The sequence below is a fragment of the Aulonocara stuartgranti genome (assembly GCF_965226115.1).
Source record: "Aulonocara stuartgranti genome assembly, chromosome: 17".
Taxonomy (NCBI): Eukaryota; Metazoa; Chordata; class Actinopteri; order Cichliformes; family Cichlidae; genus Aulonocara; species Aulonocara stuartgranti.
In genome coordinates, this window is record NC_138953.1 from 37,810,156 (window position 1) to 37,954,334 (window position 144,179).

The 144,179-nt window shown below is 40.7% G+C and overlaps 2 protein-coding genes and 4 long non-coding RNA genes across 11 annotated transcripts; 1 reads left to right on the plus strand and 5 right to left on the minus strand.

The window, feature by feature from the left end:
• Positions 1 to 903: 903 nt before the first annotated feature.
• lrig3 (leucine-rich repeats and immunoglobulin-like domains 3) lies at positions 904 to 35,558 on the minus strand. Its single transcript, XM_082511065.1, has 19 exons — positions 35,046 to 35,558; positions 30,819 to 30,890; positions 30,635 to 30,709; positions 18,588 to 18,722; positions 18,059 to 18,202; positions 17,243 to 17,386; positions 17,007 to 17,150; positions 15,930 to 16,073; positions 13,570 to 13,650; positions 13,391 to 13,462; positions 12,820 to 12,891; positions 12,043 to 12,206; positions 11,188 to 11,523; positions 10,815 to 11,096; positions 10,249 to 10,725; positions 9,979 to 10,137; positions 9,747 to 9,866; positions 9,368 to 9,622; positions 904 to 9,278 (listed from the first exon to the last, which is right to left on the minus strand). The coding sequence occupies exons 1-19, from the start codon at positions 35,243 to 35,245 to the stop codon at positions 9,043 to 9,045; spliced, it is 3,312 nt and encodes a 1,103-aa protein (XP_082367191.1). The 5' UTR covers positions 35,246 to 35,558; the 3' UTR covers positions 904 to 9,042.
• Positions 35,559 to 54,003: 18,445 nt separating this feature from the next.
• LOC309691977 lies at positions 54,004 to 58,569 on the minus strand. Of its 2 annotated transcripts, XR_014272177.1 has the most exons (5): positions 57,877 to 58,569; positions 57,410 to 57,587; positions 55,973 to 56,061; positions 55,720 to 55,886; positions 54,004 to 55,106 (listed from the first exon to the last, which is right to left on the minus strand). It is a non-coding gene; the product is annotated as an uncharacterized lncRNA (long non-coding RNA). The 2 variants fall into 2 exon arrangements; XR_014272178.1 differs by having other exon boundaries at positions 57,410 to 58,569.
• A 4,500-nt stretch (positions 58,570 to 63,069) lies between these two features.
• LOC309692791 lies at positions 63,070 to 64,433 on the minus strand. Of its 2 annotated transcripts, XR_014272457.1 has the most exons (5): positions 64,342 to 64,433; positions 64,159 to 64,252; positions 63,957 to 64,068; positions 63,520 to 63,647; positions 63,070 to 63,406 (listed from the first exon to the last, which is right to left on the minus strand). It is a non-coding gene; the product is annotated as an uncharacterized lncRNA (long non-coding RNA). The 2 variants fall into 2 exon arrangements; XR_014272458.1 differs by lacking the exons at positions 63,957 to 64,068; positions 64,159 to 64,252; positions 64,342 to 64,433 and adding an exon at positions 63,765 to 63,912.
• Positions 64,434 to 66,386: 1,953 nt separating this feature from the next.
• Positions 66,387 to 103,791, plus strand: LOC309692562 (monocarboxylate transporter 2). Of its 3 annotated transcripts, none has more exons than XM_082511179.1 (5): positions 66,387 to 68,185; positions 88,334 to 88,580; positions 96,597 to 96,740; positions 97,750 to 98,553; positions 98,934 to 103,791. In XM_082511179.1, exons 2-5 carry the CDS (start codon positions 88,367 to 88,369, stop codon positions 99,212 to 99,214), a joined length of 1,443 nt encoding a protein of 480 aa, XP_082367305.1. In that variant the 5' UTR covers positions 66,387 to 68,185; positions 88,334 to 88,366; the 3' UTR covers positions 99,215 to 103,791. The 3 variants fall into 3 exon arrangements, with proteins under 3 accessions (XP_082367305.1, XP_082367303.1, XP_082367304.1); XM_082511177.1 differs by lacking the exon at positions 66,387 to 68,185 and adding an exon at positions 74,799 to 76,798; XM_082511178.1 differs by lacking the exon at positions 66,387 to 68,185 and adding an exon at positions 84,537 to 84,612.
• On the minus strand, positions 71,123 to 72,519 carry LOC309692565. Its single transcript, XR_014272363.1, has 3 exons — positions 72,207 to 72,519; positions 71,917 to 72,003; positions 71,123 to 71,223 (listed from the first exon to the last, which is right to left on the minus strand). It is a non-coding gene; the product is annotated as an uncharacterized lncRNA (long non-coding RNA).
• LOC309692566 lies at positions 84,308 to 87,976 on the minus strand. Of its 2 annotated transcripts, none has more exons than XR_014272364.1 (3): positions 87,960 to 87,976; positions 84,477 to 84,602; positions 84,308 to 84,336 (listed from the first exon to the last, which is right to left on the minus strand). It is a non-coding gene; the product is annotated as an uncharacterized lncRNA (long non-coding RNA). The 2 variants fall into 2 exon arrangements; XR_014272365.1 differs by lacking the exon at positions 87,960 to 87,976 and adding an exon at positions 87,517 to 87,855.
• Positions 103,792 to 144,179: the final 40,388 nt, after the last annotated feature.

A 144,179-nucleotide genomic window follows, 5' to 3' on the forward strand; every position in this document is an offset into this window, starting at 1 on the left:
ATAGGGCAATTGGCTGTTTAAAACGAACCAACCAGCAGGGAAACGGGAGCCGGTCTCTGTTGAGGGACAGACAGAGACCATCCCAAATCCCCAGTCCCACTCAGTAATGCCCACTAGCAAACTGAGACGTTTGAAGGGAAAGGAAAAAAAACGCTGCAAAGAAGAAAGCCAGCCCTCCCCACCGAAAAGCCAAGCAGTTACTGACAGTACAGCCCGAACAGTGCCATTGATTGGTAAAAAGAGCCTACTAAATTGTTTTGTCAACGGCTATGCTGTGACAGTACTATTTGATACTGGCACACAAGTGAGCATCATTGATAGATCCTGGAAGGAGATGTTCATTCCCCAATATGCAGTGAGGCCCTTACAAGAACTTCTTGATCCTGGGGAAAGCCTTGACCTGTGTGCAGCAAATGGACAGCCAATCCCATATGATGGGTGGGTGGAGCTAACAGTTAATCTCCCGTGGAACACCGATCCCAACCTTACAATGGAAGTACCCTTCCTAATCAGCCAGCTCCCCCTCCCCCAGCCACTACTGGGAGCCAATGTCCTCCAAGGGATGATTAATAGTCATAAGTGTGATGCAGATGCACACACTATGATCCTCAGCCTTCTCCGCAAAGCCCTAGGAGTGGAGGAGGAACAGGCAAGAGCCATGGTCAACTTTATCAATCTGCAGAAAGAGTCAAACCACAGTATAACCACCATTAGGGTAGGGAAGGAAAATGTTTATGTTCCACCTGGTAAAACGGTAAATGTGCGATGTAAAGTACCATCTACCTTTGACATTTCCAACCCTGTTGTCCTGTATGAGCCACTAGAGGATAGCGCCACGCTAGAGCAGCTGAGTGTGGGGGAAGGATTGTTGGAAATCAGTAACACCAAACAACCATTTGTTAGAGTGCCAATTTCCAACCACACAAACCAAGTAATCACTCTGCCAAAGAGGTCCCAACTTGGCTCCATCCAACATGTTGCCAAAGTTCTGGAGCCAGGCGAACAGGACGTTGGAGATGGGGGTCCAACACAAGCTTGTGTATTGAAGGCTGAAGTTAATGTGGCCTCTCCTGGTACTCCCCCTGCTGACCCGTGGCGACCACCGGTTGACCTCAGTCACCTTAGTTCAGAACAGCAGAGAATAGTCGAGAAAATGTTGAATGAGGAATCAGCTGCTTTTGCACGGGACGGCAGTGACATTGGATGTATACCCTCTCTCCAAATGTCAGACTCAAAGATGACACCCCAGTCCAAAAGGCTTATGCGTCAGTCCCAAAGCCATTGTACAGGGAGGTTAAAGAATATATACAGGAGTTGCTTGTGAAGGGGTGGATTGTAAAATCACACTCGCCATATGCTGCCCCTATTGTTTGTGTGAGAAAGAAAGACGGATCATTGCGCCTGTGCATTGATTACCGGCTTCTCAACAAAAAGACTGTGCCAGATCGGCACCCCCACCCCCGCATACAGGACCTGATTGACTCACTCGGAGGCTACAGGTGGTTTTCCATCCTAGATCAGGGCAAGGCTTACCACCAAGGCTTTATCGCGGAGGGGTCCAGGCACCTGACTGCATTCACCACCCCATGGGGCTTATATGAGTGGGTCAGGATCCCGTTTGGCCTTTCTAATGCACCAGCAGCCTTCCAAAGAAGCATGGAGGAAATGTTGGACACACTCAGGGATGAGTGTTGCATCCCTTATCTGGATGATGTGCTATGTTTCTCCAGGTCCTTTGAGGAACATGTTGAGGTCTTGCGGCGTGTACTTCAAGCTCTGCAACGCCATGGAGTTAAGCTCCGCCCTGAGAAATGTGAGCTACTCCGCAAAGAGGTCAGGTATGTAGGCCGCCTGGTGTCGGCAGATGGAGTGAGGATAGACCCAAAGGACCTAGAGGCAGTACAGGCGCTAAAGCAAAAAGCCCCTCAAACAGTCGGTGATGTCAGGCGGCTACTGGGTTTTCTGAGCTACTACCGGGCTTATGTGCAGGACTTCTCCCGCATAGCCAGACCGCTTTATGAATTGCTCAAGACAAACCCCAGCCCACCTCTAACTAACCTTGTAAAAGAAAAGGGGAAGGGGCCGCAGTTATCTTCACGGACTCCAGTAGAGTGGGGCAGCCAACACCAACAGATTCTTGAGCGTCTCATAGACATTCTAACAAGCCCACCAGTGCTAGCCTACCCAGACTTTGATCACCCTTTCATACTGCACACAGACGCGTCCCAACAGGGCCTAGGGGCGGTCCTGTACCAGAAACAAGATGATAAGATGAGGGTGATAGGTTATGGGTCACGCACACTGACCCCAGCAGAACAGAATTACCACCTCCATAGTGGGAAACTGGAGTTTCTGGCCTTGAAATGGGCAGTATGTGAAAAATTTGTCGACTACCTGTACTATGCGCCCCATTTCACGGTCTTCACGGACAACAACCCCCTGACCTACATTATGAGCACAGCCAAGCTCAATGCTGTGGGTCATCGCTGGGGCAGCTTGCCGATTTCCATTTTGAAATCAGGTATCGGCCAGGCAAACAGAACATTGATGCAGACACGCTTTCACGCTGTCCACTTGATATCAGTGTTTTTATGGATCAGTGCTCAGAAAGACTACCAGAAGAGGCAGTGTGTGCCACTTGGGAGGGAACTAGGACTGCAGAAAAAGGGGATGTAGCATGGGTGGCAGCCCTCAACATAACATCACAACACCAGACACATGCAGACACTGGAACATTTCCAGTCATCAGCTGCAAAGAGCTCTCAGATGAGCAGCGGAAAGATCCTGTTATCAGCAAAATGTTAGAGTTAAAGGAGAATAACAGAGATCTAACTGATGAGGTTCGGAGAACATTGGACAAGTCCACAAGGAAATTGTCACGAGAATGGAAAAAAAAAAAAAAAGAGAATGGAGTAGGCTGCAGGTGGAAAATGGCTTACTCTATAGGAAGACTCCCAGCCGAAAGCAGTTAGTCCTGCCTGCCATCTACAAACAAACTGTCCTCTCACACCTCCATGACAACATGGGACATGTTGGCGTGGAAAGAGTCCTTAGCCTAGTAAGAGATCGCTTTTATTGGCCCTTTATGAAGAGAGAGGTTGAGGAATATATCACCAGACAATGTCATTGCATTAAGCAAAAAAAGCCAGCCTTACCTGACAGGGCACCTATGGGGAGCCTTACATCGAGCTCGCCCCTAGAGCTCGTATGCATTGACTTTCTGCACCTTGAGACCAGCCGGGGTGGGTACGAATACATACTGGTTGTAGTCGACCACTTCACCAGATTCGCACAAGCATACCCCACTAAAAACAAGGCTGGAAAGACCGCTGCGGAGCGAATCTTCGGTGACTTCATCCTACGGTTTGGCTATCCAGCTAAGCTTCACCATGATCAGGGCCGGGAGTTTGAGAATGAGTTGTTTAGGACTCTCAGGCAATTGGCCGGTGTAAACCATTCTAGGACTTCCCCATACCATCCACAGGGCAACCCTGCAGAGAGGTTCAATCGGACTCTGCTACAAATGCTCAGGACGTTGGGCGAGAAAGAGAGAGAGAACTGGAAAGATCACCTGTCTCACGTTGTGCACGCATACAACTGCACCAAACATGAGTCCACTGGGTTTTCTCCATATTACCTCCTTTATGGTCGCCATCCACGTCTCCCCGTCGATCTCCTCTTTGGGTTGGTAGCTGAGGACGAGGCCGACACTCCAAGTGGATATGCAAAACGATGGAAGGAGAAAATGATCGAAGCATACAAGATAGCCAGCACGAACAGCCAACATTCGAGTGCCAAAGGCAAGCACTATTATGACAAACGGAACAGGGGTGTAACCCTACAACCAGGTGACAGGGTTCTTGTTCGCAACATTGCAGAAAGGGGAGGTCCATGCAAACTGAAACCCTATTGGGAGAAAACTATCTACATTGTCAGAGAGCAGGTTGGTGACAACTCAGTTTATAAGGTCAGCCCTGAAAACAGAGGTCACCATACTCGCACCCTCCACAGAAATTTGTTGCTTCAAGTTAATGATCTACCAGCAGACATTACAGATGATCGCATGCCTGATAGACCGCCAAGGGCAAAAGGAAAGTCAAATCAGCCACGTGAAACGGTCGACCAAATAGAGGCTGGTGATGTAAGTGGATCTGAAACAGATGAGGAGGCACCTTGTTACTGGCTGCGGGTACCCAGAGAATCATTAAGGACCAATCGGGACATTCCTAATCAGGTCCCAGTGAGCGGGTCATTGGTAAGTCCTGAGACACCTGGTGACATGCAGGGTGGCGATGTTCCTATGGGATCAGAGTTTGACCGAGTGAGTGTAGGAGAGATGGAGCAGGAGAGAGAGAATGACATTTCGCTCCCTGTGGAGGAACCAGAGTTTGGCGAAGAGCAGCTGGCGCCCCAGACCAATGACTCCAGTGAAAACACTCAAGGGTCTCAACCTGAACCTCAGCCCGTACTAAGGAGATCTACAAGGCAGAGGAGACCTGGCCAGATACTGACCTATTCTTCCCTTGGCCAGCCAACGTATCAGCCACGTCTTGCTGTTAGTTCTGTGGGTGTACAGCCAGTGTTCTATATGCACCAGTGTCCACAATCGTACTGGCATTCAGTCCAACCCATCCATATTATGCCTGGTGTACACTCCGCTGTCACTTACCCGATCTGCTGCTGAGTTTAAGACGGGCATAGGACCTTGGGTACATATAGTGTTGGGTATTCAGAAAATGTAGAAAATCATTGCACACCCATATGTATTTGTAATTTGTGAGTATATTGAGTGAAGAGTTAAAGCTTGATTCAGAGTTAATGGAAGTTTACACTGTTAATTGCAAGTGTCGGGAGCCACTTTTGTTTGTAGGGGAGTGTGTGGCACACCCAAAATGCATGGCCACTTTTGTGTTAATCATTTAATTAATTTATTTAATTTGTTTATCAGTTATTTTCTGTGGCTATTAATATCCAAAATGACTTTGACAACATGACCAACCTAACCAGTGCATTATTTTGTCACATAAACTGTATAGAAAGTACAAAGAAATGGAGCAACACCCCAGGCGGAACTATTATTCCAAGACAGGTGCAACCCGGTTGCTTTAGGGGGATGGACTTCCGCCCACGAGTCAGATGCAATCTGAGAGGCAAACCGAGTGCACTGTCTTCATTGCTCCTGAACTTTACCTGTGTTTGCAGGTTGGTACCTGGTAAAGAAATACTACCACTGTTTGTACATAACAATGTTTTATCTCCATGTTAACTTGTGAAGAAGTAGAACAGTACCTGTAACACTTATGGGCACTGCCGCGCGGTCGACTCGCATCAGTGTGAGACAGCGGGGTCAGGCTGCGCAGGCCGCTAGCAGAAATGGCGCGGTAATGTTTTGTATTGTGGGTCATAGCGCCCAGAGCGTTGTCTTGTAGGAAGGTCATTCATATAGATTTATTTTCTTTTCATTATGAAAGTTGGTACTCCCGCACACTTTACTATTCTATATAAAGTTTATGATACAAAGATGTTTTATTGTTAAAGTGTCATTGAGGTTTGGAAAAGTATAAAGCTGTTTAATATGTGAGTGTTAATGACATGTGAAATAGAAAGAGGTTGCCCATGCTATGCAAAAGTGAGTTTCATCCTCAGTGTGCTGTAAATGTGTGTCTAATTCTGCTCAATTTCAGTATTCAGAATCTGTACAGTCGTATATTGCTGTAAATTCATTGTAGATTACAGTGGCTTCCAACTGCTTAAGTAAGAGCAGGTGTGTACTTTTGTTTTGCTTAGACTGAGCGATCGCATGAAGTACATGTAAAATAGTGGAACGTGTAGAGTGTGAATTCATTAATTTTTCTACTTGTGACTTTGGGGAAATGGACAGATATGGACACTGGGACTGAAAAAGTCATGCACACGTGGATATTGTTAATGCTGTTCATGTTTATTGAAACTTGAATAAGAGATGCAATCTGAGAGGCAAACCGAGTGCACTGTCTTCATTGCTCCTGAACTTTACCTGTGTTTGCAGGGATTTCTTCTTTGTTATTGTGGCACCATTCCTGGGGCCCGTAACATTAGCATCTGTTACCAGCTTACAATCACGATGGGCTCAACTATGCTGAAAACATTCCTCTGAGAATCTGGTTCATATTGACATGACGGCATCATACAGTTAATGCAAATTTGCATCCCTGTTGCACCATATCCCGAAGTTTCTCTTTTGGATTGAGATCTGGTAAACATGGAAACCATTTTATTAACAGTGAGCTTATTTTTTTCAAGAGGCCAGTTTGAGCTTTGTGCATCTTGCTGGAAGCACCATTGGAAGATGGATGCACTGTGGTCATAAAGGGATTGACATGGTCAGCAATACTCAGGCTTTTGTGTCTAAATGGGTTTAACTCTTCAAACCCTAACCCGTCGTTAGCGACGGGTTAGGGTTTAAGCAGTAGTGGCAACTCCAGGCCTCAAGGGCCGGTGTCCTGCAGGTTCTAGATCTCACCCTGGGTCAACACCCATCCATCCATCCATCTTCTTCCACTTTATCTGGGGAATGGGTCGCGGGGGCAGCAGCCTAAGCAAAGAGGCCCAGACCTCCCTCTCCCCAGCCACCTCCTCCAGCTTATCTGGGGGAATACCAAGGCGTTCCCAGGCCAGCCGAGAGATATAATCTCTCCAGCGTGTCCTGGGTCTTCCCCGGGGCCTCCTCCCGGTGGGACATGCCCTCACCCGGGAGGCGCCCAGGAGGCATCCTTGTCAGATGCCCGAACCACCTCAGCTGGCTCCTTTCGATGTGGAGGAGCAGCGGCTCTACTCTGAGCCCCTCCCGGATGGCTGAACTTCTTACCTTATCTCTAATGGAGAGGCCAGCCACCCTTCGGAGGAAGCCCATTTCCGCCGCTTGTATCCGCGATCTCGTTCTTTCGGTCACTACCCACAGCTCATGGCCATAGGTGAGGGTAGGGACGTAGATCGACCGGTAAATTGAGAGCTTCGCTTTTACACTCAGCTCCCTCCTCACCACGACGGACCGGTGCAGCGTCCGCATCACCAATCCATCTGTTGATCTCCGGCTCCCTTCTCCCATCACTCGCGAACAAGACCCCGAGATACTTGAACTCCTCCACTTGGGGCAGGAACTCATCCCCGACCCGGAGTGGGCACTCCACCCTTTTCTGGCTGAGAACCATGGCCTCAGATTTGGGTCAACACACCTGAATCAAATGATTAGTTCATCACCAGGCCTCTGGAGAGTTTCGAGACATGTTGAGGAGGTAATTTAGCCATTTAAATCAGCTGTGTTGGATCATAGATCTAAAACCTGCAGGACACCGGCCCTTGAGGCCTGGAGTTGCCCACCCCTGATTTAAAGGGTTAAATGGTGCTGAGTTGGTACAAAGGGGCTCAAAGCGTGCCAAGAAAATATCCCCCTACTATTACATCACCACCAGCCTGAATAGCTGATATGAGCCAGGATGGATTCATGCTTTCATGTTGTTTACAATAAATTCTGACCCTACCATCTGAATGTGGCAGCAGATATCAAGACTTTTCCATTCTTCTCTTCATCTTTGTGAGCCCGTGTGAACTGTAACCTGTTCCCTGTTCTGAGCTGACAGGACTGGCGTTGTGGTCTTCTGTTGCTGTAGTCCGTCTACTTCAAATCTGAGCTATTGTACATTCAGAGATAATTCTCTGCATATGTTGGTTGTAACGAGGTTATTTGAGTTACTGTTGCCTTCTTCCCAACTCGAAGCAGCCTGGCCATTCTCCTCTTACATCAAAAATAATAATAATGGATTGCATTTATAGAGCGCTTTTCAAGGCACCCAAGGCGCTTTACAATTCCACTATTCATTCACTACAAGCTACAGTTGTAGCCACAGCTGCCCTGGGGCAGACTGACAGAAGCGAGGCTGCCATATTGCGCCATCGGCCCCTCTGGCCAACACCAGTAGGGTAAAGTGTCTTGCCCAAGGACACAACAACCAGGACAGAGAGCCCGGGGATCGAACCGGCAACCTTCCAGTTACAGGTGCGCTTCCCAACCCCCTGAGCCACAGGATATTTTCTCCTTTTCTGACTATTTTTCGTAAACCCAAGAGACGTGTGGGGAAAATCCCAGCAGGCCAGCAATTTCTGAAATACTCAAGTGATTTTGAGTCGCATTTTAATCACCTTTGCTCCCCATTCTGATGCTCAACTTCAGCAGGGCATCTTGTCTACATGCCTTAATGGACTGAGTTGCTGCTGTGTGATTGTTTGGCCAGATATTTGTATTAATGAGCAGCTGAACAGGTGTACCTAATAAAGTGGCTGGTGAATATCCCAATATGGCACTGAAACATGAATTTGTATGATTACGGTACTATGAAAGTCAATAAACAGTAATACCCAGTTGTTCCCAAGCTGTTTCTGGAGTCAGACCGTGATACTTAACAGTTAAATATCCTCTCTGTGTGGGGGGGCTCACTGATGACAGACCTAGACTGTCCTTGGTGGTTTGTGGTTCTAAAAAAAAAAACAGACTGGGTATAAAAGCCAGCATTAACCTCCCACCCCCCGATATATGCCACATGGCCACACCTCCATCTCTTGCAAGATGAAGCGAGTAACATCGTGAAGCCTTCAATGAATTTAGCAGCACACATTTAGGTGTTTTTATTGTTTACATAATGTATGTGCAAAACAATGCTTCATTCAAAGCTGGAATAAGTGAATAGGCAGAGCTGCAAAGTACTCAAAATGTAAGCAAAAATAATGAAATCTTTTTTATATACAATTTACAAAATATAATAAACTTTGATAAAAAAATGTATATATTGATCTTTAATATTTAACAGAATCTGTATCCTCAACAACAGCTGGTAATATGTTTCTTTTTCTTTCTGCAGGAACATTAAATTGTCCTTTACATTCACTCGTTGTCCACATGAGGAGTCCTTTTATTGCAAAAGTGTACATTCAGTGAGGTAGAAATGTTCTTTTTTTGGGTTGTTCTCTTCATGAAAAACACTAGCTCACTGGAGCTCAGTCACTCAGCTAAGTGCTCGATAGACACTGTGAGGTGGAATCAGTCCGCGTGTTGTCAAATGGCTGTTCATACACACTGTTGCTCTGCTCTGATGAAGAGTCGTTGAACTCCTTGTGGTCTGACTCTGCATCCGGAGCAGTATAAGGATTCTCGTGCAGAGTTATGCCATTCTGTGTTACTGACAGTGGGGTGAATCCTGGATGAAGGTCCTGAGGCCTCCAATTGGGAGCTTTCCCAAATGTTCCTGAGTGAAAACGTGCAACAAGAAGTCAGGCCGGAGCACAGGAAATTCTGAAGTAAGAACGGTTTGGGAAACATGAATTTAAGACCTACCCATGAAGGTGTTGCAGGGGGAGAGACATTCATTAGGTCTCCCATAATCAACCGTATCCCCCTCCTCCACTGATGAACGATGGTCGCTCTGATGGTAGGAGGAAGCATGATGCAAACTAGCATTGGGAAGCTGGGTCAGGACAGTGGACGAGCAGAGGTCAAAATGCTCGGTCAGGAAGTAGTCCCTCCTTTTAGAGTTTGTCAGGCTGCCGTTGTAGGAGTCCATACAAGCTGACCTTTGGTCAGTGGAACAACCTGAAGGGTTTGAAAAACAGTCAGAATCTTTATAAAGAGTCTGAGATTTTTAAAGTACGTCACATACACTTGAATAGATTTTTATAGCTGAACAACAGTAATGTTGCCAGACTATTTTGCAGACCTGTGAAGACTTCAGTTGGGTCAGTCAAGTACATGTTATCTCTCTGAAGCAGTGAGCCAATTGGACCTTGGTAATGGCAAAGCAGAGGATCAATGGCCACTTCCATGTCCACTTCACTTCCTGTATCCAAATGACAAAGACCTGTCAGGACAAATGAATGGGCTCGACTAAAAAACCCTACTGTTTCTACAGCTTTCCCTTTGGAAACAAAGAAGAAAAGGCAGCTTTTTACCGATCATTTCTTTGGGCTGCAGATAGAAACCACTAATAGAAGACGTCATGTACTGATGGCTGCTACCGCTCTCAGACGGTATATAACCATCCTGTCGGTCTGCTAATGTGCCCTGAGAGGACAGGTAGCTGGGGATGTCGGCAGGCAGGTTGGTCTCATCTAAAGCATAAGAACACTTGATTAAGTTTTGCTTTCATTATTATATATTAAATATGCAAGGAAAAAGAAATCAGGTACTGAATGATAATTAAATAAGCCCCATGAACTGACCTGTGTTGGTGACACTGCAGTCTTCATTCCTTCGACGGGTGTGGTAGATGATGACTACCCAAACCAGGGAAGTACCAACCACACAACACACCACCGCTATGATGACGATGCCTACTGTGGTCCACCCATCATCGTCAGATCCTGCCCCAGCTCCAATACCCACCCCAACGACGCCCTGTGCTCCAGAGTCGCAGTTGGGATTCGGCACAACCGTCAGTCGAACGTTGCCCCTCTCTGTGCCCAGAGTGTTGGACATCTCACAAGTATACTTTCCTGCATCTGCCTCTGCGGCGTCAACAATGATAAGGAGTTGGTTGGCAGCTGCGAAGAAGTGGCGCTCTGTAACCACTAATGGACTGTCATCTTTGGTCCAGTTCAGCTTTGGGGGAGGACTACCGCCAGCAATGCACTGAAGGACGGCGGTCTCGCCTTTGGCCACGGTGCGATCCATGAGTGGACGGAGAAATGACGGTGTTTCTGTAAGACAAGCACAAGAATAGAGTTTAAATGGGCCAACAACTTCTACATATAAGACTTTGGACCTGAAATTGGTGCCTTTCTCTCACCTAGAACTGTGAGTGTAGCATTTGCAGAAATGGCTCCAGCTGTGTTTTGAGCTGTGCAGCTATAAACGCCAATGTCTTCAGTCTTGACATCCACTATGAAAAAGACATCATCCTCAGGCATGACATGCATCCGGCGTTCACGGGCGGCAGGAAAGTCGGTGCCTCCATCTTTCTGCCAGGCGATCTGGGGGGAAGGGTGGCCAACAGCAGCACACTCCAGCCTAGCCGTTGCCCCGGCGCGGATACTCAAGTCCATCGGTGTCTTTGTGAAGGAAGGGAGCACTGGAAAAAGACCAAAATACATTCTGATTAGACTGTTTAGGATCTTTAAAGGTGCGTGCCCATAAAATGACACATCCCACTCCAAACTCACTGTGGACGGTGAGTCTGGCCTTGGTAGAATACGAAGATCCAAAATGGTTGGAGATCACACACTGATACCTCCCCTCGCTGGAGAACTCGACGTTTCGGAGCTGCAATGTGGTCGTATACTCCGTCACCTCCGTCTCACCTCCTGCTCCCCCCTGCACCCGTAGGTGGGCCTGGTTGTGGATCTCCGCATCATTAAGGACCTCATTGTCTTTTTTCCAGGCGAAGGTCATCGGCGAGTCGCTTGAGCTGGCCGCAGAGCACACAAACGTCACATTGGCGCCTTTGAGGGCCGATTGGGTTTCCGGCTGCACAGTGATCTGAGGCTTTGGAAAATCCTCTGTGTGAATAAGAAAAAGGAATTTTTGAGCTGCAAGTACATATATAAATATATAACGTGTTTATATTTTCTTAGCTCATTCCAATTTCCCATTTTTTAAGATTTTGGATTTTAATAACTGACATTATATCCTCAGTTGCAGAAGGTTTGAGGACCTCCTATATCTCTTAATCAAGAAAGTCTTTCAGATAACTTTTTAATTGTCAGGTTAAACGACACCTTGCAGATCAGCTCTGATATGATGTTATGTTTTGTTAGTCCTTATCATTATTTTAAAGAGCCAAGACACGAGCGTAAATCTTAGGATTTTATTTGTAACTAAGTGCAGATGGGGCCCTGGAGGAAAAACGTAGTAAACTTCTATCATATTCCTTCTCGAAACCCAGAAGTCAAGGAGGAAAATACCCAACAATCTGGGCCAGTCTGTGAGTGGAAAACCTGTTGTGGATAAATGGCTGTTTCTCAGACATTATGGGACATTTGTGTCAAGGTCTCGCACCAAGTGGAAGCATCACTCACCACACACAAACTCCTCCTGGCGGACGGCGAACACGCTCCTGCCCTGCAGCATTTGCGGGTGGGCGCAGCTGGCATTGACGCAGTACAGGAAGGTTTGTTCTGCCACCCAGATGGGTAGCCACTTCAGCTGGCAGTCGCACAGGAGGCTGGAGGTGTTTAGACGCCTGCCGGGGGGAGAAGATACCAGAAGCGTTTAATTCACTTTGCAGTAATATTTAGAATGGCTGGTAGTCTGCGTTTCCTCACACAGCCGATGAAGGTAAAGCCGTGTGTCAAATAAAGACCACAGTGGAATCTACAGAGGGAGATTTTTATCAGTACAAGACCATCGGTTTGTGTATATGAATCAGGTAAATGTAGAGTGTTTTTCTTAGGAGAAGTGAATACGTTTAGGAAAAAAATAAGATTCATATATTGTTTGGTATTTATACTGGATATTTAATGTAGATATAGACGAACAGACATACTAAAATATCACCTAAAATCCAACTACAATGCACCTGTTTTCTTTAGGAAACATTAATCCGGTGTACTGTGTATGTAATTTGTCAAGACTTGCACTGAATTTGAATAAATTTAAAGATTGCTTTGCTTGGGTTTTTCAGCGAAAGCTATCCTATAATGAAGGACACAAAGAAAACCGTGAACCAGTTATTAACACTGGAGTAAGCACTGTTTGCTGCAGACTTTTCCCAGCAGACCATAATGAGTTTCACCTGGTGTTCTGTCCCACATCAACATTGGAAACACTAACTGAAGCTGCCCGTAGACACTTACAGCTCCTGCAGGTTCTTCATCTGGGAGAAGGCGTTCGCTTGGATGGACATGATGGCGTTATTACTCAAATCTCTGCGGAGCGGAAAGAGAGAAGAAAATTAGGGCCGCTAAGATCCCCACACAAAGATGGCAGCTTTTTCTGCCGACATCAGCCGTGTGGAGCGAAGGCTACAAAAACTTCAATCGAGTGAAGAAAAAGTCTGGGCTCCAGAACAATAAAACTCTGTGCAGCAGTTTGCTGCATTAATCAAGAGAGGCCCAACGCTGGGCTGCTTTTGAGCTTTGGCAACGGCTGGGAAAAAACTCTAATTAGAATCAAATGCAGCTGTTGCACCACCATCCCCAACACACACACATTTACACACACAGACTTATCTCCACTTGCCTCAGTGATCGATATAGTCTGGCACACATGTAAAGATACTAATGGCAGAGTTTTCTTCTTGATTCCACATCAAAGCGGAGGAATGGGAGAAGAAACAAACAGCCTCTCTGTCTTAGTGTGATTCACCCTGGTTAGTTTACAGCTCGGACTTTTGGAAACAATCAGTGAAACACGAGGCCGACTCACAGGTGCTGCAGCGCGTCCAGGCCTGAGAAAGACTTCTTGGTCACCGAGCGGATCTGGTTCCTCTGCAGAAATCTGGGAAAACAACAAAAGTCTTATCAATTTCCAACCTCACTTTTGACTCGGTGACCTTACATTGTTTGTGTTCCACTAGGATTATGGCAAAATGATCCCACACTCACAGTTTTTTCAGCTTGTCCAAAGCAGAGAAAGGTCCATTCATGTCTTCGATAGTCCAGGAGATTTCATTATTTTGGAGATCCCTTTCAGGAGAAGCAAACATAAAAAGCACTTTAAAAAAAAAGGAAGAAAAAAAATCCACACCCAGAAAACAACTGCGCTTGTGATGTTAATAAAACTTTATGCGGCTTTACATTTCGCGTGATGGAGGGAAAATGCTCGAGATGTTAAAATTACAAAGTGGCCCCGTGCCCAAACAGGAAGTTGCATCTTGGCCGTGGTGGCACTTTTTAAAAGTCTGCTTTGGCATTTCTGTGTTGCATAGTGGAAAAAAGTTTTACAAGGAAGCTCGGCAATATAAGCTGTGCTGCATTTCATTCGAGGGGATGATATATTCCACGTGCAATTTAAATCTGTACGTGATCATCCCCAAAGGACTTTACCAAAATCTTAACATACACAAAGACACTTTGTTTATTCTAAAATGGACCAAAACCAACATATCCTTCTATATTTACTGGTTAAGCTCGCCTGACATTAATTGCTTATTTTGCTATGTCCTTGTGAGTTTACATATTTCAGCCATTTTCAGCGTTATATTACGTTGGCTTTGTGGAAACAACTCAAGTAGCTAGCAAGTCTAGTCTCTACATGCGAACTACTTCAGTGAGAACATTAAGTTTCCACTCAATGTTTGAGTTAGAACTTTGAACTTCAGAATTACTCCCGTGGGAATAGAAATAAAACACGAGGTTGAAAAAAAAGAAACATTACACAGAAAAAAAAATGTCTCTTTGAAATCGAGAGACTGTAACCAACTGTTGATGTTGATGAAACATTTTCTGCTACCAAAACTAAAAATTCCTGGAAAAAATATGGTTACATTTATCCTGCTATCCACAGAAAGAAAAATACACGCAAAACAACTAAATACACAGTTTTAGGGTATGAACATCAGTAAAAGCAAAGCATTTCCCTGAGAAATTGCCTGCTTTGATCCCCGAGCGGCTTTCCTGCTTTCAAACAGTTCTTTTTCTCCTCGACACGCCTGCTAGGGCTGATACAAACTGAGGAAGTATGTATGTGTGCGTGTGTGTGTGTGTGCGTGTGTGTGTGTGTGTGTGTGTGTGTGTGTGTGTGTGTGTGTGTGTGTGTGTAGGGGGCATTTGGTTTGAAGGCCTGAAGCAATCTACATCTAACTAGGTGCACACCTGCCCTACGATGACCTAAGGAAGACATTTGGTTCTAATTAAAAAGACCTAACTGGGAAAAATGTTAGGGAGCCTCTCTGTGGGAACAGGGGACGATGGGTGTATGGTGTGTATGTGTGTGGGGAGGAGGGGGGTGTTGAGGTTGGGTTTGTGGCTCTCTGAAGGTTTTTTTTCTTTCTTTCTTTTATACAAGCTGTGTTTTTTTCCCTAGCACGGAGAACCTGAAAAGAAAAGTTTGAAATCTATTTTGCCTCGATATGTATGCCAATGAACTTTGGGTTAAGACTGGGTAGGTAAGGATTTTCTAAGTGTTCGAGCAATTTAAACGAAACATGATTAGTGGTACTGCTGTTTTTAGAAAGGTAGAGAAATGAAACATTCAGAACAACAGTGTGAATAACGTTCTACACGATGATCTAGAAACTACTTACAGTAATCAGTGCTAGATGTCAAGCAGTAATCACATTACATTTACTTACATTACATTAATTTTTGTTTGTAGTGCAAGAGGGCAAGACAATAAAGTGCAAACCGTGATTAGGCCACAAAAGACTATCCACTGCTGCTAACACAAAACTGACACTTTGCTTGCTCTTGCATAAAGGCATAAAATGCATTTTATGGTAACATAATATGGCTGCTGATCCCAGCCAAAATTTGATTTGTCTTTTAAACTTAAATAAAAGATCATGTGCATGTTCTTATTTTATATAAGGATTTATGTGTGGGCACGGAGCAGCAGGTTTATAATTTTAACTTGCAAACATGTAACAATTCATCTCAGGTATAGACAGTATAAGAGATGCACGTAGATGCCGTGACACCATCCATTGGTTCATGCAGTCCTGTTTTAAAGTATCCAGATTAGCGTTTTTACCATCTGCACCTTGGCTTCCAAAACCAAAAAGTCCTAGTTGTTTATTCAGTATGGCCCGAAATGACTTAATACTCATAAGCTCATCAGGAAAGAAGACTGACAGTCTTATTGTAACCCCGGCTATCACCATGGTGTGGTCGTCTCATGGAGGGCAGCTTGTACTGTCTATCATCTCGGGCCATGTAAAAGCAAAATATAAGTCAACAAGCTGTGTAAGAAATTACTCTTGTTAAGAGAGTAAGGCACTACTTAGTCAACAGTGAATACAACTTACAGCATCTGCAGGTTGGAGAGACCACGGAAAGCTCCATCAGCGATAAAGCTCACGCGGTTGTTTCCAACGTCAAGCCTGTCAAGCACGCCGAGATTTGCGAATCCCGATTCGTCCAGCCTGGACAGGTGATTGGAGGACAGGTTGCTATGGGAAAAACAAGAAGGTAATAATAAATACATTTCTGCAAAGCGCTGATTACAAACTGGCTCGGCTGTTGTGATGCTTCATGTTTCATATTTTAAAAAAACAAACAAAACAGAACTGCCATTTTTTTTACTCTTTATATTTCCAGACCAACCTTATCTCCAATCAGTCTGCAGAGATCAAATTTTGCATCAAAAAAGAATTTGTGAATCACTCCGAATATACTTTTTTTTCCCTCAAAGTAAACTCTGATGAGAACAAATCAAGATAGCTGAACACGTTCACAACCCACAGGCGACTTGTTTACTCTCAGGCTTGTGTGATAAGAGCGAAAAAAAAGTGGGGAAAGAGAGGGAGGAAGAAGGAAGAAAAGAAAAAAACAAGCTATCCGTGAAAAAAAGCTCCAGACATGGCGAACACTAAAACCGGCCACCGCTGTAAACAACAACCACAACAAAGGAAATTCAATCCGCTCGCAGGAACGTGCGTTGATGGCTTGAGAAATCAATTTTGTGGGTATTTCAAAGAAACGAAAATGCAACTAATAATGGAATTTCCAAAAAAAACAAACAACTAACGGGACTTCCAGAGGCCAATGTTTTGGCTCAAGTGACAGCAGAGCAGAAAGGAGGCAAAGGGGTGTGTAATATTTTGGCAGTGCTTTAATGTTGGCACTGACTGGCAGAGCACAAGAGACACTGCTTTGTCTACGTGTGTGTGTGTGTGTGTGTGTGTGTGTGTGTGTGTGTGTGTGTGTCGGGTTCGGGGTGTATTGGCGACGGGAGGAACTGGAGTGTGAGGAAGGGCAGGCGGGAGTGCCAGAGAGGAGGAGAGGGCAACACGGAGAAGTGTTGGGAGTTCAGAGTGTGAATAGAAAGTGGGGGGAAATATCCAGAGGGACGGCAGGGAAAGAGAAAAAAAAGGTGGACTCACAGCTCACTGAGTTTCGGGCAGGGCTCCCAGGCGTCAGATTTGATCTTGCTGATGGTGTTGTGGCTGAGGTGGAGCTGCTGCAGAGACAGCAGGCCGTACAGCCAGCCTTTGCTAACCTCTGTCAGGTTGTTGTAGTCCAGCTGCCTGCACACACACACGTGCACACACACAGTGAGACTTTATTCTGCAAACAACATTACCTTTCAGGAATAAAACATATCACAAAAAATGCTTACAGGACTTCCATATTACTGAGACCCCAGAAACATCCGTCCATCAGGCGGTTGAGGCTGTTTCTCTGTATCTTCAAGGAGCGAAGACTTGGGAGGTGTTGGAACGTCAGCCCATCCACCCTGCGAATCCGGTTTCTGCTCAGTTCTCTGAAACGCACGCAGAAAGTTTAAAGTGGAAACAGGACTCAAACTATTTTCACAGTGAAAAGCAGTACAAGCATGCCCCGCGCTCACACTACAGCTCAGTCGAGGAGGACAGCTCTATTGTCGAGGTGTCACCAGCATGCATCTCTCACCACAGGTGGATACACTATACTGCTAAAGGTAATCACGTCCATGGCCACAAGTGGATGAAATCAATCTCTCAGGCATGGAGACTGCTTCTACAAACATTCGTGAAAGAATGGGTCGCTCCCAGGAGCTCAGTGAATTCCAACGTGGTACCACGATAGCAACCTGTGCAACAAGTCAGGTCGTGGAATATGGCAATAGAGTGGGCGAGCTTCCTTCAGGTGGAATTTAGTATAAAGAGACTGCCTGTGGATTTTCCACATGAGCCCAACATGGCAAGTGACAGGCGATGTCCAAAATTGGGAAACCAATACCAAAATAATCTAGATGGATAAACAGCCCTTAGAAGCCAGAGGAAAATGTGGAATTATGGGGCAACAAAATTTGGGAACACCTCGATGGTGGCTGGGATGGGGGACATCTGGGCTTTTCTGTTTAGACTATTACCCCGATGACCCAGAGCCGTAAGTCCTACAGATGGATGGATGGTCAAACTGTCTAGCAAGCCTTTGTCATTTTTTTGCTTACAGATGCTGTAGGTGAGGCAGAGTGAAGATCTTGGGTCCTATGTTGGAGAGGCGGTTGCGGTTGAGCCGGAGAACCTGCAGCGTGCTCGACAGATTGGTAAAGCAGCCAGGCTCCAGAGAGGATAACCGATTGTTGTTGAGGAACCTGAAAAAGGAAGATATGCTTGTAAAATCTGCTTTAAATAAAAATGTACTGCAGAAAAACTGCAATATCTACTGTTGAACTAGATGGAGTGATTAAACCTGCCTACATTTAGTGTGCATCTGCAAGCTGCTTTGCAATCCACCTCCGCCCATTTTCATGCCATCTCTGACTAATAACTGTCATCTCTGTTGTGATCAAATGTATTGTGTTATGTGCCGACTGACTGCTGTGGGGTCCCAGAACAGAAATATGCTGCCAAATATAAATGACTACAGCTGGAAACACCACCTTTCTTTGGCTCTGAATGAATGAGTTTCATGACAGCGCCATGCTTGTGCTCTGATCTGCATGTTTTTCTTAAGATAAAGAAAATCATAACACTCACAAGTTCTTGAGAGGCAGAGCAGGGAAGGAGCCGGACTTTATTTCCACAACATTGTTGTTACTGAGGTCGAGGGTTTCCAGGGCAAGAAAGGGCCGGAGCTGAGCCTCGGAGATCGCAGTGATCTTGTTGTTTGCTCTGAAAATACAGACACCATTGCTCCAATAAATGACAAAAACATCATGTATTTGGCTAGCGGTGCGCATCGGTTTCACATTTCCAGATACACAAGCACTCGCGTTCCCAAAATTCGGCTGCGGAATTAAAAAATGACAAATTCTCGCGCTCTTAAAGCTTAAACTTACCACCCAACATGAAGTTATGTCATCTTTTTTTTCTGCTGAGGTTGCACGCGCATTTCATAAAAAAAGCCAACAAATTATTCAATATGATTAATGTTGCTGCTCTTCACACCAAACAAGCTTTCACTTTACTGATGTGTTATTTTGTTTATAAGGTAATTACCAACAAGGTATTTAAAAAAGTAACCTGCCAATTACTTGGCTGATGAATACCATTCCCTCAGTGAAAGCATGCCTCAGCAGAGGCCAGCAATTTCCTGAGCTGCACGCCTCCTAAATTGCAGTGCAGGGACTGCTTAGTTATAAACAGAGCCTCTACAGTGCCCTCTTTGTGCATGAGACTCTGCACCAGAGAGGGAGAGAGCAAGTGGAATGGAGGGGGGGGGGGTTTCCCTCCAAAGCAGCAGACTACAGGCCTAGTTTTCATTACTTACAGTCCCTCCTCCAGCTACACCTTGCTGACCAGGAGAGAGGTTTTCCTGAAGCCTCTTTCCAGCAGCCAAAAAAAAAAAGAAAAGAAGCAAGGACAGTTTTATAATTTAGGTTTAATATGAGATGCGGTGCCATTAATGTTTAACCAATGCAAATTAGCTGAACCTGCATCACATTGCTATGAAACTGTGGTGTGCTGCAGATTCATAGAACTGGGTGGGAACTGCAACACCTTTTTGTAAACTTCTCATTCACGGGGTGATATGATGGGAAGCAAAGAGTCGGGAGAGATGGAGGAGTTTGGCGGGCATGGAGGCTACGTCCACACTAATACATTTTCGTTTGAAAGCGCATCTTTTTCTCTCCGTGTTGGCCTTTTGTCCTCACTGAGACGGCGTTTTTGGTCAAGGAAAACTGAGCTTTTTGAAAACGCACTCCAAAGTGGATACATTTGAAAATGCTGTCACAGTGTAGACTGCAAAAATGGGGGCTTTTCGAAAACCTTGACACATTTTAGTCATGTGATGCAGTCATGTGACCAATTCAACCAAGATGGCGGACGGCATCGTAAAGCAGTTGTTTTGTTTGCTCTCAATTTTGACAGCCATAAAAAAGATTAAGGTTCAAGGTTCAAGGTTCTTTATTTGTCACATGCATAGTTATACAAGTATAACACACAGTGAAATGTAGCCTGACACGCTCCTCGGCATGTGCAAAAATTGGGGGGGGGGGGGGGGGTAGAGGAAGAACATTATATATATATATATATATATATATATATATATATATATATATATATATATATATATATATATATATATATATATATATATAAAAACACCCAGCACGCCCCTGCGGGCGGTTTATCCTTCAAGCTCGGGTCCTCTACCAGAGGCCTGGGAGCTTGAGGGTCCTGCGCAGTATCTTAGCTGTTCCCAGGACTGCGCTCTTCTGGACAGAGATCTCCGATGTTGTTCCCGGGATCTGCTGGAGCCACTCGCCTAGCTTGGGAGTCACCGCACCTAGTGCTCCGATTACCACGGGGACCACCGTTACCTTCACCCTCCACATCCTCTCGAGCTCTTCTCTGAGCCCTTGGTATTTCTCCAGCTTCTCGTGTTCCTTCTTCCTGATATTGCTGTCATTGGGAACCGCTACATCGATCACTACGGCCGTCTTCTTCTGTTTGTCTACCACCACTATGTCCGGTTGGTTAGCCACCACCATTTTGTCCGTCTGTATCTGGAAGTCCCACAGGATCTTAGCTCGGTCATTCTCCACCACCCTTGGGGGCATCTCCCATTTTGACCTCGGGACTTCTAGGTTATACTCGGCACAGATGTTCCTGTACACTATGCCGGCCACTTGGTTATGGCGTTCCATGTATGCCTTGCCTGCTAGCATCTTGCACCCTGCTGTTATGTGCTGGATAGTCTCTGGGGCATCTTTACACAGCCTGCACCTGGGGTCTTGCCTGGTGTGATAGACCCCAGCCTCTATGGATCTTGTACTCAGAGCTTGTTCTTGTGCTGCCATGATTAGTGCCTCTGTGCTGTCTTTCAGTCCAGCTTTGTCCAGCCACTGGTAGGATTTCTGGATATCAGCCACCTCCTCTATCTGCCGGTGGTACATACCGTGCAGGGGCCTGTCCTTCCATGATGGTTCCTCGTCTCCCTCCTCTTTCTTGGGTTTCTGCTGCCTGAGGTATTCACTGAGCACTCGGTCAGTTGGGGCCATCTTCCCAATGTATTCTTGGATGTTCCTTGTCTCATCCTGGACTGTGGTGCTGACACTCACCAGTCCCCGGCCCCCTTCCTTCCGCTTAGCGTACAGCCTCAGGGTGCTGGACTTGGGGTGAAACCCTCCATGCATGGTCAGGAGCTTTCTTGTCTTTATGTCAGTGGCTTCTATCTCCTCCTTTGGCCAGCTTATTACCCCAGCAGGGTACCTGATCACGGGCAGGGCGTATGTGTTGATGGCCCGGATCTTGTTCTTACCATTCAGCTGACTCCTCAGGACTTGCCTGACCCTCTGCAGGTACTTGGTGGTTGCAGCCTTTCTAGCGGCCTCTTCATGGTTCCCATTCGCCTGCGGGATCCCCAAGTACTTGTAACTGTCCTCTATGTCTGCAATGTTGCCTTCTGGTAGTTCAATCCCCTCAGTTCTGACTACCTTCCCTCTCTTTGTTACCATCCGACTACACTTCTCCAGTCCGAACGACATTCCAATGTCATTGCTGTATAGCCTGGTAGTGTGGATCAGTGAATCGATGTCTCGTTCACTCTTGGCATACAGCTTGATGTCATCCATGTACAGGAGGTGGCTGACAACTGCTCCGTTCCGTAGTCGGTATCCGTAGCCAGTCTTGTTAATGATCTCACTGAGGGGGTTCAGGCCTATGCAGAACAGCAGTGGGGACAGAGCATCTCCTTGGTAGATCCCGCACTTGATGGTAACTTGTGCTATGGGCTTGGAGTTGGCCTCTAGTGTTGTACGCCACATCCCCATTGAGTTCCTGATGAAGGCTCTTAGGGTCCCATTGATCTTGTACAATTCTAGGCATTCCAGTATCCAGCTGTGGGGCATTGAGTCATAGGCCTTCTTGTAATCAATCCAGGCAGTGCACAGGTTGGTCAGTCTGGTCTTGCAGTCTCGGCTGATTGTTCTGTCTACCAGTAGCTGGTGTTTTGCACCTCTGGTATTCTTGCCAATTCCTTTCTGTGTCCCGCTCATGTATTGACCCATGTGCCTGTTCATCTTAGCCGATATGATGCCTGACAGGAGCTTCCATGTAGTACTGAGGCAGGTTATTGGTCGGTAGTTGGAGGGGACCGGTCCCTTCTTGGGGTCCTTGGGGATCAGGACCGTCCGGCCTTCAGTTAGCCATTCCGGGTGTCTTTCGTTAACTAGCAGCTGGTTCATTTGTGCTGCCAGACGCTCGTGGAGTGCAGTCAGCTTCTTCAGCCAGTAGGCGTGAACCATGTCGGGCCCTGGTGCTGTCCAACTCTTCATACTGGAGACCCTTTCTTGGATATCTGCTACTGTGATGGTTACTGGACCCTGTTCAGGGAGGTCGCTGTGGTCTGCCCTCAGATCCTCTAGCCACTGAGCATTGCCGTTATGGGTTGCATCCTTCTCCCATATGCTCTTCCAGTATTGCTCCGTCTCCAGCCTTGGTGGTGCTGTTCTCTTATTGTTCCCTTGCCACTGAGAGTACACCTTTGCTGGTTCTGTGGAGAACAGCTGGTTTATTCTCCTGCCTTCTATCTCTCTGGTGTACCTCCTCAAGCGGCTGGCCAAGGCTGTGAGTCTTTGCTTGGCAGTTTCCAAGGCCTCAGGTATGGACAACTTGCTGTATTTCTTAGGCACCTTATTTGTCGCACCTTTCTGCAACTCCGTTAGTTGGCTAACCTCCCTCCGTGCTACTTTGATCTTGCCCTCTAGCCTCCTTCTCCATGGAGGGTACTGCCCCTTGTGGCTGTTCAACTTGTATCTCACTGATCACTGCTGCCGTATTGTAGATCAGCTTGTTAGTGTCGGTAATCGTGGTTGTAGGTATTGCCCGTAGTGCTGCATTAACATCATCTAGCAGACCTTCTGAGGGTACTTCACGTAATCTTGGTAACCGGCTACGGGGGATCCAGGTTTCAAGCTTGGCCATGATCCTATTTTTCAGGTCAGTTCCTCTCGCACTCAACGATCCTTCTCCTATCGCACTTGGGGCTATGTACCCAATCTCGGGTGGGAGTGATGATATCTCCCCCCTGACCTGGCGTCCTGACTCCTCCTTGCCGTAGCATTTGTGTTGTACCTCGTCAATCTCTAGCTGTGAGAGCAGTCCCTTCTTTCGAATGTTGGAACACTGAGCTACTAGTTGTTTCGCCGTCATTGTGGATGTTGGGTATCGAAGAATCCATAGGTCCCTCATCCTATTCATGTAGCCCCTTCCGCCGGGGTTACTTGCGTAGTAGCATTCCAACAACGCCCTGTTTTCGTCCCTTGCCCACCGATGCCTTCTTGTTCCAGTAGCCCACTTTTCGTCAGGGTGCCCTGGTTCCTCAACACCTGACGCGGACCTTGTTGATCCGGGCGACGTCCGAGCCGGCATGCCTTCATATTTATCTGTCTCGCTCATGTCTGCGGTAGGCTTGCTTAGCATAGGGGGTCTAGCCTTAGGACCCTTACTGGATACAGACGCCCCAGGCAGGAATCGAACTTGCGATCCTCTGTTCCAAAGGCGTGTAGTTTAACCACTATATATATATATATATATATATATATATATATATATATATATATATATATATATATATATATATATATATATATATATATATATATATATATATATATATATATATACACACACACACACACACATATAGTATATACACTGGGTGAATGTGCAGTAGTAGCAGCAAGCAGGTGAATTCTGTACATTAATATGAATAGACATCTGACTATTTTACAGGATAGACAATATAAACATATTTAAAATTAAAGGAATTGAAATGTACATTGTGCCTTGGTTTAGAGTGTCTGGAAGAGAGTCCTGTCTCAGTCAATTATAGATGATGTGAGAGGGCGGGTGTGTGTGTTTAGGGCCCGGGTGGCTTGGGGATAGAAGCTCCTCTTGAGTCTCTCTGTCCTTGCCTGGAAGATGCGGAACCTTCTACCAGATTGCAGAAATTGGAACAGTTTGTTGCCAGGATGGGACGGGTCCTTCAGTATCTGCGCTGCTCTAGTCCGGCATCTCCTGGTGTAGGTGTCCTGAAGCGGGGGGAGAGCAATCCTGCAGCAGCGTTCTGCTGTACGGATCACTCTCTGGAGAGCTTTATGGTCCTTCACACAGCTGTTGTACCTGCTCCAGAGAGCTTTTCTTCAAATTCTTTAATTCTCACTCGCTTTTGCAACTTTGTAACCCATTTAAAAAACTCAGTGCTTTTCCTCAACATTTTACCACGATGTTTCAAAGAGCTGGAAAGTAAATAAGCAGCAGATGGAAATGACACAGGTCGAGTACAGTGAAGGAACGTAAGCATTTCTGGTCGTTTCAGCGTGGATGAAGAACTGTTCGGAAACGATTGAAAATAGTGTGGACGCGGAGCGTTTTTAAATGAAAACACCATTTTCAAATTTATCCAGATTAGCGTAGACGTAGCCGGAGACTCATATGTTCATGAAACACATGAAAACATTGCTCCATTAAACTGTCACACAGAATGGCGAGCGTGCCTTCACTTTCTTTTCTTGTTCCACTTTTTTCGAATTTGTCCGGTCTTCTTCCTCTCATCCCAAACCAGTCACGGCAGATTGCCGCCCCTCCCTGAGCCTGGGTTTGCTGAAGGTTTCTTCCTGTTAAAAGGGGGTTTTCCCTTCCCACTGTCGCCAAGTCCTTTCTCAAAAGCAGTCGTCTGATTGTTAGGGTTTCCTCTGTATTATTGTGGGGTCTTTACCTTACAAAATAAAGTGCATAGATGTGACTGTTGTCATGACTTGGTGCTATATAATTAAAATTCAACTGAACTGAATTGTCAAACCTAAACATGTGTTGCAGTGTGCACGAACTACATCATTACCGAAGTAAAACACATTGGCTCACTGTCAGCAACTTTTGTTTGGAGATTTGCAGCGAGCCTTCCGTGCATCACAGCCCTCGGGTCCCAAACAAAAGTGCCGCACACCACCTGTATCTCAGTTTTCATGTTCCCCTGACTGGTCGCTGAGAGAAGGAGGGCTGCCTGGTGAGACAGAACCAGTCTTTCCAGTTTTGCTCAGAGAGAGAGCTCAAACAGGGGACAGGTGGAGGGGCTCGGTGCCTGCTCCTCGCTCCCGGGGAAAGAGCTTAGCCTTCGATTTGACTGCTAGATGGTATCATCGCTGTCTCCCATGTAATTATTGCACAATCCTATCCGTTATTTCGCAGTAGAAAATATCTTCCGCTGTTCATCTTTAAACATTAACCCAACCGTGAACTCTCTGTGTGACTCTCTGTGCGACTGCATGCCCAGACAATTGCGGGACTGTACGTCGAGACCGTGCTTTCAGTCTCAACATCTGCACTGCCACTCAAAGAGTCCTTGCCACACACAAACAAACAGCGCTCTGTACACTTTAAATCCACTCACTCCAAACTTGTTCATTCAATCTAATGTGATTATGGAGTCATTACTAGTGTGATTGCAGGGCTTTGCTGCAGCTTCTGGAAGTCCGTGGAAGGCCAAGCATGTGTCAATAACAGCCCAATGGATGCTGAATACTGAGGAAATCTGCAATAATTATTAAACTATGGTAATGCCCCATGACAGCTGGGATAGGCTCCAGCACCCCCGCGACCCTGAAAAGGATAAGCGGAAGCGAATGGATGGATGGATGGGTAACGTTGTTGTTGCGCAGCTTTCGTGGCTACAAAACGATTTAATCGCATGTAATGGTCTTTTTTTCAAACCTTCTCAAATGCTTGCAATGTGCAATATAATCAGGTAAAGCCTTTTTATACTCACAGGCCTATTACACCAATAAGACAAAGGTTTCACACAAGCTTATACCTGTCAGCACTTGTTGCATAGCTCGATAGTATTTCTGGCCTCAGCCGCCATCGAGCTGACCACATTTACTCACTGCAAAAACCTGAGATCCTCGTCGAGGCTTCTTATTGTTACTGCCCCGTGTTCAGCAAAGCTCGCTGCAGTGACTGGCAAATAATACTTTTGGAGGGGGAAGTTCTTTAAATGGAAAGTTGCTTTTTTTTCTAAATGTATCTTGCCTGTGGGGTGTGTGTGTGTGTGTGTGTGTGTGTGTGTGTGTGTGTGTGTGTGTGTGTGTGTGTGTGTGTGTGTGTGTGTGGTATTTCCTATTGGAAAAAGAACAGAGTTTGCAGAAGCCATCTGATGACTCTCTCCCTCTCTGCAGTGGCGCCTGTAATGAAAACCAGCGCTGTGCTTCACTGTTGAGACGCCATATTAAGCTCCGCACATATCTGCATATCTCACTTAAATGGCAGATCATCTTAACACGTCAGTCAGTGAGAAGAACACACTGTGTTAACGTGAACTGAAGGACGCTTGTGTAGAACAAGGATGTCTTTAAGGCTGTACGTTTCTGCACTGCACAAAGTACTAAAACACATTGTTGTATTTCTTAAATTCTATCAAATACATAATGTTAGAATGCTGAATACCAATAGTGAACATAGTCAAATAGTAACAATTTCAGCTAAAACCTCCGGTTTCAGACTGCTCTAAGAACTCTGTTTCTGACACTTTTTTCTGCTCTTGGCTCTGTGTGACATCAGTAAGAGTGTATAACCCTAATATGGTCAACCTCTGACCTACACACAGGAGTTCTGCCCACAATCTGTAAATATATATTTTCTGGTGATGAGGGGCAGCCAATCAGAAGAAAGTTGGCTTAAAAAACAGAGTGGCCTTTCTCCGGCTACACATTCACAGGTATTTGTTTCAAACAAGTTCATTTTGAAAAACATCGTTGTCCACACGAAAAAGATGAGACTGTCAAGAACATGCCAAAGCAACTGGTGGCCATATATCCTTAAACATATACACATGTTTGCCAATTAAAAGCTTACAAAGACTAACACGGCACACAGTATTACATTAGTAAAAGAGATACAGGCACACTCCTTTTAAGATATAAGAGAAACTCTGATTTCTTTGTCTACATACAAACGTAGAAACAGAAGGAACCCTAGAAGGAGCTCAATTTTTAATTTTTAAATGTGGCTGAAAGGCCAAAACACAGAAAAAGTAACATTTAATAAAATGCCCGAGTATGCATGGACAGGGCCTAGGGTAGAGGAGCAAAAACTGCTTGTATCAGAAAGACGAACGAGGGCTGGTATACGGATTCCTCTCAACTATTAATCATACAATTCTACTTAAGCAGACCCCAACAACCAAAGTATGGAGCTGGAAGTGAGCATGGGTAAGAGCGAAAAAGACAACGACAACAAGAAACAAACTTTTAATCCCTCATTTAATTGCAGTTTCTCAAGTTTAACTGTCCATCAAACCATCTGGTTGAAGCACTGAGGCAGACATTTTTAACTTTGAGTTTAAAGAAACGCTACAGTGACACACTTTTCTAAATCTAACACAAATAGTGTATATTTGAAACCAGCTAACACAACTCACACTAACCTCACAGCCGTCTTCCTCACATAACAAAGCTGCCATAGTCTTTTATCTGGAGTACAACCAACAACTCAATTAGCATCAAATCATGTTTAGCTTAACCCATACTCAGGCAAAAACAACTAAACACCTTGTAAAGGAATACCGCCGGGATTTTTAAAGAACAGATTCAACAAAACCCTGATTTATCAAAAGCAAACCAACAAACATTTTCATTAGCAGCTGAATCACATGAAAAATTCAACAAACAATTACTTTATCTGTGTCAATTTTGCTTTGGATCTCTTCATTTCAACAAGGTTCCCATTTCCTGAGGAACACAGAGGTTCACCTCCTTATACACCTAATCCAACCTGGAATCTCTATGGTCATTTGTTGAACCCTCCTTGAACACAAGCAAAGGGATTTAGTGGTGGTGGGGTTCACCCCCTCCATAAATTCCTGGGAAATTGTTCAATTAATTAAACTGATCACGACTCAATTACTACCAGCTGCAGGGTTATTGCCGTTTGTTTTTACTCAGAGCAACGGGGTCAAAGAAGTCGACGAGAGCTGCCGCTATGTCTGACTGGCTGTTTGAATAAGTGGTATTTGATACCCCGAGGTCTTTCCCCCCCCTCTTTACAACCATCCCAGCTTGGAGAAACTAAAGGAGGGAGAGAAATTCTGGAAAAATATTTCACTGGAGGGAAAAATCACACACTGTGCCATTTCATCTGAAGGAGGAGGATGGCTAGTGAGAGAGCAAGTGTTCACTTCGTTTTCTTCTGCGTGAGCTCGTTTTCTTCACTCTGGTTTTTGCATATTTCAGATGAATTGTGCTTGACAACAATAACAGAGTTACAATGCGGTGTGTTTTGGGTTTGACAAATACGGGAGTTTTTGAATGCTGGCAAACCCGCTGATAACCACAGTTTTGCAATGTGATCTTTTTTAAGGCAAAATAGCCAGTATTTACTTAATTATATAGCACAGGCAATGTTTCACAGAACATTCTTTTATGTTTCTCAAATTAAAACAGACCTTGAACTGCATATTGTGAGCTTTTTGGTTAAAAAAAATTGTATGTCAGCAAAATAGGATTCATGAAGCTCCACGGCACTATCCACTTCCAGAAAATTAGCATGACAAACTGTAGCTATTAACTAGAATAGTTTGTTTAAATGAAAGACTGCTCAAAGATGGACGTAGCCCTGCGTGGGCGTTGCCATCTCATTGAGTTGAATACGACCGAGACAAAAGAGAGCTCACCTCACATTTACTTGCTAACGTGTTGTGATTGATAAGTTGTTAGCCAATGAGCATAACTTTGATATTTCTCCTTTCTGACTCTTAGAATTACCAAAATGTACAAAAATAAACTTCAATTTTTATTTAGCATGACCTAAAACTAGTGACTGAACCCATAAACTCATCAGGAGAATGTTTGCAAGAAGGAAAACAAGAGCTGTTTTCTTTTAAACCTTATGTCCTTTTGTAACCCCAGAAGTCGCCCCCTAGTGGCAATTAAATAGAATACAGTTTAAAGGTACTTCAACACTGGCTCCACCTCTCAAACCTGGAAGCTAGTTCCATCTGTTATAGAGTTCATGGTTAAGAGTAGCAGAAATGTGTATTAGCTAATATTAGCTACAGCTTCTCGCGCATCCTGTTTTTCACTAATTGTCAGCATTAAATGGTATGTTTTATTTCAAAAATGGCTCAAACATTTGCAAAACCATTTGCAGAATCATCCCAGCAGAGGCTCCAATCTGGCCCACTGCATGGCTTTGAACAATACGAAGGAGAGAATGAATTTTAACTTATGTTAACAAAATTTAACATCAGTTTCCTACTGATAAACACCTCCCCCTTGGCCATTCACACTAGACCAAAGTAATTATGTAATAGACAAACAATTCACATTCACTAAGTGCTTAGAAAGGGTTTTTAAAACAAACAAACAATGGATTCACAGTATAAATAAATATATCAGACATTTTCTCTGAATGAACAAAAACTTTCTGTTTTATAGTTACAGGACAGTCTCTGCAGTAGGTTACAGAACTTTTTCATTTACCATAGCAGCATTTTTAAATCATGAATAAAAACTAAGATGTACTGTTGCAGTCGCACTTGTTTACCTAAAATGTGTTAGCGATTAAATGTGTAGTTAAACTTCTTTACACTGACAGAAAACAGAGTTTCAGTGATCCGGCCCACTAAGGCTCAAACTGGGCTGTAATGTAAAATGAGTTTGACATCCCTGCTCTAAAGTATGAAGGGTTTTTGGGTTTTTGGATTTAAAAAAAAAGTCTACCCTACTCATGTTTCTGTGCTAAGAAACTTATAGCTGGAGGTGACGCTCCTGAGTGAAATCTGTAAACAAATTGTCAATTGACTGACTGAAGACTGCACGCCCTGTGGCGACCGCGGGGTTTCGTGTTGGGGCTTGATGAGGAGAAGGCCTCATCTAGCTCAGAGTGGAGGCACATTCCTCCACAGTAACTTCACTTTGGCTGGTTTTGAGAGACGTGCCACAGAAAGCAAATAAAATTGTTGCGGTTTCACACACTAATATCTGGCGTTGCCCCGAGAGCACGTATTGCACAACAATACTGGTTAAAATCTGACAGGGACCGACTACGACAAGTCAAATCGCCTTCTGCATACTCAGCATCACTCAAGCACACGAAGTGATCGTTCTCAACAAAAGTTAGAAAAACTGATACAACAAGACAATGTTAAAACTTGAAGCATTTTCTTCCAACTCTCTTTAAAGGACTGGACGTGACCCATCCACTTGGGATCACACCAAAAAAAAAATTTTTTTTCACATGACAGATTTTCTTTCTTCCCAGTCTCACGTCACTGCCTCCAGTTTAAAAATACACCAACAAGCAGTGAAAGCCACCAAAAATTTTTTTTCCCCCCATTTCTGTTGACGGCATTTGTCTCGAAACACGTGACCCGTCTGGGGCTGACTGCCATCTCTCTGACTGCCCCGTCTGGGAACCAGCTCAGTCAAATGGGTTGCTCTCTAGAGAGGAGGAGGAGGGGGAGGAACCACTTCCCCGCTCGCTAGTTTAACCAGCCATGACAGCCCCGGCGGAGAATTACCCTCCACACCACGCTGAGGTGAGAATCCAGAGAAGCTTTCGATTTAAAGGAAAGGTTTACTTACAGAATAAGAACTGTGATGTTTGAGGCGTAAGGGCCCAGATCTGGTATCTCCTCCAGTCCATTGTGGTTCAGCTTTCTGAATATATCATCAAAAAAGACACGGTGAAAGAAGAGTTAGAGACACACTGTTTTGGAAAAGCCCGAGTTTGCTCTGAAATGTGCTGCGAAACACGAGGCATACTCACATTTCTTTTAAATGTTGTAGTTTGGAAAACAAAGTGCTGTCGAGCACCTGCAATTTGTTGTGGCTCAGGTCCCTGCGGGAAAAAAAAAGAAGGAAAAATTAAGGGAAAAGTATACCCCACGCACTGTAGTTTTCAGCTGCTACAGTCTTACATTTGGGTCTGCGCAGCAAACATAATTACATACAAATTTGGTGTGTTATTGTGCCTTAAAACTGTGAACAGTGAAAGCGGATCAAAGAAAAACTCACTGTAATGTAACTACGAGGTTAAAGCTCCACGACGTAACAGAATGCTTAGAGTCGCAAATAAAGTCGCAAATTTTAAACAAAGTCCCTCGACTGGTTTGAATTTTAGTTCCAGTTGTTTTTAAGGGTGGGCGTGACTTTGGTTTCAAACCACAGGTATATCCCTTTGAAATACAGTCAAATAGCAGCAACATTAAGATTGTTTGAGGTGTTTTAGAGAAGTGCCCAATATTGGACAACATCTCAAAGCAAGAGAAAAAAAAGTTCCAATACAACTTTTTCCCCTCTGAATGCTTCACAAGTTAAAAGGCTGCTTCTGACATTTGGTCTCTCCTTTGAAACACAGCAGAAAAAGCTGATGCCAAAACAGCTTCCTTCAAAACCAGACGTCAGCAGAGAAAGCCAAAAACCTACAACCTGATAACTTATTGTGTGTGTGTGTGCGTGTGTGTGTGGTGTGGTGGGGAGAGTAAAAGGGACGAGTGGAGTCGGCAGAGGTTTGTTAGTAACTGAGTCTCTGTCCGGACGTCTTTGTTGGTGTCTGGACTCGTAAATCCCTTTTTTCTGACTTCGATATTTACAAATCCTGAAAATCAAATCTAACATGTATTGAACATGTACTTTCAGTGTTATTTAGTTGTGTAGTTGACCTCAAAAACCCCTAGCAATCACAACTCCTCTAAAGTTTTGACAATTTTGGAAACTCCTGAATATAATACTCTATTTAGAAGTATGAGTATGAGTATGTTTGTTTTAGTCTTGAATATTGCTCAATTTGATCTGGTCTATGTCTTGGTTTTGTCTGAGCCCCATTTGGATGGAGGCCTGGCTCAAAACGAGCCTGGTCTTGGACTCGTCTGAAGCAGCTTTGGCTGCAGCTCACTCGGGGTGAGACTCTTGTTTTTGCTGCCTGTTTTTTTGAAAAGGAGCCTGAAAACCAGCTCAAGAAATCTGGCAAGCAGAGCCTCGTGCGCCATAAAGCACTGGAGTTATTGATGCTGCTGCGCACGATCGACGCTGTGGTGCCAGACACTTTTTTCTTTTTTTTTACACCTCCCCTCCTCCTCTTCGCCCCCCTTACCTCCCTCATCTGGAATCCATCAAGCAGCTCTGGAAGGAGGGGGAGAACCTAACAACTGCTAATGTCTTCTCAATGCCGGGAAAAGTGAGAGGGACGCCTTTCATACGCCTGAAACACCCCTGTTGAATTTTCTGGGGCCTGTTTTTGTTCTTTGGTGGAAAGTTTCTCAAGCCACTCAACCAGAGTTTTACTCTAACTAACCTCCTTCACCCCCTCCCCCCATTTTTTTCCTCCAAGCATGCAGCTGTGTGTTGTTGTTGTTATTGTTACAGCTCCAGCGCTGGGGGCCATAAGGGAAAGGTGCCCTATCATACTCCTGAGATAAACCGTGAGTAGCCATGACACTTTCATATCCCTCACAAAGCAGGCTCTGAGAGGAGCAAGATAACAGGCAGTGCTGCGTGCAGGCTGCACAACTATATCTGCTGGGCTGGTGAAAATGTACTTATCACTCACTAAAGAAAATGAATGAGCTACTCTACACACTACAAGAGCTGTCATTAACATTTTACAATAAAAGGGGAAATAACAAGATTTCAAATTAAATATGACAACTGTTTCTCTAACGATGCATAAACACCACAAGTTAGCCACAAGTTTCTGATTCTGAAATCTGACTGTCACATCACAAACTACAGTTAAACTTAAATTATTCTCAGCTTTAAAATACCAACCACAAAAAATAGGATTTTGGAAGGCATGTAGCAACTACTGGCTTTCAGATTTTAGACACCACACTAAGGAATTAGCTAAGTAGCAAACAGATTTAGCATCAGCTATAATGGAACGTGACTTTTAAGAAAATGTTCTTATGGTTTCTACCTGGTCAAATGAATGTCTCAGTAAAGTTATCCAATAAATGTTTAATCAAATATACACTATTTGTCACATTTCAAATGTCATAGAAAAACTAATAGTTTAACTGGCTAGCAGCTGGGGTTCACTAGTTTTAGCTAGTTAAACTCATCAGGTACTGTACTACTAATTGTTTCACCTCTTTTTCAGCGTTGCATGTTCTAACAAAGTTTGTGTATGAGGAAGCAGCCCAAAGTAAAAGTAAGTTACCACAACATTGCATTGTTTAGCACTTCAATACTTTATTCAAGTACTAAACAAGTATCTAGTTAAAATTAGGCTAATTTTAAAATTTGGCTAATGTGCTAGAAAATTCACATTTATGACGTACTATCAAGTCATTACTACATTTCAGAGACCAGTCGACTGATACTGCCACATGACAGATATATCTATATCTTAAATGTGGTGTCTGAGATTCACTCACATAAAAACTATTTTTAAAACATAAAATGCAAAGTAGACATTTTAATGTAGAAACCCTGTCACTATCAGTATATCTATCCATCTGTGATATTGGGTCTCCCTAAAAATCATGTATTTGTCGAGGTACAATAAAGTTACCTTGACTTGACTATATATGTTTAACATTATGCAACTGAGACTTTTTTTTAAAAGGAACTAAAAATCAAATGGTGCACTTTCCATTTAATAAATATGTTCTCAGTTTAAAAATTGGACTAATCTTTTGCCTTTTCTCTCAACGTCCCCTCATATATGTGAGGCTTAATCCTACTTCTCCATACTTTCTCCGTGCCCCCCTCCTCTTTCTGAGACTAATCCTACACGCTCCCCCTTAATCAGTACCATCGCTGGCTCTTGTGTTGCTAATTCAGCAGAAATAATGGGGTGCTGGAAAACAAAGGGTCGGGCGGTCTAAGGGGTTTAAAATGTGCTGGAGAGCCACTCGTAAATTAGCATGCCAGAGTGAAAAGAATTTTTCCCCCCATATGGAACTTTTTTTGTTTTTTTGTGAAGACTGGGCCTCGGTTATGAGGCTCAGGCTGGGTCTGTTTTCTCTGGCAACTTCAAGTTTCCAGAGCAGCACATTTTAGGGAGAGAGAAAACTCACTCAGCAGCAGCAGGGCAAGAACTACAACCAAGCACCGAAATCAAGCGCTGTAACACGGGGCAATAAAAACCAAGCACTCCACCTTAAAGCCAGGATGTAAAAAAAATAAGTCACTAAGAATAATTATCTAAGTAGAACACATCTAGGATCACGCTGTTACAGCTGGATATGGTGTCCCAGCTTCAAAAAAGGCCGCAGGCCAAGCTCAACCAAAAGCAGCCTGTGGACAGAGTAATGGAGGTCTGAGTCGAGGAAAGACTTCAGTGCTGCAACCAGACTGCATCTGGTTTACGCTTATATGGCTGTGGGGAGGCCCGCGGGGGTTTGTGACACTAAAAATCTGGACAGGGAAAACACCCAAACAGTGCGGATAAACGTGTCTTTCAAATCGAAACGCAATATTCTTCTTTATTAACAGCACTTATGCTCATTAATAACTGCTTACTGGCAGCTTCTGCAGCTGCTTCTATGATGCGATCGCCCATGGGAGAGCCTGACTAAACGCCCAGTACCTGCAGTCGCTCGGCGGATTTGTTCACAATTAACTGCAGGTTATGTAGAAAGGGGGGTTTGGTGTATGTATGGTGTGTTTAACGCTTCCCTCACATAAATGGCACGTTGCTAAAAAGGATCAGTGAATATAACTCACACAAGCGGATTCATGACTAAGGTCACCATTACGCGCAACTTTTTCTGGACTCCTGACTGGATCTATAGCAAATAACAATAAAATCAAAGCAAATTAAGTCAGTCTTCTTCTACTTTTTCTACTTTACAACCCGCTCCCTTTTCAGTGCGACAGGAATGCGGATCATCCCATCTCATCTCAAGAAAACTAAACTTGTTCCCCAAGAGGTGCGCAGAGCTTTAGTATTTAGTATTTATTTATTTATTGTCATTGTCAAGAACAATGAAATTGCGTTTAAACCCTTATTCACAGCGATTCAAATCAAAAGCTGATCCAGTAGACTCACAGTTCAACTGTCCACTCCGGGATCACGGCTGGTAGTGTTTGTCCCCTTTTCAGCCGACCGCAGTCCACGAGCTCCCTGAGACAAGCGCAGGGAGACGGACACGTCCTGGCGTTAGTACCAGATCCGCTCTCCACTCTCAACAATAGCAGGAAAATCACAGCGAACTTTGCAAAAGTGCGAGGCAGCGTAGAGGAACGCATTTTCCCCCCCAAACGAACACCTCCCAACTTGTTTTGCTTTTATCTTCAGATGAATCCAAGTTATCCAAGTTATCACCCCCAGAAAAAGAAACACGAAGACGAAATAAAGTCCAGATCTGGAGCTGTCTGTCGGGGCGCAGTCGATCCTTATATCCAATCCGTTGTTGTTGTGGGGATCGCGGGGGTGAGGTGTAAAAGAAAAGCGTTCTTCTCAAACTTGCCCATTCCTGTGGAGAAACTTTTGTACCGTGAGCCTCGCTGCTTCTGTTGGGGCAACTCGCGCTGAGCAGGATCCCCACAGCTCAGCGTGAGCGCACGCCAGAGGTATGTGGGCGGGACGACAGGGGTGCACGGGAAATGTAGTCCATAGGACTGCTGCTGGCGTTAAGTGCTGTGTACTGTGTCCTTTAGTGCAACAATAATAGAATTCTGCTTATATTTTATGTATCAGTAATTAAATATTTGTAAAATGTAGAGTTTGATCGTTTTTAATTACACACACTTTGCACATACTGTTGGTAATCCTCCTGGAACTTGTATTTAGGGCTCATAATCACACTGGATTGCGGTCTTGCTTAATTGATTATGTTTTTAGTCTATCAAACGCCTGATAATTGCGGAAAAATCCCAGCTGTCAAATAGGAAAATTTGGTAACAGTGACAAGTCCAAAGGAAATTCACTTTATTCAAAGACGGGCAAGAGAGAACCTGTAATATTCACATTTAGGAGCTGGAAGCGGTGCACATTAAGCGTTTATCCTCAAAGGAAAGCAACAAAGAGATTAATTTTCTGTTGCCTGACTTGATTAAGTGACTAATCGTTTCAGCTCTACTTGTAATTGGGTATTTTCCATCGTGGCCTCATTACTTTTAATTAAGGGAGGCTCTGAAATCTTCCTTTGCAGGTCTTGTTTGTGCTGGTCGTTGTCGCAGACAACAGAAGCCACTGCCTGGTGCAATGGTTGATGACACCCACCTGTAACCTATCAGTAACATGTGGGTTATGGACAATAATAAACCTGCAAAAGTGTTGAAAACAGACAAAACTACAAGAAATGCTTTGTCATTTAGACGGTGGCTGGAATTGATGTTTTGTTTACATTCACTGTGTAATAGTGCAGGGCTTAATTCATGAGCAATGCTAATTACACAGAAGGCAATATTTCTCCTTGTAGGACACCAAACAGTGTCCTTCACCTTGCAGATAGAGTTATTAACAGAGGATTTAATTGGCATTCAACACTTGAAAGCCCATTGATATTTTCTAATTTGCAATTTAAAAGGTGTGAGTTCTTTTTAAAATTTCCACATGAAAAGACCCCTCATAGGAAATTCATGGCCAGGCAAATGTGTTAGTTTCACCTTAGGCAAAGTGTGGAGCAGTTTCCTGTGTGGCCAAAGGCATGCTTTCTCTGCTGACTGACCATTCAACTTCTCAGTGAGGACACAGACTCATTATTACTTATCTTGATGCTGAATAAAACTAAATGCCATCGAGTCACTTTGTATGCTATCTGTGGCTCAAAGAGGCATAATATGCTTCAGACAAAGATCATGTGTTTATATATTTTTTTAAAGTGCCCACTCGAGGTATGATTAATATTCAGCTCTGTATTATTTAAATGATGGGCATTTTTATTAGACTGTGTTGGAGCCGCTTTTGCAGTTTGTGTGCTAAAACCAAAAAATAAAGGTTTTACTGCTTAACATGATGTAATCTCCAAACATTTATTGACAGGTCATTTTTCTGAAAATCAAAAAAAGTCTAAAAGATACTGAAGACTGCTGTTTGTTTTCAGACAAGCTGATGATATTTGTTTAAACCACACCGTTCAAAAACTTAAACTTTCCTTGCTGCAATCAAGCTTCTAATATTTGAAGCTTTTCTACGGGTCCTATCAAATAGTGTGAACCTTTAAAGCCAACTATTTCTGAAGACTTATCTAGCTAAGCTAGTTAGTAGTATAAATTTTAGGTTGTTACATGTAACAACTATAACTATGCTTATCTTAAGAGTCAGATTAGGGCACTGTAGGATTTTCAACTTGCTCACCCACCATAGCCTCTGCAAAATTGCAGACTATGTAACTGTGCTATATTTATAGCTTGTGTTTTATTTGATCTTTTAACTTCGAAAGTGCTTTTTAAATGAAGTGTTAGTTCCATCTCTGTGGTCAGCTCAGCTAAAACACCTTTCTGCAATATGTCAATACGCACCAGTGTCTGTGCCTCACCAATAAACATCCCGTTTATAGAATACCCGCCCGTCAGTACTAACATTACTCTGAGCTAATACGCTTCAGTAAATTCAGAGGTTCTTGTGTGATGGCTGTTGTGATTTTACAATGCAGGCAACTGATGGTAAGCAGCTCCATTGTTTTTGCTTTGTTTTGTTTGTTGCCTTCTGAGTGGGTTTTATTGTCTCAGTAACAGCTACCTATTGGTGCGAGAGTCATCCTCTAATCAAGCAGCAACTCATTTATGTTAACAAAAAAGCGAAGCGAGAGCAACAGCTAACGGAGACACATCCCTGCACACTGCTAAGAACTGTGAGGATCATTTATTAAAATAGACAACACTGTACAAGCACATTGTACCAGATAAATGTTAATAAATATCCCCGCATTTAATATCACAGTTTAATCAGATGTTTAACTCGGTTGTTTAATGTGTTTATGCCTCTTTCAGCACCTGTCAGCTGCTTCCTGTTGCTCCATTTGCTGCCAACTTCAGTCATTTTTAATTACAAATTTTCAATAAATTGGATTGTGCCAAAAAACCCCTGAAAACAAGGTTGTTGAGCAGTGTATCGATTCCACTCCTATGAAGCAGGATGCATTATCAATACTAAATGGTTATAGCTGGAGAGAACGCAAAGACATTAATCGAATGAACCAAAATCCGTGTTCGTTTTTTTTTAATTAAAGCAATTAGCAGAAAAATAATTAAAAGGCAACCAATTCCCAGTGGATGGCACAACTTCTTAGGAAATACACAAATAAAATCTCTCTCTGGTGGTTAAAATAATGAAAACTAAATTTCTGCAGTTGTTTGCGGCGGCATCAATCTAAACTATTTGTGTAAAGATAAGTTTGTTTTTCGTTTGAATAGATGAAAAGTTTTTCTGTTTGATGTCAAATTTGATGTAAAAGCCATGTGGCGTGACTAACTGGCAGAAACGTAATAAAGTTTAATCTTTACTGGAGCTGAATAACAATAAATGTGCCAATAGACTCAACAGATCAAAACTACGAATAATAACTCACTTTTTTTTCAGGGAACTTGCTGTTCTTCACTAGCTCAGTATACTGATTTGACATTCGGGGGAAAACAACTGCAAACTTAGCAGGAATGCAGGGCAGAAATGGCATGTCTGGGTATTTATCCTGCTTGTAGTGATTGATTGGATTTCAGCAGACTCCTGGAGGATTTTGGAGAGCGGAGGAGGGGTTCAGACATCCCAACAGGCCCACTCATCGATGGGCTGATTGTTTCCTCATGGCTTCATCTGCTTGAGGTCTCAAGCAGGAAACCAACACCGGACAGCAACAACAACAGCAGCACCTCCCTCCAAGCTTAACAACTTGCTTAATCTCCAACCGAAGGAGAAAATCTTCACTGAGTATGTAACAGTAACTTGGGGTAATTTCTCCCACTTTTTTTCTTTTCTTGAAAGTTTTGAACAGCCTAAAATCAAAAAGCACAACTGCAAATGTTCAGCCCAGACCCCCTGAGCACTTAGATGTCCTTTAACGTGAGCCTTCACCAGCTGCAGGCCCGCAGAACCTCCTCATCCCATCCTGCCGTTGTTCTCACACAGCCATACAGTGTGCGCCAGCCTCGAAGCGTCTCAGCTCCTGCATTCCTCCCCTGGTGAAATCATATTTTCTAGCCGCCGCTGATTTGTTTGGTCACAGCGGCGCCTGCATGATAGATGTTTTTCTGGCTGTGAAACACCTCCTGTACCCCTCTCTGCATCCCCTCCTCCACCCAACCCTCGGCCCCAGAAAGTTTGGAGGTATGTGGACCTGAAAAGAAAAAAACGGTTTGTCAGTCTCTGCAGAGTCTGTGTGAAGCACCTACAGATGTTGGCAGTGAGCTCGTGGAGCTGCTAATGCTGTGCATGGCTGGCCGCCAGACATTATACTCAGAATAGCAATGGCACTGAAAAATGCTTTCCCAGCATGCTCAGCTCCAGGTATCATCTCTGCCAGGAACAACATACAGCAGAGGAGTGGAGCGCTAGGAAAGGTTTGGCTCGGTCACTCAGGCGCAGCTGGCTGCCGGCGGAGCTCACGGGCGCGTCACTGCAACTCCCCCTGGCTTCTGCTCCGCGGCTGCTGAGTGAGCCCTCATCTGGGACTCTCCTCAGCTCTTTCTGGGACAGTGGCGCGGCTGCCCCTCTGTTGGTCTTCCTTGGTCTCTTGTGTTCTGGGGGCCTCTGGATGTCTGGAGTTTTGATCTCCTCCACACCTGCTTCACGCCCTGGAGGACGGGGCTGTGGCCCCCCCACACCCTCTAGCAGATTATTACATGAAGGAACCTTTTAAAAAAACAAAAAACAAGCGCGTCCATGCTCACAGGTGTACACACGGGTGATCACACCCACAAACTACACCCTTTTTGGCTCCTACCTCAAAGCACACTGTGTTCTGTTGATCTTATGTGCTGCACAATAATGTTTAACATTTAGTATTTACTGTCATATTCCCATATATCATTGTGATGTTGTTTATTCTATTACTCTTGTTCTCTTCTGCTTGCTTTCTTTTTTCTTTCTCAGCAGGTGATCCAGGTGATTGATATATGCATTTTTTTTCTCTGCCCGTTCTGTTGGTTTTTGTCTTTTGCCCTTCTCCCCCGTCCCTCTTCTCAGCTGTTTCTCTTTCCCTCTTTCTTTCTCCCCTTCTTTCCCCCAGTCAAGTCTGTCCCGTATTCAGTAAGTGAAAATAAAATAAACAATAAAAGGTGAATCAAATGGACCATTACGGCAAGGCTGGGATGGTCAGTTTGGTAAAGTAAATCCGTTGGGCATCTTTCTTTGCCTTTAGACAACAATTCTGAGGGCAAAAGAGCCAAACGGGACAGGCCAAAAAAAAAAAAAAAAAAAAAAAAAAAAAAGGAAAGGTTTGGCTGAACACGCAGCCAAACTTTAAGATTATTTCCTAAATAAATGAGTAGAATTCTGCAGATGCACATTGTCAACTCATCAGTTTTTTTTCTTTTTCTTTTTTCCCAAAAGAAGAAGAAGAAAATCATCTGGGAATATTTTGGGTAAACTGTGGCATCTTCATTACGTAATACACTAACCAGTCGTTTCATTAGGTACCCCTCTTCAACTGCTTGTTAACACAAATATCTAATCAGCCAATCATATGCCAGTAACTCACTGCTTTCAGTCATGCAGACATGGTATAGACGCCCTGCTGAAGTTCAAAATGAGCATCAGAATGGCGAAGAAAGGTGAGTTAAGTGATAAAGTATTTCAGAAACTGCTGATCTGTTGGGAGTTTCCCACACAATCATCTCTAGGGTTTACAGAAAATGGTCCAAAAAGAAATGAACGTCAGTTTTCCCAGCAAAAATGATTTGTTAAAGTCAGAAGAGAATGGCCAGACCACTTGTTACAGAACAGCATCACTGAATATATAACACATGCATGTTTAACCTTGAAGCAGATGGGCTACAGCAGCAGAAGACCGCACTCCTGTTAGAAGATTGGGGGGAAAAAAGGGTCCGAATCTGGCGTAAACAACACCATCCTGTCTGTGGTGTAATGATGTGTGGGATGTTTTCTTGGCACACTTTGGCCTTCTTAGTACAAAGTGAAAAATATTTAAATCCCACAGCCGACCTGAGTGCTGTTTTTGACCATGTCCATTCCTTTATGACCACAGTGTACCCATGTACTGACGACTGCTTTCAGCAGGATAACGCACCATGTCGCAAAGCTCAAATAATCTCAAACCGGCTTCTGGAACATGACAATGAGCTCACTGTACTCAAATGACTCTGGGTTCCTCCGGCTCTGGAGGTAGAGGAGGTTCGACACCCAGCTAGGGCTGCATGTGGAAGTATCCTTGGGCAAGATACTACAGAATAAGTTTCCCTGATGCATCCAATGGCGTGTGAATGTGTCTGCAATGTTAGACAAGGTGCTTGTGTAAAATTGTGTGTGACCAGGTGAATTAAGTTTATAGTAAAAATGAGTGCTCAGTTAGAGAGAAAAATATGGAAGTCCATTCACCCTTTTACCATTTACCACAGTCAGAAGATCTCCATCCAATAAAGTATGTCAGTATGGACCACAGTCTCTCACAGTGTTTCCTGGTAGAGGAGCCAAGATTGAGGAACGCAAACATGTTTTAATGCTTTTAACAATTTCTGACTAGTTGTCCTTTACAAACAGAAGGTTTTCATGGTGTGGAGTGAGACTGCTTTATTAACCCATTTAATCCCCAATTTTTCCCTGCAAAATAAGTGCATGTATTTACCCCTTAGACTCCCCCTACACACAATGTGTTTAATTTGGTTCATGTAATAGGGGGTTAAAACGGTGGGATTAAATGAATATGTCTTCTCTATGACATCATTTAGCCAAATACTGTAAGAAGCCAAATATTTAATGCAGTCTGAAGGTTGAAATTTTGGCCAATGTGATGTACTTGCACATGCATTTACCTCATTTAAATGCTGTAAATATAATATTATGAAGTTTTAATGGAGGTTTCTGTTTTGAGGTAGGGTTTAGACAACGTGAAACGGGTCTGTCACTAACATAACATATGGCTCCTGTAAAGTAGTCCTTGGCATGTTGTTTAAACATCCTGGTTAGGGTCATTTTTCATTCACAGGGTTAAAGGTGTGAAAAGGTGCACTTGAACCCAAACTATAGTTTAGGTTATATGCGGTATAGTGTAATGCTAAAGTTAAACACAAAACCCGTCTGAAAACTGGGTAAAAAAAGTCTAAAACACAGTGCCTCCCAAACAAGACGCCTCCAGCGTTTGGCCCTCTTACACTGCAGAGGTTATTTGCTCTTTACTAAAGGACTGTTTGCTCTCAGTCAACAATATTATAACAATAACAGCTGATAACAATTGATGTGGCCTTTGAGTCAAGGCACAAATGCCAAAGACCACTTAGTACAAGCAACGCCTGACTGAACTGACAGCCTGACGTGAGCATTCACTGAATTTACCTTGAAGTTGAATCTTCTTCATTTCTGGCTAAAAAATGACTGAATAGATAATTTGGGGGATGATTAATAGGGAGCATCAAATTTCTAAAGCAATACATTGTACTGCCTTACAATGTATGGTGGGTTTATGCCTCATGCTACTTGACATTTCCTGAAATGAAATAGTTTGCTCATGTAAAGTGGGATCCCTTTTATGTCATTTCAGGAATACTCACCTGGGCCGTTTTAGTTTAGAACCTTTACTGATTTTGCTGAGAGTCACAGCTCTCATTGACATTTACAGCTATGTAAAGTTCAAACAAAATTAAATGGCAAACATGCAAAATTAACAGCTAGTGGGGTGGGATTTAAAGGCTAAAAAGAACGTTTTCACCCAAACAGAAGCTAAACGGGAAAAAAACTGGACTGAAATTACAAGAAACACATAACTACATGACTGATAATGTTTCTTTGTCTCTGCCAAATGTGTAGCTAACTTTTCATCATCATCATTTACTGAAGACAACGTCAGTATTATATTAAGACTTGTTTTGGTTTAATCCAACCAGCATCATCTTCTACCACATCACTTTCACAAATGAAGCCCAAAGAAAGTTGTGTCAAGGAATTTGGTTAATGAGACTTTTGGGAATTCTCGTGTGCTCATTTCTTTGTCAGCAAGTCAGAAATCTGGTTTGATTTGTAGCACGGTTGTAAACTTTCTGTTGCGTCATTGAGTGCTTTTTATTAATATTACAAAAGTCTGTCTTGTTTTTTTTAATGAACCTGAAGTTGTGCAGGTTTAATCATGTGGTGGTCTGACTGTTAATGCAGAAGAAACCCTATTTTGGTGGTGGGGTGATGCTGAGGGTATCAGTGCTCCACCATGGCGATGATTTGTGTATTTTTAATGCTACACTGGTGCAGGAGATGTTCCGTGGATCGTGCTGCATCAAGTCTCATTCCAGGTGTCAAGCCATATTTGTGTTCTCGGTACCTAACACAGGATCTTTCAAGCATTAAAACAGTGCGTGTGTTGTCAGGGCCGAGCCTGTGCGAGGTTGATGTTGACGGGTGGCTGAGAGGCTCCAAAGTGGCCCGTGTTAAGGTCTGCGCTGTGTGGCCTCTGCCAATTACAAATCTCCGAGCCCGAAACAAAATGTCTGCTGTGCGAACAGGTCAGCAGGAATAAACGAGGCAGTGTGCGGCACTCGGTGAGGGTGCCTGCCTCTTATAATTAATGGGACGATTGACTTTGGCATGGAGTGTGCCGGCCCAGACTGATGGCCATATGATTTGTCAACATGTGTCCTTTCACCTCATAATTCCACCCCCACCCCCGGCAAAAACACACACATACAAACACTGCCTGAAAACCAAGCAACAGTTTCGCCTTTTAGCAACTTTCTTATCATACAAATCGTACCTATTTTCACTATCTTGCCCTTGACACCAGTGTGAAGGGAAATTTCACTTTTAATATGGAAATAATTAACTACATCAATACCATTAATTCAACTGTGAAAAAAAACCCCATTGCATATACGTCAGGCTCAAGGTCAGACGATACAGGACTTTAGCGTAAGGTTAGTATTGATTGTAATTATCTTTCACCCTGAGGTAGAATTGTTGCTCATTTGTAACCCAATTGTCCTGTATTTGCTAGCTCTTATTAGACAGGCACGGCTATCATCCAATAATCCTGACACACTGACCGAGATGCACACAGCTCAGTCAGCTCAATATCCAATTTAACTTCCCAATCAACCTTTTGCACTTTCCTTCACTGACATTTACTTCACATCATACTCTGGTTCTCCGTTTAATGAGCGAGTATGCATTTCTAAAATGTTAATTCACATGGATAAACATATCGAAGAAGGAGCAGTGAATGGGCATTTGTCAAAAAAAAGAGTAGTTATAAAAATATTTCCTTGCAAAAGATATATCAACAATAAGCAATATAATAGTGCATCTTTGGAGATGTGAACAGTGAGCGCCTCGAGACGGCTGAGTATGTGTGCGCCATTATTTTGAAAAGTAAGATGCAAGCAAGTCCACACATGCTTTCAGTCTAGCTGTAACTGTGTTTGCCATATAATACAAAGCAAGAGAACGCTACAATATTAGAAACAAAATAACAGGATATTTAACACATAATATAAAGCATGATTAGCTATCTGTGTCTTTGCATTGCATCAATACTGGTAGCTTTTTTGTCCAAATATAGTAACATCTGGCTTCCAAGAACAATATCATGGGCAGCAACAACACTGAGGCTTCAAAATGTTCAAAAATGGGTTAGTGCTGCTGTGCCTCCATCTTTTATATACAGTCTATGGTAGACATTGACATCAGCATTTTTGCCCAAAGAACTGCTGCTCACTGGATCTTTACTCTTTTCAAGAAAAAACGATTCTTGCAGGATTTCTTTGAACCACATGTTGGCCAGGGCCTGAATCCTTACGTGACCTCCTGTAGTCCACAGTGGATCTCTGTCCTGGTGTTTGTGAGTGTGTCCTGTGAAAAATAAGGTGTTATTTTTCTTTTCACTAATATATATTAAGCACTTGTGCTCCAGTGTTCATGATTAACCAGAGTAGTGTAAATCTCTTGGTGATGCCTTATCCTCGACTGAGTTTGGCCAAACAAGGCAGTAGTCACAGCCCTCCTTCCTGCTGAGTGCTTCCAACCTCGGGACCCCCCACCTTTACTTATTCACCTCACTTACCCCTCCCAGCAGGAAGAATCAGCGGTAGGTCCACAGCGGTGATAAAGAAAGCCCAGGTGTTAAAACAGTTGGAAGGAATACAGCGGGGATGGTCGGAGGAATACATCAGCTTATTTAATTTACAGAAATGAATATCCATGCATATCAACAGACCACTGATTAATCAGAGCAAAAGCCTCACGTCAAACATGACCCTGAAACCTGTCTAACTTGGTGAGATTCTGTTTGCCCCTATTTCAATTTCTAACTAAGAGACACATCTCCGAGAAGATGTTTTAAATGTTTTCCTCTCATTGCAAAAAAGTGCCATATTTTTCTTGTTTTCATGGAAAACTAGGGAACAACTTTATCAGCAGACTAACACGCTTAGGTTTGTGGCCTTGATCTGGGCCATTACAAAATACAAAACAGTTAGTGTTTAAATTAAAAAGTATACTACAGAAAAACAAAATCAAATGAACCAATCACACATTCACACATAAACAGGCTGACTAATTGGTATTTAAGGGGAGGGTACTCGCCTACCGGTCGAACCAGAGCCCAAATAAGCGCTGGATTGAACCACTACAAATTTAAAGGGTAAATCACCCACAAAGTCAACCACGGAGTAAACAGTGAGCCCCCAGCATGACGCAGAACTTAATGCAAGCTCCACATAAGGATAAAAATAGAATCAAAGATGTCCCTGAGTTAGCAGTTGGGAAGGTCTCGTGCTGCTTGAATGCTGCTATATTGAGGTTTCTCATGTGACATCAAGTGCACAGTTCTCAAGAGTTAACCCACTATATTGGATCAGATAGCAAAGTTGCTAGCAGATTGCCATGGTAGCCTGCAAATATTCACTAACCACTAGCTGAATGATAGTAAAATGTGCAAAAACAAACGAGAAATGAAGAAGCTTCGCCTTCAATGCAAAACCTGTGCTGTAGCTAACATGTATGAAAAGCCCCAACTTTTACTTTGAAGGAAAAGGGTCTCAATTTCCAGTTCCTGTTTACAATTTCACTGCAGTTCAGAGAGGAGCTGATCACCCTTTTTTTGAGTGCATCACTTTCATTTAAACTAGGCTTAAAGCACAATGTTAGCCAAACCAAAGCAATCACGAGGATGTTTTTGCTAACTTTGTGGAATACACGTTTTCCCCTAGCAACAGGTGGTTGCCAGCTGGTTACTGTCATGTCTATAGGCCTATGTGACACAGGCCTTATTCACTTTATGTTACAGTGATGGTCACACATTCAAAATAGTGGACAAGCTAACGCCACATGACTGTATAGCATGACATACATTACATGCAATAGTGAATCTTAACAGTGCAGAAGAAACATGTCTCATCTCTTCACCGTTTTTAATAATGCTAGCTAACACACAGAGAACGAACCTATGCTGCCTGAAGACATGGATACAGTTTTGTTAAAATCCATGGATGTCATTAATTACAACATTTTTTCACTGGCTATACAGAAATGAGTGTGTTCCAAAATGCTACCGGACCACTGAAATGTCCCTTTTTGGCAGTTAGCTCATTGCTCAGATTATCCTTCATTTAATTTTTCATTTAATTGTTAATATATAAATGATTTTGAGATAGTATCAACAGCCATGGGGGAGGTCTCTCAGTAGAAAACGCTGTAAAAGTTATGAAAATACACTTATGAGTCCAAAACTTATGCTGTCCAGTAGGGAGTCTTTGCTTATGTTTGACACCCCCTTGTTATAGTGTCCGTAACAAATACGCTAGGATAGGGTAGGTTTTGAAATAAGATGATCAAAAAAAGAAAAGCTGTAATTAAAAAGGAACCTATATTCAAGTATACAAAGCCAGGGTCACACATTTGATCTCGACAGCTTGTTCAGTGGCAGCCCCGGGGCAAAACCCCTCACTGAAACCCACAAGTAAGAGTTACTGAAACAAAATATCAAAAATAGTTGATCTCGCTCACCTGCTGATCAGAGCTGAAAACCCCCCCAAACAGTGTCCTTTTGCTGCTGACAGGACTGTGTTTGCGCATGTCTGCTCCGGTCATTGCTTTTGCATTTCAAAGCATAGTTGTTTGATTTAATAGCTTGGCTCTCAAATCAGTAATGGGTTGAAGGGTCACTGCGGAAAACAATGTACCGCTAATAAGTGACTCATTTTGAATAGAATAGAGGAAGCAAGCATATCTGATGGGAGATAACAGGGAGAGGGCCTGCAGGGGACACACAGTTAATGAGGACTTTTACTATAACACAAATATACAATGGATGCTCTTTATGTTTTCGTTTGATATTTTTTGAAATGTTCTGTGTTGAAACAAAAGACTCTGAATGCCCTCGAAATGATTTTGCATTTTAAGTTTTGCATTTCTAAACATTAACTGCTACACATTATCACTTGTTATAGTGTAACACCTTTACAATAGTTAACTATTAGCAGTCTAATCAGGAGTGGGGCAGTGCACCTTCACAGGGATTCTGACATCTCAACCCAGCACCCCCTCCCGGCTTTTATCCCCCAGGAACCTCCTGCTGCTTGTCTCCTGAATGCTTTCCCTCCTCCTTTCACCTCTTCTGTTTTTCCATCCTGACCTATTGTTTGCTGACTGATGAAGCACAACATTCAAACCGGCTTGAGCTCTTTGTTTCCGGAGCAGCAGGAGATACCTGGTCAACCACCTGAAAAAAGGAAGGTAGAATCTTTAGGTTTGTGGTAAGTACATTCAGTATTGTTTAGTTACTTTCCAAGAAAGAGTATGAGCTCTGACTGTCAAACACTAGACTATGTCCTGCTGAAAAAACACCCCTGAAACATCTGAAGCAAGATTTTCATTTGCAGTGACCAGAATCGACATGGAGTTAATCGTCAGAGAGACAGCTCAGGTCAAGGTGTTTGAAGACAAAGTTAAAGAGGCGAGATGACGATAGTTTGCACATATGCAGAGAAATGATAGTGAATACATGGGACCAAGGATGAAGATGAAGGCAGGAGGAGAAGAGCAAGACCTCCGAGTATGTAGTGAATGAGGACATGCACAAGGTTAGAAGTGATTTCGATTTAGACCGGACGCCCCTCTTAACCCTGAATGTTGACCTGATGAGTAGTTACATTTCTCAGGAGGTGGACGTCAGGTTATGTGGAAGGTAGGTATCTGGGTTTGAATCCACCATATGCCCCATGTCTGGGCTCTCTCCGGGTACGCTGGCTTATTCCCACAGTCCAAAGACATGCAGTTAGTTTGGTTAGGTTAATCGGTGATTCCCATAGGTGTTAATGATAGTATCAATGGTTATCTGTCTCTGTGTCGCAGCTATGCAACAGACTGGTGACCTGTCCAGGATGAACCCCACTTTTCTTATTCTATAGCAGCTGGGACAGGCTCCAGCCCCCCTGTGACCCTGAACTGGGTAAGCAGAAGAGAATGGATGCATGGATGAAAATAAAAAAAACCATTTAGTGCGAGGTTCAGTAGTTCAGTTTTCACTTTGCTTTTCTCTTGGTTTTTGGTCTCCAAGGTTTCATTGTGTGTTAGCCGTAATATCTGCACATCCTTTACAAAGAAAACAGCAAAGTCAGTATGATAAAAAGAATACCTCAATTTCAACTTTGTCAATATTCAGTTTTGTGTATCATACTGTATTGGGATATATTAGAAGTATTTGTATTTGCTAGAGCTATTTTGTAATATATTGTATTATTTAATATTATGATCACTCTTGGATTAATGAAGGATTCTGATCAGGATGGTTTCAATGATTATTTTTTTCCATTGATCTAACCAATATTCAAATTGAAAGTACTGATTTGTATGGTGCTATGTATGAATCACTACTTAACAAACTTAAGAAAACACCAACAAATAGAAAAAAGCTGCAAAAGCACACAAAACAAAACAGAAGTTGAATAAAACACAATTACAAAAAATGAATGAAAACTCACAAAACACAACCAAAGTGTTCATGGGGAGACAATAACGTGAAAATATCACATGTGGAAGTGACAAGCTAACAGTTATCGACTAATCAATGAATCCTTCCCTTTGGGAGTCGGTCTTGTTGCAATCTCTGGCATGTTTTGGTTCCTATCACTTCAGAAGCTGTTCTACAACATTATTGTGCCCCCCGAATACACCTTTGTTGTGTTTTTGTTATTTATTTTTTACATCTGTTGTGTTTTATTTAACTTCCATTGTGTGTTTTTTTCCTAGGTTACAGTGAGTTTGACCTCTCAGGACCACCATAGATCATGCAGCTTTTCAGCATTTTACATAAATGTGAAAACCTTCAGCTCAATGTATTATCGGACAAAACTCTCATCTCAGGCGTGCTGCTAAATAGACCATGTAAGGGAAAATTTGCAGTTCTTTTAGAGTTGCTTTTTGAAGTGTATTGAATGGTAATTTGACTGTGCTGTAAAATAGGAATGTGTTGGTGTGAAAAGCAGAGACAGGTAGCTACAGCTGTTCGGTGTCTCCTCTCTCCTTCATCCCCACCCAAGTGGGAGGTGTTGAGGTGAGAATGAAGCCCTCCCTCCAGCTGCAGTCCCTCTGACCCAAACAGTCAGGGCACTCCCAGCTTTTGTGGAAACAAGCTGACAGGAAAGGTAAACATCAAGGTGTGGAAAGAGCCTCTTCCTTTGGTGGTCTCATCAGTCACAGAGCCCCGCACCAGTTTAACTGCAGCTTTAAATCACGAGCGGAGGCCGTGAATTCAAACATCGGCCAGCAGAGATGAGAAATTATGATGTGAGAACTGACGTGATGATGTGAGAGAATGGAGCTGCTTTTCGCCTGTTGTCAAGGAGATGTCTGGTGTATTATGACCTCTAGGGGTGGAGACCATGGAGAGGACATCAATTTTAAAAACTACACTGCATGTTTCTGTGTTCTTATATATCTGTACAAAACACTCCAGTGACCGATCTGCTTTATCTTTATCTTACTGCATACTGTTTTTTATAGTTTTTTTTAATTAAAAACTTGTTTTCATGAGTTTCTTATTTTCTTTATTTTTTCCATTCTTATTTAACTTTTTATTTTTTATGATGGCAAAGCTGTCTTTAAAGCAACGCGCCAAAAACAAACTTATAACAACAAATACAACTTGATACAACTGATTTCTGGTATCCATCCATCCATTTGCTTCTGGTTGTCCTTTTCAGGGTCGCAGGGGGCACTGGAGCCTATCCCAGCTGTCATAGGGCGAGAGGCGGGGTACACCCTGGACAGGTCACCAGTCTGTCGCAGGGCCAACACACAGACACATTCACACCTTTGGGCAATTTGAAACTGCATGTCTTTGGACGGTGGGAGGAAGCCGGAGTACCCGGAGGGAACCCACGCAAACACGGGGAGAACATGCAAACTCCACACAGAGAGACCCCGGCCTGATGGTGGAATTGAACTCAGGACCTTCTTGCTGTGCGGCAACAGTGCTAACCACCATGCTGCCATTGATGTGCAATAAAATGATAGTGGGAATTTAAACTGTTAAAATGACTTTTTGACCTAAAATCAGTCAAAAGTACATAAAACTAGGGATTCCAGTTGTCCTGTTTTATTCAGGACATCCCATATAATGAGCAAAATTGGTTCGTCCCTTATTCTACCTCAAATGTCCTGTATATTGCCATTGCCCGCAATGCCACAGATGGCACACTTACAAATACCAAATCTGATTTGGCCGCAATTGTAACAGACGAGTGCTTGTATTTGAATATTTTTTTATTTTTTTTCCTTATTTGTCGAAGGAACTGCCCATGTGATTTCTGTCATCATTTACTGCAGCTTTGTATATTGCTTTAGATGAGGTATTGATTAAACTGAAACCAACATTGTACTGCATTTTTATTATAAGAATATGAACATGCATTTATATTTACACTATGCCCAGCTGTCTGTGCATTGTGCTTCTGCCATACCAGAGTGTCCCTTATTTGGTAGTTATAAAAGTGGCAACCCTAGGTCAAACATATCTCTCATGACTGATATCAAGTCATTTTAAGCCAGACGTAAGATTCCCATCACCAAGTAGAAGCTGCAATCAATTGTTGGCAAAATGACTCTTCTGTGTAATTTATGTAACTGGGTAAAAAATCTCATTGACATTAAAAATGTGGTTTTTTTTTTAAGAGAGATCTGGTCAAGAGAGCACCAGAAATTGTAAGAAATATAACATCACAGTTCTATAAGCACAGTTTAAGTTTCCAAAAAAGGAGAGGATTGATTGTAATCCGGTACAATGAGTAGAGTAAAAAACATTTTTTTATATATAACCCCTTCATAAATACTCTTTACTTCAGTGTATTTACTCATTTAAGTAAAGATATTATGCATAAAAATCAAAGAAAAAAATCAGTTTTAGTAAACGATTACCAGAACAGTGTAGTTGTCCGTAAGTTACGGTCATGGTATTTCAGCATCCAGTTAGCGCTGCCAAAGCATAAAGGGAGTACCATTAGTTCCGCCCAAAGTTTTTAAATTCAACATTTCTATTAGCTCAACAAACATCAGCAAACACACAAACTGTTTGTGTGCAGTTTGTCGTACAATGTGTTGCTAGCTAAAATTCCAGCAGCTGTAATTCCCATTTGTACTCACATTTTTTTCAAATTCTCTTTCACTGCTTGTGTCTTATGGAAGAAGATGCATGATTTATGAAGTTTAACAGAGTTAGAAGTTAGCAGGAAGTTAGCGTGCTGTGTTCCATCAAAAGATGACACACTGACCGTGGGATTTCTTGAAAACTGAAACGTATAGTTCTGCTATCAGCGTGAACATAAATGAAGACAAAAAACTAAACTGCAGCATTGTTTAGGATTACTGTTGTTTGGCTAGCTGGTATATAATGGTCTGCTACGTGGTAGCTAGCTATGGCTAGGATAATATGAACACATTAGCATAGTGAAGCTGGACAATGAAGGCTACCCTTTTCCATTTTTTTTTTTTACCCTTTTCAATAAAAGTTAAAGTGAGGGTCCCCAATGGTCAGAAACAAATGTAGTTGCATGGCAGTAAAAGATGCTGAAAATGGGCCACACTAAAGTTAGGAGAACATCTGAGATGATCCATCCATAACACAAGGTTCGTCATTAATGTACTACTGCATGGTTTGGGTGAGTGCTATCTAAAATTCTTAATCCTCAGCTTCATCTTTCTTTGGACTCAGAGAGATTCTTTTGTGACCTGTTCAAATATTTGGTGTCTGGCAAACCATGGGGTGAGGGACAAGCTTTTGAAAACTGAGCTTTAAAACATGCTGCAGATTAATACTGCTATTAAAAAATGCAGAGAGGCCAACAGTGATCACTGACTATTTTGGGGGGCTTCTTCAGATTAAATGGAACGAGACAACAGCCTTGATGAACACAATAGGTGTTTGGACCCAGAAGGACAGTCTATGGGTTATCACTTAACAACTGATTACAAACTGTGGATGTCATCACCCCAACTATACAGTCAACACAAGGCTGTAAATGTAGGGCTACGTCCATGGGTATTTTTGAAAACGCAGATTTTTCTATGCGTTTGCACCTTTTGTCCACATGTAAACGGGGTTTTCGATCACTGAAAACTGAGATTTTTAAAAACTCCTGCCAGGGTGGAGATTTTGGAAAACTCCGTTTTTGTGTTTACGTGTGGACGAGGAAAACAGATTTAGTCACGCAACATCAAAGCATGCGATTATTTCTACAATGGCGGAGAGCGACAAAATACTGCTGCTGTGAATCTGACTATCTGCAGTTTTAACACACTTGCATATACACACGCAGTTACTGTCCCTCCATTTACAGAGGCGTCAGGGTGAACTTCAGACGTGGCTTCTACATTCAACACAGCCGCTGTCACAACCCAAATCCCAACATCAGTTTTGAATAAATTTACTTTTTTTTAAACATTTTAATTTATGTATACTGTGGGCATTTTGTTCATTCCTAAGTTGTGAGTCTATACCAACCAAAATACTCTCTTTAGTTTTTAACATGTGAAATATTGGAAGGCACTTGAGAAAAGTAACACAAAATGATCTGCCTTTCCAGGAAAACAAAAACTTTTCAGAAGTACTTAAGGTTCTGAGAGGGTACAAAACCCTGTTTACTCTTTCCCTCCCAGGCTTCTAGACTTCTGATTGGCCAACATTTCGTTTTTAGCGTTTACATGTGGACGGAGATATTTTTCAAAACTGCACGTGGACGGGATCTAAAAAAAAAAGAAAAGGAAAATCTGTTTTCAAAAATACCTGTGTAGACGTAGCCTAAATCTCTAAATTAATATATTTTTTAAGTTCAGCAGGTCCAGTAATGGTGAATAATCTTTAACTTCCTGTGACAGGATATAAAAATACCAAGAAAGTAAATAATAAAACTCATGCTTGTTTATTTGTGAACTCTGTTGTATCTGATGAGTGTATTTATGCTGGATACCTAGTAAGCAAGCACTGTTACCATTAGCTAAAATGGTCATTCACGCTGGTTTTTGTTCTGCCCCTAATGAGGAATGAGGGATTTCTGTTGATTTCCTCGTTCCTCATCAATCAAGTGCTAAATAAAGCTTTGAAGGAGACTTGGCTCTCTGTGGTGTGTGTGGTTGTGAATCCAGCATGGTGGACTGGAAAAACCCGTATGGGTCATATTTAAAGAGCAGGAGCGCTTCATCGGAGCACTTGTTGGTTCACATCATAAAATATACTGTATGCATTAAAAAAAAGAAATGAAGCTTAGCTATTAATTACTGTAACATATTCATGGATTATGTGGTAATTCAGTTCAGTTCAGTTCATTTTTATTTCAAACATGTGCATTCACAATCATTACAAAATACAATTCCATTCTTTTGTTTGAAAAGGAGTAGGCAGAAGTATACACTTATTAGTCCCTACCCCCTCAAATTAACCTTAATTAACCTTATTGTACATGAACATTGTTTGCAGCTGCAAAATCACGAACAAACAACAACTTGCTGAATTTGTTGCAACACACAGATGTTAAAAATATGGGTTAAACTAGGGTTACAGCTTACAAAAAGCTATTTTTTTCCTTTTTGAAAAGAAAATTTGAACTAGTTTAAAAATAAACTTTAAGAAAAAAAGACAAAGTAAAAATATTTTTATTTTAGACACGTGTTCTAATGTACAATTGTTTAGTAATTGCAGTATCTCTAACCAGAGACCTGCACTATATGCATTTACACATTTACAGACAGCAAAGCAACAGGAGGAAAGAAAGAAAAATATATAAAAGGGAAATAACAGAAGATGAAGAGGTGGTTGCAGGAGGGTTGATGAGCGGGACACAGGTGCAAACAATCATCTGATTTTAAATCCTTATGTTTCGATTTTGCAGCCAGGAGTGCTGTTGACTTTGTTCCAGTGTTGCTCACTTTAATGGACTTTGAGTCAAACACATCTGCAAAAAAAGCAGCGATCAGGATGGAAACTTCAGTGATAGTTTGGAACTTGTAAGTAAAACATACTGCACGGCGTTAGCACCAAAACACAAGCTTTCCTTCCATTTTTAGTCATGGTCTGGGTGAGTGGCTGGAAACTTCCACTAGGATCCTGAACTTCTCTGGTCTCCACCCATGGGCATGGCCACCACACCCTCTACCACCTGGAGCTGATTGAGCTAATTAGGCTGGCAGATTTAAGCTCTGCGCTGACGTCTCTTCTCCGCCAGTTTGACTACTCTACGTTGGTAACCAGGCTGTATGGCGCATGCGTCTGACTGTAGGTGCTTTACTTACCTTGTTGTTTTTGTGTATCAGTGCTCCCAGATGCTCCATGGCTTTAAACCACACATCCTTTTGGTCTTTCAATTTTCCCCTATATTTCCTGGGATTCACTCCTTGCCTAACCTGCCCGCCCTCCTGCTGTCCCTTGGTCTTGGAACCACAAGGAACTCCGGTCAGCCATATTCACATAATCAAACTCACCCGGACCTACGCCGGCTCTCCTTCAACGCATCCATCTCTCACCTGCAAATTAAGCCAAAAGAATAATTACACATACTTTCTCTGGAACTCCCCTCTTGCTAAGCGCTAATTTGGTTTTCCTCAATTCCCAGTGTGACTATTTCCGCTCGGTTACCTTCTCAGTCCTGCCCCTTTGTTTTACCCCAGCCATGTTGCCACATCACCCAAATCCTGTATAGTTTGTCACTATCAAATATTATTCTTGTGTTGAGCAATAAAACTGTCAAAACCTTTTCTTTGCCTCCGCTCTGGGTACTGCGCTTGGGTTCAGTTCCACTTACCGGCCTCTGGCCTTCATAGAGATATTTTCTCAACTTGGGACATCTCAATATTAAAAGCAATTGTCGTGCAGAGACACTTGGATGTGGTAAATTGTTGCTTTCAATCCAGCATGTCATATAGCATACATGCCCAACTGCCAGACTGTGGTGGGACCTCATATCTCCCATGGGTTAAACACAAAGACAAACAGTTGCAGAGCTGAAGAACAAACTGGTTCCTGTCAGTGTGGCAGCTATCAAACAAACAAGCTCTGTGGAGCTTCTCTGGGAAAGTCTACAACACAAATCTGTATAAAACTAAAAAAGAAAAACTTCCTTCACCCCAGCTTCAGTACCTTCTCCTTTACACAGGGGACTCTCTCCATGATGAGAAGAACCTTTTTCTCAAGCTCATACCAGTCCAGTATGGAGACGGCGGCAGATTTCCCTACAGAGGTGGCCCACTTCCCACTCTAGTCATGGGTAGAACTTCAGTGGAACTGTTCAGGTTTTCCCACAGAAACTGTAAAAAGAATAAACGTGAATGAGCACACGAGTTTTTCAGACAAGAAGGTGAAACATCTTTATTAAAAAGTTCTGATCACTCACCACTTGTTCACATTGTACATCTTCTTTGTGGATGTGTTTGATCACCACCTACAGGCCAGTCAGGAGTACTTTGGTTACTGCAGGGAACGCTATAAGAGATATATAAGAATATGTATGTTATTACTCACTGGCAAATTATCTCTTTTGCTTCTCCCAGCAAAAATGGATCCAAAGTCGCCGCCTCTGACCATTTCAAGCTTTGTGTATTCAGCCTCAAAGTGGGCTACACATCCAAAGATACATGTTTTACACACATGAACTTTGGATAATGTAAAAGGTTTCTCCTTCTGTCAACTTTATCACAAAGCAGGCGTTTTAATTCTGATGAACCAGGTTCCTTTCTGTGATATCACAAATACACAAGACTGAACTACCCAAATGAAGAAACCAAAGACTTACTAAAAGAAATGTATTGTATGGCATTAGGCAGTTTGAAAATGAATGATGATCAAACTGTGTTGGGTTTCTTTCCAAATGCAACCCTAGGACACAGAAACTGTAAGAACTGACCACAAACAGAAAACAAGTAAATGAAGATTTTTTTTTTATTTTTTTTGTTAATTATTTGAATATATATCAGTGCTTGTGTATAAATACACAAACAATACACATATGCTTTCAATTGACTAATTTAAGTGATCTAGGTGAGCGGTCCCCAACCTTTTTTGCGCCAGGGACCGGTTTATGCCCGACATTATTTTCACAGACCGGCCTTTGAGGTGTCGCGGATAAATACAACAAAATAAAACTAGTACCGGTACCGAAAACAAGATTTATTCATAACACACGTGAAAAGACACAGGAAAACCGAGTTAACGATAAAAACAATAACAAAATAACGTTGAAAACCGATTTAAAAACCCTAAAAACCATACATTTCACACCTGAGCCTCAACTCTCACAGCCCGGCACCAAACGACTCACGGACCGGTACGAGGCCCGGGGGTTGGGGACCGCTGATCTAGGTAGCTCTGTTTTGGAAGTTCAGTTAACGCTAGAAATGTGTTTTGGAGTTTGTACGTGCTTTGTCTCTAGGGTCCACCGTATATATTTATATATAAACATATATAAATAAAACCAGTTTGGGTTTTTTTTGTTTACATTAGTAATTCCTTTTGTGCATAAATTTTTTTTTTATTGTTGTTAATAATAAATTAAAGCAACAAAACGACCTGAAGAGCCCGGTTGGGAGCCGAAAGAGCCGGCTCTTTTTAGTGAGTCGTGCCGATTCTCTAAAAAGAGCCGGAAATCTCATCACTAACCTGAATCAAATGATTAGTTCATATTACCAGGCCTCTGGAGAACTTCAAGACATGTTGAAGTTCTGTCTTTCTAAATGGAGGTCTGTGGTGTGGCGGGTCGTGTGTGCAGAACAGCTGGCTGTTTTACCTCAGTGAGGGGTTTAATAGTGTCAAACTGCATCACCGCCCCACTCACCTGTGGCTGTTGTGCTGGGTCGCTGGTTGTATTCTCCCCCAGGTCCAGTGGCTGCCCTCAAATCTGCCAGTTTTGCCACAATCTCAGCTTGGGCCTGCTCCAAAGATTCGGGCTGGAGGCGGCGGCCCAGGTTCCTCTTGGCCCAGGACATCGCTAACTCAATTGGGCCTCTCCAGTCCTGTTTAGGGAACTCAAAATGAGCTTTTACTTCCTCTTCTATGCTCTCAGTATAATGATCACGGAGGATCAGAATGACTGTGTGAGCCCAGTTTCTAGCATTTCCCTCAGAGTCTGTGTCTTTCTGTTGGGGATGGCTGGCTTAAATGTCTCTTGAAACATTCTTCAGATGATGCACTGCTTTAATCAGTCTATGAATAATGCGGACCTTAGCAGAAAAGTCTGGATCATCTGATGGTATTTTGTTAACAGGCGGTCCAGCTCGCTCAATTCGGGTGGGTTTTACATACCAGTTGTTTTGAGCTGGTCTCCTTTCAAACCTCCGGTCGTGTCCGGTCCGACTTCCCTGTCGGGCACCATAGTGGTCTGCAGCCAGCTGCTCTCTCTCCTCCGGCTCTGCTGCCGTGCTTGGAAGAAATCTCCCTCACCGTTTTGTTGTCCTCCTCTGATGACCAATGCATAGGTTCTCCGTCTGTCCTGGGATGGAAAGCTGTTGTGTCGTGGCAATCAACGTCACATTAGAAAGGTGTAGAGATTGACAGACCACGTGACTTTCACGCATTGCTTTCTGGGTACCCGTGGCAACAAAATCAAAACACTGCATCAAATGCTAATATTTCCAGCACCGGTAATCATTCATTCTGCGGTTGTAATCCCTACTTGCATTTTATTTGCCCCAAAAACAGTTATGTACAAAACGATGGAGAACAGGACAGGTCCGTACAAAGACAGACTTGACGAAAAGGAAAAAAAAAAAAGTATGAGGAAAAAAATCAAAGGAGTGAAATGGTCAGACCCATACGAGCATACAGAGTGGAGTAAGGACGTTAGCGTGCTGCCCAACTTTCATCACGCACATATTTATTATTATATGGTCCTAATCCTGAGGTTGTTTCCTTCCTCTGCTTCACCATCTATGTAGCATACTGGTGTACTTGGCCTCTCCATTACGAACAGGTTAAAAATTTTCATACCAAACTCAGGTAACCTTTTCACCTTGCATTGGTAAGTTCCCATATCTGTCAGCTTCAGGTCAAGGATTCTTAATGATGCGTCACCCATCTTGGGGATCAGGAGAGGCAAAGTGGACCCTATTCTTTAACTTCTCATATAGATTACTGTATATCACACCTCCAGTATACCAGATAATGATCTTGTCATCCTGCTGTTTATCTGAAGGCACAATGTTCCACGCTATTTCCGTATATCCCAAGTTCTCAGATTCAAAGACAAACTCACAATTAAGGGTAACACTGGAATCTCTTGCCACATAATAGTTTTTTATGTGTGAGGTTATTTCTAGAGCACAGACTGAGTCTTTGGTCAGGGAGTACAATATTCCCATGAAGATCAAAAGCCATAGCCCAAACTTTATGTTGAAATATCTTGTCCTCAGTGGCATAGATGAGATGCAGCAGTTCTTTTGCTGAAACATCATTCTGTGGTTCACTGCATGGATCAAACTCGAAGTGAGCTGCCAGCGTGATGAAATGTTTCTGCTCAAATGGATTCTGTCAGGGTCCTGAGTCTGTTGACAAAGTCCTTTTGGTTATAGAGTTATATTATCACATGTTTCGGTCTAAGTTTTGTTATGTTTGAGAGATTTTCTAGTTCTTGATTCTGATTCTCTGCTCCTTCTGTTTAGTGTCCAGTCATCCCTGCCTGTGTGTTCCCCTTGTTCTCTGTCAGTGTCGTGTCTCTGAGTTCTGTCAGTGTATTTCCTGTTTTACTTTGAAAGTCTGTCTCATGTTAGTGTATTCTGTTTTGCTTACCTTGTCTCGTCAGCTTTGATTTCTCCCAGCGATGTTTCGCTCCTGTCATCCATTCCCTGATTGCCCCTCTGTGTATTTAAGCCCCGTGTTTTCTTGTGCTTGTTGTCGGTCCATCTGCGTTTGTCTGCGTTCTCTGCTGCTCTTTGTGTAACATTGTCCTCATGTTTTCAGGTATCCCAGTGTTTAGCATTTTGTTTTTCAGTTCAAGTGAGGTTAGTTTTCCCAGTTAAGGTTTAGGTAACTCCCCATTAGTTATTGTTTTTGTCACTTTTGCAAATAAACGCTCACTCGCATCACAGCTTTTGCCTGGACTTGGGTCCTTCCTTCCACAAACACCACACGACTGCCGTAGCAGCTGTGACAGTTTCGTTGCTAGTTGCTCTCCCGGACTTCCCCAACTATCACTGAATAATACACCGACGATAATGGATGTGGCAATGATGATCGCCTGTTCCATTCACACCAGATCTCTTCAAAGATGGCTATTTCGTGTGCATCTGGAGAAGGTCGACTGCGACCATTCTGAGTTGTTGCTACACACTCAGGTGGGACGGCTTAGTCGAGGGAAATTCCTGCAAAGATTTCGAGAGCTCTATCTGGGAATTAAGGAGTTTTTCTGTGTAGCTAAACATGCAGAATACAACCAACTAAATGATGATCAGTGGCTGCTAGATTTAGCATTTTTAACCAAACTGACCAACATCTGTCCTCAAAGCTGCAGCGACATGATTTGGCAAACTTGAAGAACAGGAAGGCGTGTGTGCAGCTTGACGGTGCACGCTACACAGAGCAGATCAAGAACTGTCTGTCAGAGTTTAACAAACACTTTCAAGACTTTGTTTTACTGGAGCCAGTTACTACATTCATGTCCTCCCCTTTTCGGGAAGATGCTGAGGTTGATTCACTCGCGTCAAAAATTTAAACACTGTTTTACCTGAACTTCTCTGGAGATTTTGACACTACAGGCTGACATTTAACTTAAGGGGTCATGGAAAGTTCTGGAACTTACAGAGGAAAAGTACCCCAACATGAAGAAATGTGTTACCTCCTTGACTGCATCATTCAGTTCCACTTATTTATGTGATTCAGCCTTTTCCCACATGAAGATTATTAAATCCAAATACCGTTCCACCATGATGATGTTAATTAACTGACCATGTATCCCTGGCTGAGTCCATTCAGTGCAAGTCATCAGAGTAATGTAATGACAAGAAATGTACAGAGTTGTATTGTTCAATATGGGTTCATACAGTTATGCAAGGTACATCAGCATATATTGTACAAATAAAGAGTACTCAATATGTTTGCAAATCTATGTTTTGCATTTTTATAGTAGGGTAGGTAATTTTCACTTGGTCATTTTACGAGTAGGTCGCATGCTGAAAAAGTGTGTGCACTCCTGCTGTAGAGGTTGCAAACAAAAGGGCACAGAAATAACACGGTCGGTTATTTGTTGGCCGGATTCAGAGGAGTCTACGAACTGGGACAGCCTTCGTCGCATCGCTGTCATGTAATCAGTCTACAAATGTGTCCTCAGGAGGATGCCTATGTTTTGGGACACAGCTTATACCATGTCTGATGCCATACAGCAAATGCATGCAATTGATTTGATTGCTAATGGGTAATTGCATTAAACATTTTACGCATTTAAATTTAAATAGATGTCAACCTATATCGCCCTCCACCCTTCCATTTAATATTACTCCAGATCCATGCCAGTTATTACAGTAGAGTTTAAAAATAAAGAAGTACCAGTTTTGTTATGCCTTACTGTTTATTGTGCCAGTTTTTTATCCTTATTTGTCCTTTGGTATCAATAGGGTATTTCTCATGTGACCTAGTTACTGCAAACCAACACTGATATTTGTTAGTACAATACACACGATACACACTTCTACACTTTTACCACACTTTCATAAACTGAATGATTCTCTTTTTGAAGCACTTGATGTGATGTTTTAGGAAACACTTATTTAATTCACTTCTTCACCAAGAACAAGAAATGGACTTGAATAAAGTTCCTGTCCTCAGAGGACACTAAAAACATTTGTCCATGCAGTATGACCTTGTGGAGGAAGTCACCACACCTCCCTCTGCTGGCTGGATTTATTACACCCATTCGTGGGCTGTCATTAACCATTTGTTGGCAGCTTTCTGCAGTCAGTGTTGCTAAAGGTCACCTAAAAAGTAAAACCTAAAAGGGCACCGACAGCTTGTCACGATTTCTAATGAAAACACATCATGCAGTACACAAATATCAACAAAATATTTTACCAGTATGCAAATGAATGGGGCCAAAAGACACTAATTAAATAACCACAGCGCTTTCTTACTTTATGTACACAGTATTTTGTTGGTTTAATTTTCATTACCATCAACCAAACTTTGTCACTCACACGTTAGTCAACACCACAGCTGAAGCTGCAGTAAATCTGGTGATTTTCTTTTTCTCTCTTTAAAAAGTTGTGAAAAGAATCAGTTCAGTGTATTATGATGTATTCCACTATTAATGTTCATGCTCAGAGCTTAAATAGCATAACTGCAGCATTTTCTTTTCTGCGTCACATACACAGTAAAAAACCAAGTGTAAATTTTACACTTAGGGAGTTAATTTTAACTCTGCTTCAGATAACATTTGGTCCCACTCAAAATTAGAGTTAAATTTACTCTATGGCCAGTGTTAACTTTTCAGTGTTAATTGTACTCAATTTAGTGTCAAAATTAACAACAAAATGTGTAAAAATATTTAACACTGAGGGTTATTCACACTGTTCAGAGTAATTTGATTACACTTTATAGAGCTATTTTTACTCCAAATTTAGTTTAATAATAACACTCTGATGTGTATATATCATTTTTATTTCTCTGTAGTGTGATTTTTTTCATATTCATCTTATGATGCTATATTACTATGCTATAATCCCTAAGTCAGGAACTTAGGGATTATCCTTGATCCTGCTCTTACGTTAGTCATGTTAAATCTCTTGTTCGGTCTTGCTTTTATCATTTAAGAAATATTTCTAAATTGAGCTCTATTATATCCTATACCGAACTGGAGATTGTTATTCATGCTTTTATCTCTTCACGACTGGACTATTGCAATTCCCTGTTTACTTGTTTAAATAAAGGTTCTTTGGAGCGTCTGCAGATCGTTCAGAATGCTGCAGCAAGACTTTTGACGAAAGCTTCTAAATTTTCACATATAACACCGTTGCTCATGCAGTTACATTGGCTTCCTGTTGAATTTAGAGTCCAGTTTAAGATTTTGGTTTTAACTTTCAAGGCTCTTCAACAACAAGCACCACCATATATCATTGAACTTTTACAGCCCTATGCCCCTAGTAGGTCTCTGAGGTCGAGTAGTCAGGGCCTACTTGTCATTCAGTATACGAGACTGAAAACTAGGGGTGATAGAGCTTTTGCTACTGTGGCCGCCAGACTGTGGAATTCCCTTCCTCAGGACTTACGATCCGCTGATTCATTGATTACTTTTAAAAAACAGCTAAAAACACCTTTTTAAAACTGCCTTTTGCTAACTTTGTTTGTATTTTGTCTTTTTAATCTGTTATATCTTGTAAAGCACTTTGTGATCTCTATCTAGAAATGTGCTATATAAATAAAATTTTACTTACTTACTTACTAAATAACTGTGACCTATCCTACATTATGGAAATAACAAATATACAGGTTAAAGTAACAGCATTTATTATGTTTCTCATTTCAGTGTCATTTAATTAACGTAACAAACCTTTACAATTCACAGTTCTATGATGCTCACTAGAGAAAGCAATATGACATTTCCCCAATGTCGTAGTTGCAGAAAAGTAAAAAAGTTCGTCAGGGATGAACTGTATGATGTACCAAAGACATAATGGGCCCTAAAGAGTTCATCAAGGGCTCCTACAGAACCTGTCGCATTACATGGAAGTGCATGCTTCTCAATCACAATGAAGGTGTGAATGCTGCTTCTTGTGGATCCCTGAGTAAGAAGGTAGGGCTGACTGCTTCGGGTGATGTTGTCTAGATGCTGCTGTACACTGGTTCCAGCCTACAACAACACATTAAACAACAGTATTAAGTGACTATCCTCTGACAGTAGATTAGCTCAACTCACTGTCCATGAAAATAGAGGTGATGGAAAGTATATTTTAAACAACATACCTTTGGGAATTTGATGAGGTTATTGACAGCTTGAGATGCAGACATCTTTCCTGGTCTCTTTCGCCCTTGTGCAGATGGTGGTAGCAGATGTAGCAGCAGCAAGATAGTAGACAAGTCACTGTCCCAGCCTACAGACGAATAAATAAAGAATTATTCCAAAAATACATTGAATTGACAGAACTACCTATATAACCAACAATGGCAAATAAAAACAGTCACAATCATACCATTCTCAACTTCAGTACCTGACTCAGCATTGCACATTAACTCCAAGAGCTCTGAGGTGGGGACAAGTCCATGACTTTTCTTTACAACCTTTGCTTTGAGATTGGTGAGCCACCTCTCCAAGAATTTGCTCCCAGTGACCTCACAAAACAGGAGTCGGAAATCTTGTTCTATCAGTACATCAGTATCATTTAAATGATAAGTGAACTTACTTTTGGGAGATTTGCAAACTGAGACGCTTCTTTCCTCCACAGCTTTTCGTTGAATGGTCTTCAACCGCCATGCAATGTATCCTGAACTGCTCTCTGGATCATAGTAATGTTTCTATGTAATTAAATAAATGAAGAAGGACTATGTTATCAACATTTCTGAGGGCAATTATGTATTTAATGTTGAAAAGTTCCCTTTACTTACATATCCATGTTGTGAATATGGGTCTTCCAGATATGGAGACAGAGCAACAATGCCCTGCGCATACATCACTCTTACGCTTTTAGGGGGAGATGTCCTAGTGTATAAATTCAATAATTGGCATCACAATTAAAAATAATACAATGTTTAAAATGTTTCTTTATATCTTACATTTTTGATTCTTACCCATGTCATTCTGTCATCTCAGCCTCAAGTATGTTTCTCATCCGTCTTCTGGTTGCATCTCTCAGAGATTTGGTTTTTTTGCGTACTCTTAAACTTTTCTATAAAATAGAAACATTACTTAATATTACTTAACATGTCATTAACATTGCTATCAGTTAATTTACACAAAATACATATTTCTTACTAAATAATGAGCAAAACTCTAAAGTAGTGTATGCCTTTGGCATTTGCTTAAAATAATATAAACCAGTAAAGTTAACTTTATGGTAATGTTACCCACTTTTTCTGAAAGTATGTTCGCTTATGTAAGCTAATTAGCGATTATTAGCTTACTGATAAACGGCAATTTAGTTGTTCAAACTGTGCGATTTGACATGTGACAATGATATTATTTAGACAGCATTTAGAAGAAATACATAGTTAAAATGTTTTAGGTTCATATTAACGCAGTGAGAAGATAACAAACATCTAAACTTTTAGCAACTGCTAGCATGTAGCTACTGGAATGCCATTAAAGCACAGCGTCTTACCAGTAGTTTTCTTGGTGACTGTGGTACCTACTACTTTCTGATCATTAAGAAGCTCTTAGCTTCTCACCAAGCTTCTTAATGATGGTATTGTAGTCCATTTCAGCCAAGTTTAAAGTCCCTGACAGCCAATCGTGGAACTCAGAATTCTGGCTGGGTTGTAGGGGATCAAACTCCTGATTTCACTCAGTGACATGCAGGTCAGTTTATACCTTTTCTTTAATGTGGTTTTTTTTTTTGTTCTGGATTTTTGGTTGCTATTCTGTCTCTCTTCATTATAATTATACAATAAAAAAAGAGAGGCTTTATTTCCATTTGTTTGGAAGTGAGCAAGCTTATAAATTCATAAATAAATTCAGCAGGGGATAAACAATAATTCCCAATTTATCACAGCATAAACCAAACCCACTAAAATCCCCAAACCAACTTTTGCCACCGAGCTCCTCTGTTATCCATGCATGATTAAGGCCATGCCAAAACGGACTAGCTGACATTCTCCTTCATTATAATGAACATGACACATTCACCATCATGCTGCCAGAAAAAAAACCTCACCAGAATATCAAATATGTATTAATCCATGACCAAAAATAGTCCTTCAAATGTCCTTTTTCTTTGTTTTTCTTTCTTTTCTTGTTCTTAAAAACTGCAGCACCCAGCTGTTACAGGAAGGCTTTCAATGCTAATACAGGTTAAAAAATAAAGTGTGGACTCTGATTTGCGCTGTAACTTTGCATGCATGAGTGTTTTGCACAGAAAAAAATAATTTATATACAGTATTATGTACTAAAGTAGTCTTCAGGAGTCGTTCTCCAGATGTCTTGAAAAAGCCCACCAGTTTTGATCTCCTCCATACCCGCTTCACACCCTGGAGGACGGGGCTGTGGCCCCCCCACACTCCCTAGCAGATCATTACATGGAGAAACCTTTGGAATGCAAGCATGCTGATCCACACAGGTATGCACACATGGGTATTCACAGACGCGGACTAAAGCTTTCTTGGCTGCTACCTCAAAGCACACTGTGCGCTGTCTATCTTGCGTGCTGCACAATATCGTTTATTATTTAGTAAATATTGATATCTATGACTAGCTAGTTTATTGTGATGGTGCTTTGTTTTCTCTATTATTATGTTGCTCTTTGTTGTTTGCTGTCTCCTCTGTTTGTTTTTTTTGTTTGTTTTTTTTTTTTCTCCATACAGGTGACCCAGGAGTTCTTTTTTTTTTTCTCTCTCTTCCCCCCCTTCTCACCGTCTCTTCTCCCCTTTGGTTTTCTTTCTTTCTCTCCCCCTCTCTCTCTCATTCATTCCCCCTGTCCTATTTATTTAAAAAAAAAAAAAAATGACAAAGGATGAACTGAAGCTCTGCCATCACGTAATGTCGCATACTGCTGTTTCTGATGTCATTTAGAAAAAGAAAAAAAAAAAAAAAAAAAAAAAGCCCACCTTTGAAAGATGGCTGTTCTATTTTCTGTCAAAATGATCCCACACTGCTTCAATAATGTCGTTCCAACGAGCAACACCTGCAGTTGTGTGCTTTGTGTTTACATTTAAATAAGTGTATTTATGTCAATTCTCTTGGTAAGATTATCGTGGTAGTGCTTCTTTGGACATGTCTGGTTGTTTGTCATGTTGGCCTTGTCTCACTTTGACATCAATTTATGCTCCTCTATTTGTAAAAATGTTGTTAAAAATAAATACATTTTATCTCAGGTTGTTCTTCTGTTTGCTTGGGACTTGTGGCCGATGGATGCCTTTAATGATGTTTCTTGGTCACCTCTAGAGGGGGCATAACACAAACAACTGTAAGATTTGTCAGTGGAGTCAGTCAAGAATCACATATTTGCTTGGCCTTGATTATTCTTCCTTTGGCTGAGATTTCTGAGGTTTAGTTATGATATAGATTTTGCTGTGTGAGCAATGACAGAAACCTACTTTTTCTTTAAACTTACACTACATAAAAGTCTGTGGGATGGCTGTCTGATGTATACATTACCTGACTTTACAGGGTTTGAGACAGAAAATATGGGATGAGCTTGTAAAATGTGCAAGAGAAGCATTAATGAATTAAAAATGCTCTCAAACCATTTGTGTGTTCCTTAGTTAACTTACAAAATGGTAAAACTCTGCCTATATTAGCTGTTAAACCAGTTTAAATTTACACATAGTAAATTTAAACAAGTACAGCGGTCCCTCGTTTATCGCGAGAGTTACGTTCTAAAAATAACCCGCGATAGGTGAAATATACGAAGTAGCCAGCTTTATTTTTTAGAGTTATTATAGATGTTTTAAGGCTGTAAAACCTCTCACTACACATTTTATACAATTTTCTCAGACAGGCATGAACATTTTCACACTTTTCTCTCTTGTTTAAACTCTCAAAGTTCAAACCTTCGCAGAAAAATAAGTCCAGTATTATAGAATGAAACCAAAGATCAAACCCTGTTTTAGGTCCAGAACATGGGAATAGAGCAGCTGCCAGAGAATTCAACATTAGTTAATCAATGGTACGAAAGTAGAGGAAGCTGAGTAAAGTTTGACTTATCTGACTGTTTTGTTTCGCTTAATGCACCTTATAATCCCGAAAAGTAACTTCTACCTTCCTTTAGCATGTCCAGAAGTCCAACTTTTTGTGCGATGGTTATCATCTTCCTCTGCCTTTTGGGAGCTACCGCAGGCGCCTTTGACGGTGCAAAATGTTTCGTCGACATTGTTGTGTTTGTTGGGGAGAAAACTGACAAACATACAGTGCAGCACTTCAGAGTCACACTGCTAGCGATCAAAGAGTTATGTACATTTGACAAGCTGAACGCATTCTGTACTGGACAGAAGACATGGCAGTAGACTGATTGACTATGGTTGTCAGTTTTGGCCGGCGGTCATAGGTTCTGTCCAATAATATGACGCGAGACTGGAGTAAAAGACATCCATGGTTTGGCACTTTATTAAAGAAGGAGCATGATAACAGCACAAACACTAACCACATCTAAACAAAATGGCTTCCTTTTATACTCTACCTTTTCCAGGTGAGCATCCGGAATAGCCCAAGTATGGGGGTTAACTAATCAAAATGAACACATAACCCTCCACACAAACAAACATACAATAACATTAAAGCACATCACAAACATATACATATTTCCAACACATACTATAAACAAACCAATAACATAAGCTTCACCCATTTCTATCTAAATTAAAACCCTCTTTATCCATACTCCCTAACCTGGCACACTGGTCTGCCCCAAGAGCTCTTAAACAGGTGATTGAGCCGCTTTCACTCTTTTGCTCCACATCCTGCAAGAAGCAACTAGGACAGGTGAGTACCTTTACAAGTTCTCATTTTGCATATATTTAGGTTATTGATAAATGATTAACTGCAAGCAGCTCTAACTTTGGCTCTTCTCCGACACAGGTAGGATGGCCAGTCCCACTGTCTCTTTTCTGTTACAAGCTGTCAATTTAATCGTATGTCAAATAACCTAATAAAAGACTCCATAAGAACTAATGTGTTTTCTTTATTACCCCATTTTAAATTCCCAATCCAACAATTTATTATTAACAATACCAACCAGGTAATGGAACCCCTGGTCTCCATTACAATGGTCTACAGCCAATCAGGACTCAGAAAACAATGCGCTGTTAAAAAAAACAAGCAAAGTTGCACAAAAAAATCCACGAAACAGCGAGGCCGCGAAAGGTGAACCGTGTTATAGCGAAGGACCGCTGTAGGTGTTTAAGAAAACTGCATGTAATCTTCTGCAAAATCCACAGTCACACATTGAGGCATCTAGAGGTCTGTACACGTGACAGAGAAAACAATGATTTTGATATAGCTCGCAGCTTTTGCCAAACATGAAAGACTTTTGAAAATAAGCATTTTGATAGTTTTCAAAGCGCTCAAGAAGCAAAACTGGTAAAAACCACTGTTAGATCATTCAAAGCTTCCCCCTCTGAAGCCTCTGAAATATTTAGCTCAAAATGGACACACAAAGTGTTTTGTGAGGTTTTGGATAAGGCCAGAATGGTGCAGCACTGGGGACAGTTTATTTGCTTTTCATAAAGTCAGAATCAAATCTAAAGTCTCCACTGGTTCAACGTTGTATTTGAAACCACCATAATTGAAGTTTATGTTTATGTTACTTTAAATAAGGGTCCATGATTAGTGTTTTCATGTCGTCTGGTGATCTCTGGTAAGAAAACAGACTGCAGGGCCCAGAGCTAAAGTTGTTGTGTAATCCCTGGAGAGCTGAGTAATGAGCATGGACTTCAGTCAGCCTTTAGTTCTGTTGCTCCTGAAACACTGACTGCAACAATAGCCTGTATATCACAAATGGATGCACGTTTTAGATGTTAACTAAAATGAAGTTGTGTAGTTTAAAAGTTTAAAATATTTAATTGCTATACTTACCGTAGCTATATCACAAATTGAATTTCTTCAACAGGTTTAGCCTTGTGCTGCCTCCTCCACCACCACACACCCTACACTATCCTCACTGGTCTCTCTAATCCCCAGTCACAGACAGCTGGCTACCACAGTCTGAAATAGGATAAGATGCTGGTATTATAGAAAACACGCTGTCTAGTTCCTATACCAAACATGCTGACACCATCTGAGTTTAAGAAACTATCAATCAGTTACTCTCACATTGTATGTGATCAAAGTGCTGGAGAGACTCCAGGTGAAAACATCTCCTGAACCCTTCTCATTTTTTTATACAGAGCAAATCGGTGAATGAATGAAGCAGCCATCCTGCAGAGAGCTTATGCTTATTTATTTTAGGTAGTAACAGCTGCACGATCCAGGTCACCTTCTTTGAGTTCTTAAGTGTATTTTACTAGGTGGGACCACATCCTCGTTTTAAAGTTGACAGTATTTGTAGTAGCTAATGGCTGATGGCATGAGTATGAATTGCAGTTGCGGTTTGAGGAAGGCCTCAGAGGGGAATGGTGATGGCTCCTGGCTAAACTATCTCCAATTAACACAAGAGAGAGAAGCAGCAGGAAACATCAGGAAACACATGGATGAACCATCTCATGGATCACTGACTACCAGACAGACAGACTGCACTGTGTGAGATTGGGCTGTTTGATTTGGTGATGTGCAGTTCAGGAGCTACACGGGGAACTGTGGTGTCTCCATTCCTGTTCACCTTGCACACCTCAGACTTTAAGACTCGTACCACTGACAGAAATGAGCAAGGCACTAGTGTGGTTGACGAGTTGACAATGACATTGTTTTTTTTTTTTTTATCTGTAACGTTATTAGCTCATCCAGCAGGCATGTCCATCTTTTAGATACAGTCTGTGGTTTAAAACTACAGAGAATGTGAAAAGCTAGATGAATTAATGACATAAACTGAAGTTATACACACGCCGTTTTTAATCGACCCTTTCCCCCCTTTTTGTTCCGATTTGATCTAAAATTGTGCTTTCGTTTGTTTTCACGTGTTTTTACACACTTATTACGAATTTTAATTTCATGCACAGAAAAATAAGATATTCATCCAACAATTAACTTGTGTAAGTTATAAATCAACAAATCCATTTTTGGATCACATATTTAAATGTGTTCATTCTATGTAAAATCCCATGTGGAAAAGGAACAACGGAGGTTTGTGTTTCATGTGTTTTATATCCTCTTGCATTTAAATGACCTGAGAACAGAGGCGGAGCCAGACATTTGAAACACCCGGGGCTTAGCCCAAAAGGATAGTATGCATGTGGGATTTTTTTTTCCCTTGGGGGGGGGGGGGGTAGAAATGACTGAAAGACTAATTGGCTCTGTTTTGAGTTTTGTTCAAAAAAGAATGACTTCATATAGGGAAAAATATATATCACATGTGCAGAACACCTTAAACTAGTTTTTTAATTAAGCAGTAGGCAGAACAAAATCAGGGCTGTATCAAGACACGAGGACTAAACCCCAATTCAACCAGACCAAGAACTGATCCAGAATTAAAACAGGACTACAACAGTTCAAAATCAGGACTACTTGGGACTTAACCAAGACAGAATCAGAATCAGAACTAGATGATAGTAGCACTAAAAATCATCATAGACCTGCACTACATTTATTTTTTAATTTTACCAAAGTACAATATTTAGATTGAGAAAGGTTTATATAATTATTTAGCCTTGTTGTGCAAACAAGCCTTCATAACTTAATAAATATAGAATTTGAAAAATAACAAACCTAAAAAGAAACACTAGGTATGAGATACATGAGTACCTATGATACGGTGATACTTTTGGTAAACAACCATTTGAGTAACATGTGTGTCTCACCTGCTCTTGTTCATCTCTGTTCTGTCCTCATTCTCCATCTCCCTCTCTGTTCCTCTCTCCCTCTTTGTGCTGACAATCATCAAATATACAGATATTTACAAACTCTTCAGATAAAAACACAAACACTTTTTAATTGTAACATCAAATCAGACTAAATGTTTATTTTTTTAGATTGATAAATATAAAAAACATATTTGTTAACTTTAAGAGTAAAGAGAGAAATCGTCTGTATTTCTTAATTGCAAATGGCACCAAATTGTATTCAAACTGAGCCACACTTATGGAGCTCCACAGTTCTTTTCCTGGTGTTTTGGTTGACATCTCTTGATTTTCCCATTTCAAAGAAACAGGCTCTGTGTTTTGCCTTATATGCATCCACAGCTGTGCCACCTGTTTACTCACATGGACTCTACTAACCTATCAGAAGCTTCTTCAGCTCAGAATGGAATCATCTGGAGTTTTCTTATTAATTAACAATAAACTTAGTGTACATGTGCTCCTAAATTTGATGAAAGTGATAAAAAACAGAAAGCTCTGTCTCTCTTTATTGTGACATTTAACTAATTCAAAAGATATTTCAATATTTATCTAAAACAAAAGTTTACTCTAAATTGATGTTGTGCAGTAAAAATGTTTTATGTTTTCTCCCTAAAGTGTAAATATCTGGTTACAAATGTGAATATCCTGCTGTGTACTGAAATTCCTCTTGTTTTGCATACAAATGAACAACATACAAAGCATAATATATAAAATAACATTTACCTGAGTTTTTCTTTGAAAGAACCCTCTAATGTCCATTCTTATATTTCAGTACATAACTGAAACCGATTTAGTCGGGGAGGGTAAGAACTGAAAATATGAAATAAACACACGTAAGCTAAGAATCTCTAAAAAAAAAATAGCATTTGTTCGGCTTTTCATTTCGCCATTTGTTGATTCACTTGAAGAGCAAGTAACGTAATATTGGTCAAGTGATCAGTTTGATATCAATCTTTCGTGATACACCATCATATTTACATTATTTGTACGGTACGAATGATTTGCTTTGGTACCTGGTCAAACTTAAGCTCTCCTTAGTATGGCTGGCTCCGTCTCTCCAACAGCGCACTGACGGGCAGCAGCTGCCCCGCCCCCTCGCTCAGTCGCTTAGTGCCTGAGCTTGGATCATACCAATATCAGGGGGGGATTCACGCACAGTCGTAAATTCCCACAGTGTGCACTATGTGCTTCGAATATTGTGTGTACTTTTTGTTTTATACAGTTGTCAGCCAGGCATCTAACTATGAAAAAATTGCACTCCAAAATACCCCGGGCTTCTGACAAAACAACCCGGGCTTAAGCCCAGTAAGCCACCCCCACGCTCCGCCCCTGCCTGAGAACAAGTAGATGAACGGATGGATGAATAGATGGATGGATGGATGGGTGAATTTAGTGTTAGAGGTAACGGGGCTCTTGATATATTTTCTGGAATGGATAACCCATCATTTGACCAAATGCACTGAATGATGCACTTGGCTCATTTTTAGGTATTCTCTCTCAGTGCCCCATCCAATGACCTCTGGCTGCTTATGGACTTTGAAAATATAATGAGCACCCTCTCGAGCAAACTAAATGCCAGGATCACCTGAGCTGCACTTTAGATTCATTTAATTTGCCGTGGAAAAAATGCACAAAGATGAATTAAAATGACCCCAAAATTGAAAGTAATAAATGTAATGAGAAAATGCCCAAAGAAAAGCAGAACAGAAAAATTCTGTTAAGTTCACAGAATAGAGCCATATCTGTACTTTGAACAAAACTAATTATGATGTGACTGGTTGCATAAAGGTAACATGTTGCTGTTTGGCAGGTTTGGTTTTTGATCATTTGATTATAGACGAAGGCATGAAATTGACAATGTCTCATTGCAGCTTGAAGAGACGACTGATGAAATCACTTGAGATAATCTCTCGAAACATTTAGAAGAAGAACATGCAAAACCTGCAAAAATTGAAAAAGGAATGTTTTTCATTATTCATTGCATCTTTAAAGTTTCATTGAGCCTTTGCTGTTAAATGTCATCTTTACACGTGCCAAGTCAGTGCTACCATATGTAGAAGCGTCACTGTGCTCCTTTCAGATTAATCCTGTGGATTGAGGTCAAATGACCCAGATCGGGTGTGTTTGATGTCGGCCGTTTTGTACACACAAGAACATTTTAGAGAAAGACTAAAACCCTCACATCACAGAAAAAACAAAGGTCCCTGTATGCAGTAAATCAACCCTCCACTAATTTCAAATTTCAACTTGAGTTATTTAGTCATGTCTTACGTTCTTCTTTTTAGAATAATGGAATTCCACAAAAAACTATATATTATTTGATATAAACTTTTACAGATTATTCATAAACTGACATTTTTGGATTCCTTCCTCAGATTTTGGGTATATTTTTGAGGCTTTTCATCAGTACCAACACTTCCACTCCCCTCAGTAGTGACAGATATCAGCTTCTTCAGACACTGCCATTTTTAATGCCCATTGACTCTGGAACTGTTTTTCTATTGTCTCTTCAATTTGATCCACTAGTGTTGCTGATTTCAAGACCTTTGCATGCAAATTTTCTGCAGTGAGCATACTTTTGTAACGTTTTGGGATTTTGTAAGATTGTCTCTCTTACAGGCTGCACAGAAAAATGAAGGGAACACTAAAACAGCTTCTAGGAGCCTGGTGAAAGCAATGTTAAAGTTAAAAATTTTTACTGATACAGAGCAAAATGTTTTAACAAAAGTTCAAATCTGAAATCACAGACCAAGCCTGTTCAGTTGTGTTCATATATGCCTGACAGCCCCTGAGCATGTTTCTGATGAGACAGTGGACGGTGTCCTGGGGAATCTCCCAGAATATTTGGCAGGGTTGACACACTGAGGCCTTTCCCTTAGAGAGAGAGCAAAGAGTTCAGTCATTTGGGAGGGTTTTAGAGTAGAGCCGTTATTGGTCCACATTGAAAGGAGGAACCATCTCAACTACCCCTGCGATCTGGCCCCCGGATAAGAGCAAGAAACTCCGGTCACACGAGGCCAGGCATTGCCCTTTGTCGGGAATCCAGGGCCCACTGCATCAGCATAAACTCTCGATGATGGATTCCATCCCAGCACCGTCGAGTACTTTACGGTGGCACCGACCTGTGAGCACTAAATGCCACCCTCATGGATTCTGTATCTGACAGTTTATTTGAATCAGGCACCTGAGTAGCCTGCTGGAGGCCATATTGTAGGTCTCTGGCAGTGCTCCCCCTGTTCCCCCCACAGTTATTACAGTTTGAAAATGTTAAGCTTTAGTTTAGCGTCTATTAGTTTGAGTCTTAGTTTTAGGCTTTAATGATTATTTTTGTATGCAGGGAATATATCAGAGGCAAAATAGTACAGGTATTACAATAATAAAAACACACAACCTTTTGAACGCAGTTGACTCAAAGTGTTGCAGACGTCCAAAGTCTCAATAAATATATCTGTCAAAGCCTCATCAGGCAAGTTTTAATACATGTTTTATTTATGTATTTAATTATACCAAATTAATTAAATCATTTCAGTCCAAAATTCAAAATTTTATTTGTATTTTAGTTAACAATTTTAAAAAAAATATATAATTTTAGTTTTTAGTTTAGTTGTAGTTAACTGTAATAACCTTGGCTCCTCCTCACACCAAAGAGCAGAGAATGGTCCTGCTGGTGGTGACAGTAGGACAATAATGGTACATCTGATCAAACATCTTCCAGTTTCAAACTACCTGCAGGAACACAGCATTTAAACACACATCTGTGATGTATTTTATTTGTCTGCTAATTTGAAATCCAAAGGTTTGTACATATGTTTAATTATCTGTGTGTGCACTGCACTGAGCAGAGGGTGAGGACTTGGCAGTGCCTGCAAGACTGTTGGGCACATGACTGCCACCTCCCTTATCACGGCCACCACAGACTGCTTTTCTTTACAATCCTTCAAAGGGCCAGAAACTTAGTCAGTTGACAGTTCTCAAAGATCAGCCATAGAGTCAATTGGAATCTATTTGTTCTAGATGTTAGTAAAACTATACAAATCTAACATTAACTTTTCAATCATCACTATTTCTGAATACCAGTATGTGCATCATAGGTTAGTACTTACTGTGCTATATCATCATTTTCGAATGCTTGCTTACAGTCAGCTTAAGTTGTATCAGGTAACATCAGGTAGTTTTAAATGTTAAACCATACAGTGGTAAATGGTAAGATAATGAACTGTGCTCATTTGTGTCTTTTTTAAATGATCTGTTCCCAAACTTTCTGTCAGGTCCCTTTCATCACTGCAATTTTTAAAAAAGCCAACCAAACCTAAAAACCACTGTATGCTGTAACTTCTGTTATTGGCTCTACAGTTCACCTGTTGTCATTTTCATTTGCACCTTCATTCAAATGGACATGCATGAGCTTTCTTTTTTAAAATTTTATTTTTAGGATGTAGAGCTCTTCTCTTCCTCATTCCATGTCTCCTCCATCAAAGTGACCTTTAGACTGACACAATCTGTAAGTCTTAAGAAGTCAAAGTCCCAATTCCTAAAATGCGTCTGAAGGAAAGAGGGCGCACTGGTGTTATCCTTAGCAAAACTCTTTTCAGCACTACCAGTTATAAAAGAGGCGTGACTTGCAAATGTAAATGTATAAGTAATAATTATATAAAATGATTTAACATTTCTGTTACCGGTGGTAGAACAATCCAAATATCGATAGTAGCAATACTACCCAAAGTGTTTTAGAGACATGTACATTTACATTCCAGAGCTTCAAAGAAACAAAACCCTGTTTTAGAATACATGAATAACTGGAAGGAGTGTTTTATTCTTTGTTGTGTTGTCTATTGTGGATTTAGTGGTCATTAAAATGTGTTCAGAAACTGATGACAACTCATGTAATAAGTCCTGCCACTCTGATCTCCCCAACACAAGCTGCTTATGATGGTTATCAGTATTGGTACTGGCAATACTTACTTCAGTACTTGGCATAGATCATGCCAATATTTGCAGTAACCCACAGCACTACTCTTATCCTTCTTTGTGTGTGTGTTTGTAATAAACACACAAAAATGTATAACATCCTCATTTTTTCCTTACATTACAAAGAGGAAATATAATTAAAGCTAAATTCATAACAATGCCAAGCTCATCTGACAGAGATTAAAGTGCAGCAGTAGACCAGACAGACATTTTCAGAAGCAATCCATATGAATTTAATATAATTAAATTATAACTAATTATTAATTATAATTAATTATTAAAATATTATATAACTATTAAATTATTATATTAAAGACATGTACTTTGTTTAAACGCTTAAAACGCCAGAATCTATTGTCTTTTTCTCCGCTGTGGTGTTTCCACGCCACTCCAAATCAGGGTCTAGGGATGGTGACAAAAAACAAAAAAGCTGGGCTGCTCGGATCACGATCTAAAACGGAGACGGGGCAGGCAGCGCCGCCCTCTGTGGTGCGCAACAGCTCAACGTCAGGCAGCGGCTCACTCAGGAAATTCAAATAGCGATCTGTCCACAACACAGCCGCACGCATCTTTATGCTCCAAGGTCATCGCAGCCGGCAGCCCGCGGAGGACACGCACGCACAGCCTCCTTCAGAAGGTAAAGTAACATCCAGTGGCCGGTTGTCATTGACTGCAGTGAAGGACGCGCCGACGTTGCCGGTGAGCCCGAGGATTAACCGAGCAATGCAGGGATGCGTGTGCGCTGCGGTGAATGAGCGCTGTAGCCTGTCAAGACAGCGGCTTGCGGCGCTGCAAGTGTCCCAGTCGGATGGGTGACCGCATTTTATGATGCGTTCAGGAGCCTTTGAAGAGAGGAGAGAAGGGAAACCCATCTGCCGCTTTGCTGTCAGTTGTCGCAGGTGGAAGAGCTGAGGTGCACAGTCCTAAAATATATTTGCACTGATTTTTGGGCTGTTTTGAAGCATCCGGTTTAGCAGGCCGTGAGCATTAAGACTGGCTTCATCCGGTCAATATCCGGTCTCAATCAGCAGCATCATATGATTAGGCTGCAGTGCTGAGGAATCACTCTCCGGTTCCTGCGCCTTTCCAGCTATAGGCATTTCTGATCGAGTCGAACTTTGAAAGAGAAAAAAGTATATTATTATCTTAGGATGTCACAAGTATTTATGTCCACGTCAGGTCTGGTTCACTCCTGCTCAGTTGGTGATCTGTATGAATAACTTCACATTCTGCATGTGATGAATACCCTATGTGTATTTAGCTTAAATGGCAAAAAGCTTACACGACCCCAGTTTTAGGTTTGAGTAGAAGTGAAAAAATGAAGTCTGTAGTTTGTAATCTATGATCCTGTCGTGCAAGTTGGCTGTGACAGAGCATCTTAGCAGGTTATCAAATATGTGGTTGTAACAGCGCCCTCCGTGGTGAGATGCTAAAATGCTAAAGCACAGGCAGAGTTGTAAACTGAAGATCATTAAGTTCTAGGTGGCTTACAGTAGCTAGTATAAACCGGATTTATCAAACCACTTGTGGCCATAGGAGCAGAACTGAAATGTTCTGAGTCGAGTTTCAGTGTGTTAAATGTCTCATGAGTACAACTTTTCAGTCACAATTTGTTATTAAAAAGTAACGTCATTTTAATGACATTTTGCTAGCAGATGAAAAGGTCTTTTGCATCCATTATTTATTTGCATTAGATTTACATGGGACTATGCATAAACTTTAAAAAAAAAAAAAACTTTAAAAAGCTCACAATTTTTGGAAATACTGTTTTTAACTTTCTTGCTGAGAGTCTGATAATAATATTGTTACCCGCACCAAAAAAATGAAACTACCATCAGCAGCTAGTTAGCTTAGTGTAGCATATAAACTGGTCAGCAGCTAGCTTGCTTTGTACCAAAGGAAAGAAAAATAAAACATGCTTCAGCTCCTCCAAAGCTCACCAGTTAACATGTCAAATCTGTACATCTGTGTTGTTTTATGAGGAGATGTGTGGGACAGTTTTTTGACCAGGTGCAAGCACGGCTAACCAGCGAAAACTTATAATTGCTATAAAGTAATACGTGTGATATTAGTCATCTGTGCTCCTTTAACTTACTTTACTGATATGTCCGGAATTTTCTTATGATTAGAATTTCCATTTTAGCTTTTTTTTAATATCCTAAGTTTGTCATATCATGCCCTTCCATCAGAAACGAAGTTAGCATTTTTCTCTATTTAGTCTCCGTCCTATTTTTGTTGCTTTTAATGTTGTCTTGTCTGTAGATTTAACCTAAACAGTCTGCAGTTGACAATGTCCACACTGTTTGTTTCTCCGAAAGCAGTGACCTTTCTGACCATGTGGGCAGAAATCTTAAAATGTGTGTTGTTGTTTGTTTTTAACTAAGTTACTCTTTGGCTAGCATTTATGTCTTTGCCCGAGGAGATTGTTGTTGTAAATGTTATACTTACAGTTGTGGTCAGAAGTTTACATTCACTCTTCATGAGCATGAATGTCATGGTAATTTATTTGAACTTTTTTTCTGGGTGGAATGATTGTACAGCATATATCTTTAATGTCTTTTAAGAAAAACAAGAATCAGGTGAACAAATTTGAATTCATTTTATATTTGTCTCTAATGCACACAGGGCCAGTATTCATAAAGACTCAAATATATAGATTCATTTAAATCAATTAATAATTGAATTGGTTCTAGGGCTAGGTTTCAAAGGCTTATTCAGTTTATCTTTGCGAGCATAAAACGTATTTGTTTGACAGCATTCCAATACTCAAAACAATGGGGAAGTCCAGCTAACTCCACAATTTTCAAACTGACACAAATTAGGAAAGTCTCTTGAGGTTCATAAGTACAAGTTGTTTTTATGTGTCATCACTTTTCCAAAATCTGCATGAAGAGCTAAACCGTCAATCTAAGGTGAGAGGAAATTGGTTAGGAGAACCAGAAACAATCCAGGAATCACCACGGCTCCGGCTTGCCATGAATTGAAAAGTGCTGAAACCCCACCATAACTGTCCACGTAGAAGTGAGTTTTAGATGGACATGGGCCAAGGGTGCTAACCAGCAAAAGAAACCCTTGCTCCAAAATACACAACTTCAAGCTCAATTGAAATTTGCAGCTATACACATAAAAAACAAAATGCCTATTATAGCTTTTTTTTTTTTTGGTCACATTAACAAGAGGTACAGTATGTTTGAATGGAGTTAAGGTGAGGCTGTCAAACCTGAGAACACTGTTCCAACTGGGATGATCTGATATCCTCGTGTCGATGTTGTTCCCAAATCATCATAATAAATGTTGTTCCAGGTTCAACATTGCAAGTGACCAATCACATTGTTGTGACGTCCCCCTTTTGTGCCTTTGAAAAATACCGCCTTAAAAAAATCTACTTCACTTGTGACAAGAGAAACCGCTTCTGTCCGCCGATCCAGGAACTTGAATTCTTTGCATTTCAGGATACTTTCCTTTAATAAACGGTAAGCATTATACATATTGTCCTTACAGAGGCGGTTTCTCTTCCCGCAAGTGAAGTAGATTTTTTGAAGGCGTTTGTTTTTTTTCGAGGTCGCGGATGACGTCAGCAGAAGGTCACTTGCAATGCTGAACTTGGAACAACATTATTTATGATGACGAGGGAACAACACGAACACGAGGATATCAGATCGTCCGTACCAACTGTCAGGCACGGTGGTGGTATCATCATGCTCTGGGCCTGTTTTGCACAGTGGATGGAATAATGAAGAAGGACTACCTTCAAATTATTTAACTTCACTTCACATCAACAGCTGGATGATAGAAACTTGGACACAACTGGGTTTTCTAACAGGACAGGACTGTTTTGGAAACCTGCTAAACCTCTGGATTAGGTTTCATTAGTATGACCTCATGAACACTAAACATGGCGTATACTCCACACTGAGAAAATATGTTACTTACTTACTGTTAATCACTTAACATCCAGAATAGTCAAACTACAGCCAGGCCTTGGGTTTCAGCATTGTTATTTTGTCATGTAAAACCCATGTAACTGCACTCTGACAGCAGCTGCCTCCTCAACAGTGTACTGCAAATCACGAAAACACAACAGTTAAGAATAAGTAAGAGGGTCAAAGATTCCAAGTACGGAGCAAGCCTCCAGACTCCACAGATCAGCTCGATAAAACGTCCACAGGATGTCCCTAAACATGGCCTATCCAGAAGCTTAACCCACAAGACCCAAAGGATCTGGTACCACAGGTCACCCTCAGAAGTTCCATACCTTGATGGATCAGCAGTACAGTTGCAAGGGTTTGAAAAATAGTGATAGTTCACAAATGAAAAAAAGTTAGCTCCCTACATTAAAAAGAGAAAAGAAAGAGCAAAGAGCAGACTCAAACTGATTCTACCTGATTCTTATTTGAAAGATGGAAATCATGCCAGATGTGAACCCACCCATGACACACCATCACAGAACCACTCGGCACTGATCAAAAACTACAAAAACAGTTTCTTTGGACTCTTATGATGGCTAGTTAAGTTTTTTTTGTACCCTATTCGTCAAGTAATAAGGTACAAAAAGTACAAATATTCTGAGCAACAGAATTAGTATCATTACATAACATTAGTATCCTTCCCCCCATACACATTTCTAGACATGACTAACGTTTGCTGTCTGACTACTAAATATAACATGATTACAGTTCTGTGACCTTCATGACATGGTCAGAGGTGTGTAGCGGAGAGCGAGCTCAGGATTGGATGTTTAATGTGGGTGTTGGCAGCCCATATGGAAAAGTGAATAAGCCTCCCAGCATGCTCTTGTGTCCACACATGAAATTTATTTTCTAAATCAAGGCATCCCGGAGTTAGTAAAAGGCCAGAAGCTGAGGAGAAAGGGAACTACAGTGTTAGTGTACTTTATGGGGAGACCCTCTGCCTGATGGCCTTTTTAATCAGAAAGCAGATTTTAAAGGAATTATTTCTTTGTGAAAGAATATGGGCGAGTGTGTTTGCCTGACTGCTGAAGTGAGATTAGATTGTTGTTGTGATGATAAGAAGATGGCATGTGTGCTTTAGTCAACATTTAGAGAGGTGTTTATTGGGTTAATAATGAACTTCTATTTTAACAATGGGTGTACTGTTACTTGGAGGTTACCTTAGAGCTAATCTTCCATTGCCATAACTTCAAGTCCCAGCATGAGGCTTTGGCGGAGTCAGGAGGAGGCGGGGGGCATGCTGGCAAGCTGAGTGTAGAGGTCAAGTTTCCTTTTGTACTTACAGGATATGTTCACCTGAATAGCTTTTAAGTGAAGCTTTTGAGTATTTCTTCTGTTCAAGGTCTTCACAAATACAGACAAATCCTACGCTTTAATTTATCTCCTCCAGGTAAAACCGGTGTCCTCTTGCTCCGTAACTCTGATTTAGTTAACCTTCTGTTGTCCTTCATTACAATTCAAGTCTTACAAGGCTCCACAAAAGCCCATTAAAAAACATTAGTAATTGACCACTGCTCAACCTTCCACTATCAGTAAAAGTGGAAAAAGTACTTCAACATATAAGAATTCAAAGAAAACTTTTAATTAGATGTGAACATGAAAATGTGGAATTGTTGCTCTTCTGAAGGATGTCTTTGCTGTTCTTTTCATCCTCCTTTAATGGCCCCTGAAGGCTACCTTTAAAAGGTGTCTGCAATATCTCTCTCAGGAAACTATAATTAACCTCCATCTAAAAATAATAACTGGATGTTGAAGTTGTGTTGGCAGAGTTTGAGAATCATGATTCCCTTAAGGAGATATTAAAGTTTAAACCTGTGGTAATCAGTGTTTTTGTAATAACAATAAATCAAGTTCTCAATGTGTTTTGTACAAGGAGTTGTTGCACTTACTGTTTTAGAGTCTTTAAGCTTTTGTAATGTGATTTTTTATGGCCTCTAGCTTTACTGCAGAGCCGATATAGGATATTTAAGCCTGATACAGATATCAATATTAGGTAATCTGATATAGGGGCATTGGTACACTTTTATTTACAAAGCTATGCTTGGATTGCTGCCTCCTTATATTTGTACTTTGGTCACAAGGACAAATAGTGGTTCTTACTCCTTGCGCTCAAATGATCAGCTGCTGTTGTCTGTTCCCCTTGTCCGCACAGAGCTGGGTAAGAAAGCCTTTGTCCACTCTGCGCCTTTTTCATGGAACATGTTACAGAAAGACTGGAAACTAACTGAATTGTTGTCTTTAAATGTTTTTAAAACTAAACTCAAAGGCCTACAGGCTGCCTCAATAATGTGTAATTGTTTTGTGTAATTTTAACTTTGTTTGTTCGTATGTATTTGTCTTGAAATGTGCTGCCTCTTGGCCAGGACTCCCTTGAAAAAGAGGTCTTTGATCTCAACGGGACATTCCTGGTTAAATAAAGGTTAAATAAAAAAAAATAAAATATGAGACAATATTATTTATTTTTGAGATACATCAAATAAACAGTTTTCACTTCAATTTGTTATGTTTAGTTATTTATTTACTCATTTTAGCTCTGCACCATTCTGCCCGGATCATCTGGTTGTTGTGTTTTTGGTGTGGATGACAAAGTTTTCAATGTCAACACACGTGACGTGGCTGGAGGATGTTTCTCTCGTCTCGTCTGCTTCTTCATCATTCAGTTATCGGGTGTTATAAATTCAGATACTAATAGATTGGCAGAATGCTAATGTCAGATTTGGATCTACACATGATCATATGTAGTCATTGATTTGCTGCTACTACCGTTAGCAGGAAATGCAGTAGGTCTGGTGTGCCAACTCAAAGAGGGCAAAGTTCATTTATTCCTCTTTACTGACATGAAATCCAACACTGAGTCTCAGCTTTGTCCTTGTTGTGAATGAAACCTGACATTCTTCTTCATGTCTTGGCTTCCTACCAAGGCACTAAGTGATGTCTTTCTAGGACACACACATACACATTCACACAAAAACACAAACACACAGATGTGAGCAGACCTGTTTGCACAGAGAACATTTCTTGTCATAATGCACAGTTACTGTAACCTTAACCTGTCACGACTAACCAAACTCTAACCTTACCCTACAAACAAAGACTTGTAGCTCAAACAGCACACACATTCTGTCCAGTATGTAACCCAGCTTTTGCCAGTTCTATGATTTGATTATAGAAACTCTATTTTGGTTTCTGCTCCCCTTGCCGTGTCCTTGCTGCCCCCTCCACTGAGCTCTGTTGTCCGGATAAGACTCATCAAGGTGAAGTCAGGTGGTCAATTCAAGTGCACTGAGATCACACAGGCCCAAAAAAACTCAGTCTGTTCAGCTTGAGCGACTCTGTGCATGGCTCCACACTTGTTGAGAAATGCGGTTTCACAGTCGCTCTGTAGAACACTTTCTAACATGGTGACTTGTGATGGATTCTTTGGGGGATTTATTATGATGCTTGAAAAATGCGGTTAATCCAAATCAGTGCCAGTTGGCCAATCCTTCCTCTTGGGTCAGAGTGAGATATCTTTAAAAATACTTGGCAGATATTACTGGAAAATAATGAATTCAGCTCATTTTGACTTGTCTTCTATTGCCGTCTTCCAATCAAGATTTCTGTTTACGTTGGTTTCTGCCAAAACACAAAGTAAGCTTCATGTATCCTTTGTGTTATTATTAGATAGCTGTTTCATGTCACTGAGCTAATGCTAGGTAGATAACATAGCAGTCATATATATATAGAAAGCAAAAGAAGAAAAGTGCTAATATGTTTCCTAATCATGTTTCCTGAACTCAGTGGAAAACATTGCTAGGCCAAGGAAACATGCTAAAAAAACATATAATAAGAAGACATAAGAACTTCAGGAAAGATTGTGATTGAATCTTAATTCACTGACATTGGACCACTAAATAATATGGCTGTGGATCTTTCTGACATGGTTCTGCTAGAAAATGGACAATGGGCTTTTCATAGGTTTGGGCTAAATGATCGATGACCCAGTGAATGTATACGCAGATGGAGGACAGAAGCTGCTCTGTGTCTAACATGCTGCTTTGGAAAGACTTCACAGCTACAGTCATATTTTATGACCACTGTAAACGAGCCCTTATTTATTATGTGAAACATACAAATACTCACCATGGCAATCAGCCCATCAGTGCTGGTACTTAGTCAAACTAGCATACTGGTCTGTAACTGCTGACCTCTGTGGAAGACAAATCTGAAAAAAATTCCAGACAGGAGTCAATAAAGTTTTATTAGCACCTTGACAATGAATTATGTTTGGTTGGTGAGTTGGAATGTTTTATTCTAAAAGTGGTCTTTCAAGTGGGTGTGGTTGTACAGTCCTGTTGTTGTCACCTGACTTGTTCCTTGGCACTGTTTTATAACCCACCAGCTTTGACCCAAGCAGCAGTCAGGGCTGTAGTAGCTGCTCTCATGATCACTGGTGTGAAGGGCACAGGGGAGACGGCACATGACACTGATCTGGAAGGAAGTAAGTGTTGACTTTGTAACGACCGAACAGTGACTTTACTTTGTTTGACTTCTTGTGTACTTATATGGTTGATCATAAACCAGATCCATCAAGCTTGTGCGGACAATTCCCTTTTTTTACCTACTAGATCTTTTATGACCAATCTGTTTGGAGCTTCATATTAACAGCCATCAATTTATAAGCTGCTTATGGGTTCTGAGGATCCTTCGTGCACTGTTGTCACGTTCAATCAATCAAAACTAGTATTTCCACCAATTGCCGCTCTGGACAGTCTGTAATCTGATTAGCACGGATTAGACCTACTATATGAAACTCCGGGAAGAAAGACTAATCTTTAACTTTGATTAAAGGGGCAATACAAGATATATATATAGAGGACAGTTTTTAGCACAAGTGATGTTTTGCTTAAATCATTCACTTATTTAAAACACAGTTCCACAACTATTGAATTCCAAAATAAAAGCAAATTTAATCATTCCCCTTTGGCTTTTAATTATTATTATCTGAACTATACAGGATTTTTAAGACCAGTACCAATACGATATCAGTTTGGATATCCAATATATCTGCCAATATGGTAAAGGAAAAACAGACAAAAGGAAGGAAAAACACAATATTCCTTTTGCTTGCTAGCCAGGTAGAGTCATTCATCCATCAACACAGTGCCTGTTTTTTATCACTTGAACACAGTGATGCACATTGAAACTAGTCAGTGCCTGTGTGGCTCATTTAGTCACAAAAGTCCATACAACATTGTTAGTATAGTTTACTTGTTATATGAGTTGAAAATCTACTTGGAGGAACTGTTCTAGTTGGCTAAAAGCGAAATGCATCTACTACACAAAATCTCTACAGACTTGCTACAGCCGCACGTCTCAGGGCCCCTGAAGTTTCTTATTTACTGGTGCGTTCCAGTTGAAGTGGAAAGTTAGAAATCCATAGACATCCAAGTCGAAATTCCCAAATGAAACACCGCTCCGATTCAGATTTCTTTCTGTGAACTTTTTAAGCACAGAACAGCAGGTATTGTGCTGTCATGCTAATAATGCACGAATGGCTCTACATTGCTAAGAAACAGAACAAATCCTGTTTGAACTTGCTTTTCCAACTTTGCTACTGTAGTTCGTTCGTTTTAAAGCCTTAAAAGTGTTCATTGTGATGTCACTCTCTGGCCTCCTGCCAAGAAATAATCTTGTCTTTTATTTCCTGCTTCCTGACTTTCTTTAGCTTTTCAAAATTATTGACAGTAGCAAATGTACGAGTCTCCACAACAATGCAGTCTGCTCATACCTGAGCTGGAACAAGGAAGCAGAGTGACATCATTTATTTACACTGGTCTTTACGAGTCATTGATGCACTCGGACAGGAGAACCATATGTTTCCTGGTTAAATCCTTTGATGTTCTTAAATGAAACTTGCTCTGGTAAGATGTCGACTCAGGGCCGGTACGTTTGGATCAGCCAGCTGAATATTTTCATGTAAAAGTTAAAAACAATGATGTTGTATTTCACTTAAAGTTGTGGTTTGAATTTTCCAGTGGTTGCCTGTTGTGTTGTAGAGGAAACTGTCAGAGCTGATGGTCGAGTCGCTTGATCAGATACAAAGCTGGATAGTGAGGTTTCGTATGATGTTTATGTTTAGTCAATTTTCTGCTTGATCAGTCAACTGGCACGGGGAAGATGTTATCATTAAGCGCACAGACAGGTGAAACTTGATATGCACTGTGCCGGTCTGAGTTTTAATCGTGACCATTGTTTTTTTTCTAAATAAATAATAAAACACTGACAATTATTTAGATGTCTGAGAAATAGCGGGTGACGGCTACCCCAGCAGCAATCTCTTCCCCTAAACAATGAATCAAATGCAGAATGCAAAAAACTGCAGTTCCTTTAATGGCCACTGGAGTCTGACTCCAAAAAGAACTCCATCCCCATAAATGCCCAACTTCAGCCACAGTCTACAACAAGAAACATTTTAGCCCTCGGTCAGAGAGGCCTAGAAACTGTCGCTAGGTAAAAATGTGGATTTCTTGGTGTGCAGCTGCTGGAGGTTGCTGGCAGATACCTGTACTGAATGGAAACTCTCTGCCTTATGCAGCATGCTTCAAAACTTGTAAACCTTACCTTGAAGCATGCTGTCCATTTTTGGTTTTGCAGCTTCACTACCACTGGACTGTAGATGGCCATGGGTGCCAAAATGAATTAGCTAAATACATAATTAAATAATGGATTAAATTACAAATAAAAGTAGAAAATAATTAATAAAATATTAATTAATTTAATTTAAAACATTTAATAATTATGTATTTATTTTAATTGTAATTCATTATTGACACATTTAATTAATTAATTCCTTCCAGTTTGAAAGAATTATAGACACGTTTTATGGTCTATTCATGACAAGTAGCTGGTAAGTATTAGCAGTACGCAACCAAAGTGCAGCACCACATAGCTCTTTGCAACCAGTTACACCTGCCAGCAACTTCCAGCAACCGCTCACCACATGTAGGAATGCAGCTTCCTCCCTAGAGACTGGTGGTTGCCAAAGGGACGCCGACCGTACTCTCGGCTTGTATGACTGAGACCTGAGGTCTTTATAGCTAATTTCCCCCTTACTAACAACTTCATGGTGGATTTAAACGCTTGGATTGTCTTTAAGCTTACAATGACTGTTCTGACTGGCAGGTATTCTAGCAACCAGCTATTGCTGATACCTGTCTGCTAGGAACAGGTCATCATTAAGCGATCAACAGGGAACCAGTTTGACTTTTAAACCTTAAAATGGGTCTCGCTCTCTAATGAAAACATAATAACACAAAGCTGAAGTGAAATCAGCGGTGCCAATTATTTCAGACTCGTACCCGGTAATCCGAGTCTGGCTGTGTTAATCTCAATAATTACTCACTTGTGATTCTGCACCGCTGACATGAGCAAACATGTTGACTCTTCGACAGGTTGCTCATTTCTGTGACGCCACACTAGCTGCCATCATCTCAGTGGGTGCCTCAAATTAATTATACAGCTGTAAATTATACAGCCTCACCTCTGACTGATGACAGAGGTGAGGCTAATGAGCTTACACAGAGCTAAAAACATAGCAGCTGGCCTTTTTGGTTTATCACGTGTCCGTGAATATAAGTGCATCTTTCTTTACTTGACTTGTAGCATCAGTACAGCGATGTGTGGCAGTAGATAGTTTCCATACTTGGTTTTTTTTTTTTCCCTTACGTATAATTAGGTCAGGTTTACTCTGTATACACACCACGTGATTTTAAACTGCCACCACACTTCTGTAAGTCAAGCTCTACCCTTGTTTCATTAATGCCTGTGGGAAGGAGGTGTGCTCACGGTGAGCAGTGGGCGGGGGAGATCTGGCCTCTCAGGTATAATGAGTGCATGCCCTCTGGAATCTCGTGATCCTGTGTTTGCCCACACCCTATAAAGGATAAGGGCCTCTGGCATGTCCTCCTTGCTCTTGTGTCACATTACTGTTTGCAGCTGCACATCTGAAAAACAGAGAGAACAAACATTTGAACCTCCTTTGTCATCCCACAGGTGTCTGTATACTGTCAATATGAGCTACAGCTTGTGATTTATCTACAGGATATACTACCCCTAATGATCGATGACATTTTCCTAGAAACAGAACTTCTCGGGTCATTTTTTCCGTAACCTTAAAGTTCTCTGTGAGTTTTGATATCCTCCTTTCTTTCTTTTTCCAGCGTTCAGCAAATCTGCATTGAGTTGGGCCAGTGATGCCAACCCCAGCCACAAGTCCTGCTGTGCCCCCACCAGATGGTGGGTGGGGGTGGGCTGTGGTACTTGGATCTTTCATCTCCATAGGATTCTCATACGCTTTCCCGAAAGCCATCACAGTCTTCTTCAAAGAAATCCAGAACATTTTCGGCGCCTCCTACAGTCAGATCGCATGGATCTCCTCCATCATGCTCGCCGTCATGTATGCTGCAGGTAAATAACTGGTTAAAACAAAGGAAAAGCTAAATGAAATTTTTCTAACATAGTTAAACCTGTTCATGTTTCGAAAGCCTCTAATAATAATTTGGTATTCTAGAGTGGGGTTGTCATGGGTTGTTGCTACAGCAACTACACGACGTAAAACATAGATCATTTAATTATTGCATAAAAGTATTATGGAAAAGTTACAAATGAATTTTGTATAAGGCGTCATATTAGTTATGCTAAAGAAGACATAAAAACAGACCTCCCACTATGAAACTGATTGAACCGGTCTCTGTCTGCATTTTCAAAATTTAACCCAGAGAACGTTTAATTAAATCATTGTTAAAGTAGAAAAGAACAGGCTTGTTCTCCATATGTCCATAATCTGCTTTATCGTGGCTGCCTGCAATAACTATTTCTCTTGGATCTAACTAAAGTCCACTTGCTGCTCCGTTAACAATAACTGATGGCTAACACAGCTATGGGTTAATTGCTAATTGTTAAACAGCGAACGTCAACATGTCTGCCAGCCAGATTAAAATTTATGATAACTGTTTAATACTTTACTGCTGTTGAAACGAGAGCTTTACTGACTTCTGAAGTTCTTTCTAAAGTGTTGTTCAGTGTAAACTAGCAGCTGTTAGCTAGCAGCCTTGCTTTGGGTTGTTGTGTGTGAGCTGACGGAGGCAAAGATGCTATTGTTGGTATTGATACAGTTGCAAATTAGTATTTTTATTCAGTAATAATTTGTTATTAATTAATATCTGAGTACTTGTGTTTTTGTCAATGCTACAACCTAATAATGCTAAATAACTTGAATCTAGATAGTTGGAGTTAGCAGATGCACCATCTGAAATCTGAAAAGCACGATATGAGGAAAGGCACATAGGATGGGACATGGTTTATTCAATAGTTTCTCTCATCATTGTCACACTGTTTCTACCTGTAAACACAATATGCAGTGACAGAATTGAAATGGAACTAGTTTGTGTCATTGGATCATGACCTGGATTTGAATCCACACGAGATGCTAGCAAAGCATCACATGCACAGCCTGCAGATAACCAGAGAAATTGAAGCCGAACAACAGCAACAACAACAAATTGTAATTCCTTGTGAGTCAGAATCACTTACAGCCTGGAAATTGGGAAAAAATAATCTATTGGTTGTTGATTGGATTTTGAAATAAATTGATCTGTCTTCTGACATGGAAAGAGGCGAATTTTCATTTCACTGAGGCAGAATTTTTATTTCCGCGTACTAGAATTTCTAATAGTTTTCAGCCTCTAATCAAATTCAGAGCACGATTCAGACAAATCCTTTATCTTCTCAAAATGCTGCCACATTGCCGCAGCTGGCCCCTCATTTTGTTTTGAAAAAAGGAACCTTTGAAGGGTTGGAATTTGTTTTCAGCAGGTCGCCCTCTCCACCATATTGCTCTGATCACCTGCTGTATTTCCCCACTTTGGCTTCAAGCCTGCAGTTTCCCGGCTCGGTAGTGCCATCTGTCCACGCTGTAATCCTCCTGTCACTCTGTCGTGTGCTGTTGTCATCGTCAGACCCGCAAAGCTCATTTCCTATGTTGTGTTCAATTGAAAACAAATTTTCATTCAGTAACTATAAGGTAAAGTCTTCTGCTCAAAATTAAGTATTGTGGTCTCATAAAGTAATTTGGGATTGTGAGTAATTCTGATTATGAGTAAACACCTTATGGACAGGTGGCGTTCATCAGGCTGAAACAAGCCAATGGTTGCTGTTCTGGTAATGACACAACCTCTCTAGTGTTCCTAGCGAAACATATTTATCAAACAGTAAAAAACTTGAGTGGTTATTGCTGATTGTCTTGGCTTTTTAACCGATCGCTAACTGCTGCTTTAGCTTAGCAGTGTCTATATGCCGCTATCACGTGGTTACGGCATCAATACATGCGCTTACTGAGCGAGCCGCTCTTGTTTCTCATTCGTTCACATTGATCGCAGCCATTCAGCTATTCATTAAACACCTGCTCTCTTGTTCTGACTCTCACCCTGATGATTCAATCAGAGTTTAACACCTTTCTAATTCCCCACTGCTGCTTTCGTGTGTGTATTGGTGTTTGCACGGCCCTGTCATTACTGTGGAGCTGCCTGGTAATGAGCCGACAGCCCCAGACACCCACAAGTAATAATCTAATTGATCGAAATGACTGAAATGACCTTTTACTTATTACCTCTACCCTGAGCTACCCTGTGTCTCTTCAACCTGCTAAGCTTTTTGATGAACAAAATACTGAAAATGATGGTTTTGGCTCAGTGGATTATAGTTTATAAGCCAGTTAGGTCACATTTGTAAAGTCCCACACGACATGAGATGTGTGTGGAAGGTTGCTGGTTTGATCCCTGGCTCCTCCAGTCAAGGGCGAGATACTAACCCCAAGTTGTTCTGCGATGCATCAATCGGCCTATGAATGCTGGTGAATGATACATAGAAAGCAGTTATAGACAATGAGGCAAGTTGGGCTATTATTACATTCACAGAGAGTTGGGGAATGGCTGCAATCACAGAGATATAGGATGGTGACAGATGGACCCTTAGGCCATCTGTCACCTCGATTCAGAGATGGTCTTTCCCTTTAAACGTAAATGGCCTCCTTGACTCCGCCCTCAAACCAGCGTTCCTCCCTGTCCAGGATGTGTCCACTGGCCTGTAGGTGTAAATAGACTGTTTAGTCCTTAGCTCTTCTGTGTTGTGCCATCTGCTTGTTTGGTTTCCTCGATGTGTAAGACCTGCTGGCACTTAACATTGTACACTACATTACTCTGTTTGTGCCACATAAGGGATCACTACAGGTTTTCACTTAGGCAGGAATTATCTTTCTTCTCTCCTGGATCAGCTGGAGCTTTCTTTAGGCACCTTCCCAGCTTTGACAATCACATTTACTCAGGGACTTCTTGATGTGATGTTCTTCTGCTTCCCTGGCCGCTGTGTCTGTGGGGATGGTGTTCGCTCTGTGTTGTAGCGTCCTGATGGCACCCAGTTTATCATCCACATCATGTCAACCTTAGCATGCTAAGCTATCCTTCTGTCAGAGGAGGTTAGCATTAGGCTTATACTTCAGTTTCACAGAACCCCGCTCCATATCGCCACTTTGGCTACTTTTTGATATTTGTATTGATCTCTTTTGTTGTTATTTTATAGGAAAAATCAAAAACAATATCTAAAATAATAAATAATAAATAATAAGCTAATCTTTCGCTGCGGGTCTATAGCCCTGAGCATTCAGTTATGGAACCAGACATTTTGAGTGGCAGTACAACTGTGTAGCTACATTTCAGTTTCAGTTTTTGCATGACAGAGCTTCCTCTACAGAAGCTCTACAGATATTGCTACTAAAAATTTGCGTAGTCATTTGCTTGCCCTGATGTGCATATCACCTGGCTGACAACATGTTTTCCAGAACAAAAGAACTATCGATGCTATTCTTTTGTTTCTCTGTAAGAGAAGGTGTGGTTAAAAGCTGTAAACCCAACATGGGAAATCTTTTGTGACGGCCTTTGGCATACTTCAGCCCTAGAGTGCAATCCTGCCTCGTATTACATCAGGCAGCAGTGAAGCAACCGCCAATGATCCACTCAGCACAGCGAGTGTCGCACTGTGATGATGTGTTTAATCTGCATGCTGTGTGTTTATGTTGGATTAGTGTCGCTAATCCACAGTGAGAGAGAGAGAGCGCTGACCTTGGCTGTGGAAACGCTGCACACTGTATCACTCTCACGGTTAGTCTTAAAGACAGGATACAAAGGCTGGTTTCTCATAAGGAATACAGCCAAATATTTTGTTTTTAATGTTTTACCTGGTCATTTTAGAAAAATATTAACAATAATATTGCTTATGATGATGAGTAAATATACTTTTATACATTCATTTACTCTTATTTCTCAGTGGAAAAAGTCAATGGGAACCTTGTTTCTTGAACTTGAGATGTCATTTCCACCTCATTAACACCTTAAGGTTGCTGTATTTGCTGCATGTCAAAGTGATTGAGCAGTCCTTTTTACCACACTGCACAGTAGCTGAAAAGAGAACTGTTGCCAGTGACGTGCATGAATTATCATTAGAAATGTGGATATTGTGAGGAAACATGTAAGTGTTGTCGTCTCTTTAAAAATGAGAACTTATGTAACTTATTCAGAAGCACCTCTGTGGTGAAAACTTTACCCGCCCTGACTGATCATGCCAGTGAATTTCAAGTACCTTTAAAAATCTGCATTTATTTTTTTTCCGGCTTAAAGCCACCGTGTTAGCATCATCCAGGATGTTGCTGCTTACTGCTCTACAAGTGTAAACTTTACATCAAAGCCTCTTGTGAGCCCGAAAATTTGGATAAACTTTTATCACATAAATAAACTGGGTTTCGGGCTGGTTCACTCTCCGTTATTTCCCTTAAAACATCCGTGTAATGGGTCGGCGGTGAGTCACTTCAAAAAACCGCAGAACAGCTTTTAAAAGTTGTTTGCCTCCATTTCTGTCAACTCTTTATCCTGTTTGAAGTGTGATGGATAGCCGGCATCTATCGTGAGCTGAACCAGCCTCTTCGCTTGCAGCTCACATTAAAGTCTCGTGGAAAAAAAAAAAAAAAAACCTGTTAGACGCGTCTCTATATGTGTCATTCCCTTTTGGGATCTAGGTGCTTATATTTAGTTTGGGTCTTTGTCCACTGTGTAATGAAGTCCACGCTGTGTCTGGCCAGGAGATGATAAGCCCTTTTGCAAGAGAGGTAATGTGCAGGCTCAGGGGCTTCCTCATCTTGGCCGATTCGGGTCCCGCCAAGCCCCCGAGAATACCGATCACTGCTGCGGATGCAAATGAGGGGAACTTTCCTCAAGGTCGAAAAAAGATTCATGCAGAGCAAATTAAGTGAGATGACTCCTTGCCCAGTGTGGCTTTTTAAATTGCATTGGGCCTGGCAGAAATATGATACACCTTCTGCCTGGTAATGAGAGCATTATTCAAAAAAAGAAGAAGAAGAAGAAAAAACATCTTTCATTACTTTTCTCTTTCTGTTCGATTTACACCTCCTGCACTTAAAATTCAGCAAAAAGGTTAGGAGACGGGGTGAGTTAAAAGATGCTTAGATTTCTCAAACAATTCTTATTGCTGCCTCATTATAAGCAGGGTGCTTTGTACAGAGAAAGCAATCAAATGTTCTCACACATCTCAAGTGGAACAAAATGTAAACAATAGAACATAAAGTGCCACAGCAGCAATATAATCTGAGTTGTTGAGTCAACCATTTTTAGCTAAAATCAGTGAAACGAGCAGCAAAGCAGAAAAATGTGAATGAAAATTCATTCCAGGCCCAACAGAGAATAACAAACAGTAAGTCATTAAGTTAGAGGAGATTTTCCCATCACTGTTATTAGAACGGAAATGGACTTTCTCTGCGTTTTTTTTTTTTTTTTTAATGCAGGAAGAACTAGATTTTAATGACAGCAAGAAGCACTGCAATAGCTTTGAAGTGCACTTAATGCAAGTGCAAGATGCAGGCTTTTGTTATATGAATCCCATTTCAACATTCTTGACATCATTTTGTATATAATTGTTATTTGTTTATGTGGATGTAGTACATTTGTAGCATTCATTTCATTGTTTAGTAAAATTATTAGTAATGTTGTTACATATTGTTGGTTACAAGCTGTTACTGTAAAGTACATAACACCTAACCCCAACCAATCACAGCAGATGGCCCCGCCCCTCCCTGAGCCTGGTTCTGCTGGAGGTTTCTTCCTGTTAAAAGGGAGTTTCTCGATCCCACTGTCGCCAAAGTGTTCGCTCATAGGGGGTCATGTGATTGTTGGGTTTTTCTCTGTATGTATTACCTTACAATATAAAGCGCCTTGAGGCGACTGTTGTTGTGATTTGGCGCTATATAAATTGAACTGAGTTGAATTAGATAATAATCATAAACAGTGTCATTTCCTATATGTTGCTAATACGAACAAAAAGGCAGAATTTATTTTAAGCATAGTTTTTAAGATAAAAGATATAAATGTTTGACCTTATTTGACCTTGACCTTGAAATGTCATATGATTTTAAATCATATTTCGGTACTTTTTACATGTTGACAATACACAGCACCTGCACCAATCATAGTTTATAAGTTACAAGGCTTTTTGTAAATTTTCCACCAATAAATCATTGAGTTTATTTTGAAAACCTTGGTGGATGCAAGCTAAATTTGGATGGATTGTGACCCCACTCTACTCCCCTTCAAAGTTTTATCTGAATTCATTCAAAGATTTTCAAGCTATTGTGTTTAGAGACAGAGTGACATGCACACCAAAAACACAACCTCCTTGGCGGAGATAATACAGTAAATACCTGTGGTTATCATCCTTACTAATATTTTAAAATATTTTCATTTTAACCCTGAATAATTTGATGATTTTTTTGTGTTGTTGACCCAACTCCAGTTTCTATTAGCTTAATAGAGCGATAGCTTCAATTTCCATCTTTCAACTTGTCTTACTTTCTGACTCTATACACTACAGCTATAGCTTCATGTTTAACTCTTATGAGTTTTGCTTCCATTAGCACCAGGCATCTATTTCCATTATGGTAACTAGTAGCATACAGTGAAAACTTTGTACTAACAGTTAGGACCCTGATTAAGCTGGCAAAGCGGTGAGATAGCAGTTAGCAGCTAGAGAGCCAGATATTTTCCTTCATGAGTTGCTGAACCAAGGCTGAGGGTTAATATTGGATTCAAATTTACTAGTCTACTAGTCTTATTAGATCATTATATGTCAGTAATGTGATTACATGGTGTCCTGTTGACCACAATTGTCCAAATATACTACAGCTTTAAAAATTAAAGCCTGACTGATGTGGAATTTTTGAGACTAATGATGATAATGGTGATAAAAAGAAAAAAATGATTCTTGTTCTTTCTGACACATGAAATGTAATTCGATTTCCCTAACATTTGTTATGTGTAGTTAAGCATTTGCTTGTTTACACTCTTCCCAACTCTGCTGGGATCAACTGCTTGTTACATTTGTAGCAATCTAAACAGTGTTTGAATGCTTGAAGGGTGTTTCTCCAGTCTCGACTTTTCAAAATTTCTTTGCCCACAATTTTGTTCTACATGTACAACAACAACAAAAAAAAACCTATTCTATTCAATTCTCTTCCATTATAACGTTGGCTGATAATATCGATGTGTGAATAAATCAGGCAGGCTCCACTGAAAGTCTTGCTCAGTGCTGGATTTCACATTGGAAGTGCATCCTGGCTGATGAATTCAGTGCTGAGATTCATGGATTTCATAATGAAGGTGCATTCGGAGATTTATTACAAGTCATACATACCTACAGCTCATAGCATAGTAAAACTATGGAAGTGCCTTTGTGAGATCTAATCAGTCTTTTCCTATTAACATTTGTTTAATAATATTCACACAGACCTCTGTTTTTTCTTTTCATTAAGTCATTTAGATAACATGGTTACATTAGGGATTTCTTATAACCTAATTAACCTAATTTAAGACTTTGGCTGTGAGCTTTCAGTGTCATTACATGCTGAAGTTGCATAATTAGTGACCTCACATGCTCGCAGTAGGCGACTCTTTTGTATCCCTTACAAATCTGGATTCAGTGAGTAAACTGAATGTTTTCTTAAGGCTGTTTGTTTGCACAGCCTCTAAATGTGCAGCCGGGAGAATAAAACATTAGTTAATGTATTTCGACACAATGCATTTTTTTACATAACTTAAACTTGTCAAATGGAATTTAAAAAGTAATTTTACATGCAAGTCTATTCTGTTTAATCACACTGTCACTTTACTTAAATTAATTTGACACACGATGGTGGGAGTGCCTCGTTTAAAAATTGAAACAACCTAGTTTCTGCTATTAATAGCTGCTGGGTTCTGGGTGGTGTTCGGCGCTAACAAGATTAAGTCATTATGCGCTCACTTTCAGTGATCCTGACAGCTGTAAACATGCAAACATGTGGTTTGATTTTCTGTCTTCTATATTTTGCAGGTCCCATCAGCAGCATACTGGTGAACACATATGGCTGCAGGCCCATCGTCATGATGGGGGGCTGCCTCTGTGCCCTGGGCATGATCTCAGCTTCCTTCTGCACTAACGTGTTGCAGCTTTACATCTGTATGGGAGTTGTTACTGGTAAGTCCATCTGAATCCGTTTAAATCCATTTTGGGTTAATTTGATTATTCATTGGAATCTGGTTAGAAAAGAAAATAGTTTGCTGTATATATTTAAGTCATTTTCTTTTATTTAAAATTTTGTAAGATTAATCATTTCCATATTTGGACGTGGCACTTGTTTCATGTTTTCCAGAAATCAGCTACAGTACAGTACAACAGTATCAATACAGAGCATTAAAATGTCACAAATTTACCATCTAATGATCAATATTCACATGTGGGGAACAAACCATTTAGTGTCCTGTTGTACTGTTAAACTATTTAATAGCTTTTTAAATCATTCGCTTGCAATGCATTGCATTAGGAAGGGTTTTTTTCTTACCTCTTTATGAATAAAACTCAAGTGCAACTGAAGAAAACACCATCAAATAGAAAACTGTTGCAAAAGCATGAAAAAAACATACAAAAACAACAGAAATACTAAAAACAGCAACAACAAAAAAAACCAGCTGCACTTTCCTTATGTTTTGTGATTTTTTTTGTTTTTTACTTCCACTGTGTTTTATTCATTTTCCATTCTGTTTTTTTTTTAAAATATATCCAGTGTTTTATTCAAATTGTTGTGCTATTGCAACATTTTTCTATTTGCTGGTATTTTCTCTGTGCAGGCAGTGTGCACACTGCTAATGCTGTTCCACAGCAGGGATAATGATGACCTTTTTCATTTCGTGCATTAGCCTGCTAATATCAAGCCTCCTAATAAGCACAAATTATAGTTGTGGCTGACAGGAATGTCCTTAGTTTTATAGATTCAAGCCAAACTGCTGCTGTAGCATAGCTATAAGCACCAAAGCAACATCAACAAAAATCCTTTTTTGCTTAAAGCTATTCTTATAAGTCTTTTTTTTTTTCAAACTTTATTTTAATTTTAGTTCTTATTTAGGTAAACAAAAAAATAAAAGTAGTATTATTGTAACTGCAGTTAAAGCACAGTTGTTTCAAGTTCAATGCCTTTCTTTCAATATAGGACTGGGGCTGGCCTTTAACCTGCAGCCAGCGTTGACTATGATAGGGAAATACTTCTTTAAGAAGCGTCCGATTGCTAATGGGCTGGCAATGGCAGGCAGTCCAGTCTTCCTCAGCACCCTGGCTCCTCTCAACCAGTATCTCTACAATCAGTTTGGCTGGAGAGGAAGCTTCCTCATCTTGGGTGGCCTGCTGCTGAATTGCTGTGTGGCAGGTTCGCTCATGAGGCCTTTAGGACCTCCACCTGGCAAGGTCAAGAAGGATGAAGAGTTGGCCGCCATTGCTACCACGAGCAAGGAGAAGCGCAGTTTTTTGCAAATAGTTAACAAGTATCTGGACTTATCTCTGTTCAAGCATCGTGGCTTTCTCATTTACCTGTCGGGCAATGTCATCATGTTCGTAGGCTTCTTCGCACCTATTGTTTTCCTTGCTGCCTATGCAAAGGACATGGGTGTAGATGAGTACTCTGCTGCCTTCCTGCTCTCAATCCTGGCTTTTGTGGACATGGGTGCCAGGCCTTCCATGGGGCTACTGGCCAACTCACGCTGGGTCAGACCCAAGATCCAGTACTTCTTCAGCTTTGCTGTACTGTACAATGGAGTATGCCATATCCTCTGTCCACTGGTTGAAAGTTACACTGGTTTGGTGGTGTATGCAATATTCTTTGGCTTTGCCTTTGGAATGGTCAGCTCAGTGCTGTTTGAGACCTTGATGGACCTGGTTGGAGCTCAGAGGTTCTCCAGTGCTGTGGGACTGACCACCATTGTGGAGTGCTGCCCAGTTCTCATTGGGCCACCATTAGCAGGTACAGTCTTTCTGTTTTTGAGCATATTTCATTCATTTACCTGTTTCCATTCAATTTAATGCTGTCAAGAACAACGAATGATAGCATCTATTTGCAGTCAATAGATCCTGGACTACTGCAGCTAGTTGAAAATGATACCAGTCCTGAAAAACACTTTAGTATTTTGCCCTCCACAAGTTAACCAGCTGATTGGTGGAATCCCAGAAATGGAAAATAAATGATTTGGCAACACAACTTTAAGGAAAACACTGACCGAACCCACAATTCAAAATTAAGTGACATTAGCTGAAACATGTTTTCGGTATAGTGTACCTCAGTTTTACATGTGATACTCTAAAATGTATATTATTTATATCTTAATATTTTCTGTTGTCTTGCAGGGAAACTGGTCGATGTCACAAAAAATTACAAGTATATGTATTTTTGCTGTGGAGCTATTGTGATTCTGGCCAGTATTTGGCTCTTCATCGGAAACTTCATTAACTACAGACTCTTAGATCGTGAGCGCAGGCGTGCAGAGATGTACAAACGGACTGAGACAGAAGATCCGGACCAAACTCTGGATCAAAAGGAGGCTGATGGCGAAGCCCAGGCCACTGAAGAACTGGTCGACGAAAGTCAGAAAGACGAGCAACCTATGCAGCGGGAAACCAACATCTAGATTGTACTACTCTGCAAACACCTCACTGTCACCACTGCTGCAATCTTGCCACACCCTCCACTATGATCAGACTGAGCTCCGAGCTAAGAGGTGCCTCCCGGTGTTCCGCCAGGCTCTATCTGGGGTCCTCTACTTCTCTAAAGCCAAAGCAACAGCAGTGTTGTAGGAGAGGCTGTGAGGGATAAATTCTCTTTGACAAAAAGTAAAGTGTAACATACTGTTTGCATGTGAAGAGGCTAAAAGTCAAAATGTTTGTGGTAGTACTAACTGTATTTTCTTTTTTCCAACATTGAGCTTGTATCGGAAATACTATAAACTGTGGCGTGTGGAGAAACACTCACATGACACAGTGGCTGTTTGAGTCAGTACAAGGGAATATTGTTTCTGTCCTATAAAACTAGGACAAGTGGGAGCAATTGTAGCAGCAAATTAAAAAAAATTGGCAGATAATTTTGAAACCTTCATCAAAGATTTATCTGCTGCCGTTTATTAAAATAATAATAGTACTGACTCTGTTTTAAATAGATTTTCTGTGTGACCCAACAGAAAATATCTTTCCATTCTTCCTGCTGCGTCTTCTGACCTGAATGCATCATAATTCCAACAGCACCAGCAACCACATGTTTAAAATAAATAAGCCTCCTTAACAACATAACTGGTAAATAAGATAGGGGTTTTTTGGCATTCAAAGACATTTCCGTCACTTAAACCAGTCTCCGTTACTTGTGATGTCTTGACCACAGACTGCTGATAAAAGATGGACATAACTTCTGATTCATAAACGCAAAGCCAGTATGGAAGTGCCTTAAATATGCATTTTTTTTAATGGCCACTGGGGGGTGCAAACAGTAGTCCAGTTTAATGAAGGTCAATACAGATCACTAGATCTTATTAAAATGACATAAATTTTCATTAATTATTGTGCATATAAAACTTAAGAGTATCCTTTTGGGCATGCTTTGTGATTGACACATTGTTACATTGCAGGACTTCCTTTTTGTGGGAACCAATCCTTTCAAAGCTCAAAGGTAGCGATGGAAAAAATGCTTAGCTCAAGGCTTCGCATTGGGACTTCTTTAACTGATGCTTAATGACATGGTGGTTAAATCCATCTTTTATATACAGTCTGTTCTTGAAGTTGAACTAATTTCAACCTCTGGCTTCAGCCAACAAGCAATTTCATTGCATTTTTTTCAGCATCTGGGTTGTTTGAGGTTCTACACCCATATTGGACAAGCTAAATGGAGGGTGCTAAATTGCTAGTGCAAATAGCTTACCAGAAAAGGCAGATGAAGGAATCACCTTTGGCCATAGTAATGAACACACCCATTCTACAAGTATCAACATTTAAATGCAAAGTTGTGAAGAATGGGACTGTACCTAATTGCACTGTGCTTTATATGGCAACTGGGTGCCCTAAAATTCCAACTTCCATAAATAAGGTACAGATGTGTTCACAGCTGGCACCTGTGTATTATGCTGTCCATCTGAGAACTCTAACTTTATGCAGTAAAAGCTGCCAAAAAGTCCAAGCTCTGATCGGGTCATAAAATGCTACGTTAAATGTCTTGGGTCCCATATTCTTATACTCACATATACCGTGTGCCGCACTAAAAGTGAAATGGCCACACTTCATTCCAGACTTCATTATGAAATTGCTGCAATTCAGTGAATTTAATTATGGTTGAATGTAATTTCCTCTGTGGGCCTTAAGAAGGTATTAATGACTAAAAACCATCGATTACGAGTGGTTTTCTACATATGAAGCCCATAAGCAATATGCTCACATTGTAACACAGCTATACAGGGAAACATATTTATAGTGACCATTGCCTCTCCATACTGTGATACATTGCCTTAAATCTAGTGCAATCAGTGCAGGGGAGACAGTGAAAACTTGATGAATCTTGATAAATCTTTGTGTTAAACGTGGTCCACCTCTTTGGTTTGATTAACTTCCCAACTCATGAGAAATCAATGTAACGTGTGTATACTACGTGATAAAGCTTTAAGTAATTGTATTCTATATGCTGTAGTCATTAACAAACTAATTCACTAACAACCCGCGCACCAGTATGTTAACAAAATGAAGGAACACGTCACTAATTAAGAAAAGCTAATTGTGTCCAAGTGTGTCGTGTTCACTCAGATATTTTGGTTGTTATAAATGTCAGTGTTGTTCAGTATGATATCCATTACATGTGTATTTTTGTAAACGTCACCCTGCTGTGCTGCTGATCAGTTTTTGTCTGAAAACCTGGAGCTAAAAATGACCAAATGATATCCTGCCACAGATAAGAAAGCCAAACACATTTGCAAGTAATCATGAACATACACACTGGTCCCTTTATAAATGGTGGGATGTGTATTCAGAACTCTGAAATCCTGATATCAAGCTGTGTATCAGTGGTTCAACCATATCTTGTCTTTATCTAAGACTCATGATAATAGTGCTGTGATATCCTCTGTAGGTGGGTTTGAATCGGCTGCTGTTTTGCTTGTCTGTGTGAACTCTGGTATGAGTATTGACCACTGCTGTGTTCTTTGTTTGTTTTGTTTCTTGCAAGTAAGATTGTTCAGTTTCTTTGAGCTCTTTTTTGTCCTGGACTTAGTCTCACATATATTTTCCTTTAAGAATCACTTAATCTGAATCTCCTGTTATGGCCGCTTGTCTCCAGAAATGCACTTTAGTTCATCAGCATTTCATTCCCGTATCACACAGTATTTTTATATACTGTCATGTCTGTACCCTCCTACATTTAAAGTCTGTGAATGTTACTTTATTCAGCCTGCACTTAATTAGTGGAAAGAGGTTCACTATGAATGCTGCAAAATCACTTCTATCAAATAGCACTGCCCCCTGCTGGTTTCAAGCCACATGAAAGGTCAAGAAAGCCAGGTTGTTGTTTGTTACATTTACCTATTTATAATATCAAAAACAATTAATTTTTCATGGGATAAATGCATGAGCATTTTTCTTTTCTAAACTATATTTTCTTGATATTTATAGGTTGAATTATACACAAATAACAAAGCAAAATCTTGTCATGTGAAAATAAGGGGAATATAAATTAATTTCAGTTTCAGTTTCATTCCTATTTTTTCCAATGCCCAATTTTCCCGGTAATTAAAATGATGCAGTATGGATAATGTTATTTATGCAAAAAAAAAAAAATCATATACCATTAAATTTAATGTGTGATAAGGTAAATAACATGCTTGGAATGTTCTTATATTTACATATTGACATCCAAAACAAGCATTTTGTGTATTTTTTTAAATTACGTTTATTATCAATTATAAGGTGTAGCATCTCAAAGATTGTGTTTATTTTCTTTTTATGTGTGTATATTTAGAAAGAAGACATTTATTTTGAAGTTTGCTTAAAACCAATTTTAGCAGAGCGATGACATTTAAGCGAATAATAATGACTCCTCCCCCTGTGGCATTATTTTTTTAAACACAGTTAACTATTAAGCAGCTTAATTTATTATCCTGGTGTGTGGAGGAGGTGTCACTTCGCTGTAAGATATATGCAGATGCTAACGTTGTTGGACACTGGACAGCACTTTGCAGCTAACACCCTTAGCTTGTTGAAATGACAGCAGATTGGAGCTTTTCATTCATATACTAAATAATATAAAACAAATCGTGAACTGTTAACTATAATGATCTGTTTTTCTTTGAATAATGTGTATTACATTTCAATAAAATTATTTTCTTTTTGTATGAGAATTTGGGGAATTAGAGGTTTATTCTCAGTTAAATTTGTCTTTTTGTGCATTTCAAATTACCTTTAAAAAACACAAGCAAACAAAATTCCAGCTTGCAGGTGGAATCTTCCCACACGTGTATCACACTGCTTTATGTTGATGTGGATATCAGTATGTGTTGCTGCTGATTGTATAGAAGGTCATTTGCTTCTGGGAGGAGGAGGAAATGTAAGCTAACTGTGCCTTATTGTTTTAAACTGACAGATATAAACATGGACAATAGTGCAACTTCTCCCCTTGCTTATGTTGTGTGTATGTTTACACATCACTGCAGTCCTTCTTTTTACTCTAAACGATCAACTTGTGTAAAGGAAAGGAAAAAGAAATTCACTCCATATTTAAACCACATATGAACAAATACGCTGATGATGTGAGAATGTGTATGCACTGAATCTGGAAAAGTATTTTTTGTCATTTGTCTGACAGAACTCACTATGTATTGTGTTTATGGAGCTTTGTACACATAGTCACACATCCAGATATTTCTGTGTATGTACACATGTACGTTTTTTTGTGCGTGTGGTGTGTTTGGACCTTCATACTGTAGTTTGTCTCAGCAGTAATCTCAGTGTCTTTCATCCTTCGAGTACCAGATGTAATATGCGCTTTCAATCAGGGCAACTATCCTGTACAACATGATCCTTTTTCAGATTGCGTCACTTATTTCCACTACCTCTGCAACTGTCATGTCAGAGTGGGGAACAGAACCACACGGGTATAGAAAATTAAATTATGTTTTTGTAACTAATATAAAGATATCACAAATCACATTAGCTAAATAAACTATGTATGTATTCAAATGAACGATTGTCCCTGACTTTGTTTATGATTTTACGTTTTGACTGATAGCTAATGAAAGTTAAACCAAGCCACAGACTGGATATAAAGATGGACATAATGTAGCCTCCACCTGTGAGGTTTTTAGCAGTATTTTACCTGCACTCTCTCTAATGGCCAACAGGAGGCGACTCCTCTATTGTCAGAAAGAAGGCTAGTTGATCTAGAACATAGTTACCTTTCCACGTGACTTAAATTAGCTCTTCTGTAAGCAAATGCAAAGACATCATTTTATCACAAAGCTATAGATCTGTAGATATATGAAGTCTGGCAAGTGCCGAGTGATGTTAAAGGGAGTGAATGCTGACGCCAGCCGAGCAGCTGAATTCAACAGGTGACAAAAGCAGGAATGAGCAGTCATGTAGCTATAATGCTACATGTAGCATTATAGACTCCATTTCTGTCTGATTCTGTTGATACAAGAGTTGCTTTTCCTCCTTCTTTGGAATGTTTTTCACCAACTTTTATGTTTACTTTGTTACACTTAAGGATTGTGTGTGGCCTGATTAGGGTAGGAATTATCAGTGATTGGGACTGTAACTATATTATACTGTTAATTTTTGAATTATGCGATTTTGTATCTCAGGTCATTTTGCAGGGTGACATAAAAGTAATGTAATGAGTAGTTTAATGAATTAGGCTACGTCCACACGTACACGGGTATTTTTGAAAACGGAGATTTTCCGTTTTCGTTTTAAAAAATAATCCCATCCGCACGTAAACGCAGAAATGAAGGAAAATGCTGCTAGGAACATGCCAAAGCAACAGGTGGCGATATATTCCTAACCGTGTAGAAATGTTGGCCAATCAGAAGTCTAGAAGCCTCAGTGGGAAATAGTAAACAAAGATGGGGCATAGAAGCAGAACCGAGTCGTATGTGTGGAGGGACAGTAACTGTCAGAGGTGTGGACTCGAGTCACATGACTTGGACTCGAGTCAGACTCGAGTCATTAATTTTATGACTTTAGACTTGACTTGAAAAAATGTTCTAAGACTTGTGACTTGACTTGGACTTTTATACCAATGACTTGGGACTTGAATTGGACTTGAACCGGTTTACTTGAAAAGACTTGATATTTTACCCCAAATATAAAATTTAACATGCATATTATATAGAGATTGAAAATGTGACGTCATTCACGGGTAGAACCGCAAAGGATTCTGGGAACTCGTGGCAAGCGGTAGTAGCGCACGCAGGCTTTCAATTAAAATCAGTCACACAGCGATAAAAAGAAACACAAAAATGTCAAGAAGCTGTTGTATTATTAACTGCAATAGCCGGTCGCATGACAGCCACGGGAAGCCGACGGGTAAAGAGATCGGTTGTTATCGGATTACGTCGTTGAAGAGAAATTGTTCGAGCCATGTTTCCGAAGTAACAAAGAGGCGACGGGTGTCCTGGATTGCAGCCATTCAAAGATCAAATATAACGTCCCAGAACACTCCAGCTCACAGGTTAGTCTGCTCCAAGCATTTACACGAAGGTCAGTATTTTTTAATAGTTAATACGTCATTTTCATAACATAATTGGTGATATAGGTTACAAGCAAGTCTGGCGCTGAACAGAAATTGTCGTGCTATGCTCCTTTGTTTATTGTGCATAAATAGTGAATTGTCCTGACACAATATTGCGTTTCGCTTCTGTTATTATGGTACATTGACAAAAACATATACTTTTATTCACAGGATAAAACAGGTTTTTTGTATCACTAATTGCCCAGTACGATTACAGCATACAATATTGTTGTCACTGCTACATTTCTGTAACGCGTACCAGAAATTATTTCCACTACTAATTAATTACCGTTGAGCTCAAAGGTTATATTAATAAACGGTTAAGGAATGTGTATTTATGACGACGATTTGTGAGACTGGTAAACTTATGATACGTACGATGGTCTTTCGTTCTACACGCTGTATTTCAAGGTCCTGCACCCATCTGTCGGTAAACTGTACCTGGGCTTGTTGCAGTGACCTGAAGTTACTAAACTTCATGAGTGTATGCACTCACTCCAAGAACCGTATGATTATAAATATGCTACGATGAGATAGCTGACTTCATCTAACTAGCAAATGTTGTCCAGGCTACGTTGGTGATACAGTTTTTTTAATGTATATGATATTTTTGTCATGCGATTTTAAAGCCGGTCCTACAACCGCATCCAAGAATAACATGCAGCTTATCTCAGAACTGTCGGTGAAAATTATTCTTGGAGCTAGGTTTAATTGAGCTGCATTTTAAAGAGGTGCAATTTCACAATTTGTGTATATTTTCAAAGTTCACTATTTTGTCATGTGTTGAGAAAAACACAGATTTTAAAATTACATGGTCTAATATTTACATTTAGCATAACTGCAACATTATTTTTTTCGTTGTTTTTTTTAAAGACTCGAAAGGACTTGAAATTCAAAGTTTCAGACTTGTGACTTGACTCGGACTTTTACACCAGTGACTTGAGACTCGACTCTGACTTGCCTGACATTACTTGAGACTTGACTTGAGACTTACTTGAGACTTGCAAAACAATGACTTGGTCCCACCTCTGGTAACTGTGTGTGTATATGTGAGCATTTAAACACTGCAGAGAGTACAAGTAACAGTATTGTAGAAATTAATTTCACCGAAACAATAACGTGGCGCACAGTGTGACGTCAAAAAAGGCGCACACCTTTGACGCTGCGTTTTCTCCGTTTTTCTCGTCCACACGTAAATGCAAAAACGGAGTTTAAGAAAATCTCCACCCTGGCAGGTGTTTTTAGAAATCTCCGTTTTCAGTGACCGAAAACGCCGTTTACGTGTGGACGAAAGGTGCAAGCGCATAGAAAAATCTGCGTTTGCAAAAATACCCGGGTACGTGTGGATGTAGCCTTAGTGTCTATAGCAGGGCCGATATCCTGAAACTTTTCCATGTGTCCGTGCTGCAACACACCTGAATAAGATTTGTAGGTGATTAGCAAGACTTGACTGCATGCTGAGGTGGCAACACCTAACCTTACTTACACTTTTATTTAAATGTACTTAAGTTTTTTTTTTAAAAAGCACTTCTAAAACTAGTTTTATTGAACCATATTCATTCATGAGCTGCTGTAACATGAATCAAATGGCTGAATTGCCACCTGCAGTCAAGTTCTATAGAGTCTTGCTAATCACCTACTAATTTTATTCAGGTGTGCTGCAGCAGAGACACATGGAAAAGTTTAAGGATACCGGCCCTGCTATAGACACTAATTCATTAAACTACTCGTTACATTACTTTTATGTTACCCCGCAAAATGACCTGAGATACAAAATCACATAATTCAAAAATTAACAGTATAATATAGTTACAGTCCCAATCATTAATAATTCCTACCCTAATCAGGCCACACACAATCCTTAAGTGTAACAAAGTAAACATAAAAGTTGGTGAAAAACATTCCAAAGAAGGAGGAAAAGCCACCTGTGGTCTGTAGGAAGCAAATAAGTAACATAACCCAGAACTTTTTAAATCAGCATGTCAGTGACATAGTAGTACATCTGCCTCATGATCCAAACCAGTTTCACCCAAACTGTAAAGACCACATGTGGTCTTTACAGTTTGGGTGAAGACATATTAGGCAATCATTCATTATATGCACATTTAATTAAGTTCCTTCCAATACTGCAGGAGGACTAATGATTCTCGTGACTTGTGGAAGGATGTAATTCATTACTTTCTGTTAAATAAAACTTTAAACACTGTCCAGCACGTACAGAACATGGCATGAATATCCGTTGCAGCTGGTGGTTGCAAAAATAATAAACTGGAAAATGTTAAAAAGCTCAGAGCTTAACAGAGTGACTCTGGACACATGAACATACTGATAATTATATCAAAATATCAATTAGTGCATCTTTAATTTATTAAGTGTTACTTATATGTTTATGATAATGTTGGCTGTGGTTTTCTTTGACAATAACACAGATGTGCACTACCAGTCAAAGGTTTGGACACACTTTCTCAGGTATTGTTTTTTCTTTGTTTTTACTACTTTCTATATTGTAGATACAAACTGGAGACATCAAATATATCATGCAAGATATATGGAATTATGTAGCAAAGAATAAATTCATAAATAACTCTACATATGTCTTATATTTTAGATTTGCACAAAGTGCCACCCTTTGTTGACAGCGCTGCAAACCCTTGGCCTTCTCTCAATGAGCTTCATGATGTTATCACTTGAAATGGTTTCACTTGACAGGAGCACCTTGTCAGGGGTCAATTGTGAAATTTCTTGCCTTCTTAATGGGGTTGGGACCATCAGTTGTGTTGTGCAGAAGTCAGGGCTGTCAGCTGTGAAACAACCTGTTTGACAACTGTTAGAATTCATATTATGGCAAGAACCAAATTCCATTATTACTTTAAAAGCTGAAGGTCAGTCAGTCTGGAAAATTGCTAAAACTTTGAATGTGTCTCCAAGTGCAGTCGCAAAAACCATCAAATGCTACGAGGAAACTGGCACACATGAGGACGCCCCAGGAAAGGAAGACCAAGAGTCACCTCTGCTGCTGAGGATACATCTGAGTCACCAGCCTCAGAAATCCCAAGTTAAAGGCACCTCAGATTAGAGCCCAGATAAATGTCACAGAGTTCCAGTAGCATACACATTTCTACATCAGCTGTTCAGAGGAGACTGTGTCAGACCTGAATCAGACCTTTATGGTCAAATAGCTGCTAAGAAACCACGACTAAGGAAAAGCAAGAAGCAAAAGAGATTTGTTTGGACCAAGAAACACAAGGAATGCACATTAGACCAGTGGATATCTGTGCTTTGGTCTGATGACTCCAAATTTGCTTCCATCTGCTGTGTCTTTGTGCGACGCAGAAAAAGTGAACGGATGGTCCCTACATGCATGGTTCCCACCGTGAAGCATGGAGGAGGAGGAGTGATGGTGTGGAGGTGCTTTGCTGGTGACACTGTTGGGAATTTATTCAAAATTGAAGGCCCACTGAACCAGCATGGCTACCACAGCATCCTGCATTTAGTTGAACCATCATTTCTTTTCCAACAGGACAATGAACCCAAACACACTCCAGGCTGTGTAAGGGCTATGTGACCAAGGAGAGTGATGCGTCAGATGGCCTGGCTTGCAGTCACCTAACCTATGACAATGAACCGTAGACTAACGGCAAAGGTGCCAACAAGTGTTCAGCATCTCTCCTTCAAGACTTTTGGAAAACCATTTCAGGTGATGACCTCGTGAAGCTCATTGAGAGAACGCCGAAAATGAGATGAACAGAATCAACTTTTGGGGATTTACTTACCTGGATGACTGAACATGCATCAAGACATTAATATTCCTAATTTTAATTACAAGTATAATTATATATTGATTCTAAGTTATAATCCACCAGACTCTCTTTGCTATATTAGTTTGATCCCATCAAAAAAATGATCAGTGGTCTCATTAGTCTGATGCCCAGCTTATAAATTGTAAAAGTTTTTCAAATATCAAATTTCCTGCTGACACAGAGGCACAAAAACAAACCGCCAAATGAAAACAGAACCTCCAAGGTGGAGGCAATAATGCTTCAGCAAGTCAGCAGAATGAATAATATCTCAGTGTGTCTTTCCATTAACAGTCAGCACACAAAATCACCTGGATGGGACCAACAACTCTCACTGCACTCACAGTGCAGCTCCTCCTGCATCAAACTCAATAATTAACTCACTAATAATCACGCATCATTCTCATATTAATTCTGGTTAATGGTGACCAATGAAAACTCACACTTCAAAGATGCCCCCACCCCATCCTGTCGCCCACTCCACATGGCCCGCTCCCCGCTGTCTCATTAGTATGCAATGCATCAGCGAGGCTATGCGTGCCGATGATGGCTGAAGACCCTCAGGCAGAGTTTCAGGCTAGATTTTAATGGGGCGGTGAGGGTCACCAAGCAAAGAGAGAACAATACGCCTCTCCAGTTTCCTGTGATCGCCTTTTCAGCAGGATGGGGCACCCCAGGGGGAAGGACCTGTTGGGGTTTGAATGCAGAAGAAGCTGACCTTCAAAACAGTGTCAAACCATATTCCCTGTAAAGCTGCAGAGTTTCAGGTCAGCCTCCTTTGAGTGCTGCCGGTTGGCAATTAGCTGTCATACTAGTGCTCAGGCTAAGCGCACTTCACTAACAATGTTGTGATATTAGGTTAAACACTGAAGGGACACGGGCGGCCCAGCGGATATGTAGCCATTCTTTGATGTTGCATTGAGGCTGTAACCGCAGCACATCCAGCTGCTTCCAATCCTTTTTTTATTCCTACGCTTCTCTTGTCTCTCGCCTTTTAACAGGACTCTATAAACACACTCCAACCACTTTTTTTATAACCTTATGAAAGGTAGATTTTATGCAGCAAATGTAAAATATGCCTCGAATGCGAGCAGCAGCCAAATATTTATGGAAAAATGGGGAAAAGTTAAAGATGTATAAAGCATTCACTGGTTTTATATATTATTCATGACTCTGAATGTTTTTCATGCTTTATGAAAACACTCAAGAGGAGCTTCTATCCCCAAGCCATCCGTGCCCTAAACACACACACCCGCCCTCTCACATCATCTATAATTGACTGAGACAGGACTCTTCCAGACACTAAACCAAGGCACAATGTACATTTCAAATTCCTTTAATTTTAAATATGTTTATATTGTCTATCCTGTAAAATAGTCAGATGTCTATTCATATTAATGTACAGAATTCACCTGCTTGCTGCTACTACTGCACATTCACCCAGTGTATATACTATATGTATATATATAATGTTCTTCCTCTACACCCCCCCCCCCCCTCCTACATTTCACTGTGTGTTATACTTGTATAACTATGCATGTGACAAATAAAGAACCTTGAACCTTGAACACTAACTACACAAGATCTGTGCTAAACGTCGCAAATCTCTCACGTCAAAACACGGTGTCACTCCTAAAACTTCCCCCTCCCTAAACAACTAAATGCCATGTTGCCATATCATTTTTTTGATTGGTTGACATGGTACATTTTTCGACCAATAGGAAAGGGTGGGGTTTTTTTGGTGTTGTTTTTGCTCACAGCGGAGCTTTGGAGCGTTTTCCTTATAAAACACAGTTTTTAGTTTCTTCCCGCAGTAAATATAAACAACGATAGTATTCAGGAAGAAAAACAAACATTGCATATAATTTTATCATAATCGATCAACACAATTTAAAAACTGGTATAAAATCCACACTGTGGTGGGGGCCGGTTTGCAGCATAATTTGCATAGTACAGTTTTCTGGTCCGTGTCATACTTTTCATAACCAAACCATGTCCATGCTGCAGAGGTAGCCCCACGTTTAGGAATAAGGTCCTCAATGTATTTGGACTGGTCCTTCTGTTTGGACCTAACTGGTTCTGCCTCATCTTTACTGGCCATGCTGGTATTCTCTGTGCCTGCATCCACGTGGTGACCATCCAAACGATGAAAAAATATTTCCGTAAACAGTGTATTTTGTGACAAACGATAGCCTATAATATGAAACAATAGATCTTTTAATTTTGTCATCGAATATATTTCGTCATATCGAACAGCCCGACCGAAATCTCAAAACTTTGTGATAAACTGATAAAGTCACACAAAAAAAGATTAGTTCACATTACTGCTGCTAAAGGCTACAAGCTACTGAACGATAGTGTACTTGGTTTTTTACAGCGCTGTAGTTCTTAGTAAGACAAAAGCATCCAACTGTGTTCATTCCTGCTCCCTCCTCTCGTCTTTACTCGCCTCATTCAAATGTTTGTTTAGGTTGTAGGAAAACATATTCATTGTTAAAGATGAGGTAGCCTTCTGTCCATGAAACAGAGAATCCAACAGCACTGAACAACTAGCACGGTGTGCAGATGTGAGAGGGACTGTTTAGAAAAGATATGAACAGTTTATCCTTCATAACTACTAGAACAACAAGTCCTTGTTTAATCAAAAATATCAGTATTTCACAAAGTCCACTGGATCATGCACACACTGAAATACCACATAAAATTTAGTATAAAATGAACCTTGATACCATTCACATGCACATCCATTAAATGTAAGGCTTTAACCAGATGCTGTTAGCTTAGCATAATGGAAGCTAGCTGTTTGCCCAGAAGCAGTGGCGTACTCTATTCAGAAATGGGAAACACATTTCCTGATTTGTCATACTTAAACCTACATACCACCAGATAAATCCTTACTTATCATGTAAAGCAGAACTAGAAACCCCTCTTTTAAAAACAGAAGCTTTACTGCAGCGTTTCCAATCAGTTTCTTTGTGTCAGCGATCCCTGAGGGACTCACATTGTATTAGATGTGGTTGATAGCAGCTGCCTGATATCTAATGCATATAAAGCCAATATTGTCTGCCCCTCATATCACAGTCTATGCATTGATGCTATATCAGAGGAAAACGTCTCTCAAAGCATCAGCTACGGAGCGAACCAAACCAATAAAAAGATGGCCCGGAGGCGTTCTGACCCAAACTGGACCTCAAACTGATATGGCCAAAAGCTACAAGCTGCTCTGGTGTCTCAACAAGACACACATTAACCTTTCCTCCGTTATTTTTCTGTGGAGATCTCCCACTTTGAAGTGCTTCCATTTAACCTTCATTTAACTTTTGTGTCATGCGCTCCCAGGCGCCCCATTTTGACAGCGGAAGCCTTTAGAAGTCAGAAAAGGCCTGCGGCTATAGATGGCATATCAGCACATCTGTCTGCTGCAGTGCCAGGTTGGGGAGTGAGGAACTGGCTGTTCGTTCTTCCACAAGTGGTCTGTCATTTTCTGGCTAGATCCCTCTTTAGCTCAGTGTCAGAAAGACACTTTAAAAAGGCATAATCCTGATCTTACACTACCAAGGAGTCAGAATTTTCTAGGGCTTATTCAGACAGCATGAAGCCAGGCGAATATGAACTAAAGCTGGCATTTCTTCCAGTGGTCTATTTTAGTTTGAAACATATTTTTAAAAAGAAAACCTTTTCTGACTTGTCTGCTTGGGGGACACGACTCTAGAGTCGCCCACAGAAGGAGCAACATTAGCACATTTGACACTGTGTTTTTAATCAAGGTCAAAAGTCACTCTCATTTTAACTCTGTTTTGGTCTCCACCGATTTCCAAGGGTAAAATATTTAACTGTTGCTCACTGAGTGTTGAACAGTTAGTCAGTGACTTTTGGGGTTAGTACAAATTGTTGTGTTTAGCAACTTTATCTAAAAAGAAAGACTAAAAGGCTACAAACAACGAAAGACAATCAAATGCTTTTTTAAAACTGCAGAGTGCGGTTGTAATTTTCTGAAGGCTTATTGCAATCCGGTTGTTCAGTCTGACGTCACTAGCCGTGTCTGGGTCTAAACTCCGCTGCAGGTCCATATATCAAACGATCACTATGGCATTACTGAGAGTTGAAAAACTGTCTAAAGTCTTTCATCTTTAATAAAATGATCAGCGTTCTGCTCTACCAGGTGTAACAATTGAGTTTAACATCCAGGCATCCATGAAAACGGAATTTATGACATTTAACGGAGTTAGAAGTTAGCAGGGAGTTAGCTCGCGAGCTTCTATCTAAATACAATATAGCATGTCCTGACTGCGGGGTTTTGGAAACAAATTAAAACGTACAGCTCTGCTATCACTTCCAGCATAAATGAAGACAGAAAACTAAACAGCAGTGACGTTTGTAGGGTTACTGAAGTTGGGCTAGCTGGTATATGATGATGTGCTACGTGACCGCTAGCGACACAGCTATGTTATCATAATATAAACAAGCTAACTGTTTTTCCACTCGATAAAAGTTACCGTGAGTGTTCTCGGTGGTCAGGAACAAATGTAATCGCATGGCAGGATGCTGTAAAAGGACCAAACTTCAGCCAGGAGAACAACTGAGATAATCCATCCACAATACGAGGTTAGTCATTCATATACTGCTGCATGGGCTGGGCTGTAGTTACATCCTAAGGTTTTAAAAACTGAGCTTAAATAAATGATTAGCGGTAATAAAAGCCGAGGGAGGTCAACAGTGATCACTGACTGTTTTAGGAGCTTTTTGAGATCAAATAGAAGAAAATACAAAACATTAAACATGTTAACAACACAAAAGCCATATTAAACGCAGACTACTTTAGGCCCGGAAGTAGGATTCGTCGCGGCATCACTGAACAACCGGATAAAGAGCTGTTTTCCGTTACACACAGTCATTAGATAACATAATTACTGACAGGTGGAGCTTTAAAAGAAGAAGAAGAAAATTCACTTCCCCCATTTTCATATATTTTGGGAAACTGACACAAGTTTTAGAGCACGAAGGTACTATTAATCCTTTAGCTTGACAATATCAGTAACCACTTTATTAGGTACACTTATCAAATCAGCTCTAATTCAGCAATTTTCCAGTATGTATTTTTATTTTGGGTTAACAAACCTGCGGTCCATGCATAGATGGCACAGTGGTGAAGTGTTTAGCACTGTCATCTCACAGGAGAAAGGTTCCTGGTTTGAACTCCAACTCTTGAGTCTGCATGCTCTGTGCCTTTGCAGGTTTATTCAGTTTTCCAGCTTCCTCCTGCAGTCCAAAGGCATGCCTGTGAGGTTAACTGGTGATTCAAAATTGTCCAGCACTGAAAGGTAAATAAAGTGCTTCAAGTGTAAAGAATGAAGCATTTTACAAAGTATGAGAACAAGACACTTTTAGCCAAAGCACTTTGTGTGGTCAGTAATACTAGACAAACATTATATATGTATTTACTTACGTCTGTGTTGTTTTCTGCATGAGGACACTTGTACTGTGCCAGTATCTGTCAGTTTGACAAAGGTCATTTGCCTGAACTGAATTTGGTAAAAGAGCTTTTGTCCATTTAGCACCGTCGGCTTGGAACAAACTGCAGAACAAAAATGACTGAATTCATTTCATGAAGTGCTTTTAAATCTAAACTACGAATCCTTGAGGCCAAGTCCATAACATGCAACTGTTTCAATTCGATTGATTTTAACTGATTTTTTATTTGAACTTTATTGAATTTTATTGAATTTTATTTTTTATTTTTTCGCATGTGTGTTGTTGCTGCCTGTGCTTAATTGAGTAATTTCTGTAACTGTGAGACACTTGCTGCCTATCTTGGCCAGGTTTTTAATCTCAATGGGATCTTCCTGGTTAAATAAAGGTTAACAAGTAAATAAATAATAAAATGAAACATTTAACTCCAAATACTTTGATAATTTATAGTAATAATAATAATTTTAATAAAATGGTTTCTTTGCATTTCTTTGTTCATTTTGAAGGCATTTAAAATTTCACACATTTTTTTTATTACCTCACAAATGTCTGTTTTTTCTTGTGATTGTCTCATTAGCATGGGGCTAGTAGCCCATACAACCATGCACTCACATAAAATACATTATGTAGGCAATTATATAGTATTTGTATAGAGTATGATCCAGTCGTGGGGGACGAAGGGAGAGGAACACTATTTCTACAAAAATGGCAATAATATAATTGCCTGTAGCGCCAGTCTTTAACTTGGCTTTAGTACAGCCAATAAATGACTGCATGTTCAGACCATTTGATTTTATTCAGCCAGCACACAGCTGTGTGACTTGGTCTGTGGCTGGTTGTACAATTCCAAAGGACACATAGTATGGTCCAACCACATCTTTAAAGACAAACAGATAATCACAAATAATATTTGATTTTTATATTCAGGAACTGAGCAGAACACACAGGTACAGGTGCATTGTTCAAAAAGTGGATTTTATTTGAAGAATACCAAACAACTGCAGGTAAAATAACCAGAACGCTGCTTTAAACAGACCGTGAACTTAAACTGACCAAACCAAAGCAAGAACTCAGCCTATGTAGCAGAGCAAACCACTGTAAACACAAAGTGATTACACCACAGCACGAATAAGTAAACCAGGCACAAAGAACCCTCCTTCCCTCTGTCATGTCAGCTCCACCCTCACGTCCTCTTTTGTTCAGCCAGGACAGACCGGAGCACCAGATACATAATAGCACATAGAGATAAGAGTAATGGTGACAAACCAATATAAATTTAGCACCATCACTGTGCATCCACTCGCTTCTGCCTGGACCTATCCCAGCTGTCTTAGGGCGAGAGGCAGGGTACACCGTGGACAGGTCACCAGTCTGTCGCAGGGCTGACACATGGACAGAGACAACCATCGCACTCACAGTCATCTCCACTTTCACACCAGTGGGCAATTAAGTGTTTCCAATTAACCTGTCCCCACTAACTGCATGTCTTTGGAGGAAAAATATTTTTTATTTACAAATATTAATGTTGTTATCAAAATGATAGATATCACTTATTTACTAACAAGCAAACAAACAAGATTTCTATTGATTTATTCAGTACATGTGAGGTTTTTTGTTTTTGTCATTTTACATTTTCCTGTTTTTCTATACCTGGTTCATTTATTTATTTATTTATTTATTTATTTATTTATTTATTTTCCCATTTGATTCACCTTTTATTGTTTATTTTATTTTCACTTACTGAACATGGGACAGACTTGACTGGGGGAAAGAAGGGGAGAAAGAAAGAGGGAAAGAGAAAAAGCTGAGAAGAGGGACGGGGGAGAAGGGCAAAAACCAAAAACCAACAGAATGAGCAGAAAAAGAAAAAAAAGAAGAAAAAAAGAAAAAAAAAGCATATATCAATCACCTGGGTCACCTGCTGAGAAAGAAAAAAGAAAACAAGCAGAAGAGAACAAGAGTAATAGAATAAACAACATCACAATGATATATGGGAATATGACAGTAAATACTAAATATTAAACATTATTGTGCAGCACATAAGATCAACAGAACACAGTGTGCTTTGAGGTAGGAGCCAAAAAGGGTGTCGTTTGTGGGTGTGAGCACCCGTGTGTACACCTGTGAGCATGGACGCGCTTGTTTTTTGTTTTTTTAAAAGGTTCCTTCATCTAATGATCTGCTAGAGGGTGTGGGGGGGCCACAGCCCCGTCCTCCAGGGCATGAAGCAGGTATGGAGGAGATCAAAACTCCAGACATCCAGAGGCCCCCAGAACACAAGAGACCAAGGAAGACCAACAGAGGGGCAGCTGCGCCACTGTCCCAGTAAGAGCTGAGGAGAGTCCCAGATTAATGTTGTTATCAAAATGATAGATATCACTTATTTACTAACAAGCAAACAAACAAGATTTCTATTGATTTATTCAGTACATGTGAGGTTTTTTGTTTTTGTCATTTTACATTTTCCTGTTTTTCTATACCTGATTCATTTATTTTTAATTAATCAACTTATTTGTTTGTAACCAGGTTAAGACTGTCATTTATTAAAATGTGTTGAAATATTAAAACCGTTGAAATCCATGTTAAAATGTAAACTAATAATGGTTAAAGTATTTAGTAAACCTTTAAGAGGACTACAACATAGTTTAAAAGAACATTTACATTAAATATGGCTCGTTTTTATTTTAGTGAGGTTTGTATCCTGTTTTATTGTGAAGAGGAAGTCAATGTGGTTGTGATCGGTAGTTGTGCGTATGCATGAACTGGGCCCTGTTTCAGGAAGCCGGTTTAGAAAACTCAGAGTTAAAAATGATACGCAGGGTTGAGTAACCCCGAACTGTCCAACTCGGAATATTCGGTTTCAGAAAGGCTGATAACAATTAGTTCAATCAACGCGGAGTTGCTTTAACCCCAAGTTAAGCGCGCGCACGAGGATACATAAAGCCCTGATAAGCGGAGCACAGATTAAGCGAGTCACCATGGAGACGGAGGGAAAGAAGGCGCGGTCAATGTATTTCACAGCGCTTGAGGCCGAAATTCTGATGGCAGCATATGCCGATAACATGCAAATTTCTCAGAAAAAAAGTAACACAGCCTCAGCTGCAAAACAAAGGGAGCATGCATGGCAAAACATAGCCGACAGAGTCAATGCGTGAGTGTTAATTTAAACATTGATCTAGGGATTTCCACCCATTTAACACGTTATTTTATTATATTTTATTTGTTATTTTATACATTTTATTTTGTGATGTGATGTGAGCACAGGTGCAACCCAACAGGCCCCAAACGTGCCTGGCAGCAAGTAAAAATGAAATCTAAAAATATAGTCCAAACAGGTAAGGTGTAATTGTATTATGAGCCATAGTGCTTGGTCTGTTTGTCCGATGTAAATCAATTGCAGTTAGAGGCTACATTAATTTTCTTTCTGTAAGCACTTATTGAAATTATCTGAGCACATTACAAGTACATATTTGCTTACTCTGTATGCTCAAATGTGGCCCGTTATAGCCAACAGAAAAAAAGCGGAGGCCCGAAAAACAGGTGGGGGTCCTCCACCACCACCACCACTCACAGAGGCTGAGCAGTTGGCCCTCAGCCAAAACAGTGGGCGCCCTGTGGCTGAAGGAATCTCTGCGGGGACATCCTCTGAGTCAATAACCCCGCAAGACACAAGTGCCTACATAAGGGGTAAATTCAAAATAATACATGATGTGCATACATCCTTTCTTCACAGTCACCTTTGCAGTGCTACTCATTCATTTGATAAACTCTTTACCATAATGGATTATTTTGTAGTGAAGTTATTTTCCTACTGATTTTGCCTTGCCTCAGTCTTGGTTGTCTTTGAGAGCATAATGACAATGAAGTGTAAGGTGATTGGTATGTTTGTTAATTGCCATTTGGTCCCTTGTAAGTTATAAGTGACCTGTATAAACCTCATATTCTATCAGTTGATGGTGATGGTGTACTGCATCTGGTGCAGCCTCCTGTTGAGCCAGACCAACATGCAGTTGTGAGTAATACTCCACAGATTATATGAGTTTACAGTAGAACAGCAATGTTGTTAACTTCTTTACTACAGGAAAATAATGAAGAAACATTGACAGCTGTTACAGAGGAGGAAGCAACAGAGACACTTTATGAGGTTTACATCTTTTAATACTTTGTGTACAGGAAACACAGGCGACCAATAAAGCCAGTTGAACAAAAAATCTGTTTATTCTTCTTTCAACATGTTGAGGTGATGGGTCAAAGGAAATGATTGTGACATATGGTGTCTCTGACTGCGCTTCCATCTTGTATGTCCGTGGGAGGGTCAGGATGTTCATGGTTTGGATCACTGATGTTTGGTTCAGAAGGACAGTGTTCTCCTCTAATTGTGGCAATGTTGTGAAGAATCACACATGCCACAATAATGTCACATGCCCTTTCTGGGGTGACCCTGAGTCTTTGCAGGCACTGGAACCGGGCCTTAAGCATTCCGATAGTCATTTCAATTCTGGCTCTTGTCCTGCAATTAGCCAGATTAAATCTCTGCTGTGGGCCCGGTTCAGGGTCAGGGTAAGGGGTAAGCAAATAGGGTAAACATGGATACCCCCTATCACCAAGCAAGTAGCCAGTGAACTCTCCTAAGACAGAAGGATACACTTCAGTTCAAATGTCCCTGAAGCAATTGGTCTTTATATATTTTAAAGTATTCTCAACTCACCATGTCCAAATTTTGTGCTCAGTGTACATTCACGGAATATTTGTGAGTCATGGACAGAGCCTGGCCACTTGGCTTCCACATTTGTGATAATGTTGGCAGCATCACATATGATCTTCACAGTGCAGAGAACACAAATTAGCATCCATTACTATAATGAAATAATTTGTTAGTTTGAAATGCTACAGGGAACTATGTACCTGTACATTAATGCTGTGGAAAGACTTCCTGTTCACATAGTCTCCTTCATTTACTGAAGGAGCAATGATTGGAATGTGAGTGCCATCTATACACGCCTGGGAACCCTGAAAATAAATGTGCAATTTAAGTAGTAGTCCAAGTATCACCACATCATGTATTAAGTTTTGGTCATCCTGATACCTGCAATTTTGTGGCATCCCTCTTTGATAAATCTTGTGGGTCTATGACCGGGGAACACCACAGACGAGTACAGGAGACGTTTCAGTGCAACTGTAACATTCCTGACTGCCCGACAGACGGTAGCCTTGGAAACGTGCTCAGCGTCACCAATATTATACAGAAAGCTCCCGTTTGCAAAAAACCGAAGTGCAATACAGATAATATGCAATGAACTGAGAGCATGTCCGCGATGTGTCACATGCGTAATATATGGCCTGAGGATGTTATCCAAATAAATTATAGATTGTGCTGAGAAATGGTAACGTTCACACAGAAAATCATCAGGAAATGATAAAATGTCCAAACGCGCTCTGATCACTCTCTCCCGGCGGAGAGCTCTGCGGAGAATTTGGGCTTCACGATCTACTGGCTCTTCAAGGAAGGAGCACGCCATGTCTGACACTTCCTACTGTCAGGTTTCCGACAAAGGGGCGGAGACAGTCAGGGTTAGTTGTAGTAAACCTGCTAGGGGGCAGGTTAGCTTCACGGAGTGTGTCGTCATAGTGACTCACTGAGGCTTCATCTGAACTCGCTTTGTGAAACCGAAAACCCAGAGTTTTCGTTAACTCAGGGTATACTTACTCAGTTTTTCCACTAAACCGGCTTCCTGAAACAGGGCCCTGGACTATCTGCTCGACAGTCTTTATCGATGCACACATTTTGCAGACTGCCTATGAGAAGCTGGAGACGTCCACCGTGCATCTGCTCACTTGGAGATGTCCGCTGATCAGTCTGCATTCCTTCACACATAACTGTTTCTACAGAGCATATACATGTAGAAGCATTTTAAAAATGAGTCTGAGTTTGACAATGAAAAGATATTCACAGCAACCACATCTGGACAATAAATAGCCCGCCCACTGAGCTCCTACTTACGTCAACACTAGAAGTTCAATAGACGTCAAAATCCGGTCTTCAAGTCTCACATCATTATCCATTTCCATGTCCAAACTCTGTTTCAGGTCCCAAAGTCAAACAAACGCTGCAGCTTCACTGAGAGTTAAACACTGTTATGTGAAAATGTGGTTTAAACAGCAACTTAGTCACAAATACAGCAGAACAAGATGAAGCAGAAGACTTACTACCCGCTCTTTAAGTCTGATGTCATTAGCTGTTTCTAGGTAAAAACCTTAACCTTAAACATCCACAGCAATAATATTGATCCACATAAAACTGACAGGGAAGATTTTTTTCTGCAGAACAAATAGTTTTATTTTTGATACTTTGATAGAGTTGTGATTTATATAATTAGCCAATAATGCAGTTAATTTACGGTTAGTTTAATTGCTACTATTGCTAAAGCCACCACTTGTTATTGTCAGATTTAGTACTAGATAAGCAGTAGTGCAGGACTTTCTGGATCAGGAGCATATAGTGACACTTCCCTGCCCAACTGCACTCATCTAGTAATGGAGAGCCATTCCTGAACAAGAGATCTGGATACATGTGCAGAAGACATCGTACCTCATAATAAAGAAGTTGTACATACATATATTATACTGCCAAATACACTAATTATTACTATGTAACTCCAACAAATGCAGCAAAATTAAAGTTAAATGTGGTATAAATGTGTGATAGTGTGACATATCAGCCTTTACATATGATTGAAACGTTGAGTGTGAAATGAATGAATATAATAATTATCATGACTGTGAATAGAGAAACGTATCCATGTAAAACAAAGGTAAAGAAAATTTTAATCTCTGTTCATATTTGATTCATTTCAGTGTTGAAATGAAGTAAACAGGATGCTTACTGACTGTGAAATCCTTTAGCCTCCTTCTGTTATCAATCATTACTTTTTGGTGCATTTCATTCACATTTTTGTGGTTAGAGCGCTTTCTCACAGTCTTTTTTTTACATTTTTATATCAACACAATTAATTTATCTAGTGAAGCTACAGCTATGCTATAACCACTCTATACCCTTCTTAATTGAATCTACACTTAAACAGACAGCTTACTCTCTTAAATTTGCTCTTGAAAAGGCACATCTTATGATTTTTTTTGGTAGTGCACCTGTTTCCTTGATATTTATAGCTTCTTTTCATGCGGCTCTTAATTGAAACGGTTTGTCTGCGGTTGACAAACCCTGTCTTCATCTGGCTGGAAGGAATCAGCTGGGATTTTGACACGAGTCCAGATTTTCTGTCTAATTGCAGTTTTTCTGGCCTTGTAATTGACTTATTAAGCGTTCTTCAAACGGAGCACTGATTTGAGTTACACAAGCGTGACTAGTGTGTGTACCATCATCTGGTGCTGGAGGGAATAATTAGTCCGGAAGGAAAATCGTTTTTTGAGCATCTGAGGTTGTGACAGGGTTTCTTGGGCTTTAGCAGAGATAAACTCAGACAGTGAAGATCTGCCTCGCCTCTTTGATCTGGCCTGCCTTCCACTTAACTTGTGATGACACTGCACTTAGAGAGGGCACAGTGAATGTGAAGATTTCCCTCTGACTTTTACCTCAGGTGCGCTTAATATTGAGCCCACATGGAAAAAAAGGTGCAGTGTCTCAGCTGCTTAAGAGTCCGGTAGAAAGGAAAGCATTAATATACATCAATATTTGAGCCAAGTCATTGTGCAGCAAATAAAGCTCAATATCTGGGAGACGAGCCTTATTCCTTATAGTCACTGTATATTTTGCAGCAGCTCTGCATGACTGTATGACACATTTGTAGTCATAAAGCTTCAGCCTGCACATAGAGGGCACTCTTAGCTCGGTTTTCTCTGCAGCCCCTCTATGCAATACCACTGGGAAGTTATTTATAGAGGCTGGCTTCAAAGGAAGAGAGAGCAAGTTTTTATTGAGGTGATTTTGCTTTTGTGTTAGGGAGAAAGGACGGCTTGATGTCTTTTGTCTTCAACTTTACAGACTGCCACCACATTTCCTAATCTGTGTAATTTAGCAAATTGAAATCATGCATTGCTAATTTTTGATGGCTCCATAAGTTGTGAAATGTGTCCCATTGCAGCGAAAGCCCAGGCAGTGGAAGTCCAAGCTGATTTGCTGTTGGACAGTTCAGTTAAGATGAAGAGACTCCAAAATGTGCTGTCATCACGCACATGCTTTCTTTGGCTTTATTGACAGTGAGTGGGAGACCAAAATTGTGGACTCTTGTCAGCGCTGAGGATGAATTTTCTGGTTTATGGGCAGATTCTGTGCTGCAGGACTGACAGCCTGACTATGAATTCAGATGGGGGCGTAGAGGCTCTCAAAAAAGCAAAAAGTAAATGAACTGTCATGAATCTACCACAGTTGGGCTTCATGAGCAGTATTTTTCAGTCACTAATTACAGTATGATCTTTATCAAATCAACTAATGTTCCTATTTTCGGCACCACCACAGAATCACAAACCAGCACAAGGTCTGGCAGCTTCTCCCTGAATATCGCCAAAATTTCTCTCTCAGAAATGTGCCTTCCCTTGGCAGCAAGTCCTTGTTTCGTCCTCGGTGTGCGCCGTCTCTCAGCTTCACAAGGAGATTTTGAACTTTAATAACGAACAAGCAGAGCATACAACAAAGTATGACACATTTGTTATAAAGTTATTAGTGCCGTGGGCTGGGAGAAAGAAAGATTATGCTGGAGTTTGTTGTTTATATAGAAACAAACTTTTCTTTTTTCCCAGATAAAGGTTTTTTTTCAGTGCATAATATACGTATATATTCCAGTACAAAGTTTTATCTTTGTGTTTATCTTGTGCCATAGAACAAGATGCACTCCCCCAATATTATACGTTTGTACAATTTTTAACTAACTGTCCCTTCTTTATTTAAACTGTTTTTGTTTCCATTTTAGAGACACACATTGTCTTGAACACAGACAGTCCTTTCCACCCAAGCTGAATGGAAGTGCAGACAAAACCCAAACAACAACAATATGTAGTTATGAAACTTAAAGAAGTCCAGTTGAGTTCTTTCCAGGCTTCCTGGCCAAATAGCAATAGAAATGTCTTTATTTAACTTAAAAGGAAGACAAGACATTATTCATTCACTGGGGTGAAGGGAGCTGTTAAGGCCACGGTCTGGAGATAGGTCCACTATAAGAGAGGAGAGCGGAGTTAATAATGCTGAACTAGACAACTTTTCACCTGGGCTAAAAGTGCGAGGCTCTACATTTCGAATTAGCTCTATAAACCAGGAAACTCTGTGAAACGACGTCACTTCCTTGTTACCCAGAACCAGAAGCCCGAAGGCATCAGCTGTCAGTTTGACACGAACATATTCTTTTCTTTCTTTTTATACAGTTATTACTTGCTAGAAGGCATCCAAAGCTGAAGAACCTAACACTAGTTTTGTCACGGTGGTTAGAGAGTAGACTCAGGCGCGGAGCTCAAAAATAATGACAGTGCATTTATTTACAGTGCAGCAAGGTGACAACAGTTCAAATGTGCGACAGTGGAGATAGTGCGTCCCTCCTTCCGTGTAAGCCCGTGCGTAGTAATGAGTGCCCGTCTCTCCTCCAGGTGCTTCCCTTGTGTCCGTGAATCCTCCGTCAATCCCTGGGTGAACACCAACACACGACAGCAGAATGAGTATGACGATCGGACAGCACTACAATAACATTTAGCGACTCAACGACACTACCAGGCTTAGTGCAATACTCCAGCGCTGTCTGTCGCTCAGCCACACCATTAAGTAGTCCTGCTGAAGATGGAAGTTGATTGGCAGCAGCTGGTGGCTTGACTGTAGGTGTGGCAGGTCCGGGCGACAGCACCTCCGGGTTGAAGGTAGCCCGTTGCTAGGCTACCCCCCAACACATCACAGCGGAGCCGGAGGGGAAGACAGAGCGACAGGAGAGACACATACACACACCGGCAGGTCGACCGGTCAGGGCACCGTCAGATCCTGACAAGTTTGCTCAAGTTTGCTATACATTGGTGGCTCACTGATCCTGCCATCTACATCCAGATAACAAGGAAATGATGTATTTCACAGACCCTAATGATTGGCAGAGCTAACATTGCTAAGTTAGCTAACTTACTAACTGAGAAGATAAACAGAAACTTTGGCATATTAACAAAATATTTTGATATATATATATATAACTTGAAATTTCAAGTTATGGATGCAGATTTTTTCTTTTTTTATGACAGAAACATAGGTGACTCCTGCGTGGAAGTAGGTGGCTGGTTTGTTGGGTTAAAGGCAGGTATGTGCGTGGAATGGAGTTGCTAGGACCAGGAGGAGAGAAGCATTAGAACACATGTGCAAGAAGATTGCAGGAGAAACATTGGAGAGCTCATTTACTATTCTGATAGAGCTGAGTGTCTGGTGAAGACTCAGGGGCCCATGCAGGTCCTTAAATACAGCTGATGAGTTCTGATGAGTCCTGATGGGAAACGGGTCAGAGCGGCTGTGGAGCAGGAATCCACACTCTGCCGCAGAGAGTGGAGGAAAACCAGTCCAACCACACCTGGTCTGTGGGTGCAAAAACATTTCCAGACCTTTCAGCCACCATCTTAGTGACTTTCATGGAGGTTATAGGCCTGGTGCTAGCTCCGAGTCATATCACATAAAATGAGTCCATGTTGAACGTTTTGGCCATTTTAAGTCTCATACAGAAGCAATATCTCCAGTGTTAAATTAACACCAGAGAGTGTCTATATGGGTCCACTCCTCTGAGTGTTAACCTCCTAAGATCTGAACTCTTCCACAGCAGCATTTTAAATTTCTCGTTGATATTTGCGCTGATTGGGACCTGATGAATGTACAAACAAAGAATCACAAGATTTTTTTTTTTTTTTACCCGATTCTTGTTTCTAAGAGAAATGAGAGCCACATATGATGATATTCGTTTTAAATTTTCATAAAACAGAGGCAGTATGTCCTCATAAGTGGATATCAGGCCCTTGTAGAGCAAAATTTAGTATATTGGTCTAAATAACCCAAAATGTGATGTTCACATACGTGGACGGCAGGTCCTAGGAGGTTAAATATAACACTTTTGAGTGTTAAATGAACACTTTTGACAGTGTTATATTTTTAAAAGTAAAAAGTAACCCAACACTGGAACATTTCTAGCATTTTGAGTTATTTTCCAGTGTTAGAAAATCAGCACTGCTCAGTGTTAGTCATTGTTAATCTTCAAAACTGACTAGATTACGTTTAAAAATATAACACTGTCAAAAGTGTTCATTTAACACTCAACAGTGTTGTATTTAACACTCAGAGGCGTGGACCCATATAGACACTCTCTAGTGTTAATTTAACACTGGAGATTTTGCTGTGTATTATTTTTAATCCGAGGAATCTGAAGATTATTCTTTGCTGAGACTTAGCTTGTTGGCTAATAACTAGTGACATGTTGTTAGCAATGAGCATATGGATTCACAGCCAGATTCACCCTTCTCTTGTCACAGCCAGTATCAAAGCATCAAGATGATCATCTCAAGGCTTCCTAACACTTCACAAATCAATGGGTGACATCATGGTAGCTACATCTATCTTTTATACTGTCTACAGAGCTAATAGCTCCTTTACCACCTAAGACTTTACATGCAATATATTTGAACAGCTTCCTCTTCAATACCTCTTGAATGTGATGGGGGTGAAAAAATCTCTCCGCATCTGAATCCGAGTAACTCAGAATTGTGTAATAAAATAAATATGTAACCATATTACATTTTTTCTGTTCTTGTAGTGAGTGACTGGTGGACAGAACAGGGAGTATTTAGTATTAGTATTTATTTATTTATTGTCATTGTCAAGAACAATGAAATTGCGTTTGGGGCTTCCATACAACCCCCAAAAAAGAAGAAAATAATAAATACCCCTTAAAACCCAAGTGTACATATTTAACCCAGTGTGACTCCAATGCAATAAGACAATCCTTAGCAATAATGGTCGTAGAAATTCAGACAAAGACCTGAGAAACATGACAAAATACAACAATGCAACCCATTCAATATTATTGTACTGTGAGATATGATATCAGATATGATAGTTATCTATTTAAGAAAGAGGGGGGGCAGGAGGGGGAAGAGAATAAAGATATGATGCACCAATGCAGACCAGTTCATTGCTATTAAGAAGTTGGATATGGTTATTGTCCGTGAGAGGGGGGCAGAGAGTTCAGGAGCCTCACAGCCTGTGGATACAGGCTGTTGGCCAGTCTGGATGTTCTGGCCTGTATAGACCTGTACCTTCTCCCTGAGGGCAGCAGATGGAAAAGGTGGCGCGCAGGGTGATGTTGGTCCCGCAGGATACTGTGCACCCTCCTCAGACAGCGAGTGGGGAAGATATTACTGATCTCTGGCAGAGTCTTGGCTGGATTACCTGGATGTTCACTGGCTGCACTGGAAGCCACAAAAAGAAAAACGTAAGGAAAGAAAATCAAAACGATTCAAATCAAAACTTAGAAACAGAAATGATCTGAAAACTGGAACAAAATCAGGAAGACAGCCCAGCAACACTTGCTGACAGTATAATAAAATTAATGTTAATATTGAAAGAGATGGTAAAGTAGGACACGCAGAAGCTGGCGGGACACACACCAGGAAGTGTAGCGAGCAAACAGCATAACAAATAAGACCAGAAACAACAAGGACACCATGAGCACCCGATTAAGCATAAACTATCTGCTGACGCTGAAGCGACGGGGGAAACAGAACAATCTCGACAGGTTTTGGCAGCGGAAATTCTTTTTTTTTTCAAATGCACTGACTCTGCAGCTCACAAGACTTCTTCAAAACTCCATCAAACCTCTTTTTAGCGCCGTAACAATCAATCACAGGTGTTGGAGCAAACGGGGGTTGATAGTTTTGTTTTCAGTATTTTACCACCTGATCCACGGACCTCAGAGGCTGACCGGTGGATTTTAAAAAAAATAATATATCATTTTATTTTAGACTATAGTGATAAAGACACACAGCTGGGAATAAATCACAGTGGAGACAGTGACTGTGTTTTTTGGAAAAAAAACAAAAACGTCCTGACACACATAGAAGGAAGAAGGAGGCGTAAATAAGAAAAAAAAAGTCAACAAACAGAAACAATAGATGACATAGACTTTTGTCTTCGCTTCACGCTGGGATATCATTAATCACATCCTTCAGCTCAGCTGTGCTGAGATTATTTGCCAGAGTTGGGCAGAAGTAGGCCACCAGTTTCTGTATTTAATTACAATCAAACTGCTGATGTTCAAAATATTATACTGTAAGTCGCAGCAGTTTCTCTGATGCCTGATTCTAACTTTAATTCATTTCTCAACGTGACCTTGAAAAGACACCCTGACCTAACAAAACCTTAACTCCAATTATTGTTCTTCGCAATGCTAGCAGAACATCTCGATCTTAATTGGGAGCCTCTGTACAAACACTGAAGAACATGAAGCTCTGAGCTGCCTGTCATATAATTAGAGCGGTGTGCTCTGAGGGGACGTCACGACGGGATATTTGAAACTACGGGAAGAGTTCACTTCAGGCTCAGGTGCCAGCACGTCTCCTGCCCTTTCCCCATCGCTCCTCTGCACCTCTCAGCTTGCTAAAACCCATCCGGCTTCACTTAACGTCACTTCGCATCATCGTGGGGTTTCCTGACCGGACGCTTTTTGCATGAATTCAAAATGTTCTTTTATACTGATGGTATGCAAACAGAGGTTTGAGCAGGAGATGATGATACACTTTAATCACAGAGTTGTGATTTTCTTTCTGAGGAGCAGGCCTCGTTCTGACCTATAGCTCTGTGGGCTGCTATACTTGGGCATATCCTGTCTACGGGGGCAAGGTTACCCAGAATTCATGCAGCAGCAGGGTGTATCTTTCATGCCATGACGTGAGGTAAAAAGGTCACCTGTCTGGGCACCTGGTCAGACTGCGGATGAACACACACGCACACACACAGGCTCTTTCTAGTTTCATGAAGTGAAGCAGCACTGGATGCTTGTGATTTATCACACGCCTGTTTTATTTTCATTCCTGAGTAAAGCAGCTGTAGTTGTTTATTTTAAAAAATCCTTTTGACTTCAATCAGTTGCAGTAAGTATTTAATAAAAGGCCAGAAATCTTTTTATTCTTGTCTTCAACTTTCATCAACTAGTAATAGGTTGATTTCAAATTTCACCCTTTTGCAGATTCAACAACCAATTTAGTATTTCACACCTGCTGGAGCGGATCCGTCTCCCGGCCATAACCAAGACAACTCTCTTCACTCAAGTGAAGAAGTTCAGCCCTGCTTTCCCTTTGAGCTACATGGAGAACTCAAAACTGCTATTGCTGTTCAGATTTTGTCTGTACTTGAGTCTTGATGTCCAATAAAGACCACGTGGTTTTTATTGTACATCAAGACTGGAAGGAGGACCAATAAACACCTTGATCCATGGTCCCCCCACCACGCAGGCTAGCATTCAAATGTGGTCACTTCTTGCTAAAATATATTTTCAATGTACAAAGTGACTCTGAAGCAGTGAGTAAGTGTGACTAATGTGCTTCAGTACATTTGTGCTTTAAGATATGATTACAAAAGGAAACCAGCCAATCACAGAACATTTCCAATTTTCAAGTTGATCTTGCATTTTTTGACAAAAATTAAACATTTTTTGACAAAAATGTTTAATTTTTGTCAAAAAATGCAAGATCATTGAAACTACATGATAAATGTGTAAAGGTACAGAAAAAGCTTTGTTAGTTCATTGACCAAACTGTCCCGTAATTACAAAATATAAAGGTGTTGTTAATTCAAAGAAATTGTCCTTTTCTTCTCTAAACTCACTGTTCAATTATTTATTAGAAAAACAGGAACTTTCTGTCATTTAATTGTTTACCTACAACTTAATTAATTTTGTGCAGTATGAATGAAGGCTTCTTTTTCAATAAGAAGAGCTGCTAAACTTAAGAAAATACAGCTAAAAGTTCAAAATCAGAGTGGAGTCTTTGCCAGAGAGATTCTGTGATTGTTAATTTAAACACACCTCGTCTTTTTTCATCTTATAAAAATGCTCTTTCTTGTCTCTTTGCATAGAGTGAGCATTACTTCTTGCAGCAGCACTGAAAGTAGTTACTGCATCTAAATCACGAGCATAATTACTGGACTGGTGTCCAGCAAGTAGTCCTGAGAGGAGGAATAACATCAAAGCTAAAGCTTAAGGTAAGCTCAGTCTGTGGGGAAAAAAACGACTTCAAGGACAAATGTTGGCACGGGACTCGTACTCGCGAGGAGCACCATCAATACACTTCCCGTCTCAACAAGAATTGAATTTGCAGTTTAAGTGCATCTCTTTGCTAATCATATGGCCCTAATTGGCAAAAGTAGAAGCCATTTCTCTGTAATGAACACCTCTCTGCTCGTTATATAGAGAACAATAGTGTGTAAAAATAAATCACTTTCACTGTGCTCTCCAAATTACCTCGCAGCACTTTCCATCTTCCACAGCCTACAGCAGGTTCTAATGGCAGAGTCGCCGCGGTGCTGCTTCACGAGGTCAGATGGCATCAATGACTTTCTTCTCTCAAGTTTACACTCTGAGAGGAGCACCAATCTTTGCTTGAACCTTTCTGCCTTTCATGGATCTGACATGGCCTCCCTACAGACTGGTTCACACTCTACTTGGCTCAGAGAGGCCAGCTGTGGAGCGTTTGGTGCTGGTGGGAAAGCTTCACCCACAGTCTGTTAAACGTGAAGGCAGTGTAAGAGCTCATTCAAAGGGTAAAATACTGACAAATACATCACACAATCCACCATTATTTGGATTCTGAATACCATAAAGTGTTTAATAAAGACCACCTGTCATAAAAACAAGACAGCTCTAATATTTTAGAACAGGGGTCTCCAATCCCAGTCCACGAGGGCCGGTGTCCCTGCAGGTTTTAGATCTCACCCTGGGTCAACACACCTGAATCACACGATTAGTTCATTACCAGGCCTCTGGAGAACTTCAAGACATGTTGAGGAGCTATTTTTTCCATTTAAATCAGCTGTGATGGATCAAGGACACATCTAAAACCTGCAGGGACACCGGCCCTCGTCGACTGGGATTGGGGACCCCTGTTTTAGAAAGTTGATCTGGCACAATCTTGGCAATATGCTCTCTTAAAAAATGAATAGAGGATCAATTTCAACCACTAAAACACTTTTTAGGAATCCAAGTAAATTATTTTTCATTTGGCACCTTAATCAAAAAAATTAGAATTTTTGACATTGCATTGCATTAAAGAAACAATTACATAACAGAAACAAAAACAATTATAATGGTAATTACTATATATATTTATATATATCCTAGCATTACAAAAATAGCTACTACTGACATGTACTAATTATACTAACTTACTTTCCATTTATCCAGGCTTGGGACCATCAGCAGGAGTACACAAGCTTGTGACCACCTGAGGTTGGGTTTGTGCCTTTCGTGTGTTCAACTTCAAGGAATTTTATTGTGAAAGGAAGGAACAGGAAGAAGCCCTTTTTCACAAACAAATAGATTTTCTGGTAAAAATCTCCAGCAGAGCCACAGACTATTATAGATGGATTATAGACATCTGGAGTGCAACCTATGTGAATGTGTTGGACACAGTAGCTAACACCCAGTTAGCATATGTATATGATTACACCAGACTCACGCAAATTATTTTCATTATTTGCTTTTTTTTTTCTTTCTCATCCATTTATGTCTTTAAGCTGCACTGTTAGACACATGTGCTGCACCATACACTGGAAACAAGTAAAAAAGTGTGATTCAACAGATTCAAGCTCAGGTAAGGACGCTGCTGCTGTTGGTTCCAGTCTATTTGCAATATGTGACAGTGAAGTAAATACAGTGTGACCAAAGACCACAGCGGTGAGCCTTGTTAGTGCCGTAGCCTGGGGATGTGAAAAAAACTCAAAGGACAGCAAACACAGGAGGTGAAAGCAGCAAAAGAAGACATTTAATATATGCTGTTTGAAAGCCGCCTCTCTCCTCCTCTCACACAAGTCTTCTTTTGTTGTGGCAGAACTCAACGTGTCCGCAGGCCCGAATAACATTACACTACAAACTGTTTCCTCAAAGCGAGCCAAAGCTGAGGTCTCACTCTTCCTCTGAAAATGTTTCTCCACTCTGAAAGGCTTTACCTCTGTGACAGCATGGATACATACTTTCCTTACTCTTTAGCTGCCAATTTCCATCTTACTAAAAGATGCTCACTTTGTAATAGAGTTCCATCTCCTCATCTCCCTTTTCACTAAGTCCCGTGCTCATCGACAAACTCTCTGTCCTCTTATTATATCTCATGAATAATTTAAGGGCAACTGTGCATCTGGGCAATAAATCATCTTCAGGAGTTGATTCATGCTAATATTATGCTGGTGTTGTTTGAGCGAGATTTGTGTTAACACGCGTCCGCACTTCTTAAAGTCTAATGCATGGGTTACTTTAATCCACAAACCAGTCGGTTTTAATGTCTCTTTGTCGTGCTTTTCATAAAAGCTTTTCACCAAGAACTCTTTTAATACATCAACTAGTGATGTCTTGTGCACATATGTAAATAAATATTAATAAATGCTTTAATTAAACTTTCAGAACCGTTATATTATTCTCATGTGTTTTTGTTCTGATCTCAAAAAATTCCAATTAAATATGCCGATAGTCCCGGTCCTGCACATTGCTGCATACTTCTTTAGGAATCATCAAAATATTCACTATTAAATGACAATAACTGCTGATGGAAGAATCATTCAGACGTTTTTCTGTTTTCCGATACCCAACATCCACAATGATGGCGAAATACCAAGGGCTCAGAGAAGAGCTCGAGAGGATGTGGAGGGTGAAGGTAACGGTGGTCCCCGTGGTAATCGGAGCACTAGGTGCGGTGACTCCCAAGCTAGGCGAGTGGCTCCAGCAGATCCCGGGAATAACATCGGAGATCTCTGTCCAGAAGAGCGCAGTCCTGGGAACAGCTAAGATACTGCGCAGGACCCTCAAGCTCCCAGGCCTCTGGTAGAGGACCCGAGCTTGAAGGATAAACCGCCCGCAGGGGCGTGCTGGGTGTTTTTTTTTTTTTTTAATATATATATATATATATATATATATATATATATATATATATATATATATATATATATATATATAACTTGTCTGTGAAGCCTTTTCTTACTTCTGTACTTTCTTCACCTTCTGCTCTAACAATTAGCAAGAGAAAACCTACCTGTTGAAAAATATGCTAATGATAAATATCACAATTAAATGATGAATATCATTTATTCTGAGTCTGACAGTGTAAAAGATGGATGCAGTCATGGTAACATCATCCACCGGTTTTTCAAGTCGTGTTTTGAATTCTCAAAATTAGTGTTTTTGCTGTTTTCATCTGTTTAAAAACCAAAAAAAGTGCGATGCGGACTGTGAATCCACACACTGACTAATAACTCGGTCTGGCCATCAGTTCTGTTCGTTATGATAAAACCGTATTCAGGAAGGATATTCTTTATATATTTGAAGATCTGAAGCTTGAATGAATATCCTGGTTCAAAGCCAGATTAGCTACTACATTATTAAAACATAGAACAGAGAGATTGAGGGCACACCTAATGTTGCTTGTCATTTATCACTAGAAACTCTTGCTCACAAGGCTGAAGCCGGTTATAATAATACGGCTTGAAAATATATGATACACGAACAACTTCCAGAAAAAATGACAGCATCCTAATATATTAAGCTCTTCACATAGATATTTCCATTCTTGAACTCTTCTATAGTATCTTTACATAATAATGTTAACAATAATACCACCCTTCATCCACATTCTGAAACAAAAATTCTTCTTTAGGAATGTAAATGTAAAGTCTTATACAACCAAAACAAAGCTTTTTTCCCCTGTTTTTGAGAAACATCCTTATTACTGTAGAAAAACAGCTTGGTGGGGGCTGCTGTGCTGACAGCTAGAGCTGTGGTGTGTCTGAGATGTGATTCACAGCTCAAAAATAGTCCTTATACACTCTGTGGACAAAAGTACTGGGCCACCTTCAGCAGCTGCTCAGCCATGGAAACCAAAGCCATGAAGTTCCCAGTGCAGTTTTGGTGCTGATGTTGATGCCAGAGGAGGTTTAGACGTCTGCAGTTATTGAGTTGGCACAGCGGTTGTGACTTTTACCCATGATGTGCCACAGCTCAGCACTTTGCGCTAAAATACAGTGAGAACAATCAATTCTTGCACAAATAAGACTGCATGGAGATTCAGAGGTGTGGCTGAGTGCTGTTGTCCATGTACTGTACAGTATGTTCCACAAGTATGACTGTAGCCCTTGAGTTCATACACTTAGCTCCCTCTGCCTTTCATTTAAGCCAACTTTACCCTTATTGGCTGCCACTGGCAAATGGAAGGTTTGACCAGCAAGTGGGTGGGGCTTCAGTGCTGGCAGACAGAGCTATGTATTTGAACATTTAGAACAGTAAGAATCTGAGCTTTTGGCCATGCAGTATTGTAACAGTATACACATAAGACATAAAATGAGGAAAAACATAATCCACTATGAGGCTTGATCCTGGATGGATAAGCTATTAAGAAATGGATGGATGGATACTTTTCACTGTGGCAGCACCTCTGTGGTATTTACAGCAGCTTTATGCTAACACAATGCTACGTTGCTGCAGGGTTTCAAGTGTTCAGTTTTGCAGATATCCTCAATCCAACGCCAGTGCAATAACTGGAAATGTCAGTGTATATATAGACAATACCATCAGTACAGATAGGCATATGTGCACACCCATCATTTAATAACATTACCCCTGGTGTAACTTCACTTTGTGCGTTGCTTTGTCTGTCTCCACTCTGCATTTTTCATGCCATATTAGCTCCCTCGCTTTTGTTTTCTTCCACCGCTCGCCAAACCAGACATCAATCAGCATGGTTTAACGGGCGCTGAAACACAGAAAGAACCTCTCTTCATTAAGGGATCCAATTTAAAGCATGCAAATGGACTTTAGTGAAGAGCCAACATAGCAATCAGATAAATAAGGTGACTTTTTCATGTCCTCATAATTAGTGCTGTGGGTTTGTAATAAACTTTTACCTGATGGAAGGCATTTCTTCCCTGTGGTCGTAGTTAATTTTGCTTCCACTGCATTTAAAAAGAACTTTTTGTTGACGCTGCACCTACTATTTCTACCTCTGACATGTTTAACAACCTAAGTTAAAAAGAGGTTTGTGGAGCTGCATGTCAGGGAGCAGTTATGCCCTTGACAAGCTTCAGGCAACAGATTTCCTCACAACTGGAACAGGGCACTGGGGGCAGCACTGTCACAGGGCAGCTGAACCACTGAAGTGAAGGGACAGCTGGCAGTAACAGAGTAAATGCATATTTTAGTCTTACCCACTACTGTCAAACCGCCCAGCAATAAAAAGATAAAGAAGTTACCTTATCTTACTTTAATACGAGTCCGAATGCCGTGGAACCCCGAATATGTTATTTTACTTTGAACTGTTTCTTAATAATTCAAGCCTAATGGTGATCAGTGTTCATAAATTCAATTTTTAAGCATTTTATAGACCTACAACTGAGTGGTAAATCTGCCAAAATCCAGCTGAAGCGAACCAAAAGTGTTAAAAATGAAAAAACCCAAAGGCTGAACGCAAAAAACAGGATGAGAGTAATTCTTTATACTGCAGATTTCAGTGAGGCATCAGCGATCCTATCGATATGTCTCTGTATGATGGACACTGGCAACTAAATCTGGACAGGCCTTGAGTGTAGAAAGACAGACACTCAGCCCATCCGTTAATGGTACCAACTGCCGTAATCCGATCAAGTCGCAACTTAAAGTGTCAAGACTCATTTCTGTCTGGTTCGTCATTGGACCGGTGCAATCACTGTGATGTACAGGTAGCTTTGTAGCAGGAACCTGAGAAGCTGAAAAGAAATGAAGGCCACTTTGATTTCCTGAACAGCCGGTTTGTTTTTGTCTCCCTAGTTTATGTTTTTTTTAGAGATCATGTTGTGGCTTGGTTTGCCATCTCTTTTGAAATGCTGATGTGATGTGTTAGTTGGCCTCCTGATTTAAAAAAATATCTAGCACCATTTATTGCTTGTTGTTTCTCTGAAAACACTTTCTGTGATGGTGGAGTTAATAATTCAAAGAAAAAGGCTAAAAAAAAAGGAAAAACCTTTGATCAACTTTGCTCTGATGCCAAAGTTTGGTAAACACACTGAATGGAAATCTGAACGGTACCTTGGAGGAATAAGAACACATATTCACTTCAAGTGTTAATCGACGATATACTATTATTATTTAATACATGTAGTTATTATTAATAGTCAACATATCGGCATGTCCCAGTCAATGAACGCAGCTGTGTGTAAAGTTCCTTATTCTTAACCCACTTCACAATCAGTACATGGCATAAAATAATCGAAGTATTGTGTGGCTTTTTCAGAACGTTTCAGAACTTCCACCTCGATGCCATCATTCATCCTTCTCTTTGGCCTCGAAGGAAACTCTCCAGTGTGACCGTTTCAGTTTTACCACGAAGCACATGGACAGTTGGCATCTGTCTTGTGTCCAAGGCAGTAATTGACAGCTTACCTGACAAATGCTCCTAATGTTGGTTCACCATTAGCCTGTAATTGTGCATCATCGTTTTGAAACATTTCAAAACTCAGGTAACCACATGCAAAATGTAATAATTTGATAACCTGTAAGTTTTCCATGTAATTGTGCAACATATGTACAATGTGGAACATTGAATTTGATGGAATCAAGTTGATTGGTAAATATTCCCTTTATACCAAGCATATGTATCCAAGCTTTAATAACCTGCATAAATAATTGACTGCATATATGTTAATTACTGCTTCAAGTTAATGAGGGCCAAGAATCATTGAAGTCTGTGCAGAATCATGTGATACATGCTGTCATTCCAAAAGAATCAATCTGTCCATCCTATGATTATGAAACAGAAGGAATCAGGGCTGGAAAACCAAAGTGGACAGGCACAAACGATATGCTGTGGTTAAAGTTGACCGTAACATTCACCTTTATTCTAATAAATAATCAGACGATGGATGAAACATCCAGGGTACAATTGTCTGCTTCTCTTCATCATGAACATGAAATTCCACTGATGCTAAAAGTGAATTTACAGTACAAATTTAAAAGCAAACAATTAAAATTATGTCTTTAAATTGTTATATTACCATTACCACCATATATACTTACGACCAAAGCCCTTCTACCCATACTTATTATATTATGATGCCCTTTTATACATCCCCCCCCCCCCCCCCCCCTAATGTTTCTTGTAACTTATACATTGTGTATGTAGTGTTTCTTATATTGTTGTTTTGAAACTTGTCACCTTCTTGCACCTTTGTGTTCTTGCTAGCTAATTTCACTGTGCAGGCAACTGGACAATGACAGTAAATAAAGTTCTACTGAAGAGCAGCAAAGGATGTGATGTGGCCGGTAATTTCAAATGGACTGGATTTGACATGACATTTGTGTTCCAATAATAATAATATTTACTATTATGATGATGTTATATATGTAATGATAAAATAATTAAATAATTAACAAACAAATAAAATAAAAAGAATATATTTATGTATGTTAATTATCAGTTTACATTAATATAGCACAAGGTTCAGTTAGCTTTGCACAGAAACAGAAGGAAGTATCATCTAAAAGGTTACTTTTACTTCTTATTCCGAGTTTCTACTTTTTTCACTTTTACTAAAGTAAAAATGTACTTCAGTGCTTTGGCTTTTACCAGCACATTTTTTCACACACGTATCTGTTCTTCTATTTAGGTAATGAATGTCTGTATTCTTGCCACCTCTGTTAAATTCCACAGTAAAAATGTGTGGTGTGCTACAACCCTTCGTAGAGAAGAGCCATAGTTATTGACAAGAAAACGCCAGTGATTATTAGTTCTGGATTAAAGTCGTGCACATTGTTGCTTTGATTTTACTTGGAGAACAGTGTCCCCCGCGGTGTAGCTGAACAGTGAGGACAGCGTTGCCAAGTACTCTGCCATCCTCCCCCTGCACCGGCTGTGCACATCAGACGATTACCTCTCTCTTTTCGAGTGGGGGTGAAAGGGGGAGGGAGGGCAGGTCACGTCTTTATTGCCTCTGTGTCACATTAAAGCTCATACACCAAAGCCAGTCCAGCTATTCCAAACCTGCTGCAGATAAAAGAACACCTAGAGGCCTGAATGCACTAAAAAACACAAGATATACATTCAGCCATGAGCCCCCTCACATGCACAGGTTACAGCTACACAGGGATGAGTTCTTGAAATATTCACATAAACACCAACGTGTGCAAACCCAAACTGACATAAACTGAACACATCCTCAAGTTGCTACCTGTCCTATTTGTCCTCTCTCATTTCTCCTTTCCACGTGCTATCACTCTCTCTTTTTCAAACACACACACACACACACACACACACACACACACACACACACACACACTGCGACACTCTCCCCAGCACTGACAAGATACATGATGAACGCATCCACAGTGATTTATAATAACTCACTTCAGTGCGATGCTGTTGCAAAGGAGGAAATTGAACAAACAGGCTATGTTATCTGTCACCAGATGACCCAGTTCAAGTTCAAGAAGCTGCCTGTCAAGTACAATTGACTGCACAAGTGATATATTAGACCTTAATGGCAGCAGAAAAAAGAGGCTCTTAACGATTGCCTTTGCTGGGCATGTGAAGGTCCCATGGAGGGCTGGATTGCAAAGAGGAAACAAATGATTTCCTGAAGTAGCATCTTTCTTCCCCAAAAAAAGAAAAAAGAGAAATCCATCTGATACAGTAGGTAGTACGGCAACCTGAGAGGAGTGGGTTGATAGTAAGTGGATTAAAGGATGTCTCGTAAGGAATTTGTTGGAAAATGGTTTATCATGTGATGAAATGCTCCGTCAAGCTTTGTTTCTTTTGAAGTTTCTTTTGATGTTAAAATAAATTTAAGCTAGAAAAAATACCCCATAAAGAACTAAAAAAAATTGCAGTTCTTGCCGTGACCACCTGAGTCAACCCAAAGAGCGTCTAACTGCCCAACGTTAGTGGAGAAACGAGCATATCTACAGCCCAGTACACCACACAGTTAAACAGCTAAATAATGTGTTCATAACACCTGTGGGGAGTGAGATTTATGAAATCCTCATTTTAAACTTTATCAAGGCTGAAAGTTATTTAGTCGCAGTGACTGACATGACAAAATAGTAATAAATAAATACTTGGGGCCTCCTCTTAGCCTCCTAGTAGATGCACCTATGAATCTTCAGAATCCTACGTCCTCTTGTTCTCAAGCTATCGTATTCACCAGGACTCTGACCTCTAACCTGCCCGGCAGGGTCACAACAATACCCCATTGATCTGATGGTGTATTGTCAAGTATATTGATACCTGCATTGGTATTGATACTATCCATATTTGGATCGATCTGCCGCCCTCATAACCACACTTTATAGAAGAAACCAAGGACTTTTTCACAGAGTCAAAAAGACCTTTTTGCCCATGTTGAAATATTTTAGGCTATATGAATACAGATAGGTCTGTATTTGCATCAATCTGTGTCCTGATATTGCCTTTAAATATATTTGTGCCACACGAAGACGTCACTTGAACTTTGTGTTAATGCACGATTTCAAGAAGTTCAAGAAAAATGATAAAAAGTAAAAACTTTTACAGATTTAAATTCTATCCAACACAAAAACATATTGTTTTTGCATCCTAACAACTGACAACTGGCAACATTAGATAGCAAATCGATACTAGCTAACAGCAACTTCTTATTTCAAAATAACTATATAACAACTACAATTTGTGTATTTTTTGTATTATATTATTTATATAGTGCCAAAGCACAAGCACTTAATGTGCTTTATATTGTAAGAAAAAGACCCTACAATATTAATTTAATAATAAAAACATAAAAAATAGCAACAAATTTAGGCATATGTACTTTATATGAACTTTATACAATAAATAGTCCTATTGGTGAATGAATCACTACTTTTTTGTATACATTTAAAATACTCTGCCAAATTCTTTTCATTTCTTTATATTTTGCTAAGAATATGGGAAATAGGAGCAGGTAGGTAGGTAAACATACATGGAAAGACAGCATATAAGGTAAAAACACACTTTGTATAAGTGTAGTAAGTCCGTTTTTGGTATGACAACATTTGTTCTTCAGTACGGCCTGGACATTTTTTTAAGTAGTCTCCAGGCTTCATTAGATGTCGGCTCCCTTCTATGTCGAGATGATCCCAACACAGTTTCAATAATGTAGTCCGGACTCTGGGGAGACTAACCCACTGACTGACAGTCTTCGATAACGTATTTTTCGATCCATGTATGCTATACTGCATTGGCATTTAAGATCACTGTCGTGCTGATGGAGGAATCTGCTGACAATCAGATGCTTTCCTGATGGCACTGCATGGTTGATTAAAAATCTTACAGTACATTTGTGTGCTGTACTTTTTAATTTTGACAAAATCTTCAGCAGCAGTGGCTGAAAAGCAGCCTAAACCATGACAGGACCTACACCGTGTTTTACAGGTGTTGTGTCTTTCTCAGACCTCACAGATCTCACATTTTCTCACATGATAGTCACATGACCACATCTGAAACTGGAAAAATGCATTCCTGGAAAAGAAACCGTCTCAAAGTTCATGATGTTTATTTGTCCAGTAAGAGGACTGAATTTGCTAAACAAGTTACCGGTAAGAGAAACACTTGTCAAGGATAACTCATGTGCTGGGAATATAAAAGGCTGGCTGATAAGATGACAGCATCAAAACAAAGCACAATGTATTGGCGTTATCATGAAGCCGACGAAACATATGCTGCAGCATATGGTTCGTAGGGATCAGGATCTGATTTGCTGTCAGCCGGTTTAACTCAGTGTAGAAAGTTTGAAAAATATTGCAGCGTGCAGCTGCTTTCGGAAAACACATTAACCTTTTCGTAGATTAGGAGGGAACTGAAGCGCTGTGAGGGCAGAGCAGATGCAGTAGAGGTGCATTCAGATTTGCAGTGTGGCATCTGCAGGCCACCTCTGATATGACTCCAGCAGAATCTGTGGCTTTTTTTCTTTTTTTCCCCACATCACAGCGAACCTAATCATGCACAAGCCTGCCCACAGTGGGAGAAACCTACACTAGCCTGCTGGGGAAGTAAAATTGCAATCAATTGACTTGGCATGCGATCCCAAGAGTTCAGCTTACAGTTTCATTAGAGGAGCAGCAAAAAGGAAAAAAGAGTGACACAGACTGTGAATTTCACACCACTAATGTATCTCCTGTTTAGCTGACAAAACATACTTTGGCCACTCCGGTATCAGTCACTTATTTTCCCTGTGTTGTAATGATGCCAGCTATATGCACACCATATTGCTGAACGCATGTGTAACGGCCTTATAAATAAAATCTGAATGATTCTTAATGTAAGTATATTAATTGTAAAAGCTTTAAAAGAACTAAACAAAATAAACATCACAAATTTGAGCTGTAAACTCAGAAGTATAGCTTTAAACTGAGCAGAAAATTACACTTTGACACATGCATTTAATCAAGATGATCGTAAAAAAACAACAAGGGAATAGCTAATGCTTAAACAAACAAGCACAGTTTATTATTTTAACAGTGAGAAAATTATACCTTGTCAAATTTTATATGCAGCTGACAGAAGCTATTTAAAACCCAAGTGGGAACCGAAAACTCAAGTTAAAGGCCAAAAAAAAAGAAAAAAAAAGGAACGGCTCCCCTGGAGTGAACAGATGAAGCGTGCTTAAAAGAAAAATAAATAAATAAATAAATATGTATATTTAGAATTATATAGAACCAATTCCTAGAGTTGCCTCAAAGCGCTTTATATTATAAAGTAAATACTTTACAATATCGAAGAGAAAACCCCAACAATCATCTGAAAGCACTTGGTGACAGTGGGGAGGAAAAACTCCCTTCTCGGCAGAACCAGGCTCAGGGAGGGTGAAGAGGAAAAAGGAAGAAAAGACAAAAAAAAGAAGCACACAGAGAGAAAAATACATAGGATTAAGAGAGAGTGAAGACCAAAGTTAATAAACACGAAGAATGAAAAGAACAATGCTCAGTGCCACAGCAGCCTCAGCAGCATAATTAAGGGATGATTCAGGGTTACTTGATTAAACAATAACTATGAGCTTCATCTAAACAAAAAGTCTGAAGAGCAGAGATGGTGACTGTCTCTCAAATCCAAACTGGGAGCTGGTTCCACAGAAGAGGAGTTTGATAGCTGAAGGCTTTGCCTCCGATTCTACTTTTGGAAATTTTAGGAACCACAAGCAAGCAGACTGAGACAGCAGTGCTGTGCTGGGACGGTATGATGCTGCGACATCTCTACGGTATGATGGAGCCTGATCATTCAGCACTTTGTAATTTAAAGAGCCAATGAAGAGAAGGATAGTTTCTCTTTCTAGTCCCTGTTAGTACAATCGACCTATTACAACAGCCTGATAACAGGCATTTATTAGGCTGTTGGTAACTGGTTTAAAAGGCTTGCTAGGTTTAGCTAAAAACTCAGCACTCCATCTGATGGATTTAAGGGTTTGGGTTTTATCTAAAGCTTATTACCTATTATTTGCATATAAATGTTGGGTGATTTAGAAATGCAAAGTTATTACCATCAGTCCCTATAAATAGTAAGTGTACCAGTATAAGCAATAAACACTTTTAAAGCTGTGACTCTGGGCTAATCAAGCTTATTTCAATTTTATTTTGGGGGATGTGTGAACATCAGAAGCAGCTCGACCACATTTCTAACATTTCTAACACCGACGGGATAAAAATAAAGGAAAATCAAGCCCCCCACATAACACTTTCAAATATGGGATCAATAATAAGCTCGAAAAATGAGATGAGCTCTCATCTCGTCTGTTGAACGTGATTCTGCGAGCTGTTAAAAACAAAAAGCAAAAGACTAATGCTGGTGTCTGTCAGGGATGTCAGGAACACATGCTAGATGCAAATGACATCCACTTACATTGTTTTACAGTAACACTGCTATTATTGCAGTCATTAGTCTAAATTATTGACTCATAACGCAGCATTTCTGCGTCCATGGCTGGGTCTAGGCTTTAATTTATATGTAAATGCATTTGCACCCTGTGTATTATTTGTTAGCGCATCGTTTGTTGAAATGAGATGTGGGATGTTTGGTTTGAAGGGATGTTGATTACAGCTCAGATAGTTGAACTCCAGAGAATAAGTCCAATTTCTTTAAGATTTTCGGTGGAATAAAAAGACGATTTTGTTGCCTTGACTTGAAATAAAATGAGTTCATGTTTATAGTCACAGCGTTAACCTGTTGGGGGCAGGCAGAGAAACAGAAAAATGCCTTGAATGTGAGAGTAGGAGAGGGCTTTATTCAGCGACGACAAATGTAAAAGCTTCCCTAGACATAGAACTCATTACCTAAATGAACACTCATTTGTACAAAATGGTAACCAATTATCTTCCGGTGTTAAGGGGGAGAAATAAAAATTTATTTACAGTTTTATACTCAATCATACGCCTAATTAAGCAATTTCTGTACGTCATTATTCCTGCTTTGAAACCTAAAGAGCCCAATGAGACTGATTATGTTATCTGAAATATAACTTGTGGCAGGCCTGTTGCTGTACGCTATCAAGGATTTCTTACAGACAGCGACACTGCAGAACTCAAACAAACAAACAAACAAACAAACAAACAAACAAACAAACAAACAAACAAACAAACAAAACAAAAAGGCTGTCAAATCTGAAGCAGCGCAATAAAAGATAAAAAAGCAACTGAGGGAAATGTGCAGCTATATTGTCATTCACACGCCCACACTAAAGCTAGAATCGTTTTTTGCTCTCTCTAAAACATCGTGGCTGATGGCCTGATGCTGTGTTTGCTGACTGTTTTTGTCAAATTGTTAATTATATTCATAACATTGTGGCACAGTGGTGTAGCGGTTAGCATCGTTGCCTCACAGCAAGAAGATCCACGTGTGGAGCTCGCGTGTCTCCCTGTGCTCTCGCTGGGTTTCCGACTTCCTCCCACAACCCACAGATGTGTCTTTCGTCCTGTCGCCCTCCTCTCACCCCCCAACTGTTCGCAGCAGATGGCTGCTCCTCCCTGAGCCTGCTTCCATTGGAGGTTTCTTCCTGTTCAACAGGAGTTTTTCCTTCTCGCTGTTGCCAGGTGCTTGGTCATAGTGGGTTGTCTGCCACAGGTGGGAATGTGAATGGTTGCTTTTGTCTTTATTAAGGATAGGCTCCAGCTCCCCTTGACCCTGAATTTGATAGTTGGAAGAAAAACAGTGGATGTGAAATTACTGATTTTCTACCTCCATGATTAAAGAATCCCTGTAGTAAATAAAGCAGTGGTGATCAGTGGGCCTAAGATGCTAACTTTGCATGTGTCACAGTTCAATATAATCACCTTCTTTCATAAACTGGACCTTTGCTCAGCCTCTCACTTCATCTTTTGTCTTAAACGAGCTGCTTCT

Bases quoted from the DNA above. Each gene is read 5' to 3' on its own strand.
- lrig3 (XM_082511065.1), bottom strand. From the start codon at position 35,245: ATGCGTTCCTCTACGCTGCCTCGCACTTTTGCAAAGTTCGCTGTGATT. The intron at 18,203-18,587 runs GTGAGTGTTATG...TTCCTTTTTCAG, and splicing joins GCTCTGCCTCTCAAGAACTT to GTTCCTCAACAACAATCGGT. The intron at 11,097-11,187 runs GTGAGTTTGGAG...GTCTTTTTCCAG, and splicing joins GGCCAGACTCACCGTCCACA to TGCTCCCTTCCTTCACAAAG.
- LOC309692562 (XM_082511179.1), top strand. From the start codon at position 88,367: ATGCCAACCCCAGCCACAAGTCCTGCTGTGCCCCCACCAGATGGTGGG. The intron at 88,581-96,596 runs GTAAATAACTGG...TATATTTTGCAG, and splicing joins CGCCGTCATGTATGCTGCAG to GTCCCATCAGCAGCATACTG. The intron at 96,741-97,749 runs GTAAGTCCATCT...CTTTCAATATAG, and splicing joins CTGTATGGGAGTTGTTACTG to GACTGGGGCTGGCCTTTAAC.